Genomic DNA, 144179 nt, shown 5'->3' on the forward strand with positions numbered 1-144179 from the left:
CAGTTTCTCCGGCCCCATCCTGCCTCAAAGTACTTTATTTTATATGTTTACAAAGCACATAGCAGAGGGAGGGTGCAGTTACCCAGAACAGCCTATGGTTATAATTCTCATACTTCAGTTAACATACCTCAGCTAACAACTATCTTGCAGCAAAGTCAGTGAAAGCTGGTTATGTTTCTCTAGGACCAACTGCTCTTCAAGACATACACATTCCCCTATTATGATTTTGCTTCTCTTGGAGTTCACTCAAAGTTTACAACAGCCTTGCTGCTGATCCCCCCAGAGCGGGTGGGCTACTCTGGCTCTCTACAGTGGTATATTCATATTTTATTACGTAACAACAAAAAGAATAAATGTCTTTTATATTCAACAATATGGATAGATAGAACATTGAGTGAAAGAAGCTAGACACCAAAAGTACCTACTGTATCATTCCATTAAGTTCAAGAACCAGAAACACAAATCTGTGGTGAAAGAGGTCAGACTAGGGGTTATCTCTGGGGAAGGGGGTGAGTATTGACTGGGAGGGGACATAAAAGAACTTTCTGGGATGCTGGAAATGTCCTAGATATTTGTCCTAATGGTGATTACAGGGGTATATATATAGGGGTTTGTTGTTGTTGTTGTTGTTTTTGAGATGGAGTCTTGCTCTGTCACCCAGACTGGAGTGCAGTGGTGCAATCTTGGCTCACTGCAAGCTTCACCTCCTGGGTTCAAGCAATTCTCTGCCTCAGCCTCTCAAGTAGCTGGGATTACAGGTGCCCGCCACCACGTCTGGCTAATTTTTGTGTTTTTAGTAGAGACGAGGTTTCACCATCTTGGCCAGGATGGCTTGAACTCCTGACCCCATGATCTACCCACTTCAGCCTCCCAAAGTGCTGGGATTACAGGCATGAGCCACTGCACCTGGTCTATACACAGGTACATTTTTAAAAGATGTGTGTTCATTTACCCATGTAACAAACTTGCATATTAAGTTCCTTAATGTGAACTTAAAATAAAAGTTGAAAAAAAAAGATGTATATTTTTCTATAGGTACATTACATTCTTTATAAAAATTTTAAAGCATGGGCTTTGGGAGCCCAGAACATCAGTGTTAAAACAGTGACGAGTAAGGGAGATTCCAATTAGGCTGCTCAGGTCAGAGCTGTCAGCAAGATAGCTCAGAATTCAGAGCTCATAACTGAAATATCTGTAAGTAAACAATAAAAACTGTTGCCATCTGTTAAGCACTTTCTAGGTGCCAGGCTCTAGACAAAGCATTTTACAAACACGACCTCATTTCATGCCTGCAACAACGTAATAAGGCAAGTGCTGGTAATATTTCCATTTTACAGAATAATGACATGCCTTGCTCAAGGACATGCTGCCAGTGAGTGGCAGTCAGGACGCTAAAGAGGATCTGTCCAGGACCGAGGGATTGAATGGCATCAAGGGGTGCCGGGGAGCAAATTTTCCAGCTTCCTCTGCTCTGAGCACTATATTTCTTAGTAAGAGATTAATCAGAACCTCAGAAACTGAAATTCCTCCCCTTCCCTAGGCAACCAAGCGTCAGTACACCGATGTGAGGGAAATCAGAAGGGAGCAAATCAGATCCAGGCGTGAAATGGCTTCTGACTTTGTCGGCCAGTAGATTTTCTCCCTTGGAAAGAAATCGTACAGTCCCTCACCACAGGGACGAACAGCGCCCCAGTGGGGGGCCTATCATTCTCTTCCTCGAGAGTGTGAAGCTCCAGTGCTGACTCACATATGTAGAAGGGGCCAGAACCAAGTCAGGGCACAAGGGCCAGAAGCTCCTGTAGCTGTGGCCTCCAGGCCACCTATCCATTCCCTTTCCCACACTTGTGACACTTTTATTTCCCTTTTGTAAATTGCCCCCAGAATCTTTTCAATAAATCCTGTGTTACTCATAGTTAGGGCTCTTGGTTACAGTAAAAACCTAATTTGAACCAGGTTAACTGAACAGAGGAATTCACTGGAAAGATCCAGCATGTCTCACAAACTTCAAAGACAGGGATGCAGCCAGCCTCAGGAATGGAACCACGGCTGGAGCCCTGTAGGGAACCTGCAGCCCTCTCTCTGCAACATCCCATCTGTTTCTCCTCTGTGTCTGCTCTACTCTTCCCTGTTACTAAAACCAGCCTCCTCTGTGCCTCCATCTAGGTGATGTGACCTGGCCACCACTGCTCCCAGGATTTCTACACTCTTAGCCATGCACCCAACAAGAAGCCTATCTCCAGCTCTTACTCCCCAAACTAAAATCCCAGGGAAATGACTGATTGCCCCAAGTTGGATCAAACACCCCAGACCAGACAAACGTGGCAGGAAGTTAAGGTCCTGTAGAAACATGGCAACTCCTACCACAATCGTGGGAATGGATGGGAAAAGAAGGAACTAGTAGGAAAGGGAGGGTGGACAACAATCTTACGGGCATCCACTACATGGCCTACCTTAACCAATCTTCTGACAGTGGGGAGAACATCAGCCTTGGAGAAACAGGGACTAGCTCTATCATTTATCAGTGTGTGATCGTGGGCAAGCTGCTTCCCTTTCCCAAGCCTCTGTTCCCTCATCTGCAAAGTAAGGACAGTAACACCTACCTCTTGTTGTCACTGAGAAGATTAAGCAAGAGTCTGTGTGGCATCTAGAACAGTGCCTGACACACCAAAATGCTGAACAGTCCTAACCTTATTTTGAACATCAAAATAGTCACAGGAGGACTGAGGGTGCTTTCCGTATAATGAATTGTTTTCCTGAAGCAGAGGTTTTCCTATGCTATGAAGTCTGTCAACTTACGGCATTTCACTAGGGCATCACGTGCTTTCAAATATGTGTTTTCAAAAAAATAAATTATCTTTAGTGTTTGTCACAAGAAAAGTAAGAGGCCAAGACCGTAACAAACTGCGGGTATCCAAACTAAATCCTCCCTAAGAAGCAGATAACTTTGTCCTTGGGATGTTTGGATTTGTTGAATGATGAGCAGTAAGTATGGACATTTATCAGTGATAAGTTATAAATAAGAAAGGTCTGAAGAGACTGAAAAGCTTATCAGACTCCATGGGGAGGAGAGTTCTAGTTGTCAAAAAGACAGGTGGAAGTTTTTCTTTTTCTCTCTTTTTATAGAGCAAAGAGAACAATTTTTTATTTTAGGAAATCCTGGACTATCTCAGACACTTCTTTCTAGGTCTGATTTAACACCTTGAACAAGTTGGTTTCATGTCACCCATATCAAGAAGGCATGTCAGAAAACAAAGACAACAGATATTTGACTTTGGACACAGCATGTTAGGATGTTGAGAAAGTGTCTTGTTAAGAGAAAGGGCCAGACTCTTGAAGTTGATTAGTTTGACATATCTTGGCTTAGGATTCCCAGGACTTCTCGCTTACAACAGGACCTGTAATAACTCCCATTCGCTGAAGCCGAATCAAGAAGGCCAGAGAAATTGCTCCATCTACAGTGCTTGCTGGAAATTAGTGCATGTGTTTTTAATATTCAGAGTAGAGCAGCATTTTGTTTCTGAATATTTGTAATCAACAACCCACATATCATTAACATTTTATATGGAAAAATTGTTTCTCAGGTAGATAAAAAATTTATCTGCAACCTAAAATTTTAGACCATATCTTATGATGTGAAAGGACTCAAGATTTCTTAAAATTAATATAGTTTAAATTAACAAAGCAAGTATTTCCCCTTTAGCATCATGAAAAACAGAGCATGCTCATATGAGAATCAAAAATCCACTCAGCACAGGAAGTCCCTTTAAAACAGTCCTATAAATAATCGTTGACCCTCTTGCTTAATACTCTCAGATGATGGGGAGTGACTCACTAACTTATGAGGTGTCCTTGTCATTTGCTTTTACTTTCTACACGTTGGTACTTAGCATGACTTGGAAGCAAAACAGAACAAGCCAGGCTTTTCTAACAAAATGCCCTCTAAAAGATGGGTCAGTGGCCACAGGTATCCATCTGCACTATCTCCTTTATATCAAGATGAACTTTTCTATACTCCTGCTACCTGCTTCACCTAAAGCTGCCTCCTTGCATATTTTAAGTTCAGCCTCAAGGTTTCTCAGTGCATAGTAAACGGTAATCTGACTGGATGTGGAAACAGACTGGAACCTGCTTTTGGAACAAGTAGCTGAGTCTCAGCCAATCCCAGCAGCCAGACTTGGACCACTCACAGGCGGCCAACCACTCAAACCATGCTCAAATAAGGCAAAGGCCAGCTGTAACCGATCCAGCTGTTTCTGTACCTCACTTCCATTTTCTGTACCTCACTTCCGTTTCCTGTACCTCACTTCCATTTTCTGTACATTATTTTCTTTTATCTGTCCATATATCCTTTTGAACTCCTGGCAGTGCCTGAGTAACTCTGAACCTGTTCGGGTTGGGAGGTGGGGGTCAGCTACTCAATCCACGAATTGTTCTTTGCTCATTTAAACTCTGTTAAATTTAATTTGTTTAAAGTTGTTGTTTTTTTAACACTCCGAACAAGATATTTTTTTCTAGGCCCTTTATCATCTTGAACACCTTCCTCTAATCCATGAGGATCTCTCCTGAAATGCCATATTGGGAACTGAACTGGATCCAGCCCCCGGCATGGAGGAGATTTCTGGTGGTGGGATGTGGTGTGAGCTTTCTTTAGAAACTACTTCACACCATTGGCTACTACTTTAAAAATAGCAGAAAAAGAACTATTTTCTCTAAGTTGTTATCCCATCTCAATATTACACATTATTTCCAGTTTTCTTTGAAGTTACACTTATTTAAGTGGTTCTATTATAGGCCAGCACAGCCCTTAAATGGATTCCATCATAAAGGAGTTGACTGCTGGTGCTGATCAGGAAATAGTTTGCAAGCAGAAAGGTCACAAGAGGGCTTTCATAGAAGACTAAAGAAAATATCTTCCAAATTGGACATATCCTTTTAGATAGAGGGAGGATAAGAAATGATGTGAACATCAATTTCTTACATTGGAGGAAAAACAATAAGCCATGAAAAAACATAAAGTCACATAAAGTTACATTTGTTGTGTTAATTAGGTGACACACTGTGCCAAAGACCAAATAAAATAAAAAGGAAGAAAAAGCAACATACCATTTCTGATGCTAACTTCCTGATTCAAAGGCGACGGATAGTTCAGCCACCTGCTCACCCAGAAGATGTGCTTCAAAGAAAGATGCAGCTAGTGAGACTGGTTTCAAAATCAGTCTTTGGACAATGTGGTTGACATAACCTGCAAAAGACTTATAGTGAGAGCAGGTTCCTGGGAGCTGGTCGCATATATATATATATATATATATATATATATATATACACACACACAAACACACATATACATATGCTTATATATGTACACACACACACACACGTATATATATTTAATTCAGGCTGGGTGCCATGGCTCATGCCTGTAATCCCAGCAATTTGGGAGGCCAAGGCAGGAGGATCATTTGAGACCAGGAGTTGGAGACCAGCTTGGACAACATAGTGAAATCCCATTTCTACAAAAAATCAAAAAAATAAAAAGCTAGGCACAGTGGTACATGCCTGTACTCTCATCTACTCGGAGGCTGAGGTGGGAGGATCACTTGAGCCCAAGAGGTCAAGGTTACAGTGAGCTATGACCATGTGAATGCACTCCAGCCTGGGTGACAAAGTGACACCCTGACACACACAAAAAAAGTAAAACATTCTCATTCCTTCCTTCTACTTCTTGAATATATTCCAGCTACAACTGGTGAAACTGTAGGTAAAAGTATAAAAACTACTCTCCAAAGAAGGGGAACTGACAAAACACAACTGTGCAGCATGAAAATTAGAATGATTATTGTATTGCTTCTCGATCTTTCAGTTAAAATCAAGTGCAGAATGATTGTTGTTACATGGTCGAATAGTGTGGCCTTTCCAATGATGATAACCTAGTATGCTGTGAGAATGTTCCAGAAGAGAACTGGAAGACATCACACCCACACCCCTCACAAATAAATAGTGTCTTCTACCCAGAGAGTAGCTCCTGATTAGTGTAACTTCACTTGAATCCTCTCAAGTTACTATTTGAGGAAATATTATTGCCTTCTCCCCTCATACATACAAAACCACTTTTTATCACTCCTGGGTATCTTTGAAGTTTGAGAAAAACATTTGTACCCTGAGTGATTCCAACTATTACTAACAGAGCATGCTATTTGATGTAGATAGTAACATGAAGTTTATGCTCTGTGTCCACTCTGAGAAATCCTAGGCCATCCTGGTAGTCGGCATCATCTCTTTCTTATAATTTTCCCTGCCAAATATCACCGTCCTGTCATTTTCCACTAGCTCTCCGTCACCTTCACTCTCCTCTAGGACTATTATTTCTGGCTATATGCCTGTACCACAATTCATTACATAAAATGTCCTGTGTCTTGGCAAACTTTATTTATTTTTATTTTTTTAAAGGAAAAATGGTGTTTTATTCATTTGTACTTAAACTAGCCAAAGTAGTAGTGATGTCATAAATGATGGAGCAAATACAAGACCTCTTTTCACAAATATTAGCATAACCAACAAAATAGGGGCTATAGTACAACAGAGCCAAAAAGGGCTGAGCAAATCAATGAAGTGTGTTACAAGTTAGCCTTTCACCTCAATAAAGTTGTTGTTGTTGTTGTTTTTAAGACAGAGTCTAGCTCTGTTGCCCAGACTGGAGTGCAGTGGCACCATCTTGGCTCATTACAACCTCCAAGTCCTGGGTTCAAGTGATTCTCATGCCTCAGCCTCCTGAGTAACTGGGACTACAGGTGGGTGCCACCATGCCCAACTAATTTTTTGCATTTTTAGTAGAGATGGGGTTTTACCATGTTGGCCAGACTGGTCTCAAACTCCTAACCTGAGGTGATCTACCTGCCTTGGCCTTCCAAAATGGTAGAATTACAGGCATGAGCCACTGCACCTGGCCTCAATAGTTTTTTTAAAAAAATAAGTAAAGCTTCCCAACCCCAAAAAATAGGAATATACCTTCATTACACCAATTTGTACTTTTAGTTCTTACTCTTGAGGTTAGATTCTAAACCCTAAAGATATCCACACTAGTATTAGCTAAAGATATCCACACTTATCTACAGCTAGAGACAGCTTCTATCACAGTGTCCTTAGCAGCCAAGGTTATTAAAATGTCTTTTCTCCAGGAAGATCCAACAGGAAAAAAGAAACCTCTCTGATTAGGCTCCAACCATACACCACCTTCCATCAAATTAACTGCATAGGCATAATGGAAACCAGAACACGTGGTTTCCAAACAAGAAAAATCCTATGAGTGAGGGAAGGAGGGGAGAGGAAGGATTCAGCCAGTGCCCAGAGTAGAACTGAGTAATGTCAGTTTCATTCCTCTTCACACATCTTCAGGTTGCATGTTCATACATCCATGGAATAAACCCATGGTTTGTGGAGTACTCAAATACCTAGTAGTCTGCTGTATTACATTATGGCTTTCCCCAGCAGTTTCCAGGGCAGCCCCCAAGTCACTGGCAAGAGAATGTGGCTGGAACTGCATGCAGGACTGCAGAGATTCCTCTCCACAGTTATAGAAGGGACTGTTCCAGGCCTGAGTGTTCCAGGAGTGGTTGCTCCAGGACTGAATGTTCCAGGTCTGGTTGCTCCAGGCTGAATTGCTCCAGGTCTGGTTGCTCCACACTGGAAGGTTCCCAGTGTTCATCAGGCATCCCTGGTGGTAGGAAGAGTAGAGGCTGGGATAGGGTGCTGAGGCCTTCTGCATCATATCATTGGTATTCTTTGGCCAGTTGTTTTTCTGCCACCTCTTAGATTTCATTCTCCGGTTCTGGAAACAGGTCTTCATCTATTTGTAGCTAAGATTCAGGATGTTGGAAAGTTCTTGCATCTGCTGGATGCTGAGGTATTTCTGTCTCTGAAATCTGTCATTGAGTACACACAGCTGGGTGGAAGAGAACACAGTTCTGGTCTTCTGTTTCTTGACTGGGACCTTGTCTTCCTTTGTTGTGGCACTACTCTGCAGCAGTGTGTCGTTTGCCTTTGGGACTGGCAGAAGAATCAGGGCTGTCCTGAATAAGCAGATCTTTGGAGGAAGGAAGAGGGGAGACAGTCTCTGTGTGAGGCATCTCAGCAGAAGACATTTGCAAGGATGGATAATTTTCTTCAGGCCCAGAAATCACAGGCATAGGTGAAGATTCTTTATAGTCAGATGCTTTGGAGCAAGGCAGGCTTTGTGGACAAGCTGGATCCATACTCATGTAATTATTGGAGAAGAGGAGAAAAAATTTAAGAGTTGGACTGGAAAAAAGGCTAAGGTGGCTTTAAGACTTTTTTCTGGAAGATCTTAGAGAAATACAACCTCCAGAAGTGAAAGTATCAGGAAGTTGGGATGAAGTGAGTCACCTCCACAATAACAGCAGGCAACCATTTTAGTCCAGCCGGCAAACTTTATTAAAGTTGAACAAGGATTTTTCTGGTTACATCTCTGAAGCCACAAATTTTAATCCCAGCTGCACATTAGAATCACTTGTTGGAGAGCTTTTTAAAAATGTCAATGCCAAGGCCTCACCTTCAGAGATTTTAATTTAATTGAGGGGACCCCAGCACCACTGATATGTCTTAGTTTTTTTTGTTGTTTTGTTTTGTTGCTTTGTTTTTTTAGAGAGACAGGGTATGGCTGTGTTGCCCAGGCTGGTCTTGAACTCCTGGGCTCAAGCAATCCACCCACCTTGGGCCTCCCAAAATGCTGGGATTACAAGCATGATCCACCACACCTGGCCAGCATTGATAGGGCTTAAAAGCTTTTCAGGTGATTCTAATCTACAGCCAAGTTACGATTTAGTGTGCTAATACCCAACATATCTGAAAGGTGTGATGTATGCCATTAGTAACAGGTTCTCATCACTGTAACTGTTTACATGAGGCAGAGGGAGCAAGATTCCTAGAGACAGACAGCTTCTAACAGTGAGTCCCAGAACACCCACAGGAATGAACACAATCAAGAATTAAATGTCAATGCTGGGCACAGTGGCTCACACCTGTAATCCCAACACTTTGGGAGGCTGAGGTGGGTGAATCTCCAGAGATAAGGAGTTTAAGGCCAGCCTGGGAAACACGGTGAAACCTGTCTCTACCAAAAATACAAATAAATAGCCAGGCATATTTGTGCACACCTGTCGTCCCAGATACTCAGGAGGCTGAGGTGGGAGGATCATTTGAACCTGGGAGGCAGAGGTTGCAGTGAGCTGAGATCACGCCACTGCACTCCCACCTGGGTGATGGAGTGAGACTTCATCTCAAAAATAAAAATAAAAATAAAAATAAAAATAAATAAACAAATAATAACAAAAAAAGAAATGTCAGATAAGAGATAATGCTTAAGTTCACAAGGAAAAATACACTGCAGAGTTAAGAAAAAACTGACAAGTGGCCGGACACAGTGGCTCATGCCTATAATCCCAGCACTTTAGGAGGTGGATTGCTTGAGGTCAGGAGTTCAAGAACAGCCTGGTCAACATGGTGAAAACCTGTCTCTACTAAAAGTACAAAAATTTGCTGGGTGTGGTGGTGCATGACTGTAGTCCCAGCTACTTGGGAGGCTGAGGCAGGAGAATCGCTTAAACCCAGAAGGTGGAGGTTGCAGTGGGCTAAGATTGCACCGTTGCACTCCAGCCTGGGTGACAGAGCAAGACTCCATCTCAAAAAAGAAAAAAAAAGAAAACACTGATGACAAGGAAGGGCTCTGAATAAGCCAAGTCCAACCAGATATTAAAAATACACTACACAGCCTCCATAATTAAAACAATATGGTCATATGACTGGACAAACATATCAAAGAAACAGAAAGTTCAGAAATAGACTCAACTATATATGAAGATCAAGCATATAATAAAGGTAATATATCAAAACACTAGAGCAAAGGTAGTCATTTGCAGCAAATGGAGTTGGTACAACTAATAGTCATCTAGAAAAATATAAAATTAGATTCATTCCTTAAAGTAGAGAAAAGAAAAAAATCTCAAATAGATCAGAGGTCTAAATGCAAAAAAGGAAAATACACAAGCACATGAAGAAAACATGAGTGAATTCCCCTTTAACTATGAGTAGAAAAAGCCTTTCTAATCATGACTCAAAGTTCAGAGGCAATAAAAGAAAAGACTAATAAATTTGACAACATTTAGAAAGATTAACAATTTTGGCCAGGCACCGTGGCTCACACCTGGAATCCCAGCACTTTGGGAGGCCAAAGTAAGAGGATCGCTTAAACCCAGAAGTTCAAGACCAGCCTGGACAACACAGTGAGATCCCATCTTTACAAAAAGAAAATTAGCCAGATGTGGTGGTTCACGCATGTAGTCCCAACTACTCAAGAGGCTGAGGTGAGAGGATAGCTTGAGCCCAGAAGTAGAGGCTGCAGTGAGCCAAGATCACACCACTGCACTCCAGCCTGAGCAACAGAAGGAGACTCTGTCTCAAATTTTTGCGTGATTGAAAATATCATAAGCAAAGTCAAAAGACAAAAAACTGGGAATAAATATTTGCATCATATGTAATAGCTAAAAGGCTAATATCCCTAATTTACTTTTTAAACTTTAAGATTGAGTGAAAATGATCAAAAATCATTTGTTAAATAGGCAGTAGACATCAACAGGTAACTCACAAAAAGGACACAGTATGCAAACGGACTTTAAGCAAATGAAAATATGCTTAATTTCACTCATAATATATGCAAATTAAAACTTTACTGAGTTAGCATTTATCATTTATCAGAAAAAAAAAATAACAAATCAGACCAAAAAAATCAAAAGAGTTTCAATACACTTGGTTGGCAACACTGTGGGCAAATGGGCACACTCACATTGTTGGAAGGGAGTGTAAAATGGAATAGCCCCTCTGGAGGACAATGTGGCAATATCTACAAACCTACATGTACATTTCCTCTTCAAATCAGTAAACCCACATCTAGGAATTTACCCTAAAGAAGGTACAGCTTCAATAATGTCAAAATACATGACCACATATATTAAATCATTAATTATAACTGCAAAATATTGGAAACTACCTGTATCTCTAAGCAAAGGGGATTGATTGCATGAAATACAGAAAATACACACATGAAGAGTAACATGTGGCTAAAAAGAAGAATGAGGAAAATCTCTATGAACCAATATAGTGTGATTTCCAGGAGATATTACCATGTTAAAAAAAAAAAGACAGCTTTCAGGTAAATTTATTAAAAATAAGAAAAAATATCATATATTTTCTTATCATTCCAAAAAAAATAGAACTAATAATAAACTGGTAAACAATATAATCCATTACCTACAAAGGATGAGGAGGGAGGGAAGAATGGGAAAGCGATGCCTCTCTAAATACATCTTTTTGTATAGCTTTGACTTTTGAAACCATATTTATATCTTACCTGTTCAAAGAGATAAAGCTGAATCAATAAGATTAGAAAGTGAGGGGGAAAAAACTCAAATTGAAAGCAATCTCAGACAAATGAACTTAACTGTATTTCAAATAAATAATTTAACAACACTGAAGGGAAAAAAATAAAAAGAAAGAACTAGTGCAAGTAACTTATGAACACAGTATAGCAAAGTATTTGTCCGTATATCCTCAGTCTGGGCAGGGTAGAATATGGGACAAGGGAAAGAAGTACAAACAAATCCTAAACTCGGCTTGGTAGGCTTCCTTTTTATAATGGTATGGCAAAATGGTTCTGAAACTACTATGGATGTGTTATTGAACTGAGCAAAAGAGCAAATTTGTTGACACTGTAGGTATATAGGATTTCATTGTGGAATAAGGGACATATGAATGTCAAAGGGGAGACAGCAAGAATAAACCCTGTTGAGATAGATTGAAATTAGAGCATTGGTGTGAGTTCATGATTTCTAAAATAAGTATACACACACAGGGTGCATATACATCTGTATGTGCATACACATACTGACATGTGTGTGAATATTATACATGCATTAATTTCCTAGTTCTGTTTGCTAAAAGGCCAAGAATCAGTGACATCCCAGTAGAAATGAGTATACCTACACCCCAGATCTTGCTCTCTAGTACTACTCCCCACTAAAGAAACCAAGGATCCTGGAAGAAACTTCTGATTCCATGGCTAGAACAAGGGAAACTTAAGAAGAAAATACTCAAAAAACAAACAAAAAAAAAATGTTGAGGCATACCATGAAGACACAGAAGCCAGCTTGAAGAAGTTTCCATTGGTCAAATCCAGTGTAAACTGATCACCAAAATAGTTTAAAATAGTAATGAGGCAGGGGAAAATGGTGGATAGGAGGCAGGGCTAACTTGCAGCTCCCACTTGGATGAAAAGAGCAGTATGTGAAGACTCACATTGCAAACTTTTGCTGCAAGAAATACTGCAGGAACATGCCAGGAAAACCAAGAGAATCCACAGACCCTTTTAAGGAAATGGCTTGCCTCTGCAGGCTCTGTGAGGCAGCCAGAAAACTGTGAGTCCCCAAAGTATGAGGGGAGAATTTCCACCCCTCAACACACATCCTCACTAGAGAACCTGGGGGTCCAGATCACAGAAGAAGGATTAGACCTAACTTGGAGCTGAGACAAATTTAGCTGAGCAAAGTACAGGGGTAGAGGAAGAGCCCTGTGGGCACTTTCAATCCCCAGGGAAGCCATTCCTGACTTTGTCTTGCAGGGTTCCTTGGGAAGGGCTGCCAGTGGAATTGGGGAGAGAACACAGGGAGAAAGAAACTTCCAGCTGAACTCTAACAATTTCAACTGAATGCAAAGTTTCCCAGACAGAATCTGGGAAAAAGCGCAAACCAGGAGAGCAGATACCAGCACAGAAGCCATGGAATGCAGAAGCTGTGAAACCTGAAAGCCCTGCTCGCTTTCTCAGTAGGGAGGCTTGCAACTTGAGGCAAGTTCTCAGCCCTACTCACTGGCTGCCTGGAAATAAACTCAGTTCTCTTGAGGGGGCACAGAGGGAGTGAGACTGACCTTTCAAGCTGTGTGGGAGCTGGGTGAGGGCTATCACTGCCAGCTTTCCCCTATTTCCCTAGGGAGCTGTAAGAAGCAGCAGAGGCAGCCATAATCCTCCTTGGAACATAACTCCGTCAACCTGAGAACCACACCCCCATCCTTCTCCATGGTGCAGGAAATCCCACTGAAAGACAGTCTGAGCTCAGACACACCTAACCCTGTCCCCCATCTGAGAGTCTTTTTCTATCCACCCTGGTAGCCAAAGACAAAGGACATAATCTCTTGGGAGCTCTATGGTCCCACCCACCACCTGAGAAACAGGAAAACTTATCCAAGCAAGCTTAGGGCAAGCTCTTATCCTCCCTATACTACCACAGCTGGTGCTGTCTTGAAAGCACCACCCCCTGACTGGAGACCAACCAATACAAAATCAGCACACTAAACAAAACTACAACCAAGGACCTCACAGAGCCCACTTCACTCCCCTGCTACTTCCACCAGAGCAGGTGAGGGCATCCACGTTTGAGAGACCTCAAGGCAGTTCATAGCATTGCGATACCCTCCAGTACCAGCCCAGAGCCCCCAGAAGAGACATAACAATCACTGCAGTTAGGCTCTCAGGAAGCCACATCCCTAGCAGAAGGCAGAGAGCACCACATTAAAGGAGCATCTTGTTGGACAAAAGAATTGATCAGCAGCCCTGGAGCCCCAGATATTCCCTCTGACATAGTCTACCCCAATGAGAAGGAACCAGAAAAACAATTCTGGTATTAAGGCAAAACGAGGTTCTTTAACAGCCCCAAAAGATCATACTAGGTTACCAGAATGAATCCAAACCAAGACAAAATCTCTAAATTGCCAGAAAAAGTATCCAAAAATTTGATTATTAATCTAATCAAGGAGACACCAGAGAAAGAAGAAATCTAACTTAAATAAATCCAAAAAGTGATACAGGATATGAACAAAAAAAACTCTAGTGAAATTGAACGCCATAAATAAAAATCAATCACAACTTCTGGAAATGAAGGACACACTTAGAGAAATCCAAAACTCACTGGAAAGTCTCAGCAATAGAAACAGACAAGTAGTAGGAAGAACTTCAGAGCTTGAAGACAAGGCTTTTGAGTTAACCCAATCTGACAAAGCCAAAGAAAAAAAGAATTTTAGGCTGGGCATGGTGGCTCACACCTGTAATTCAAGCACTTTGGAGGCCAAGGCAGGCAAATCACCTGAGGTCGGAAGTTCAAGACCAGCCTGACCAACATGGTGAAATCCCATCTTAATAAAATAAAAGAAAAATGAAAAAAAGAATTTAAAAAAAATAAACAAAGTCTCCAAAAAGTTTGGGATTATGTTAAATGACCAAATTTAAGAATAATTGGTGTTCCTAAGGAAGAAGAGAAATCTAAAAGTTTGGAAAACACATTTGAAGAAATAATCAAGGAAAACTTCCCTTGTCTTGCTAGTGATCTAGAGATGCAGATGTTATAAAAAAAATTTTGGTGCCACAAAAGAAGTAGCGCTCAAATATAAATTTCCTCAGCAAGCAGTTTACTTCTAATAGAAGGATGCATCTCACAGATGGAACAATGGCAAGAACACACCTGGACAAGGGAGAGGAAGGGGTTCTTATTCCTGATGCAGGTAGCCCCTACTGCTGTGTTGTTCCCCTATTGGCTAGAGTTAGACCACACAATCTAAGCTAACCCCAATTGGCTATTTTAAAGAGAGTAGGGGTACAAGCTAGAGTGGCAAGGTGGGTGGTTCGGCGGGAAGGACGGTTATGGGACAGGTCAGAGCAGGTAACCAGGGATGACTCAGGTCAAAGCAGGTGACCAGGGCAAGTGACCAGAGCAGGTGACCTGAGCAGGTGAATGGAATGAGTCAGGATGGAGCAGGGGACCAGGGAAGCAGATGTGAACTACTGACTAGAACTGGCGGAAAAGGTTGTTTACTGAAACTACAAGGAAGTTAAATGTTAAAATGGAGAATTAAAGAATAAGAGACCTGAACATTCTGACATACTGATTCTTTGAAGAGAAACTTGGAGTTCACTATATCTAACACAGATATTAATACTGGACTCTCAAAGAACACCCAGGAAATTCAACACAAAAAGATCATTGCCTGGGCACATAGCCATCACATTATCTAAAGTCGAAACAAAGGAAAGAATCTTAAGAGCTGTGAGGCAAAAGCATCAGGTTACCTATAAAGGAAAACCTATCAGATTAACAGGAGATTCCTCGGCAGAAACCCTATAAGCTAGAAGGAATCAGAGTCCTCTCTTTGGCCTCTTTAAACAAAACAATTTCCAGCCAAGAGTTTTGTATCCAGCAAAACTAAGCTTCATAAATGAAGGAAAAATAGTCCTTTTTAGACAAACAAATGCTGAAAGAATCACCACCACCAAGCCAGGACTACAAGAACTGCTAAAAGGAGCTCTAAATCTTTAAAGAAATCCTCAAAATACACCAAAATAGAACCTCCTTAAAGCATAAGTCTCACAGGACCTATAAAAAAAACCACAATTTTAAAAAAGGTATTCAGGCAACAACTAGCACAATGAATAGAATAGTACCTCACATCTCAATACTAACATTGAATGTAAATGGCCTAAATGTTCCACTTAAAAGATACGGAATGGTAGAATGGATAAGAACTCACTGACCAAGTATCTGCTGTCTTCAAGAGACCCATTTCTAACAGAACAACTTGCATAGACCATGTGTGGTGGCTCATGCCTGTAATCCCAGCACTTTGGGAGGCCAAGGTGGGTGGATCACCTGAGGCCAGGAGTTCAAGACCAGCCTGGCCAACATGGTGAAACCTCATCTCTACTAAATATACAATAAAATTAGCCAGTCATGGTGGTGTGTTCCTGTAGTCCCAGCTACTTGGGAAACTGAGGCAGGAGAATCACTTGAACTTGGGAGGTGGATGCTGCATTGAGCTGAGATTGTGCCACTGTACTCCAGCCTGGATGACAGAGTGAGACTCCATCTCAAAAAAGGCAAGGAGGGTGGAAAAAGATATTCCATGCAAATGGACACCAAAAATGTGCAGGAGTACCTATTCTTATATCACACAAAACAGACATTAAAGCAACAACAGTTTAAAAAGGCAAAGAGACACATTATATAATGATAAAAGGACTAATTTAATAGGAAAATACCACAATCCTAAATATATATGCACCTAGCACTGAAGCTTCCAAAACCAGTTACTACCAGACCTAAGAAATAAGATAGATGGCAACACAGTAATAGTGGGAGACTTTAATATTCTACTAATAGCACTAGACAGGTCATCAAGACAGAAAGTCAACAAAGAAACAATGGACTTAACTATACCCTGGAACAGATGAACTTAACAGATGCTTACAGTAAATTCTACCCAACAACAGCAGAATAAACATTCTATTCATCAGCACACAGAACATTCTCCAAGATAGATCATATGATAGGGCACAAAATAAGTTGCAATAAATTTAAGAAAATCAAAATTATATCAAGTACCCTCTCAGACCACAATGGAATAAAACTGAAAATCAACTCCAAAAGGAACCCTCAAAACCATGCAAATACATGGAAATTAAACAACCTGCTCCTGAATGATCATTAGGTCAACAATGAAATCCAGATGGAAATTTTAAAATTCTTTGAACTGAACAATAATAGTGACACAACCTATCAAAACTTCTGGAATACAGAAAAGCAATGCTAAGAAAAACGTTCATAGATTAAATGCCTACATAAAAAAAAATCTGAAAGAGCACAAATATGCAATCAAAGGTCACACATGAAGGAACTAGAGAAACAAGAACAAATCAAACTCAAACTCAGCAGAAGAAAAGAAATAACAAAGATCAAAGCAGAACTAAATGAAATTGAAACCAAAAAAAGCAACAATCAAAGCAGAACTAAATGAAATTGAAACAAAAAAAAAAGCAACAATCAAAGCAGAACTAAATGAAATTGAAACAAAAACAAAAATACCAAAGATAAATGAAACAAAAAGCTGGTTCTTTGAACAGAAACTAGAAAACCTAAAGGAAATTGATAAATTCCTGGAAATATACAACCCTCCCAGATTAAACTGTGAAGAAATAGAAACTCTGAACAGACCAAGAACAACCAGGAAGACTGAAATGGTAATTTTATAATTGCCAACAACAAAAAAAAGTCCAGGACCAGACAGATTCATAGCTGAATTCTATCAGACATTCAAAGAAGTATCAATACCAATCCTGTTGACTCTATTCCAAAAGATAGAGAAAGAGAGAATCCTCCCGAAATCATTCTATGAAGCCAGTGTCACCCTAATACCAAAATGAGGCAAGGACACAACAAAAAAAAAGAAAAGTACAAACCAATATCCCTGATGAACATAGATGCAAAAATCCTCAACAAAATTCTAGCTAACCAAATCCAACAGCATATCAAAAAGATAATCCACTACAATCAACTGGGTTTCATACCAGGGATGCAGGGATGGTTTAACATTTGCAAGTAAATAAATGTGATACACTACATAAACAGAATTTTAAACAAAAATCACATGATCATCTCAATAGACACAGAAAATCATTTAACAAAATCCACCATCTCTTTAACATTAAAACCTTTAGCAAAACTGGCATAGAAGGGATATACCTAAATGTAATAAAAGGCATCTATGGCAAACCCCCAGCCAACAATACTGAATGGGGAAAAATTGAAAGCATTCCCCTTGAGAACTGGAACAAGACAAGGATACCCACCTTCACCACTTCTATTCAACATAATACTGGAAGTCCTAGTCACAGCAATCAGACAATAGAAAGAAATGAAGGGCATTCAAATTAGAAAAGAGGAAGTCAAACTGTCACTGTTTGCTGATATGATTATATGCCTAGAAAACCCTAAAAACTTATCCAAAAACTCCTAAAACTAGGCTGGGCACAATGGCTCACACCTGTAATTCCAGCACTTTGGAAGGCCAAGGCAGGCAGATTACTTGAGGTCAGGAGTTTGAGACCAGCCTGGCCAAAATGGAGAAACCCTGTCTCTACTAAAAATACAAAATTTAGCCTGGTATGGTGGCACATACCCGTAATCCAGGCTTTTCTGAAGGCTGAGGCAGGAGAATTGCTGATACCCAGGAGATGAAGGTTGCAGTGAGCCGAGATTGTACCACTGCATTCCAGCCAGGGTGAGAGAAAGATTCCGTGTGTGTGTGTGTGTGTGTGTGTGTGTGTGTGTGTGTGTGTGTATAATTGCATTTTCGGTTCTGGGGTACATGTGCAGAACAGGCAGGATTGTTGCATAGGTACGTACATGGCAATGTGGTATGCTGCCTACTTCCCCATCACCTATATCTGGCATTTCTCCCCTCATTATCCCTCCCCAACACTCTAACCACTGCTGACCCTCCCCTAGTCCCCCCTCAACAGACCCCAGTGTGTGATGCTCCCTTCCCTGTGCCCATGTGTTCTCATTGTTTAACACCCACCTATGAGTGAGAACATGCAGTGTTTGATTTTCTGTCCTTGTGTCAGTTTGCTGAGAATGCTGGTTTCCAGATTCATCCATGTCCCTACAAAGGGCACAAACTCAATGTTTTTTATGGCTGCATAGTATTCCATGGTGTATATGTGCCACATTTTCCTTGTCCAGTCTATCATCAGTGGGCATTTGGGTTGGTTCCAGGTCTTTGCTATTGTAAACACTGCTGCAATGAAGATATGTGTGCATTTGTCTTTATAATAGAATGATTTATAATCTTTTGGATATATACCCACTAAGGGGATTACTGGGTCAAATGGAATCTCTATTTCTAGATCCCTGAGGAATCACCACACTGTCTTCCAAAATAGTTGAACTAATTTACACTCCCACCAACAGTGTAAAAGTTTTCCTATTTATCCACATCCTTTTCAGCATCTGTTGTCTCCAGATTTTTTAATGATCGCCATTCTAACTGGCATGAAATGGTATCTAAATATGGTTTTGATTTGCATTTCTCTAATGACTAGTGATGATGACCATTTCTTCATATGTTTGATGGCCTTATAAATGTCTTCTTTTCAAAAGTGTCTGTTCATGTCCTTTGCCCACTTTTGAATGGGTTCATTTTTTTCTTATAGATCCTGGATATTAGCCCTTTGTCAGATAGGTAGATTGCAAAAATTTTCTCCCATTTTGTTGGTTGCCAGTTCACTCTAATGATTGTTTCTTTTGCTGTGCAAAAGCTCTGGACTTTAATTAGATCCCATTTCTCTATTTTGGCTTTTGTTGCCAATGCTTTTGGTGTTTTAGTCATGAAGTCCTTGCCTATGCCTATGTCCTGGATGGCTTCACCTAGGTTTTCTTCTAGGGTTTTTATAGTGTTAGGTCTTATGCTTAAGTCTTTAATCCATCTGGAGTTAAGGTGTCAGGAAGGGGACCAGTTTCTGCTTTCTGCACATGGCTAGCCAGTTTTCCCAACACCACTTATTAAACAGAGAATCCTTTCTCCATTGCTTGTTTTTGTCAGGTTTGTCAAAGATCAGATGGTTGTAGATGTGTGGTGTTGCCTCTGAGGCCTCTGTTCTGTTCCATTGGTCTATATCTCTGTTTTGGTACCAGTACCATGCTGTTTTGATTACTGTAGCCTTATAGTATAGTTTGAAGTCAGGTAGTGTGATGCCTCCCGCTTTGTTCTTTTTGCTCTGAATTGACTTCACTATGCAGGCTCTCTTTTAGTTCCATATGAAGTTTAAAGTGGTTTTTTCCATTTCTGTGAAGAAGGTCAATGGTAGCCTGATGGGGATAGTGTTGAATCTATATATTACTTTGGGCAGTAAGGCCATTTTTATGATATTGACTCTTCCTAACCATGAGCATGGAATGTTTTTCCATCTCTTTGTGTCCTCTTTTATTTCCTTGAGCAGTAGTTTGTAGTTCTCCTTGAAGAGGTCCTTTACGTCCTTTGTCAATTGTATTCCTAGGTATTTTATTCTTTTTGTAGCAATTGTCAATGGCAGTTCATTCTTGATTTGGCTCTCTTTAAGTCTGTTATTGGTGTATAGGAATGCTTGTGATTTCTGCACATTGATTTTGTATCCTGAGACTTTGCTGAAGTTGCTTTTCAGTTTCAGGAGATTTTGGGGTGAGACGATGGTGTCATCTAAATATACAATCATATCATCTGCAAATAGAGACAATTTGACTTCCTCCTTTCCTAATTGAATACCCTTTATTTCTTTTTCTTGCCTGATTGCTCTGGATAGAACTTCCAATACTATATTGAATAGGAGTGGTGAGAGAGGATATCCTTGTCTAGTGCCAGATTTCAAAGGGAAAGCTTTCAGTTTTTGCCCATTCAGTATGATACTGGCTGTTGGTTTGTCGTAAACAGCTTTTATTATTTTGAGATACGTTCCGTTGATACCTAGTTTATTGAGGGTTTTTAGCATAAAGGGCTGCTGAATTTTGTCGAAAGCCTTCTCTGCATCAATTGAGATAATCATGTGGTTTTTGTCTTTGGTTCTGTTTATGTGGTGAATTCTATTTATAGACTTGCGTATATTGAACCAGCCTTGCATCCCCGGGATGAATCCTACTTGATCATGGTGGATAAGCTTTTGGATGTGCTGTTGTAATCGGCTTGCCAGTATTTTATTGAAGATTTTTGCATCTATGTTCATCATGGATATTGGCCTGTAGTTTTCTTTTCTTGTTGAGTCTCTGCTATGTTTTGGTATCAGGATGATGTTGGTTTCATAAAATGATTTGGGAAGGATTCCCTTTTTTTGGATTTTTTGGAATAGTTTCAGATGGAGTGGTACCAGTTCCTCTTTGTATGTCTGGTAGAATTCAGCTGTGAACCCATCTGGACCTGGGATTTTTTTGGTTAGTAGGCTATTAATTGCTGCCTCAACTTCAGCCCTTGTTATTGGTCTATTCAGGGTTTCGACTTCTTCCTGGTTTAGGCTTGGGAGGGTGCAGGTGTCCAGGAATTTATCCATTTCTTCCAGGCTTACTGGTTTATGTGCATAGAGCTGTTTGTAGTATCTCTAATGGTAGTTTGTATTTCTGTGGAATCTGTGGTGATATCCCCTTTGTCATTTTTTATTGCATCTATTTGATTATTCTCTCTTTTCTTTTTTATTAATCTGGATATTGGTCTATTTTGTTGATCTTTTCAAAAAACCACCTCCTGGATTTATTGATTTTTTTGAAGGGTTTTCTGTGTCTCTATCTCCTTCAGTTCTGTTCTGATCTTAGTTATTTCTTGTCTTCTGCTAGCTTTTGAGTTTTCTTGATCTTGCTCCTCTAGCTTCAATTTTGATGATACAGTGTCAATTTTAGATCTCTCCTTTCTTCTCGTGTGGGCACTTATTGCTATATATTTTCCTCTAGAGACTGCTTTAAATGTTTCCCATAGATTCTGGTACATTGTATCTTCATTCGCATTGGTTTTGAAGAATATCTTTATTTCTGCGTTCATTTCATTGTTTATCCAGTCAACATTCAAGAGCCAATTGTTCAGTTTCCAAGAAGTTGTGTGGTTCTGAGTTAGTTTCTTAATCCTGAGTTCTAATTTGATTGCACTGTGGTCTGAGAGACTGTTTGTTATGATTTCCGTTCTCTTGCGTTTGCTAAGCAGTGATTTACTTCCAATTATGTGGTCAATTTTAGAGTAGGTGTGATGTGGTGCTGAGAAGAATGTATATTCTGTGGATTTGGGGTGGAGAGTTCTGTAGATGTCAATTAGGTTCATTTGGTCCAGGTGTGCGTTCAAATCCTGGATATCCTTGTTAATTTTCTGTCTCACTGATCTGTCTAATATTGACAGTGGAGTGTTAAAGTCTCCCACTATTACTGTGTAGGAGTCTAAGTCATTAAGAACTTGCTTTATGTATCTGGATGCTCCTGTATTGGGTGCATATATATTTAGGATAGTTAGCTCTTCTTGTAAGTCTGTTTTATCAGAGACTAGGATTGCAACTCCTGCTTCTTTTTTTTTTTTTTTTTTTTTTTTTTTTTTTTTTTTTTCTCTCCATTTGCTTGGTAAATCTTCCTCCATCCCTTTATTTTGAGCCTATGTGTGTCCTTGCACATGAGATGGGTTTCCGGGATACAGTACACCAATGGGTTTTGATTCTTTATCCAATTTGCCAGTCTGTGTCTTTTGATTGGGGTATTTAGGCCATTTACATTTAAGGTTAATATTGTTATGTGTCAATTTGATCCTACCATTTTGATGCTAGCTGGTTGTTTTGCCCATTATTTGCCTTCTACTCAATACACAACTTAGTCTGGCTCAGTGAATCTACACTTTCACATAAACAATAGGGCAAAAGAAGGAATCAGATGTGCATTTTTCTCAGGTGAGCCTCAGAGGGATGACTTTGAGTTCTGTCTGTCCTTTGTCTACAGGGAATTTCCTTGTGGACAAAGGACTGTGGCAAATTGTGAGGGAGGTATGTAGCTTCTTATCTTTGTAGCTATCTTATTTAGGAATAAAATTGGAGGCAGGTTTGCCTGACATGGTTCCCACTCTGACTTTTCCCTTGGCTTAGTGATTTATTTTCCTTTCATATAAGCACAGAGGAGAATGCCATGGATAGGAGCAATAATAAGCACTGAATGTCAGGAATGCTGGGAGGGGAGTAGATATGGCTCCAAGTCTGTTCAGTGGCCTCCACAAGGCTTCCACAAAGGCCAAAAATTTCACGCTGACATAGGATACCAAACACAAGAGAACCAACAGCCTGGGCAATTTAAGTCTATGGTTTTTCTGTGTTGGCCCATAATGAAAAGTCTCTCACAGGCTGAAAAAATGGTCTATATAAATCGAATCACAATGTTTAACAAAGCCATGACCAATTTGTTAAAAACTGCTCCTTCAGCTGCCCCTCTTCAGCATCCCTCCCAGAGGAAGAAAAAGCATTACACAAAAATATTTGATCAACACTGCTCCACTTCACTAGAGTCATGGCACACCAGACACAAAGCAGTAATCACCTGTCATTTGTTTCCAGTTCTTCCTCACCAGTCCACACTGTCATACATCTGGCATCAAATAGTATAGCTTTTTTTTTTTCCTAGTAGAATCAGAGTCATTCAATTGAAAGTTGAAAGTTAGGAAAATGGAAATTTTAAATTTTCTACAAATAAACAGGGATAACTTTGACAGGTGAATGACTGGAAAAGAAAACAGTGCTTTATCTGTGACATTCTCTGACATGGTTTCAACAGATCACTTTCCTACCTCCTACTTTAAATAAAAGTCAAATAAAGAGTCTTCCTGTATGTGTGAGTTTCTATACACCCAAGAACATACAGGAAGTTAGCGTATGACAAAGATGATATTTTCAAATCAGTGGGAAATTGACCAAAGAGGGAAAAGTAAATCCCTTAAGGGATAAGTAAATGGTGTTTGGGAAAGAGATTAGCCATTTGGCAGAGAAAATTTGCATTCATAACTCAAGTTCAGACTTTATAACAAAACAATTAGGCCTTTCAAAATATATCATGAAAACTAGAAATCACAAAAACAATACATTTGATTATATTTAAAATGACATGACATATATATAATATATAATAGGCAAAAATGGTCAATCTCAAATATACAAAAAGTTATTAATATTGGAAGAATGAACAGTCAATAAACAAAGCACATGACATCTCCCCAGAGGAGAGTAGAGGACAAGGTCAGGGAGGCACACACCCAGATTGCATGGCATGCACCCAGTCGACAAGGGGGCTTGTGCCGGCCTGCCCTCTGCCAGTGGGCCTCAGGGATAGCATCCCGCACAGTGCAGAGGTGACTTGGCTGCAACCTGGACCCAGCTTAGCTACTGCAGAATCCTCCTGATATAAATATCAAAGATGGCCGGTTAGGAGGAGGTCAGGACTGCAGGTCCAAGTGAAAGTGCAGAGGGTGAGTGGATGCTGCATTTCCAGATGGATTTTTACTGCCCACAGACCAGGAGATTCACAGGCGGAGGAGCCCCACGGGTCGCCAGCGTGGCTGTTTTGGCTGGTACGGCTGTTTGGCCTGCACCCTGGCGCAGGGGTTCCCAGTGCAGAGTAAACGAAACTGTGTCCCCTCTTAGCCAGCAAGGGGAGTTGAAACAGGGAGCCAGGCCAGGAGGTTCCCGGGCAAAAAAACGCCATGAATCTCAGAGCCGTGGTTTCAGCCAGTGCAGCAGCTCCCTGTGCAGAGTAAACAAGACTGTGTCCCCTCTTAGCAAGCAAGGGGAGCTGAAGCAGGGAGCCAGGCCAGGAGATTCCCAGGCAAAAAAGTGCCACGAATCTCAGAGCCACAGTTTCAGCCGGTGCAGTGGGTCGCTGCACGGGAAATCACACAGATCCCGGTGCCTATTCAATGGGCGACCAGGTCACCTGGTAGAGAGCTGGCCGTTCAACTAAAAAACAAAAGGCTCTGAGGCAGGGAGCCAGGTGACCAGGCCCAACTGGTCCCACCCCCACAAAAACAAAAACAAAAACAAAAAAAGCAATTGGAAATGCTCCGGGTTGAGACTTTCACGGCAAGCACAACTGAAGCCGGGACGGTCCAGCTCTGTGGAGGAGGGGCGTCCGCCATTATGGAGGCAGCCTGCAGTTCCCAAGGCAACCGGCCTTTGCCAAGGCAGCCCGCCATTACAGAGAGAGTCCATCACTACAGAGGCAGGCCAACATGGAGGAAGCAGCTCCAACTACACCCATATAAACAGGACTGCAGGGAAGTTCACACGGCAGCTGGGCGGAGCCCACAGCAGCTCAGCGAAGTCTCTGCAGGCTGAGAGTGACTAGGCTGCCTCCTTGTGGGCAGGGAAAATGGCAGCAGCACAGCGGAAACTCATAAAGCCCTAACTCCCTGGGACAGAACACCTGGGGAAAAAAAGGGGGGGTTATGAGTTCTGCTGCTGCAGACTTAAACTTACCAAAATCAGAAAGTCAACAACTACAAAGTCGACAGGTGGATAAATCCACACAGATGGAAAGAAACTAGTGCAAAAAGGATGAAAACACCCGAAACCAGAACACCTCTCCTCCTACAAGGGATCACAACTCTTCACCAGCAAGGGAACAAGACTGGATGGAGAATGAGTGTGATGAAATGACAGAATCAGCCTTCAGAAAGTGGATAATAAGAAACTTCCATGAGCTAAAAGAACATGTTCTAACCCAATGCAAAGAAACTAAGAACCTTGAAAAAAGACTTGATGAAATGCTAACAAGAATGGACAACTTAGAGAGGAATATGAGTGAATTGATGGAGCTGAAAAACACAACACAAGAACTTCGTGAAGCATGCACAAGTTTCCACAACCAAACTGACCAAGCAGAAGAAAGGATATCAGAGGTCGAAGATCAACTCAATAAAATTAAATGAGACGGCAAGATTAGAGAAAACAGGGTAAAAAGGAATGAACAAAGTCAACAAGAAATATGGGACTATGTGAAAAGACCTAATCTACGTGTGATAGGCGTACCTGAATGTGACAAAGAGAATGCATCCAAGCTGGAAAATACTCTTCAGGATATTATCCAGGAAAACTTCCCCAACATAGCAAGGCAGGCCAATGTTCAAATACAGGAAATACAGAGAACACCACAAAGATATTCCTCTAGAAGAGCAACCCCAAGGCACATAATCGTCATATTCACCAGGGTTGAAATGAAGGAGAAAATACTACGGGCAGCCAGAGAGAAAGGTCGGGTTACCCACAAAGGGAAGCCCATCAGAATCACAACAGATCTCTCAGCAGAAACCCTACAAGCCAGAAGAGAGTGGGGGCTGATATTCAACATCCTTAAAGAAAAGAACTTTCAACCCAGAATTTCATATCCAGCCAAACGAAGCTTCATAAGTGAAGGAAAAATAAAATCCTTTGTGAACAAGCAAGTACTCAGAGATTTCATCACCACCAGTCCAGCTTTACAAGAGCTCCTGAAAGAGCCACTACACATAGAAAAGAACAACCAGTACCAGCCACTCCAAAAACACACGAAATGGTAAACAGCATCAACACAATGAAGAATCTGCATCAACCAACGGGCAAAACAGCCGGCTAGCATCAAAATGGCAGGATCAAATTCACACATAACAATATTAACCCAAAACATAAATGGACTAAATGCCCCAATCAAAAGACACAGACTGGCAAATTGGATAAAAAGCCAAAACCCATCAGTGTGCTGTATCCAGGAAACCCATCTCACATGCAAGGATACACAAAGGCTCAAAATAAAGGGATGGAGGAAGATTTACCAAGAAAATGGAGAGCAAAAAAAGAAGGAGTTGCAATTCTCATCTCTGATAAAATAGACTTTAAACCAACAAAGATCAAAAGAGACAAAGAAGGACATTACATAATGGTAAAAGGAACAATGCAACAAGAAGAGCTAACGATCCTAAATATATATGCACCTAATACAGGAGTATCCAGATACATAAGGCAAGTTCCTAATGACTTACAAAGAGACTTAGACTCCCACACAATAATAGTGGGAGACTTCAACACACCATTATCAATATTAGACAGATCAACGAGACAGAAAATTAACAAGGATATCCAGGACTTGAACTCAGACGTGGACCAAGCAAACCTAATAGACATTTACAGAACTCTCCACCCCAAATCCACAGAATATACATTCTTCTCAACACCACATCACATCTACTCTAAAACTGACCACATAATTGGAAGTAAATCACTCCTCAGCAAATGCAAAAGAACGGAAACCATAACAAACAGTCTCTCAGACCACAGTGCAATCAAGTTAGAACTCAGAATTCAGAAACCAACCCAGAACCGCACAGCTTCATGGAAACTGAACAACTTTCTCCTGAATGTTGACTGGATAAACAATGAAATGGAGGCAGAAATAAAGATGTTCTTCAAAACCAACGAGAATGAAGATACCACATAACAGAATCTCTGGGACACATTTAAAGCAATCTCTAGAGGAAAATATATAGCAATAAGTGCCCACATGAGAAGAAAGGAGAGATCTAAAATTGACACCCTATCGTCAAAATTGAAAGAGCTAGAGGAGCAAGATCAAAAAAACTCAAAACCTAGCAGAAGACAAGAAATAACTAAGATCAAAGCAGAATTGAAGGAGATAGAGACACGAAAAACCCTTCAAAAAATCAATAAATCCAGGAGCTGGTTTTTTGAAAAGATCAACAAAATAGACAGACCACTAGCCAGATTAATAAAAAAGAAAAGAGAGAATAACCAAATAGATGCAATAAAAAATGATAAAGGCGATATCACCACAGATTCCACAGAAATTCAAACCATCATCAGAGATTATTACAAACAACTCTATGCACATAAACTAGAAAACCTGCAAGAAATGGATAAATTCCTGGACACTTGCCTCCTCCCAAGCCTAAACCAGGAAGAAGTCGAAACCCTGAATAGACCAATAACAAGGGCTGAAGTCGAGGCAGCAATTAAGAGCCTACCACCCCAAAAAAACCCAGGTCCAGATGGGTTCACAGCTGAATTCTACCAGACATACAAAGAGGAACTGGTACCATTCCTTCTGAAACTATTCCAAATAATCCAAAAAGAGGGAATCCTTCCCAAATCATTTTATGAAACCAACATCATCCTGATACCAAAACATAGCAGAGACTCAACAAGAAAAGAAAACTACAGGCCAATATCCATGATGAACATAGATGCAAAAATCTTCAATAAAATACTGGCAAGCCGATTACAACAGCACATCCAAAAGCTTATCCACCATGATCAAGTAGGATTCATCCCGGGGATGCAAGGCTGGTTCAATATATGCAAGTCTATAAATGGAATTCACCACATAAACAGAACCAAAGACAAAAGCCACATGATTATCTCAATTGATGCAGAGAAGGCTTTCGACAAAATTCAGCAGCCCTTTATGCTAAAAACCCTCAATAAACTAGGTATCAACGGAACGTATCTCAAAATAATAAAAGCTGTTTACGACAAACCAACAGCCAATATCATACTGAATGGGCAAAAACTGAAAGCTTTCCCTTTGAAATATGGCACTAGACAAGGATGCCCTCTCTCACCACTCCTATTCAATATAGTACTGGAAGTTCTAGCCAGAGCAATCAGGCAAGAAAAAGAAATAAAGGGTATTCAATTAGGAAAGGAGGAAGTCAAATTGTCTCTATCTGCAGACGACATGATTGTATATCTAAAAGACCCCATCATCTCAACCCAAAATCTCCTGAAACTAATAAGCAACTTCAGCAAAGTCTCAGGATACAAAATCAATGTGCAAAAATCACAAGCATTCCTATACACCAATAACAGACTTAAAGAGAGCCAAATCAAGAATGAACTGCCATTCACAATTGCTACAAAGAGAATAAAATACCTAGGAATACAACTAACAAGGAACGTAAAGGACCTCTTCAAGGAGAACTACAAACCACTGCTCAACGAAATAAGAGAGGACACAAACAGATGGAGAAACATTCCATGTTCATGGTTAGGAAGAATGAATATCATGAAAATGGCCATACTGCCCAAAGTAATATATAGATTCAAGGCTATCCCCATCAAGCTACCAATGACCTTCTTCACAGAACTGGAAAAAACCACCTTAAGCTTCATATGGAACCAAAAGAGAGCCCGCATGGCCAAGTCAATTCTAAGCAAAAAGAACAAAGCGGGAGGCATCACACTACTGGACATCAAACTATACTACAAGGCTACAGTAATCAAAACAGCATGGTACTGGTACTAAAACAGAGATATAGACCAATGGAACAGAACAGAGGCCTCAGAAGCAACACAACATATCTACAACCATCCAATCTTTGACAAACCTGATAAAAACAAGCAGTGGGGAAAGGATTCCCTGTTTAATAAGTGGTGCTGGGAAAACTGGCTAGCCATGTGCAGAAAGCAGAAACTGGACCCCTTCCTGATACCTTACACTAAAATTAACTCCAGATGGATTAAAGACTTAAACATAAGACCTAACACCATGAAAACCCTAGAAGAAAATCTAGGCAAAACCATTCAGGACATAGGCGTAGGCAAGGACTTCATGACCAAAACACCAAAAGCATTGGCAACAAAAGCCAAAATAGACAAATGGGACCTAATCAAACTCCACAACTTCTGCATGGCGAAAGAAACAGTCAATACAGTGAATGTGCAACCAACAGAATAGGAAAAAATTTTTGCAGCCTACCCATCTGACAAAGGGCTGATATCCAGAATTTACAACAAACTAAAACAGATTTACAAGAAAAAAACAAAGAAGCCCATTCAAAAATGGGCGAAGGATATGAGCAGATACTTTACAAAAGAAGACATACATGAGGCCAACAAGCATATGAAAAAATGCTCATCATCACTGGTCATTAGAGAAATGCAAATGAAAACTACATTGAGATACCATCTCACGCCAGTTAGAACGGCGATCATTAAAAAATCTGGAGACAACAGATGCTGGAGAGGATGTGGATAAATAGGAACACTTTTACACTGTTGGTGGGAGTATAAATTAGTTCAACCATTGTGGAAGACAGTGTGGCGATTCCTCAAGGACCTAGAAATAGAAATTCCATTTGACCCAGCAATCCCATTACTGGGTATATATCCAAAGGATTATAAATCATTCTACTATAAGGATACATGCACATGAATGTTCATTGCAGCACAGTTTACAATAGCAAAGACCTGGAACCAACCCAAATGCCCATCGATGATAGACTGGACAGGAAAAATGTGGCACATATACACCATGAAATATTATGCAGCCATCAAAAACGATGAGTTCGCGTCCTTTGTAGGGACATGGATGAACCTGGAAACCATCATTCTCAGCAAACTGACACAAGAACACAAAATCAAACACCGCATGTTCTCACTCATAGACGGGTGTTGAACAATGGGAACACATGGACACAGGGAGGGGAGCACTATACACTGGGGTCTGTACTATGTGCCTGGAAAAGCTGCAGACACTCAATGCCAGCCTATGAAAGCTGCCCCCCAGTGTGGGGGGGACAATGGGGGGTGGGGAGTTGGGGAGAGATAGCATGGGGAGAAATGCCACATATAGGTGAAGGGGAGGAAGGCAGCAAATCACACTGCCACGTATGCACCTATGCAACAATCTTGCATGTTTTTCACATGTACCCCAAAACCTAAAATGCAATAAAAAATAATAAATTTAAAAAAAAATGAAGAACATGAAAAGAAAGTCATACACACACACACACACACACATACACACACTTCCACAAATGCCCAGTAAACAGATAAAAGTGCAATCAACATTAACCAGTAACGACATGGTTTTTGCCCATTGGAATTAGCAATACAGTGTTATCAAGTATGAAATTATTATTGTCCATTGTCAATGGAAGATGCTTTTATACAGCTATTTCACTTACAGATTTTTACCCTAAGGAAAAATTATCCATGTGCTGAAAGACATGCACCTAAGTGTTCACCTGTTATTTATAATGTTAAAGACATATATACCAAATGTCAATAAATGCAAGACTGGGTTAAATAAACCATGATGTATGCATTCTCTTGTATGTGCAGCTATTAAAAACTATATAGATGTCTATTTGATGTCAGGGAAAAATGCTTATTTGACTGAAGAAATGCAGATTATAGAACATTATGTATAATATGATCCTATTTATATAAAAGCATATTTATATCTATGCATATATGTTCATATGTAGAGTCGACCAGAAGATTGTTTACAAAACTGTTAACACTGGTTATTTCTGGGTTCTGGCATTGCAGATGATTTTTGCTTGTCTGCACTTCTTTGTATCATTCCAGTTTTGATGGGGTTTATTTTTTCAATGAGTATGTGTCATTTTGACTAAAACAAAGATCTCTTCTAAAATGATGCTAGTTTCATCAAACAAGGATATCAAAAAATAAAAAGATGCTTCTCTGCTTTAAGAACAAATCATAGGTATAATCATAAAGTAGTTGAAACTTTTCTCCAGTTTCCTTCTTATTACATGCTCAGCTGGCCACTCTGGAATTGTCACTCTCAACTGATGAACTGCAGGGTCTCCTTATAATTTACCCAGTCTCTGGTATGTCTTTATCAGCAGCCTGAAAACAGAGTAATACAGTAAATTGGTTCCAGGAGTGGTGTGCTGCTGAAAAGTTACCCAAAAATGTGGAAGCAAGTTTTGAACTGGGTAATAAACAGGGGTTGGAACAGTTTGGAGGGCTCAGAAGAAGACAGGAAAATGTGGGAAAGTTTGGACCTTTCTAAAGATTTGTTGAAGGGCTTTGCCCAAAATGCTGATAGCAATATGGACAGTAAAGTCTATGCTGAGGAGGTCTCAGATGGAAATGAGAAACTTGTTGGTAACTGGAGCAAGGGTGAACCTCGTAATATTTTCAGCAAAGAGACTGGTGGCATTTGGCCCCTGTCCTAGAGACTTGTGGAACTTTGAACTTGAGAGAGATGATTTAGGGTATCTGGCAGAAGAAATTTCTAAGCAGCAAAGCATTCAAAAGTTGACTTAAGTACTGTTAAGGGCATTCTGTTTTATAAGGGAAGCAGACCATAAAAGTTCAAAGTATTTTCAGCCTGACAATGCAATACAAAAGAAAATCCCATTTTCTGAGGAGAAATTCAAGCTGGCTGCAGAAATTTGTATAAGTAATGAGAAGCCAAATGTTAATCACCAAGACAAGGGAAAATGTCTCCAGGGCATGTCAGAGACCTTTGTCGCAGCCCCTGCCATCACAGACCCAGAGGCCTAGAAGGAAAATAAAATGGTTCCATGGGCCCAGGGTCCCCATGCTATGTACAGTCTAGGGACTTGGTGCCCTGCATCCCAGTCACTCCAGCCATGGCTGAAAGGGGCAAATGTAGAGCTCAGGACATGGCTTCAGTGGGTGCAAGCCCCAAGCCTTTGCAGCTTCCACGTACTGTTGAGCCTACAAATACACAGAAATCAAGAATTGGGACTTAGGAACCTCTGCCTAGATTTCAAAGGATGTGTGGAAACACCTGGATGCCCAGGCAGAAGTTTGCTGCAGTGGTGGGGCCCTCACGGAGAACTTCTGCTAGGGCAGTGTGGGAGGGAAATGTAGGGTCAGAGTCCCCACACAGAGTTCCTACTGGGGCACCACTTAGTGAAGCTGTGAGAAGAGGGTCACTATCCTCCAGACCCCAAAATCCACTGACAGCTTGTACTATGTGCCTGGAAAAGCTGCAGACACTCAATGCCAGCCTATGAAAGCTGCCAGAAAGGAGGTTGTACCCTGAAAAGCCACAGGGCAGAGCTGCCCAAGACCATGGGCATCCACCTCTTGCATCAGTGTTACCAGGATGTAAGACCTTGAGTCAAAGAAGATCATTTTGAAGTTTTAAGATTCAGCCAGGTGCAGTGGCTCATGCCTGCAATCCCAGCATTTTGGGAGACTGAGGCAGTGGACCACTCAAGTTTAGGAGTTCTAGACCAGCTTTTCCAATGTAGTGAAGCCCCATTTCTGCTAAAAATACAAAAATTAGCTGGGCATGATGGTGCATGCCTATAATCCCAGCTATTTGGGAGGTTGAGGCATGAGAATCGCTTGAACCCAGGAGGCAGAGGTTGCAATGAGCCAAGGTCATGCCACTGCACTGTGACTTGCTCCTCCTTGCCTTCCACCATGATTGTGAGATCTCCCCAGCCATGCAGAACTATGAGTCCATGAAAACTCTTTCCTGTGTAAATTACCTATCTCAGGTATGTCTTTATTAGCATTGTGAAAATGGACTATTGGCAACAAATGAACCAGGAAGCTTAGGCCACTCCTGGCCTTTTCAATACTTTCCCCAACTTGCTAAACTTAGTGATTTCTGTGTTACGATATTAGTGCTGATTAGACTGTAGGACATGCAACACTTATGACTTCTTTAGTTAATGGCAATTGCTTCACAGATTTACATACCTGTGAGTACCATAATGTTAACCACAACTATTCAATGCTGAGTCTCTTATCCCTAGATATCTGTCTATAGCCTACTTCCAATTTGTGTGTTTACATCCTCACAAATTGGAAGTAATGGAGCTTTTTTCAGTCCTACTAAAAATGTTATCTGTGGACTGAGGCCAGTCCACAAACAGTTCACAGATCTGCAAGGGATAAACAGATATTTAAGAGCAAGTATTGGGGAAATGCAGTGTGGGCAGCAAGTGAGGTGGGTGGCAACTGAGACAGCCAGGCACTTCAGAGTGGACCCCAAGGCTCTGCAGCACCCAGTCTCACCCAGTTGCCCAGGCACTGCCCACACCCTTCTCCTGTGCCACCCAGAGGAGTGAGTTCCAATCATCCCCCGCAGTGGCCACTTCTCAGGCTAGGAGCCAGGAAGCAAAGTGCGAGAGACCCTGGACCCCAGCGTAGCTTCTTCCTGCTGCCCGAGCCACCATGACTCACTTCAACAAGGGCTCTTCCCACAGGCTCTCAGCTGAGGTCAAGAACAAGATTGCTTCCAAGTATGATCATCAGGCAGAAGAAGATCTTCACAATTGGATAGAAGATGCAACAGGCATGAGCACTGGCACCAACTTCCAGATGGGCTTAAAGGATGGCATCATCCTCTGTGAAGTCAGAAACAAGCTACAGCCAGGCTCAGTGAAGAAGGTCAATGAGACCTCATTGAACTGGTCTCAGCTGGAGAATATTGACAACTTTATTAAAGCTATTCAGTGGTATGAATATGTCTTGTGGTATGAAGCCACATGACATATTCAAAGCAAATGATCTTTTTGAGAATGGAAACATGACCCAGGTTCAGACAACTCTGGTGGCTCTAGCAGGTCTGGCTAAAACAAAAGGATTCCATACAACCATTGACATTGGAGTTAAGTATGCAGAAAAACAAACAAGATGTTTTGATGAAGGAAAATTAAAAGCTGGCCAAAGTGTAATTTGTCTGCAGATGGGAGCCAACACATGTGCCAGCCAGGCAGGTATGACAGCTTACGGGAGTAGGAGGCATCTTTATGATCCCAAAATGCAAACTGACAAACCTTTCTACCAGACCACAATTAGCCTGCAGATGGGCACTAACAAAGGAGCCAGGCAGGGATAGCACCAGGTACAAGAAGCGATCTCTATGATCAGAAGCTAACATTACAGACAGTGGACAATTCAACAATTTCTCTATAGATAGGTATAGACAAAGTTGCTTCCCAGAAAGGAATGAGTGTGTATGGACTTGGGCAGCAAGTATATGATCCCAAATACTGTGCTGCTACAACAGAACCTGTCATTCACAATGGAAGTCAAAAAACAGGAACAAATGATTCAGAAATCAGTGATAGTGATTATCAGGCACAATACCCCGATGAGTGTCATAGCGAATACCAGGATGACCACCCCAGAGATTACCAATATAGCGACCAAGGCATTGATTATGAGCCACATAGAAGGAGCTCGGTATTTAGCCCATTGTTTTTATCCAGTGAGAATCAAGCTAGCCTCGAGTAAGTTTTATCTTGTCTTCCTAAAACACTATCAAGCTTATTGTACTTTTAAGAAAAATTGCCTTACATACATTCCTTTTTCTGCCTCTTCTCTCAATGGTTGCCTTTTAGTGCTGTAACAGTTAAATCCTACAGCATAATCAATAACTCACATGTGAAGTAAAAAGGAATACTGTGAAAGGGAAGTACTCTTGTGCAGCCAGTTCTTTTATGCAAAAGTCTATGCATTTTTACAATCGTATATTAAACTGGTATTTTCAAACAATAGGATTTTTTTTTTTTTACAGTTTAGTGTATCTGGTTTCTACGTGGAAGACTAAACTCACGCTTATTGCTAAATGTGCCCTTTGCCAACTAAATCTAAGATGTAGCATCTTAGAGATTTGCATATCAATGTTTCTACAGTACCGTTTGCTAATTTTAAATAAAGTCATGATCAGTGTGCATTTGTGATTATATGTGTACTCATTCTCTTACCTAGTGGACAAGATCTTTTCAGAGTGGTGTTTGTAAAGGGGCATGTACAAAAATGGGCTGTAGACATCTAGGTCTGGGTGGTGCATTTGCTCTTCCTGTTTATGCCAATGTATCAATGTAGAGTTGCTTTGTTTTCTTCAACTGTATTCATTGCTGCATTTCTCAGCATAACTTATCCCATTGTATTTTTTATAAATATTTTTTTGAACAACAAAAAAAAGTATTTAGAAACTTTTATAGCAGTTTGAAAGAGCAATTTTATCTTGTTGAATCAAAAATAAGTAAATAAAAAAATTGAGGCTTTTCTATGCTTTTTTAAAATTTCACTTTTCTAGTAATTGTTTTTCATAAAAGAATTAGTCTATTACAGAATTTTAATTTCTAATTTTAATAAAATAGTCCTTATTTTTAAAAAAATATTTTCTCTCAGTTTAAGAGCTGGCTTATTATAACTTGTGTACAGAAGCATAAATATTGTAGTGTATTAAATTTCCTATCTCTGCCATCACAAACTAGTAGCAATTTCACAGCTTAAAACAACACAAATTTGACCGGGCTAGGTGGCTCACACCTGTAAACCCAGCACTTTGAGAGGCTGTGGCGGGCAGATTATGAGGTCAGGAGTTCAAGACCAGCCTGGCCAACATGGTGAAACCCCGTCTCTGCTAAAAATACAAAAATTAGCTGGGCGTGGTGGCAGGCGCCTGAAATCCCAGCTACTCGGGAGACTGAGGCAGGAGAATCGCTTGAAACCGGAAGACGGAGGTTGCAGTGAGCCGAGATGGCGCAATTGCACTCCAGCTTGGGTGAAAGAGCGAAACTCTGTCTCAAAAAAACAAAACAAAACACAAATTTATTATCTCACAGTTCTGTAGGTCAGACATCTGGATGGGCTTGGCTGGTTTCTCCGCTTAATCTCACAAAACCAAAATCACGCGGTCAAAGAGCTGTGCTCTCAGGAGGCTGTGAGAAGAACCTACCTCAGAAAGTGTTCAGATGGTTAGCAAAATCCAGCTCCTTGCACTTGGAAGACAGATCCTCACATCCTTGCTTGCCGTCAGCTAACAGCCACACTCAAGGTCTCTTGCACACAAACCCGACATCTCAGAGGCGGCGCGGGGCAGTGAATTCTTGCCTCCAGCTGTAGATTATTCTCTACTTTTAAGAGCTCGTGTGATTAGATTGGGCCGGCAGGGAAATCCAGGATAATCTTCCCTATTTTAAGGTCCACACCTGAATTTCATCTGCCAAGTACCTTTACCATGGAAAGTAATGTATACACACGTTTCAGGGATTGGGGCATGAATGATTATCAGGTGAGGTCCAGAAGTCTTCATGTATTTGCTTCTTCATATGGGGAACCTGAAGGCTAAAGCCAAAAGAAGGAAGGCTACAATGACAGAATGACAGACAGTAGTGATGGGAAGGGCAAATCAAACTCCTACACGCAGCTGTCTGACTGGGCCCTGGGAAGGTCAGCGCCGTCAGTCTCATTGGTCCTCGAAGTGGCATTGACTGCTTAGTAAGAGCTTCCTGCTGACTGCACAACCAATGAGAACGCCTGGTGAAGACAGGCAGGTTGGGATGGCATGCATGGGAAGCCTACCTCCCACTAACCATGGAAGGGAGGCAAGACACAGGACGGGAAGAAATGAAGAACAAAAGCTGGTTACTTGTGAAGAAACAAAAAGCTGCCTTTGATCTTAATCCTTGGGAGGCAATGTCATGAATAACAAAGATCCTTAAATTTCTTCTGAATAGAAGAGGAAGCTGAAAGAGGGCGTGGAAAAGGAGAACAAACACTGCCGACGCCTCAGTCGGGAGAGCACTGCAACATGGGTCCAATCCTGGCGTTCAAGGACGCATGGTTATTACCACTTATCTTCTGCATCATCACAAATCTCCCTCCTTCATTCCCAGTGTTCTATTCAGGCTGTCACTTTGACGACCAACTTTTAAATCAACGTTATCTTATCCCTTCACTTTCACTTTTCATTTTAAATCAAGCTTTAATCAAAAATGTATTTGCCAACCTTTACTTTTTTGTTTGTTTTTTTAGACATAGTCTTGCTCTATCACCCAGGCTAGAGTGCAATGGCACGATCTCAGCTCACTGCAGCCTCCACCTGTGGGTTCAGGTGATTCTCCTGCCTCAGCCTCCTGAGTAGCTGGGAATACAGGCAGCTGCCACCACGCCCAGCTAATTTTCGTATTTTTAGTAGATGTGGGGTTTCACCATGTTAGCCAGGCTAGTCTTGAACTCCTGACTTCAGGTGACCCACCTGCCTTGGCCTCCCAAAGTGCTGGAATGACAGGAGTGCTCCACCATGCCCAGCCAACTTTTCCTCATTTTATATCACAGACCTCTAAATCTTTTTTACCACTACACGTTATAGAAATCTAAAAATTGATTTTACCATAGGACTTTCGTCAGCCCTTTACATTCTCACAGGACAAAAGAGCATGACTAATGACACACCATCCAACATTTACATCCATCATTTTGCAACTTCTTTAAATAGAATTCTTTGCAGGATGGAAACAACTCACCAAAATATTAACAGCTTCATTGCTCTGCTGGAGTTGTAAGAGTTGGTTTCTTTCTTTGGTTTTTGCCTGCTTATTTTCCCCCTTCACATGCATCTGCTACCAAATGCCAGAATCAAGCCAGCTTAGTCTAGGCTTTGCAACTGCAAGGTTAATATAGTAGTCAAAACTGGTTATACTCTTAGCACAAATCATAGTAGTCTAGGATCTACTCAACTATACCTTAAAGAACTCAAATGTTAAAATAGGCTTTTTTCGGCCGGGCGCGGTGGCTCACGCCTATAATCCCAGCACTTTAGGAGGCCGAGGCGGGTGGATCACGAGGTCAAGAGATCGAGACCATCCTGGTCAACATGGTGAAACCCTGTCTCTACTAAAGATACAAAAAATTAGCTGGGCATGGTGGCGCATGCCTGTAATCCCAGCTACTCAGGAGGCTGAGGCAGGAGAATTGCCTGAACCCAGGAGGCGGAGGTTGCGGTGAGCCGAGATCGCGCCATTGCACTCCAGCCTGGGTAACAAGAGCGAAACTCCGTCTCAAAAAAAAAGAAAAAAAGTTTTTTTTCATATGAAGCGAGTAGGGCCACAAGGAAGCAAGTATCAGCCCTACATAAAGACTACTCAAGGTCGTATGTATTTTAGGAAATGAGATGTAGGGGTGTATAAGTAGCTACCAGTTGGTTGTATAAAGTCTCCATTCCCCATAATCATTCTCCATAATCATTCTTGCCAAGATTAGTTACACCATTTCAATTCCACTGGTTTTTTAGTCCTTATCATACTTGACTTCTGAGCTGCATTAGACACCATTGATCACTGTCTTTGAAATATTCTTTCCTTGCCTTCCCTAATACTTTGTTACAGTTTTCCCCCTTCAGCTACTTAAAACACAGTTTTGGCCAGTCAGTGGCTCACACTTGTAATCCCAGCACTCTGAGAGGCTGAGGTGGATGATCACCTGAGGTCAAGAGTTCAAGACCAGCCTGGCCAACATGATGAAACCCCATCTCTAATTAAAAATATGTATATACAAAATTAGCCAGGAGTGATGGTGGGCACCTGTCATCTCAGCTACTCAAGGAGGCTGAGGCAGAAGAATTCCTGGAACCCGGGAGGCAGAGATTGCAGTGAGCCAAGATTGCACCATTGCACTCCAGCCCGGGTGACAAAAGTGAGACTCCGTTTTAAACACACACACACACAGAGTTTGAAGCCAGTGCACTCTTCTTTTTGCATTCCAAGCAACAGAAGTCTTCCAAGCTCCTAGCAGATTCAAGGTACCATCTCTGTCCTAGAAGAATCTACTAAACTCTGAGTTAATTCAACATCCACTGTTTGTTCTTTCAGCTTCCAAGCACGAATTGTGATGGTTTTGAAACAAGTTAACAAATTCTTTGATGTTTCTCCCTTTAGGAAGTGTAGCTTAATTTCCCTCTCTTGTAGTTTGGATTTAGAGACTCATTTCTAATAAATAGTGTAGCAGAAGTGACAATGAGACTAGAACACAAAGGCACTGTGGCTTGCAGGGGTACAGAGTGGAGAGCCAGCTGCCATGTGGCAGGGACACAAGCAGCCCTGTGGATAGGTCCACATGGTAAGAAACTGAGGCCTCTGGCCAAAGCCGTACAAGTTAGCCACCTTGGAAGTAGGTCACCTAGGCTCAGTGACACCTTTGAATAACTGCAGCACCAGAACCAATCCCAGCTAAACTGATCCCAAACCCACAGTTATAAGATATAAATAAGATAGTAAATGTTGTTGTTGGAAACTCACTAAGTGTTTGGGGTAAATCTGTTATGCAAGAATAGGTAACTAAAACACTAGCATTACCAATAATATGTATTATATCCTCTCTGATATACCAAGCATTGTTTTTAACTCCTAAGTAGACTTCGAATAATGCAAATGCTAATCTTTTCAGAGTTAATCACTGGCTAGTATTCTTTAGAATGAATCTTTAAATAAAACTGACTGGACTTTTAACTTTATCACAATTTTAAATAGTTTATGGCTCTGATACTCTGTCATATATATGTAAACTACCAAATATATATTTGACTAAAAATATGTATGTTTTCTATATATAAATTCTCTCACATATTCTTGTTCTCTTCCCCTACTAAATAACTCCACTGATGAGAAAAGAGCCAAGGAATCTGAGGTATACTAACATTAAAACTCTTATTGCAACGCAGAAGGACTGCTTGATGCCAGCCTGGGCAATGTAACAGGACCACATCTCTATAAAAAATAAATTAGCTGGGCATGGTGGCATGGACATGTAGTCCCAGCTGCAAAAGGAGGCCGAGGCAGGAGGATCATTTGAACCCAGGAGAGTGAAGCTGCAGTGAGTCATGATTGTGCCACTGCACTCCAACCTGGTTGACAGACTGAGACCCTGTCTCAAAAAAACAAAAAACAAAAGAAGCCCTCATATAGCTAGTAAGTAGTGGATCCCAGATTCAAACCAGTCTACTTTCAAAGTCTTTGCTCATAATCACTACATTTTGCTGCCTCTCATAATACATACATCTGATCATACTTTAAGAACATCACAGTAGGTAGAAGTTCTCAAATCCATCGGTATGGTTATAGTCTACTGCGTGGTCAATATTTCCTTCCATGGCATTAGTTAACATCAATTTTTATGCAGTAGCAAAAGGTCAGTATGTACACACACATACACACATATAACACATATGGAGAGAAAGAACAATGTGTCTACAATCTGTCTAAAAATACCCACCTGTTTCCTGGACACCGCATTAAAATTTTTTAAGTAAAAATATATTAAATTAAAGAAAAAAAAATCCACCTATTACCATATAAAAACATCACACACATTTAGACATGTCTAAGACCAAAAAACAAACTCAGTTTCTCTTCCCCAGTAAAATAATTAAGAAAAGGCTTTGAAGTTAGGCATCCTGGATTCAATCCTCCCCTCTGTTTCTGTTAGAGGATAGACTAGATGGCACACACATAAATAGCAGACTTCCAGTGAACTATCTATCTATAAGTAGCTGTATAATATGTACAGCTGGCTAGGTGCAGTGGCTCATACATGCAATCTCAACACTTTGGGAGGCCAAGGCAGGACTGCTTGAGCCCAGGAGTAAGAGACCAGCCTAAGCAACATAGTGAGACCCTGTTTCTAGTCAAAAAAAAAAAAAAAAAAGTTGTGTATGGTAGTGCCTGCCTAGAGTCCCAGCTACTTGGGAGGCTGAGGTGGGAGGATTACTTGAGCCCAGGAGACAGAGGTTGCAGTGACCTATGATTATACCACTACACTCCAGCTTGGGCAACAGAGTGAGACCCTGACTCAAAAACAAAAGAAAACAAATCACTGTCATGCCAAGTATATAATCTACGAATTGGTTATATTAGACCTCTATAGTGCAATAATGAACACATCAACTTCTACTGTATTTACTTCAAGACAAGCAAACAAAAACCATTACTCCAAATCACACTGGGAGATTTTTATTAACTTAAATTGACATTCTTAATTTTGTCTACAAGTCCTTGGTAAATATGTCTTTATTTGAAACAAACCTACAGGTGTTTCTTAATATCCCAGAATCACAAAGACTTGCAGTTATCAGTGTTTCTAATGATTAAAACAATGTTTAAATAATTACAAAGTTACTTCATCAAAATACTTCGAAGAATATTCTGAGGAGTGTTTGAAAGCTCTGTTTATAAATAGTGATTGATACATTTATTATGCATTTGGTGCTGAAGATAAACACTTTTTACATAAAACATTGTTTTAATATATTGCTTTACTAATGAGGCTAGTTATTAGATATACTGTATTTTAACACTAAAGAATAAAGCTTTATCTTCATATTTATTTTATTTATAGGACTCTTATCAATGAAGAACTTTGTATCCAACAATAATAAACTGGCATATTGTAAATTACATTTTGTAGAAGAAGAAAAAAGACTGGCTGCAACAAAAGAAAGATACCTGCATTATACATGCTTCATACAAACAGTTCATTCTGAATGGCAGAATTAAATGCAGACAAAATGCTTTTAAGTGTTTGTGTGCCTAGATGGCAATTACAATCTCCACACACTAAAAAGAACAATAACACAGAACACAGTATTCTTAATGATTACAGCACATGTAACATCTTCAGCCGTCCACTGGGTTTTCAGATCATATTGGCAACTGAAATTTCACATCCACATGTGCTTGCTTTGCTAAAGTCACTATTTCAGAGAGCTTTACAACCTAAAAGAAAAGAACAAAGAATTTTCACAAAAAGGTAAATTCAGAACTATAGGTCAATGCAAAATTAATATTCACTCAATCTTTTCCATTTAAAACACCTGGGCTATTCTGACATTGCTATAAATCACATTACATTCTTATAAGCAAATGACACTCTCAAAGGATAATCAAGTCTGACATTCTTCATAGCCCAAATTTCAATTACTTTCTGATTAAGCTGTTATACCACCTGTTAGGATTATATATATATGCATTATATAAGATTATATATGTGTGTATATATATCTTATTCTAAATTTTATCTTAAAGACAGAAACTGAGTGTTTTGTTGGATACTTGTTTTGAAAGAAGTATACAATCTTAAAATATTGGGATAAGAGTTTGGGTCTAGTAGTTAGTATTTTACTTTTTGTCAATAAGTTAACAATTGCTAACCTGAGTTCCAATCTGTCTAAAAATATCTACCTGTTACCATACAAAACATCATGCAAATTTAGACATGTTTAACACCAAAAAATAAAAAACCCTCAGCTTCTCTCTTCCCCAGAAAAATAGTTAAGAAAGGACTTCGAAGTTAGGTATCTTGGATTCAAATCTCCCCTCTGATGCTTATGACATATAAACTTGAATAAGTTAACTTATCTAGCCTGTTTCTTCATCTGTAAAAACGGAAATTTTATCACCAAACTCATATTAAATGAGATAACCCTTGAAGAAAATAGCTTAGCATCGCATGCACAGTAAATAATAAATGGTAGTGACTGCTAGTATGATCATCACATTCAATATTATTATTTTTATGACTTCTATAATCTCCCAGTCAATAAAAAACACTGTAGTCACAACTCAAATCAACTGTTCACATTTACCTCATGATCTATTTGATCAAGGTCCTACTAGTTCTTCTCCTTTTCCATGCCCTCCAAGTTTTTCTTAACTCAAGCTTTCATTGCAAAAATGTACACTTTCAGAGAGACCTGTACCTGTAACTGTGTAACTGCCTATCCCACATCCTGAGTAAAAAACAACTTTAAATAGAATATTGTTGTTAGGAATCCCTCCCTTCCCCTAACCTGCTCCTTCTGCTTCTATAATAATCTGCTTACCGCCCCTTGACCCTAAACTGGTATAAAAATGTTGACCGCCCTTTGTTCTTGGCCAAGAGGTTTGAGCTCTAGCTGACTCTCGGATGCCAGCCATTAAAAGTGGACTCTCAACAAACTCAGAGCGTGGCACTTCTGTTTTAAACTCACTTGGATATAACAAGCTGAGATCATGCCACTGCACTCCAGCCTGGGTAAAAGAGCAAGATGTTGTCTTAAAAAAAAAAATTATAGAGTCTAGTATTGATTATGATATAGAGCCCAAAGAGTGTTCCATGAAATGTCTATAAACATAACAGAAGACAATAAAAAATTCTCATCTCTCTGTATCTACTCTGAAGTGTTCTCTGATACACATTGTTGTTAAGAAACAAAGTAAACACTACCATTAATCTAAAGTGGGAAAACGGACGGATGGGCGGGCGGGCGCGCGCGCGCGCGCGCGCACACACACACACTCTCTCTCTCTCTCTCCTTCCTTATCCACAATTTCACTTTCTATAGTTTCAGTTGCCTGTAGTCAACTATGGTCCAAAAATATTAAATGAGAAATTTAAGAAATAAAAAAGTCATAAGTTTTAAACTGTGTGTCGTTCTGAAAAGTGATGAAATCTTGCATGATCCTGCTCCAAGGGGAATGTGAACCATCTCTTTGCTCAGCATATCCACACTGTATAAGCTACTCTTCCATTAGTCATCAACATTATCTGCTCTTGACATCCAACCATCGACATCATGGCTCAATGATCCAGGATGACCCAAAGCAGATGATCCTCCTTCTGCCACATCATTAGGTCAATAGTAGCCTAACACTACGTCACATTGCCTACATCATTCACCTCACTTCATCTTACCAAGTAAGCATTTTATCATCTCCTATCATCACAAAGGTGAGTATACAGCAATAAGATATTTTGAGAGAGACCACATTCACATTCATCACAGTATATTGTTATAATTGTTCTACTTTATTATTAGTTGTTGTTGTTAATCTCTTACTGTGTCTAATACATAAATTAAACTTTATCAAAAGTATGTTTTTAAGTTTAGGAAAAAGCATAGTATATATAGGGTTTGGTATGATCTGCAATTCAGGCATCCACTGGCAGCCTTGCAACACATCCCCTGCAGATAAGGGGGACTACTGTACACACACACACACATACAGACACACACACACACACATATACAATTAGCTTATATTTTTAAAAAGTAGAAAGATAAACCAAAAATTTCTTAAAAAAAAAAAAAAAAAAAGAAGAAGGCCGGGCATGGTGGTTCACACCTGTAATCCCAGCACTTTGGGAGGCCAAGGCGGGCAGATCAAGAGGTCAAGAGATCAAGACCATCCTGGCCAATATAGCGAAACCCCATCTCTACTAAAAAATACAAAAATTAGCTGGGCGTGGTGGCACGTGCCTATAGTCCCAGCTACTCAGGAGGCTGAGGCAGGAGAATTGCTTGAACCTGGGAGGCAGAGGTCACAGTGAGCTGAGTTCACATCACTGCACTCCAGCCTGGTGCCTGGCAACAGAGCAAGACTCTGTCTCAAAAAAAAAAAAAAAAAGAAAAGAAAAGAAAAATAAAGCTTATATTAAAAAAAGGTAAAAAGGTTACTTGTTGAGGAAGAAGGAAAGAGGGAAATATATAAAAGCTAGATTCCCTGATAATACCTCATTCTATAGTTTTGACTTTGGAATCATGTAAATATAAAACGAAAGGTTTTTTGTTTTTTTTAAAAAAAAAAAAAGGAATCGCTTTAAAAAAATGAAACTATATCTAGCTGGGGCAAAACACACAGAGAATTATTTCACATGAATTTTAAAATCCAGTAAGTCGTGGGACATACCCTAAATGACAGAAAGAAATGCAGACATAATTTCTTTCAGTAATCAGACTGTTGGTATTCTTGTTATAATATAAAACTGTCATATCTGTACTAAGGGACAAAGCTTAAATGAATAATTATGATAGTATGGCATGAAAGAAGGCAGAAACAAATGTCAGATCTACTCCTGGACTTCCATTGAAAATATCAGTATAAACTCAAGTATTATCTGTTCTAAAAAATACATATTTTCTCACACTTGCCACTTAAAAAGCCCAGAAACAATAATCAACCCAGTATCCATGAATACTCATAAGGCCCAAATTGTGGTCTCTAAATACCACTGGGCTCATTCAAGTCTGACTAAAGAAATGTAAAGATGAGCCTGAAACCTTTCATCATAACAGAGAGAGGGTATGTCAGAAGGATGCAGCAGTTAACCTGAGGAGGGGTCCCCAATGGCCAAAGGCTGGACAATTTCAATCAATAACAACTTATAAGAACTACATCAAATGTTTAAATCATGGGTTCAAAATAGTATGCCAGTAGAGCACACATGTACATGTGTGTGTGTGTGTATACACACACACCTGAAAATAAAAAATAAAATACAAAAAATAAAAACAAAAAAAGCCTGGGTCATCTTTATTAGACATTACAGAACAATCATTATTTTGAAAATTGGTCGATAATGGCAAAGAATCAGATAATTATCTACTTTTCCTATGCAAAATGTACTCCATGGTAACAAATGGTTGAAACGCAGAAGTTTTACTTTTTAGAAGCATTACATGTAATAAGTGAAGAATGGCAGAATAGCACCACTTTGCAACACAAACAAAATACTGGATCTAAGCTATCATGTCAATGGCTAGTAATACCACAAAAAGTTCTAACACTCTATACCTTTTGATGAAATTAGACAATACCAACTATGAAATATTCTTGTTCCCTCCTCCCCATAATCAAATATGAAAATGGTCAAGCCTATAGACTGAACTCTCAGTTTATAGAAAATAGAGAGGGCAGAGAACATATTAAATGAATGACACCCTAAAGATGCAACCATTAAAATCCAGACTATGAAAAACTTAACAGAACCATCAACCTGGATTTTTCAATGAATAAACCACACACAAAAAAATTTTTTTTAAAAGAGGAAAACGGATTAAGAAACTTAGTGACATTATTAACCAACTGCAATGCAGAGCCTTATTCTGATCCTAACAAAGAACTTAGACAAAAGATATTAGAGAATCAGAAATTTCAACAAAGACAATATTCTTTTTTATAAAACATACTCATAATACCATTACCCCACCTAAAACAAGTAACAGTAATTCCTTTATACCATTATCAATACCTTTATCTTTTATAGATACATGATGACAATGTATGAAATGATATAACGCCTGAGATTTGCTTGAAAATAATCATAGTTGTGGAAGGAAGTAAGACTACAGATAAAACAAGATTGGGCAGGAGCTGACCGTTGTTCAAGATGCTCGCAGGTCTAAGACATTCTGACAAAGATTCTCTCCTTGACCAAACTCTCTTTTGTTTTCTTCAATTTGTATTTATTGAATAAACACACACACACACACACATATGTGCGTGTGTGTGTGAAGATAGGTGTTCGACTTCTCGTCGAGTTCAAGGAGGAAACAGAGACCGGAGTGAGGAAATTAAAAGCCAATTTATTCAGCTCCCGGGCGAGGTTCTATGGTCCTGGAAAGGGGCCAAAGAAGTCGCGCTTCTCTTCTTGGGGCGTGGGGTTTTATAGGGAATAGAGGTAGCTGATTGACTACGGGGGAAACAAAGACAAGGTAGTTCTATTGGGTATTAAAAGACTGGGGACGGGCTAGGTGAACAAAGCGGGGGCATTTCCATTGGGTATGAAGGGAGTGAGCACGGACGAGGGGCTGGTCGAGGACGTACGGGGGAGCTACCATAGGGCAGGTTCTTGGCGGGCCTTTTCAAAATTTCTGGTGGGTGCAGGGCTGAGATTGGAATGTGGAAATGGGCAAGGGGGAGCCCGCGTGGAGAGGGCAAATGCTGAGCAATGTGCTCAGAATGATGACGTAGTTTTTAGGCGCGGAGAGAGAAGGGCGTGTCCATTCGGCTCCCAAGGCGGCACTGGCCTTACAATAGGGTCATGCTGTATTGCCCAGGCTAGTCTCACACTCTTGACCTCAAGCAATCCTCCTGTCTCGGCCTCCCAAAGACTACTTTTAACTGTCTTCTCAACTTGGCCCTAACGTTTGGACTTTTGTATTTGTCCCTGCAGAGTCCAATTTTAGCAAGAATCTTGCTTAAGTCAGTTTAGCCAGGATCCTCCCTTACCCATGATGTGTTCTTTCAGTAATTTTCATCCACTGCCCTCTTCCTTGGTAATAAATTGCCACTTTTCCTTGTTGTATTTGCAGTTGGGCCCAATCTTTCTCCCCTACTACAAAACTCCACTGCAGTAGTCTCTATGCTTATTGCAACAGTCCCCCTGAGGAAAGTCTGCCTTGGCATCTTTCAGCAAGTGTCATAAATAATTGTTTTCTTTAACCATTCATTATACTCATAATATTTAGCTGAAGCACAAATTATTAGCTGTATTAATAATCAGGTTCATTTTAGAATTTGTGTATATAAATCCTCCTTAGATTAACATAGCCCATTTACCATTCTAGCAGCTTCATCCAAGTCATCACAAGCAAGTATTTTAAGTCCACTGTCTGCTATCAGTGCCTTAGCATCATCGACCCGTGTACCTGTAAATGATTTATGCAGATATAAATGTTTTAAATACACACATAAAAGCATTTGAAATTTTTGCCAAAACATGGTACAAGAATGAAACCTCAACAGAGGAGACTTCCATCATTTAGCATAAATGCTTCTAAATCAAAGAAAATACTGTAAAAGCCCTGGTAATTCAGGCAAATCAGAATTCAAGACAAATCACAACAAATAAAAAGTGTATCAAATTATACCAAGCAAAACTATATACATTTTTGCCCAATGTTAAAATTTTTTTAAAAATATAGTTTTAAAATTTCATATTAGGTAACACTTTCAAAGACACAGCTTTTTAAAACTACGTTTTAATGAACTGAACTCCATGGAAATGCAAACTTTTAAGGAATTAGGAACAATTGCAAGATATCTTTTACACTCACCTTGTAACCGTACCACAACAGGGATTCTAATTTCCAAATCTTTTACTGCCATGACTATACCCTGTGCAATAACATCACAGCGCATAATTCCTCCAAAAATGTTGACCAGAATAGCCAGTACCTATGAATAAAGTGTTCTGATAGATTAAAATTTAAAAGAAATTTAAATTCTCTTCCCAAAAAAATACTAGTATATGTGCTTCATGATAAACATTAATTTGACAAAAAGATTTTCAGACCAAACCACCATACCCTCCTCTAGCTCTCTTTATTGAAGTCTGTGTAGTCCACTGCTCACCAGGACTTATTTCCACCTCCTTGGGTAATTGCAACACCTGGTTCACATTTCCTTCTCTACTATATATCATATGAATAAGAGAATCCAATTCCATTTACTTTCTCCTGTTAAACTTGGCCATTCACCAACAGGACTACTCCCAGATCATATTATAAGATAGTCGCATGAGCAAGATCTCCAATTTAGTGTTTGTCACCTATCATTTCTTATTTATCCCTGTAGGAAAAGGGTGTGTTGCATGGCAAGAGTAACACCATCTTGAAGCAAAACTGCCATAATGACCAATATTTGACTCCTGCAGAGCAAGGCCTTCTGCAGCAAGGTCAAGAAATACTGCCTGTAGCATAGATAACCCTTATAAAGAAACAATGCCTGTAGCATAAATGACCCCTCATAAAGATGCTTACCTAACTTCCCCAATGGTCACAAGTTTGACAGGAGGGTCTGAGATATGACAGCTGCACAGGTGTTACCAAAAAAAAAAAAGCTCACTATATGAAGGATACTTTCTGGAGGGCAAGTGTGGGGATCCACCATCTCGCAGCTGCCCAAGCCATAGCTTCTGTTTTTAAGTCCCTATATAAATTTAGTTTCTTTCTGAGAAATGGATTTGCCAGCCTCTTTCTTTGGCCTCTCAGATCCCTTGGCCCTTGGGGGTAGGTGTGCATAAACTGCTCAATGCAAAATAATCCCTGTCAATGCAATCAACTTTTCACACAAACTAGGCCCTAAGATTCAACCAACTTCTATATGGCCCTCTTTTGGCTACATTTCACATCCAAATCTCAGGGCCTGTTTGGGTCAGTATTCTTTCACCATCACAATGACAGTTCTGAATCAGTGTTCTCCTATCCCTTCTAAATAATCTTCCTTTTTTAAAAAAAGAGGGTTTAGTTCACTGAGCTACACCAGGGCTTCTCAAACAGTGAGACTGAAATGGGCTGCAGAGGGCTGAGCGAGGTGGCTCATGCCTGTAATCCCCCCAGCACTTTGGGAGGCTGAGGCAGGCGGATCACCTGAGGTCAGGAGTTTGAGACCAGCTTGAGCAACATGGCGAAACCCCACCTCTACTAAAAACATAAAATTAGCTGGGCATGGTGGCACATGCCTATAATCCCAGCTACTCGAGAGGCTGAGGCAGGAGACTCACTTGAACCCAGGAGGCAGAGGTTGCAGTGAGCCAAGATCCCACCACTGCACTCCAGCCTGGGCAATGAAGAGAGAAATTCTGTCTCAAAAAAAAAAAAAAAAAATGGGTTGTAGATACACCAAAATATTGTTCCCTTCAATTCTTGGGGCAGCTAGGAACGTTCTGGGGCAGCAGGAGCCTCAGGGCCAGTGGACTCTGACTACAAGCAATCTCCATCTACCTCCAAAGCCCCACTGAAATATCTTCTGTGAATGCCATGCCATGAAAACAGTTGAGACACACTGAGCTATACTACACATTGTTTACCTTACCACTATTATTCCCAGACCTTCAAGAAATGAAGCTCTGGAATTCATAATAGACTAGAACTAATAGTAGCCTTTGGCATCTCTCATCTCTCTCCCTCTCACCTCATTCTGGATAGTTTTCATATTTACCACTAGGCACCATCAAACACTCCAGTCTTAAAGTTCTTGGATCTTTACTCTACCAAGCCACTTTCACCTGTAGTCCATTTAAAGTAATTACTACCATGAATAAATCCTAAACTAGACCAGAATGAGTGCCCTCTAGAATATCAAATGTATAAATCTCATTCTCTGCTCAACCTCCTCCCCTTTCACTTTAATGCCTTTTACCTCTAGTTCTATCAAACCCAATCTTTTCCTCTTAAAAGCCTCTCGTCCCTCAATCCCTCTGTAATCTTCTAGTCTATCAGCTCTCAATGGATCTGACTTCCTTCACTATAGAGCCTGGAACATATGACTGAGCAATTCAATGACACTGCTACCTGCCTGCTGACTTCTACCATACCTATTCCTCTGCCATGCTACTTCAAACAATGCGTCTTTGGATGATTCCAGCCATAGTTTATTCAAGGAAAAGTAAAAACTCAAAACAAAACTGGTAACACTAGCATAACCTGAAGAGCAATAAAATAATGATTCATCAGCAATCCTCAACTTAGTAGTCTGCGTCATATCTTTTAACTCTCTTCATAAGCCTCCTATCCAACTCAAGCTCTCTAACTTTTAGCATACAACCTTCCTTTCTAGTAGCACCTCAGGAAAGGAGTAACCACCTTTCCAAAGCTAACCTGGAAGAGATCATTATCTCCATCTACTTACTATATTGTATTTCTTCAGGTCATCATGCCTCTAGCTACATTCACTCTTTTTATTTTCAAACCTCTTCTCTTCCTCCAACTAGAAACAGCTCATCTTGATCTTCTCAACAAGCAAGAAAACATACACCATAAAACTCTCCTAAATCCTACTGTCTTCAGCTGATAATACTACACCCCTTCCATGCCTTTGTTTAAAAAGAAAAAAATCTTGGAAGAGTAATCTCTCCTGGATGTTTCTACTCCCTCAATTCCTGATCAAATCAATCCATTATAATCTGGCCTATGCCTCCATCTGTTCGACTATTCTTACTAAGGTTCCCACTCACCTCTTTCAGTCCTTACTCTGTCTGAATGCTCCCCACAAGCATTTGACATTGTCTCCCAATGCCTTACTTCTCAAAACTCTTCACTTTGGCCCTTCGAAGTCACCACTTTCTCCTGATCTGCTCCTATCTCTGTCATTTGTTCTCTGTTTTTCATTTGGGTTTTCCTTCTCTATGCAACCCTTCAACAAGAATGGAGGGGCCAGGTTCCATGCTTGGTTCCTCATCTCACTTGCATGGATCACCTCACCAACTCCTGAGACTTCCAGCTTTTCTCCACTATAGGAAATACAGTATCTTTTCAACCAACTGTCTACTAGATATAGTCACCACAATCCAAACTTGACATTCATTCTGAAATACCTACTCCTTTACTTTGCCTCTGACAGAATGAAAGGCATCACCACCCAATGATTCTCCCCAGCCCAAAGTCCTAACGTTAACTTAAACAACCCTTCTATGAGGCTCTCAGAAAAGAAAAGAAAAATATGAATTTAAGGAACTCATCTCAGAAATGCCTCTAAGTTAGGTTCATTTGTTTCTTTGCTTTATTCTTACTGATATTGTCTTTGTCAGGGATCTCTTCCATGACAAGAGAATTCATAACAAATGAATTCTCTTCCAAATTGATCTCTTCTGTCAGTGTCTCCCTACTCTTCATTTCACTCTCTACTAATCTTCTTCTAAAATTTTGTTTAAAATAAAAAACAAAAAGGCAGGGAATAGATATACGTATTTGTATATGTGGTGGGGTAGCGAGTTAAAATCCAAACTCCTTAACTATAGATATAGGGATCTTCACAAATGTGGTCGCAATCTGCTAACATCATCTCTTATCATTTATCCCAATAATGCCATATTCTTTACACGTAAGCATCTTACCACCCATGAACATAATGGCCCTCTCTGGATTCCATGTCTTTGTATATTTTCTTCCTCGTGCCCTCATTTAATTTTCAAGACTGCACAAAGTAACATCCATTCAGTGAAGGCCACTCTGATTCTCCCAGTTATTGCCTCTGTCTTCTGTCCTTCCACAGTGCTACTGTCAATCACCCCAGTAAAACTGTAAGTAACTTAAGAGAAGGGCCCATGTATTCCCAAGTCCAAGCACAGTGATCATCACAAAATATATGGCCACTTCAATGCTATCCACATTGACACAGTGGGTTCCCGTTCTGTTTCCAATTCTGATGCCCATCACGTCAGTCCCCTACACTGTAACTCTTCATATACTTTTTTCCATTTTTGCACCTGGGCCCTAAAAGCCATGCTTAGGAAAATAAGCAATTAGAATTCTAATTCACCTTAGTAAGTACTCAATAGTTAGATAATTAGATTGTCTTTAATATTATGCTTCTCAAGTCAAAAGAAGCTACAGAAATTTAGTTCCCATAAAATGTTCACATTTTTTTGAGTAATTATTAAAGAAGGGAAATACACATTTTACAACTCATTTTAGTTTAATCCTCTTTGCAAAATTAATTAATATGGAAAGTAAGTCTGTAGACTCAAAGGGAAAGGCAGTGAAATAAACTTATATTTTAAACAATTCTACAGTCTAACACCACAAAGAAAAATGTACATTGTCAGCAGCATCACCAATAATAAATATTGATTAATGACTTACATATGTACTGAGCATTTTACCGGACACTAGGAGAAGCAACAATGAGTAAGATATGATCCCTATCAATGAAGAATTCTCAGTCTACATCCAGTATGTACTAGGCATTTTACCAGACACTAGGAGAAGCAACAATTAATAAGATATGATCCCTATCAATGAAGAATTCTCGGCCTAAATCCAGTAAGACTAGTTCCACAGAGATTATTATCTTTTTTGAAAGCCTTATAAAATCTACATTGGCCACACAATAGATACATTCCTTAACAAATATCTAGTGATTAATAATACCTATGTCTTTTGAATTATGATAATTAACATCCCTTGCACTTTGATAATCATTAATAAATACATAGCTCTAAAGTACGGCACATTTATAATGATGGATTAAACAAACATTAAAATGAATGTTTTAGAAGAGTATCTTGGTGAATTGCAAAAAAAATTCAAGATATGGCAAAAAAGGACTCAAAATATATATATTAAAAGACATATATATGAATTCTAAGGTATAAAAAATACACTTTTCAATGTATTTATTTTATATAGTTATAGGATATAAAAATACATCAAGCCCTGCCCTTACCTTTTTATCTGAAGTGATAAGCTTAAATGCTTCTGTTACTTGATGGACTGTAGCACCACCACCAACATCAAGGAAGTTGGCTGGAGTCCCTCCATGAAGTTTTATTATATCCATTGTGGCCATAGCCAAACCAGCACCATTTACTATATGGGGGAAATGATTTGTATAAGCAACAAACATAGAGAAAATAAATTAAACTTAGTAAATCCAAATTAAACTTAGTGAATCCAACTATAACATAAAAACACATGGTACCTAGGCAGCCTATATTTCCATCAAGGCCAATGTAGTTGAGATGTGCCTTAGCAGCATCTTTGTCTCTTTCATCTTCCTGGGTCCAGTCTTGTAGATCAAAGATTTTCTTTTGGCGATAGGCTGAATTAGAGTCAAAATTGATCTTTGCATCCATACACAATACTTTGAAGGTAAAAAAAGAAAATGACCTTAATTTCAAGGCAGATACAATAAAGTATCAAATAGTCTTTCATTTAGGGAAAAGACACATTTTAATTTTGTTATTTACTGAAAGTATTTCAATTTATGTTCATCATGAATTCAAACTGTTCCTTAAAAAAAGAGTATTTGGGAATTAAAACTGCCCCATCAAATTTATTGGGTCTACATCCATGCTATGCACTAAAGAAAAAGAAAATCTCAAAAATATTTTAAAATTGTCAAAAATTAACTATCCTTGTTTCCAGCTAACCCTATCACTTTGGCCCCATATCCCATACCCTCTCAGCTACTCAAAAATATTGTTCCAGCAATTCCATCTCTCCTACATTATAAATCTGCCTCCCCCTGACCTTTCTATTGACTAAATCTTGCCGATTTGCTAAAAGTTTTATTTCCTCCGCTTAATAAAAAGAAAAAAAATTATTTTAACTCCCATCTCCCCCTTACTCTTCACGACACAGCAAATCTCCTTGAAGATTTGTCTAGTTAAAAGAGGGGTCTCAGAACAAGGATCTCTGGGAAAAAAAGAAATAGAGGGGTGAGCAAACTACGGCCAGATTTGGCCTGTGCCTGTTTTTATCTTTATTTTTATTTTTTGACACCCAGGCTAGAGTGTAGAGGCATGATCTTGGCTTACTGCAACCTCCACCTCCCAGATTCAAGCAATTCTCATGCTTCAGCCTTCCGAGTAACTGGAAATACAGGTGTGCACCACAACACCCAGCTAATTTTTGTATTTTTAGTAGAGAAAGAGTTTTGCCATGTTGGCCAGGCTGGTCTCAAACTCCTGACCTCAAGTAATCTGCCCGCCTCAGCCTCCCAAAATGCTGGGATTAAAAGCATGAGCCACTGAGCCCAGTCTGTGTCTGTTTTCAAATGGCCTGTAAGCTAAGAATGGGTTTTACACTTTTAAAGTATTATGAAGACAAAAGGGAAAAGAAAGAAGAACAAGAAGAAAAACAGCAGCACCCAAGACTATATGTGGTCCATAAAGCCTAAAATACTTAAGTGCCAATCCCCATGCTTAAACTCCTTGTAACAAATTTTTTTCCTGCCATTCTCTCTTAAACCCACTCTAATTAGGCTTTTACCTCCAGCACTCTACCAAAATGGCTCTTACAAAGGTCACCTCTCTGACTTCACCTTTAGCACTCTACCTGTTCCTCACTCTAATGTAACTATAACATTCTCCTTGCAATTCCTGAAAAGATAAAGGGTTGAAAGAAGTGAGCAATTTCAGCAGCTGCCCAACACAAGAGACAAAGTTTGGAGCCCAAGTAAGTTAAGTACCAATAACAAAAATCAATATTCTTTCAGAGGAAGATAATAGAATTCACTCTATATACCGTATCTCCCAAAATGTATAGAAAACAAGTCAAAATTACCAGATCTGTAATGAAACAGGGAAATGTGACCACTAGTAAAGAGAAAAAACAGTCAACTGAAACTAAACCCAAGGTAACCCAGATTAGGAATAAAGAGGAGACGATCATTAACTTTTTAAAATATGTTTAAGGATTTAAGAGAAAATATGGTCATAATAAATGAACACACAGGTAATCTTAGCAGAAAATAAAACTATAAAAGGGAACAAAATGGAAAATCTAGAACTAAAAAGTATGATATCTGAAATGAAAAATTCACTGGATGAACTTAACAGCAGACTGGTGATGGGTCAGTGAACCTGAAGACAAAGAGAAATTATCTAATCTATAGAAGAAAAAAGAAAAGAAACTGCACCTCAATGACCTCTTGGACAATATCAAGAAGTCTAACATGAAACTGGAAGAAAAGGAGAATGGGTCAGGAAAAAAGTGATGAAAGAAAAATATATCAAGCCAAGATTCTATATCCAGTGAAAATATACCTCAAAAGAAAGACAAAATAAAGACATTTTCAGACTAATGGCAACAAAATTCATCACTAGCAGAACTGTGCTAAGAGAAATGCTACAGAAAGTTCTTCAGGTTCAAGGGATATAACAGGTGGAAACTTGAATCTAAAGTAGTGAATGTCAACAAGGGGCAGTTTTGTCCCACTGGGGACATTAGGAAATGTCTGGGGGCATTTTTGGTTGTCACAAATGGAGGTTGCTACTGGCATCTGAATGCTACTGGGTAAACATCCTGAAAAACATCCTACCAAGCACAGGACAGCCTCCCATAACAAAAAAATCAACCTACCCTAAAATGTCAATAGTGCCAATGTTGGTAAATCTTGATCTATGGGTAGGAAAGAACAACAAAAATATATGAGCAAATTGAAATCAACCCAATAGTCCCATAGATTGTTCTTCTGGATAAACAGTGAAATTGACCTTTCTGGTCTTAAAGTTTGAAACTTGTATTTGTTTTATCTGAGTTCCTTCTTCAGGAAGGGATCTTCAGTCCTCTCAAAAAAAAATCTATCAAAGAACTGAAACTCACCAGATCACCACATCCAGACAATGAGACTCTGGACCCCTCATTCATCATGATTGCTTCCTTGACCCTCCCTAGTTCCTATTTTTTTTTTTACATATTGTTAACATTTTTTTTCCCTGCTGTATAAACCCCTAGTTTTAGCTAGTCAGGGAGATGCATTTGAGACTGACCTCCCATCTCCTCAGTTGCAACACCTGATTAAAGCCCTCTTCCTTGACAATACTTGTCGTCTTAGTAATTGGCTTTCTGTGTGGCGAGTAGCAGGACCTAGACCAAACTCCTGGTGTTTCTGTAACGGATTTTGGTTCGTTGACCAGGAACATGTTGCTTGTGACTCAGCTGATACGGGCCAGGAGTCTCAGAAGCCCTCCTAAGCAGCTGCCCACCCAATTTTGGCTGAAGCTATCAGTTTCTCTCTGGCCCCATCACAGCTGGCCCCAACCACCTTCCTTATTGCCTCCTTAGAACTGTCTTTGAAACCTAATATCAGCATCCATATAAGTGAGTGTCCTTTGTGGGTCCAGATAGCAGGATTTGCTCCTCTCAATTTGGGAAAGTTTTAAAAGAATTTTCATTTGTAGGTTGAACAAGACCAAATGACTGAGAGAGGGAAGCACCCTAACTTTCAGTATGAACATTCTTGGGGGCTTTTTTTGTAATTGTGGGTTGTGTCCAGGCAAGTGAATATCTTTTGTGGGTACCAGACAGTGGGATCAGCTCTTCTCAATTTGGGAAATTCCTAATAAATTTCTGTTTGCAGTTGACCAAGCCCAACTGATGGAGAGACGAAGCACCCCAAGTGTTTCAGTGTGGATATTCTTGGAGCTTGTTTGTTGCTGTAGCAGTTGGATTGTGTTTGGGTGATTGTGTGTGTTTTATATAGTCATAGGCCGGGTGCGGTGGCTCATGCCTGTAATCCCGGCACTTTGGGAGGTCGAGGCGGGTGGATCACGAGGTCAAGAGATCGAGACCATCCTGGTCAACATGGTGAAACCCCATCTCTACTAAAAATACAAAAAATTAGCTGGGCATGGTGGCACATGCCTGTAATCCCAGCTACTCAGGAGGCTGAGGCAGGAGAATTGCCTGAACCCAGGAGGCAGAGGTTGCAGTGAGCCAAGATCGCGCCATTGCACTCCAGCCTGGGTAACAAGAGCGAAACTCCGTCTCAAAAAAAAAAAAAAAAAAGAAATTAGAATTTGGTAAAATGACACACTTTTGCAATACCGTTTGGTCCCAGCGTTGTTTGGAATCTGGAATTTGCTGATGAATGAAAAAGTTCATTGGATGGAGTTGCATGTATCCAGGCTTTGGTGCTGCTATCCTACGCAGGGTTGGGCCTGGTTAGTATGTGATATTCTCCTTTGATGATGTTTGGCCACAGTGTTCTGGGGAGGTTTGGCCTTAAAAAAAAATCAAATTGTGACAAAAACTGCTTTACTCAAAGTCTTGGTTCACAGCTTTCAGTGGATTACCTATCGGGTAAACAAAGTATAACCATGTAAAACCACTGAGTTTGTACTGCTATCTCACGGCTAGAGTTCCAAGGTAAACACTATTGGATTTTCATTTGTATGTGTGTATACATGTCTAAATGTGTTTGTTTGTATGTACACTTATTGTTTTATGTTGTATCTACCAAACTGGTTTATAAGTAAGAGTGCCCATAAATTAAGTAAATAAGTCCAAGCAATTTTTAAGTTCATATGACTTAAGTAAACCTTTACTAAACAAGCTAGCTTTAAAATTGTTGGTAAAATGAAAACAGAAGTGTCTTCAGAATTGTCAGCATACATTATTGCCTAGATTTGACATCTGCCTCTGGGAGATATTTTGAGGTGTCAGGGTTTGGCATATAAGGTTATAAAACTATAAACCCAGCCAAAACAAAGATCTGTTCCAGGTCAAAGGGACGTGACAACTAAATTCAATGTGTGATAAAGGACATTACTAGGACACCTGGCTACTTCTGAATATGAATTATGAATTAGATAATATTTTCTCAGTATTAAATTTCTTGGTTTTAATAAATGTAGTCAGGTTATATAAGAGAATGTTCTTGTTTTTAGACACTAGGAGAAAAGTATCTCCACCTTACTCTCAATGGTTCCAAATATATATATATATATATTTATACACACACATGCATGTGCATGCAGACAGAAAGAGAGCAGACAGAGAATAAAATAGGGTAAAATGTAAACAAATGGCAATGTTGAGTAAAGGGAATTTGGGTGTTCCTTATACTATTTATTTCTATATCAAAATTAAAGATTAAGGGGGAAAAAAGGCCACACGGTACCATATTCATAGTCAGGAATGATTTAGTTCAGCAAAACATCACCCATTAAAGTAAATTAATGCTGCTGAATAGAAAAAAAATCGACAATACTTATCCTTTTTACTTTCTATATAAATTGCACAAGGATCCACTCTTGGATGGTTCTTGGAGAGTTTTTAGTTAATCCTTAGATAATTATATTTAAGTTATATAGGCTGGTGCAAAAGTAATTGACTTTTTTTTAAAAATGGCAAAAACTGCAATTACTTTTGCACCAACCTAAATATTAATAAACTGACCACTTTTGAGTATTCCTCACAATGAACACTACATTCCTTGTAGTTGTCCAGTTTGAAATATTTTCTCATTTCCATTATTAATTCTTCATTAATTCATAAATTATTTGAAAGTATTTTCTTTAAATTAAAAGAAAATAGGCTGGGTGTGATGGCTCACACCTGTAATCCCAGCACATTGGGAGGCTGAGGTGGGAGGATTGCTTCAGCCCAGGAGTTGGAGACAAGCCTAGGAAACATAGCGGGAGCCTGTCTCTACAAAAAAAATTTTTTTTAAATTAGCCAAGCATGGTGGCATTCACCTGTAGTCCCAGCTACTCAAGAGGCTAAAGAGGGAGGTTTGCTTGAGCCCAGAAGGTTAAGGCTGCAGTGATCTGTGATTGTGTCACTGTACTCCAGCCTGGGCAACAGAGCAAGACTGTGTTTCAAAAAATTAAAAAACATAATATTTTGTATCAATTTCCAATGTTATTGCTTTGTGTTTAAAAACCATTATCTATATTATGAATTCTTGGATATTTGTTGATACTTTTTAATTTGTGACTCAATATTTCAGTTTTTTAAAATCTGTATTTGGATTTTAAAAAGTGTTTTTCTAAATGTTGGGTAAAGGGTTATATACATGCCCATTAAATTAAAAAAAAAAAAGGCAGGGACATGAGGAACACCTAGTAAAGGCAGCAGTCTTTGCAAGGCCTCTGGAGTACACTCTAGAGATCAAGGCAGGTTTACTGAGGAAGCAGCTGAGGGCAATTCTCCAATGGAAAATAGCGTGAAATTCCTAGGAAAGAGATTTCTTAGGCAGAAGCTCTGTAACAGGCAGTAGAAGCAGCCACTGACAATACATGCTCACAAGCAAGTGTGGGTAGAATATCAGTAGAACCCATACTCAGTTCACACTGAGGTACCAAAATCATGGTGCTCAACAGGGGAGATCACATACTGGTAGTTCTCCCCTCTGGAAATCACGAATGCATAGTATCAAAATTAATTTTTGCTTGGAGATTTCTCCTGAGTTTAAGTCCACAGGGAAATAATCAGGATAACTAGTATTCTGGTGAGACCAGTATCTGTCTACTCTCTTTCACTCAGATATCACTGAGTTTCTCCCACAACCTTTGATAAAACTAAGGCCAAGGTTCTGGGAACATAATAATGCTTCGAATAACTGTTCCTGATGCATGGCTAGGGTTTTGGGGTGTTTTTTTCCCAAAAAATTTGGTAATTGAGGAGTCAAAGCTTTTATATACATATATATATATATTTTACTTCTTTAAATGTGAGGCACATAAGAGACTTAAAATTCAAACAATAATAACTTCTGAGACCATGAAGAAACTCAACCCATTCCCATGTAAAATAGTCTAAATTGCCATGGCTGAAAGAATCCCACTCCACCTAGAATTTGTAATTCCTCTAGCTAATATTCAGTCAAACAATAAATTAGAGAGAATATTAATTTCTTTAAACTTCTAACTCAAAGAAGAGAATTTGACTTGGGACTTCTGTTCTCAAAATCCTTTGGACTTTATCACATTTGGACTTTAAATTCCAAGTGTGCCTTTATGCAGTTTACTATTAGAGTTTTTTAGAGTACCTTAATGCCACAGTTTAATCTGACTGCAGAACTTTAGCTTTACTAGAAAGCTTTAAAAAAGAAAATAAAGTTATCACTGCAGAACCTTTACTTTAGCTTCACTAAAACTAGAATAAGATACTCTAAAAAATGAAAAGTAAAGCTAAAGGGAAATCTTAATTGATTAAAGACTTAAAAGTAAAAAAGGAAACAATTAAAAAATAGAACATCTCCGACTAAACAAACCCAAAAGAAAAAATAGAACACATTGAGGATGAGTATTTACTGATCTTAAGATGGAGAAAAAAAAAAATCTCTCAGCATAAAAGTAATGGAAGTCGGCCGGGCGCAATGGCTCACACCTGTAATCCCAGCACTTTGGGAGGCTGAGGCAGGCACATCACCTGAGGTCAGGAGTTCAAAATCAGCCTGGCCAACATGGTGAAACCCCATCTCTACTAAAAATACAGAAAAAATTGGCCAGGCGCAGTTGCTCGCACCTGTAATCCCAGCACTTTGGGAGGCCGAGGTGGGCAGATCATAAGGTCAAGAGATCGAGACCATCCAGGCCAAATGGTGAAATCCCGTCTCTATACTAAAAATACAAAAATTAGCTGAGCATGGTGACGCATGCCTGTAGTCCGAGCTACTCAGGAGGCTGGAAGGTGGAGGTTGCAGTGAGGCAAGATTGCACCACTGCATTTCAGCCTGGCAACAGAGTGAGACTCCATCTCAAAAAACAAAAAAAAAATTTATCTGGGAATGGTGGTTCATTTCTGTAGTCCCAGCTACTTGGGAAGCTGAGGCATAAGAATTATTTGAACCCGAGAGGTGGAGACTGCAGTGAACCGAGATCACATCATTGCACTCCAGTCTAGGCGACAAAGCAAAGCTAGACTCAGTCTCAAAAAAAAAAAAAGTAAGGGAAGTCAAAATGAGATTTGAGTACATACAAAAACAAAAATATTTCCCCAAAAATCAAATAACATTAAACAACAAAGGAAAATCTCAGAAAAAGATTCAAGCCAAATGTCAGACAAAAGACTGACATCTTTAATATATAAAGACCCCACAGACATAAAGAGTTCCCCAGGATACGTTATTAAGTGAATAAAGAAAGATGCAAAATGTATATAGCATGCAACCTATATATACCCAGATAGCTAATTCCATAAAATTACAGCTCGATCACCACCACACTGGATACACTAACCTAGTACTACCCAATGAAACCTTCTGCAATGATGGGAATGTTCTATATGTGTGCTCTCTTTATATGGTAACCACATTTAGCTACTGAATGTTTGAACCATGACTAGTACAACTAAGTAAATCAATTTTTAAATCTTATGTAACTTTAATTAATTTTAATTTAAATAACTACATGTGGCTGATAGTCACTGTTTTGGGCAGTGCAGTTCTGACCCCTCTGTCTCTATAAGGTGTTTTATCTATTTATTTATTTTGTTTTGTTTTTTTGTTGTTTTAATGGGTTTAATAGTTTGTTTTAATGGGTTTAATATTTCTTCATAATCATTCTATTTGTTATAAAATAAGCTTCTACATAGGTAGAAGTTTAACTTCTATGAGTTTAACTTCCATGGGAGGCATATGAAAGAGGAATAAATGCATAATCATGTTTGACAAAAGAAGATACTTTACCAGCTCCATCTGAATCTTCCACCATTGGATTTATTTCTATCATGGTTGCATCGTATTTCAGAAAAAGGCTGTAAAGCTTGACCATGTTTTCTGCTGCTGAATCCACAATATTAGGTGGAAATCCCATCTTCTGTGCAAGCTGAAATCAGTATGTCTTTTTATTACAGGTAGTTTGCATATGTCTAATCAACATTATTGTAAATTTAAAAACCTTGCAGTTTATCACTTAAATGATAAACATGAGTCATTTACAGTCAAATATTAATCACTGAAATAGCAGCTACCATTACTAAATGGTTAAACAAAACTTTTTATTCAAAATCTTCAAAAGGTAGATATTATGCCCATTTTATGGATGAGACTCAGAGAGATCAAGTAACTTGCCATCGGCCTGGATTACAGTTCCAGTGTTTATTTCATAGTCTCCATATTGTCTAAGCTTTATGGTCAACCTACGCTGAAGGAAGAGGCTTATATTTTATTAAAACTATATATAAAATATTGGCCAGGCACAGTGGCTCACACCTGTAATCCCTGCACTTTGGGAGGCTGAGGTGGGCGGATCACTTGAAGCCAGGAGTTAGGGACCAGCCTGGCCACCACAGTGAAACCCCATCTCTACTAAAAATATAAAGTGTGGACTGTCAACCCCAATGGTCCAAACAATGGCCAAAATATCAGAAGATCCTATTTTACCTTTTATGTAATTTATGAAGAATGTCTACCAAGCAATAAGAATACATATCACATAGTCAAAATATTAGAAGACCCTATTTTACCTTTTATGTAATTTATGAAGAGTGTCTACCAAGCAATAAGAATACATATCAAATAGTCAAATGAGTGTTAGGCCATTCATTCAAAAATCTACTGGCCACCTAAAATATTCCAGGCACTGTGCTAGGACAAAAAGATAAAGGTATTTAACTTTATAATAAAGGAGTTTACAGTCTTGAGCAGATTCCCAATTAGAGATACTCATAGAGCTTTTTAAACAATACATTATCAAGGCCCCAACTCAGAAGTGCTGGTTTGCCAGTTCTATACTGGATCAAGCATCTATCACGTTTAAAGTTCCATAAGCAATTCTGAACCACTGGTATGGAGGACACATGTCTATATGTTTATTCTAACAGTGCCGCCACTGCTCAGGAACACTATGGAGAATTCTTTCCTCTTTTTCAATTACTGTTTAAGGTTGCCACACATTCTTTTGATTTTCAATAACAAAAAATCTTAAATTCTTTGAAAAAGATTTTCGCAACAAGTCAAATGCCAATAAATAAAGTGAGTGATCAAGCTATGGCTGGGCACAGTGGCTGATGTCTATAATATCAGCACTTTGGGAGGTCAAAGAGGGTAGATCACTTGAGGCCAGGAGTTTGAGACCAGCCTGGATAACATGGTAAAACACTGTCTCTACTGAAAATACAGTAATTAGCCAGGTGGTGGCGCATGTCTGTAATTCCAGCTACTCAAGAGGCTGAGACAAAAATTGCTTGAACCCAGGAGGTGGAGGTTGCAGCGAGCTGAGCTCATATCACTGGACGCCTGCCTGGGAGACAGGGCAAGACTCTGTCTCAAAAAAAAAAAAAAAAGCACTAAGGAATGTAAACTTTTGTTATGATCTATTTCAAATAAAGAATAATATGAAAGTACCATTTTATTATGAAAGTTTTTCACTATGTCACAACTCACCTAAAAAAACTAAAACTAAAACTAAATGTTTAGGTTTAAACATTTGAAAACTACAACATAATTCTAATCAATCAATTATGACATCAATTTGCTAATGCTAGGCACCTCTTCAACTCATCACCATCATGCAAAATGCTATAATCTTAGATTATTCCTTCAGGTATTCTTGTAAATCAGGTATTTTCCTCCTCTTCTAAATTTCACTCTCCAGTCATCATCTTCACATAACTACCTAATAAATCAAATCCATGACTTTTAAACAATTATATCATTTATCTGCCAAAATTATTTGCTTTACTATCCATCAGAAACATTTCTCTATCTCCTTTAAACCTCTGTGCCAGTCAAAATTCTTACACTTGCTGTACTTCAATACCATAAACTTGTTCTGACATATTTTTCTCATTAAGAAATGTTTAACTTCAAAGTTCAATATTCAAATTTTTCTTTTAAGATGAGTCATTAGGCCAGGCACGGTGGCTCATGCCTGTAATCCCAGCACTTTGGAAGGCCGAGGCAGACAGATCACTTGAGGTCAGGAGTTCTGGAGCAGCCTGGCCAACATGGTGAAACCCCAACTCTATTAAAAATACAAAAAAAAAAAAATTAGCCGGGCATGGTGGTGCATGCCTGTAATCGTAGCTACTCAGGAGAATGAGGTGGGAGGATTGCTTGAACCTGGAAGGCGGAGGTTGCAGCGAGCCGAGATCACTCCACTGCACACTCCAGCCTGGGTGACAGAGCGAGACTCTCCATGTCAAAAACAAGCAAACAAACAAAAAGATGAGTCACTTACCTTTATATCCAAAGCAAACAATTTAATTCAATAGCAGCATTACAAATATTACCAAGCAATTCTCACAGGTCATAATATTAACTCAAAGGTGGCTTTTTTTTCAGTGGGGGGGATGAACAGAGAGAAAGAAGCACACAAGGAAAATAGAAAAAACTAGCAAAACTGAAGGCAAAATTTTATTGTTGAACATATATAAATTAAAAGATGGACCACAGCGTTCATTGAATTCTTAAAATCACTCATAAACCACTGCTCTATCATGTAGGTATGTAAGACAGTGTCCCTTCCATTCTATACAATTTATAGGAAATAAAGGGGTGACAGGAATATTTTAAATGTTTAACCATTTAAACCATGAAGATATAATATCCAGACTATGAAAAACAATGAATGACAATCACCTCAGTTTCTTCAACAACTAAATTGAAAGAAAAAAGACAAAGAGAGCAAAAAGAGAAATCTGTAAGTTATAAAAGACCTGTGAGACATATCAGTAACAATGAAGGGTCTGGGCACAGAGCTCATGCCTGTAATCCTAGCACTTTTGGAAGTCAACATAGGAGATCACCTGACATTAAGAGTTCAACACCAGCCTGGCCAACATGGTGAAACCCCATCTCTATGAAAAAAAAAAAAAATACAAAAATTAACCAGGCATGGTGGCACGCGCCTGTAATCCCAGTTACTTGGGAGGCTGAAGCAAGAAAATTGCTTGAAGCCAGGAGGCAGAGGTTGCAGTGAGCCAAGATCGCACCACTGCACTCCAGCCTGGGTGACAGAGCAAGACAACACCTCACAATAAATAAACAAACAAACAAACAAATGAATAAATAAATAAAAATAAAATAACAATGAAAGACCTTATTTGAATCCTGAGTCAAGCAAATTGTAGATGAAAAAATGATTTGAAACAACTAGAGAAATTTGAATGACTGGGTAAGTGATTATTGTTAATTTACTAGGTATAGTAATGGTATAGTGACTCTTTTAAAATAATCCATATTGAAATATCTATGGAGCTATAAAAAAATTGTAAATAATTCCAAAATGTGCTATATCTTATTTGTGCTTCAAACAAATTTTGCCTAACACTCAAAAATTTTTTTAAAGTTTTGACAATTACTTCAGTTGTACCATTATTTTTATGTGTCGTCATTCTCTAATCATAAGCTGGAAATTTTTCAGGAATACAACATACCCGGAGAGCTTGTTCCTTTTTGATGCCTTCTACAATATCAATAGGTTCTTTAATTATTGCTTCAGGAGTCTCAGCAGCAACATCTTCAATGTTGACACCACCATGTGAACTTCCTATTAATACAGGACCCTGGCAAGAGGAGGAAACAACCAAAACTCTAGATTTATTTTACACCCATCAATGAAACTTTAAAACTCACCTGTGCACACTATCAGATATGAGCATCTATAACTCTCTACTTACATTTTTAAATTTCCTTCAGAATTTATCCTCACATTTCCAGCACAGTGCCCTCTTATAAATATTCAAGTAAAGTAATGAAAAAAAGTTAAAAAAAAGCAAGAAATAAAATAATGGCTTACCTGCAAGAAAAACAGATTTAAAATATACACAAAAACTTACACCACAATAGCAAAGACTTGGAACCAACCCAAATGCCCATCAATGATAGACTGGATAAAGAAAATGTGGGATATACACACCATGAAATACTATGCAGCCATAAAAAGGATGAGTTCATGTCCTTTGCAGGGACATGGATGAAGCTGAAAACCATCATTCTCAGCAAACTAACACAAGAACAGAAAACCAAACACCACATGTTCTTTCTTGTAAGTAGAAACTGAACAGTGAGAATACATTGACACAGGGAGGGGAACATCACACACCAGGGCCTGTTGGGAGGTTGGGGGCAAGGGGAAGGATAGCATTAGGAGAAATACCTATTGTAGATGACAAGTTGATGGGTGTAGCAAACCACCATGGCACATGCACACCCATGTAATAAACCTGCATGCTCTGCACATGTATCCCAGAACTTAAAGTATAATTTAAAAAAAAAAAAAAAAAAAAAACCTTACACCAAATATGTAAATACGTATATCTGAAATATAACCTATGCATTTTTCATAAAAACTGAGGGGATGTTAAAAGTATTGCTTAAAGCATTAAAAAAAAAAAAGCCTAAGAAAAGGGAAAGTCTAAGCTCTAGCCCTACTGCAAGACAATGAAAAAGAAAGCTGGCCAGGTGCAGTGGCTCATGCCTGTAATCACAGCACTTTGGAAGGCCAAGACAAGAGGACTGCTTGAGCTCAGGAGTTCAAGACCACCCTGGGCAACATAGTAAGATTCCATTTCTACAAAAAATACAAAGAAATTAGCCAGGCATGGTGGCATGCCCCTGTAGTCCCAGCTACCCAGTAGGCTGAAATGGGAGGGTGGCTTGAGACTGGGAGATCAAGGCTGCAGTGAGCTGTGATTGCACCACGGCGCGGGCAACAGAGCAAGATCCTGTCTCAAAAAAATAAAGTAAAATAAAATAAATAAAAGAGAAAGCTAACTAGTTTGAAAGGATATAGCTCTGCCTATTATCATGAACAATATGAGAAGATAAGGTATCAATACTAATAATTATTTACCTTTAAGTCCTTGAAAATCAAGAAAAAAATTGTAAATTATCTAATAGATCTACTAATTTATGCATGAAACTAGAAATAATGCTAACATTAAAAAAAAGAGGCACGGTAAAAGTGTATTACTAAAGATTATTTACTGACATAGGAAAATACTGATCTGCGGTGGGTTATGTAGTGTACGTTTATATGCAGTGTTATGTATGAAAAAATTATACAAAACCCTAGATTGTATCCTCAATTGTATTATTTAACATAGTGTGTTTCAACATGCTCACTATTGACAGAAACAAACAAAAAAGAGTGGGAAATAAAATATTAAAAGACTTTTGTTATTTTAAATGCAACTATTTTCCAAAAAAAAAAATTTTTTTTTTTTTACAATGAACACACTGCTCTGTTTTGGTATCAGTACCATGCTGTTTTGGTTACTGTAGCCTTGTAGTAGTATAGTTTGAAGTTAGTTAGCATGATGCCTTCAACTTCGTTCTTTTTGCTTAGGATTGTCTTGGCTACATGGGCTCTTTTTTGGTTTCATATGAAATTTAAAGTAGTTGTTTCTATTTCTGTGAAGAAAGTCCATGGTAGCCTGATGGGGATAGCATTGAATCTATAAATTACTTTGGGCAGCAAAGCCATTATCATGATATTGACTCTTCCTATCCATGAGCATGGAATGTTTTTCCATTTGTTTGTGTCCTCTCTTATTTCCTTGAGTGGTGGTTTGTAGTTCTCCTTGAAGAGGTCCTTCACATCCCTTGTAAGTTGTATTCCTAGGTATTTTATTCTCTTTGTAGCAATCATGAATGGGAGTTAACTCATGATTTGGCTCTCTATTATTTGTGTATAGGAATGCTTGTGATTTTTGCACATTGATTTTCAGTTTCTCATTATTGTATATTATATTGGCTGTGGGTTTTCTTATATGGCCTCCTGAATAGCTGAAACTACAGGCACCTGCCATCACGTCCAGCTAATTTTTCGTATTTTTAGTAGAGAGGGGGTTTCACCATGTTGGCCAGGATGGTCTTGATCTCCTGACCTTGTGATCCACCCACCTCGGCCTCCCAAACTGCTGGGAGAACAGGAGTACTGGGATAACAGGCGTAAGCCACCGCACCTGGCCCATACTTTTTAAAAATATAATACAAGGGGCTGGGCGAGGTGACTCACACCCGTAACCCCAGCACTTTAGGAGGCTGAGGCGGGCAGATCACAAGTTCAGGAGTTCGAGACCAGCCTGGCCAACACAGTGAAACTCCTTCTCTACTAAAAATACAAAAATTAGCTGGGTGAGGTGGCGGGCGCCTGAGGCTGCGGCAGGAGAATTGCTTGAACCAGGGAGGCGGAGGTTGTAGTGAGCCGAGATCACACCACTGCACTCCAGCCTGGCGACAGAGACTCTGTCTCAAAAAAAGAAAAACAAAAACAAAAAACAAGCAAACAAACAAAATATATACAATACAAGGTTAGAGTTATCAAAACAGCATGATAATGCATAAAAAGAGACATATAGACCAATGGAATAGAACAGAGAACCCAGAAATAATCCCTCAGGTATATGGTTAAATGATCTTCAACAAAGGTGCCAAAGCTATATAAGAGGGTAAAAAGAACAGTCTCTTTAACAAACAGTGCTGGAAAAATTGGATATTCACATGCAAAAGACTGAAGTTAGACTCTTACCATATACTATATGCAAAAATTTACTCAAAATAGATTAAAGACTTAAACTTAAGACCTGAAACTATAAAACTCATAGAAGAAAACAGGGAGGAAAAAGTTTACAACATTGGATTTAGCAATGATTTCTTAGGTATGATACCAAAAGCAACAGGCAAAAAAAAGCAAAAACTGACAAATGGAACTATATCAAACTTAAAAACTTCACAGCAAAGGAAATAATCAACAAAGTGAAAAGGCAATCTATAGAAGGAGAGAAAATATCTGCAAACCGTATATCTGGTAAACAGTAGAAATCCAGAATATGTAAGAACTTCTACAGCTCAAATGGCCTGTAAGCATATGAAAAGATATTCAGTATCACTAATCACTGGGGAAATGCAAATAAAAACCACTGTGTAATATAACCTCACACCCTGTATGATGATCACTATAAAAGAAATAGAAAATGAATGTTGGTAAGGATGTAGAAAAACTGGAAGCTTTGCTGTTAGTTGGAATATAAAATGGTACAGCTCAGCCAGGCACAGTGACTCAGGCCTATAATCCCAGCAGAGGTCAGGAGTTCAAGACCAACCTGGCCAACATGGTAAAACCCTGTCTCTACTAAAAATACAAAAATTAGCCAGGCATGGTAGCACGTGCCTATAGTCCCAACTTCTCAGGAGGCTGAGGTGGGAAAACTGCTTGAACCCAGGAGGTGGAGTTTGTGGTGAGCCGAGATCACACCACTGCACTCCAGCCTGGGCAACAGAACAAGACTCCATCTCAAAAAGAAAAAAAAAAAAAAAAAAAACACAAAAATTAGCAGGGAGTGGTGGCAGATGCCTGTAATCCTAGTTACTCAGGTGTGGCAGAGGCAGGAGAATCACTTGAACCTGGGAGGTGGAGGTTGCAGTAAGCCGAGACTGCACCACTGCACTCCAGCCTGGGTGACTGAGTGAGGCTCTGCCTCAAAAAATAGTGCCATGCGCAGTGGCTCACGCCTGTAATCCTAGCACTTTGGGAGGCCAAGATGGGTGGATCATCTGAGGTCAGGAGTTCAAGACCAGCCTGGCCATCATGGTGAAACCCCATCTTTTAAAAATAAATAAATAAATAAGTTAATTAATTAATTAATTAATTTAAATGGTACAGCAGCTATGGAAAACACTATGGAAGTTTCTCAAAAAATTAAAAATAGAATTACCATAATATCCAGTAATCCCACTTCTAGGTATATATCCAAAAGAAATGAAAACAGGATCTCAAAGAAATATTTGAACATCAGGTTCAATGCAGCATTACTGACAACAGTCAAGAGGTGGAAATCAATCTGAAGGTCCATCAAAAGATGAATGGATAAAGAAAACGCAGTATATACACAAAATGGAATAGTACTCAGCCTTAAATAGGAAACCTTGTCATACACTACATCATGAATAAACCTTGAGGACATTATGCTAAGATAAACCAGTCTCAAAAAGACAACTAATTCAGGTATCTAAAATACTCAAACTTTTAGAAATACAAAGTAGAATGGTGATTACCAGGGGCTGGAGGGAAGGGGAAGAGGGAAAAGCTGTTCAATGAATAGTTTTAATTTTGCAAGATGAAAAAGTTCTGGAAAAATAAAAAAAGGAAAAAAGGGGCTGGGCGCAGTGGCTCATGCCTGTAATCCCAGCACTTTGGAAGGCCAAGGCGGGTGGATCACAAGGTCAAGAGATCGAGACCATCCTGGTCAACATGGTGAAACCCCATCTCTACTAAAAATACAAGAAATTAGCTGGGCATGGTGGCGCGTGCCTGTAATCCCAGCTACTCAGGAGGCTGAGGCAGAAGAATTGCCTGAACCCAGGAGGCGGAGGTTGCGGTGAGCCGAGATAGTACCATTGCACTCCAGCCTGGGTAACAAGAGCGAAACTCTGTCAAAAAGAAAAAAAGATTTGGAAATCTGTTCTGGAGATCTGTAGCACAAAATGTGCACAAACTGTTTTACTCTCTTCTTTTTACCAACATTCTCCTTCCTTCCTCCCTCCCTCCTTCCTTCCTTCTTTCTTTCCTTCTGAGTATGCACTATTATACTGCATACTCAAAACAGGTAAATTTTTTATGTTTTTAGACAATTTAAAAAAAAAAAAAAAAAAACTCTGAACACCAAAAGCTTGGGGAGCTTTGGGTTGGCAATATTCTGCATACTGTCACACCTTAAGATGCCAGGAGGATAAAACATTCCTCAAAACAGTGGAAACTCTGTGTTTGAGAACCCTCCCAGACCTTGTCCTATGTGTATTTTCATTTGGCTGGGTTATGATTTTTATATCCTTTGGCTATAATAAAACTGTAAACATAATTTCCTGAGCTCTGTGACCTGTTCTAGGGAATTATCAAACCTCAAATTTGTAGCTAGGTACTCAGAAGTAAGGGTAACCTGGAGACCACCAAAACTGAGGCTGGTGTCAAAAGGGCAATCATGTGCAGGCCCTTAGTCTCTGAAGTTTGGCTAAACTCTGAGTACTTGGTATCAGAACTCTTTTCAATACAAAAAGAAAAACTGTTTTTAAATTAAAATTCACTGAGCCTTCTGAGGTTAAAGACGAGAACATTAGCAAGTCTAAGAGAAATGTTTGAAATGATGGTCTGATTTTCAGTTCCTCTATAAATTTCAAATGAAATGGTATTCTTCAGTTCCTCTCTAGCAAGGCATTTCATAATTACAAGCTTTTACAAAGATCTAAAAAGCAGGAAAAAATTCTGATTGAAGAAGAACCAATTCAATTTTAGTCATGCTACTGAAATAGAATATAGACAAATTAGATCTATAGATAACTATAAAATATAATTGTATTCAACAGGAGAGGTACAGACCAACAAATCTTTAAAATATTCTAATATTTTAGTTTTCTTTTCCTTTTTATTTTAGTTTTACTTTCTCTTTTTATATCAACTGGTAAAAGAAATGAAAAGCCACAGAAAAGGCAACACTAGTTGAGAAGAAAAGTTAATATTAAATTCTCACTAAAGTAAAAATTAAGTCTTCAACAATTGGTTGTAAGTTAGGGGGAAAAAAAGATCATTCATATAAGAAAGTGGAGTTTCTATTCGTCTTAATTCCACAACCAATTAGAAAGGAACCAACTTGCATGGGTAAAAAGGGGTTAAACAATGACTATAGTTCTGCATTTGGTCATCACTGTAGAAGGAATAGTTATTTCACATTCAAACAATTTGGCTTCACTTTTAAATCTTGGTAATAAACTTTCAAAACAATTTCATTTCAAGCAAGTGGCTGAAATTTCAAATATATTAATAACCCTACTTTTTACTTTATTAACCTAAATTATTCTTCTTTTGTTGATATTTTTAAAAATTTGCCTTAAAATAGGCTTAAATGACAAAGCAGCCATATGATATAATAAAGATCTATAGCCGGGCATCATGGCGTGCACCTGTAATCCCAGCTACTCAGAAGGCTGAGGCAGGAGAATTGCTTGAATCCAGGAGGCAAAGGTTGCAGTGAGCCAAAATGGCGCCATTGCACTCCAGCCTGGGCGACAGAGCAAGACTCCATTTCAAAAAAATGAAAGATTAAAATAAAACATAAAGATCTGTATTTAAAAATATATATATAGGAAAGAAAATTAGAATTCTTACAGCACATTTTATAACTATTTCAGGGAAAGTCGAAAACTGATACAGAAAAATGTCCCACTCATTTGCAGCAGACTGCAGTGTTTTACCAGAAAAATAAAGTAGTAAATGTGATTTATTAAATAGACTTGACTCAGCCCAAAAGTACCCAACAGGCACTAGGCAAATGTTAAGAAGTCTCATCTAACAAAGGTATCACACAGAGAGTGGGTACTTAAATTCATTTTCTGGCACACCAACCCCATGGAAGATATGCCACAGAATCAGGGTATGACAGATAGTAAGGAAGACCAGTAGAACCTATGATACATCTCCTAAAAACAAGTAACAAAAGCAATTGTTTTAAGTTTTGTTTTAGTTTTGCTTTGCTTATTCTTTTTTTTTTTTAATTCAACTTTTAAGTTCAGGGGTACATGTGCAGGAAGGTTTGTTACATAGGTAAACATGTGCCATGGTGGTTTGCTGCACAGATCCCATCACCCAGGTATTAAGCCCAACATCCATTAGCTATTCTTCCTGATGCTCTCCCTCCCCCCACCACCCCCACTCTGCCCCAGTGTGTGTTGATTCCCACCTTGTGTCCATGTGGTCTCATTATTCAGTTCCCACTTATAAGTGAGAATGCAGGGTGTTTGGTTTTCTGCTCCTGCGTTAGTTTGCTGAGGATAATGGCTTTCAACTCCATCTATGTCCCTGCAAAGAACATAATCTTGTTCCTTTTTTATGGCTGCATAGTATTCCATGGTGTATATGTACCACCTTTTCTATGTCCAGTCTATCACTGATGGATGTTTAGGTTGATTCCATGTCTTTACTACTGTGAGTAGTGTTGCAGTGAACACACTGATGCATTTATCTTTATAATAAAATGATGTATATTCTTTTGGGTATATACTCAATAATGGGACTGCTGGGTCAAATAGTATTTCTGCCTCTAGGTCTTTGAGGAATTGCCACACTGTCTTCCACAATGGTTGAACTAATTTACACTCCCACCAACAGTGTAAAGGCATCCCTTTTTCCCCAAAACCTTGCCAGCCTCTGTTGTTTTTTGACTTTTTAATAATAGTCATCTGAGTGGTGTGAGATGGTATCTCACTGTGATTTTGATTTGCTTTTCTCTAATCATCAGTGATGAGCTTTTTAACCAAATGTGTGTTGGTCGAAAGTATGTCCTTTTTTTTTGAAATTGAGTCTTCTTCTGTCACCCAGACTGGAGTGCGGTGGCACAATCTCAGCTCACTGCAACCTCCACCTCCCAGGATCAAATGATTCCCCTGCCTCAACCTCCTGAGTAGCTAAGATTATAAGTGCTCACCACCATGCCCAGCTGTTTTTTTTTACTTTTAGTAGAGACTAGGTTTTACCATGTTGGCCAGGCTGGTCTCGCACTCCCTCAGGTGAGCCGTCCACCTCAGCTTCCCAAAGTGCTGGGATTACAGGCATGAGCCACCACACCAAGCCTATGCCTTCTTTTGACAAGTGTCTGTTCATGTACTTTGCCCACTTTTTAGTGGGGTTATTTGCTTTTTTCTTGTAAATTTAAGTTTCTCATAAACTTTGGATATTAGATCTTTGTCAAAAGGATAGAATGTAAAAACTTACTCCAATTACGCAGATCGTCTGTTCACTATGATGACAGTTTCCTTTGCTATGCAGAAGCTCTTTAGCTTAATTAGATCCCATTTGTCAATTTTTGCTTTTGTTGCAATTGCTTTTGGCATTTTCATCATGAAATCTTTGCCCATGTCTATGTCCTGAATGGTATTACCTAGACTTCCTTCTAGAGTTTTTTACAGTTTTTGGTTTTACATTTAAGTCTTTACACCATCTTGAGTTAATTTTTGTATATAGTGTAAGGAAGGAGTTCAGTTTCAATTTTCTGCATGGCTAGCCTGTTCTCCCAGCACCGTTTATTAATTAGGAAATCTTTTCCCCATTTTATCAAAAGCAATTTTTAATGATGAGTTAATTTCCATGCATAGGGCATCAACTCAATCAAAGGTGTTCTTTTTAGTTTAAATAGCTAACTGATTTTCATTGTTCAACAGAGATCTGCCCAGAGGGATTCCCGAAAAAAATAGCTATACCCCAAAAAGTAGCACCAACCAACTCTACATTGGTCTAATGTGATAATATCAAAGAACATTACAATGTCTTGGGTCAAACAGTTTTACCAGTACTATAGTATTTTTAACCTCAATTATTATAACCATGTATTACTTTTGCAATCATAACTAACAAAATGACAGATGCTGATATATAATGTCAATGAAAAAGAAAAATAAAATGTTGTGAAAATAAGTGAATGTGTAAAAATATAATGATGTAAATTTGCGTAATATATGAGTTACTGCCATGGATTTTTAAAATAACTTACAAACTAAATTCTACCGCATAGAATATCACTTAAGAATAAAACAGTGCTTTTTATTTTATATTCTGAGTGGATTTTTACTACCATCTAGTGTTATATCTTAAGAAATACTTCCTTATAAAAATTAAAAGTTGCAAAAGACATTTTATGTCACTCAAACATTAAGATTTAATTGTAAGTAAAAAAAAAATCACAATACAGAAACTTGCTATTTTTTAAAAAGTTGTTCTACATAAGAAAATTATTTTCATGATCTTTAAAATTGGTGTTACTCTAAATTCTACATCAAATGCTTACTGGGGCTTTCAAATATATACCCAGTTTGCTTCAAAAAACAAGCTAGTTAACACACAGATTCAGCTTGTAAAACCTAATACACTCAAAAAACAAGCTAGTTAACACACAGATTCAGCTTGTAAAACCTAATACACTCAAAAAACAGATAATTCTAGTATAAAATGATTATCAATACTCTCTCCCAAGTACCAGGTCTATAAAGGGATTTTCTCTTCACCAGAAGCTTTATAGTCAACATTTTAGGTTTCGTAAAGAGAGGAGAGCTATGCTAATGTAATACTCCTTAAAACCATATTGTCTGCAACTTAATGTCAACCCTCAATTTACCAAATATTGAATCATTTAGTGAAACAAACCCCAAACTATTAAAAAACAAAACAAAACAAAAAAGCCAAGAGGTTGAGAAAACAGAAGATGAAGCATGGAGACACATTCTTCTAGTGGGTTCGGCAACTTTCTCTTTGGTTAGAATATTTTACTATGGGCCGGGCATGGTGGCTCACGAGGTCAGCAGTTCAAGACCAGCCTGGCCATCATGGTGAAACCCTGTCTCTACCAAAAATATAAAAATCAGCCGGGCATCGTGGTGCATGCCTGTACTCCCTGCTACTGGGGAGGCTGAGGCAGGAGAATTGCTTGAACCTGGGAGGGGGAGGTTGCAGTAAGCCGAGACTGTGCCACTGCATTCCAGCCTAGGCAACAGAGCAAGACTCTGTCTCAAAAAAAAAAAAAAAAAAGAATATTTTACTATGCTAGATATTATTTTCTCAGTCCGGAGATGATCCAGAGATGATTTACAACAAAAATGTATTACAACAGAATTTTTCCTATAATTTTAAAATCATGATATTATACATCAAATTTTATGGCATTAACGAAGCTGTTTTTTTAAATGACATAAATATTGTGCTCATGACATACAGATTATAGTTTGTACTTTTTAAATTTTCCCCACATAAACAGAAACAATAATCAACTTGTGAAACTGAATGTCATAAATGCATCCTGTATGTATCACATCTACAATTACTTACTTGAAAGGACCTTTCCATTGTTATTGCAAAGTAGTACTCCCTCCTGGGATATTTTCGCTCACAGACCAATACTTGATTGCATATTCTGCCCTTTTCTCCCGTTTGCTTGGTAAACAACTTTTTCCCAATCATTTGTGAAGAAACAGCTTTTGCTTCTTCTGGACTAAAATAAGAAAAAGAACTCAAATTCTTCTTTCCTCTAGTTGAGAAAAAGCAAATCCACATAATAGCCAAAATTTTATCTAATATTGAAATTTCAGTATTTTCATTAATTCAATAAGCAATCTTTAATCAATCTTTAACAAGGATGATTTTTCTTAAAAAAAAAAAAAATAACTTACGAGAAAACTATCTTCACTCCTCCTTTGAGGCCACTTTCAAATGTTCCTTTTCCTCTACCACCAGCTAAAACCTGTGCCTTTATCACAACATCTTTTGAACCTAGAAGAAAAACACTTCTATTAATTATGAAGCATGGAGCAGCATGCAAGACATAGTATTTTGTTATTTAACATACAGAGAGGTATTATTAAATCAAGTCTAATTTATTTACAATGTCAAAAAATGAAGCATTCTATTCACGTAGATTTACTAGATTAGAACACTAAAATAATCAGTCTAAAAGATCCACAATTTAAAAAATAGTCACTTAAAGAATTTCTTAAAGTAAACTGAAAATAATTTAACCATTCCGTGACACTTTAAATATCTAGTACTTTGGAAAGTATTAAAAGTACAAAATTGAAACTCATATCTTCCTAACACTTCCCACCCTCTCTATTTCACATGTAAACTTGCTGTCCTGAGAATATTTGAGTTATATATGCTATAGCAGGAATGTGCCATGACTTGGGGGATACTACCATTACCAGTATTGAGATTTATACTGTCCCACTAAGAGAAAGTTCTATTAACATACATTATTGAGCAGTACTGCATGAGGAGTACTATCAGGAGTTACTAAGGTATCTGTATCAAAAGATTTGAGAACGCTATGCTTGAAAAGCTTATGCAAATTTTTAAATAAATGGACTGAATTTTTCTTCTTTAACAAGTAAACTAATTACTATCTATCCCTTTTCCTCTCCTTTCTAATTTGCTGTGGAAAATCAGCAAACTAGCTATTTAGCCTAGATACCACTCATCATTCATGATCAAGAGTAAATGGGCTGGGCATGGTAGCTCAACTCCCGTAATCCCAGCACTCTGAGAGGCCAAAGCAGTCAGATCACATGAGGCCAGGAGTTTAACACCAGCCTGGTCAACATGGCGAAATTTCATCTCTATTAAAAATACAAAAATTAGCCAGGCATGGTGGTGCACATCTATAATACCAGCTACTTGAGAGGCTGAGGCAGAAGAATCACTTGAACCCGTGAAGCACAGGTTGCAAAGGTCCAAGATCACACCATTGCACTCTAGCCTGGAGGACAGAGCAAGACTCTGTCTCAAAAGAGTAAATGCTCTGGGTGATGGATATCCGAAATGCCCTGACTTGATCATTACACACTCTATACATATAACAAAATATAACATGTACCCCAAAAATATTACGTATCAGTTAAAAAATAAGAGTAATACCTCTTAGAAAGGCATTCTCTGTCTACCAGACAGGCAGAATTTCAGAGCCTCCTCATTTTGCCTCTCATAGCATTTTGCCCAACTACGCATTATGGCAAAATAGTTAACCTTTGAAATCAGGGCTAAAGGTCTCATTTTATTCATTATATCCCAAGCACAAAGCAGTATCTGGGATATAACAACTACTCCATAAACATGATTTGAACAGACTGAAGAAGCATCCTCTACAACTGGGATGTCACTCCTTGATGCACTTGCCAAGCAGAATGAGGGGGCCTCCCACCTAATCAGAGGAACCAACCAAATCAATGTGGTAGGAAATGGAGTTTGAAACTAAACAAAAACTAAAGTGTACACATTAACAATTATTTTAAAAGAACATTTAGAAAATTAGTGATGTAACCATACACTGGGGCCTGTCGGGGGTTGGGGGCTAAGGGAGGGATAGCAGGGGGGTGGGGGGATAGGGGAGGGATAGCATTAGGAGAAATACCTAATGTAGATGACGGGGATGGATGCAGCAAACCACCATGGTACGTGTATACCTATGTAACAAACCTGCACGTTCTGCACATGTACCCCAGAACTTAAAGTATAATAATAATAAAAAAATGAGTGATGTAAGCCTTCATCAGAAATGCTTGCTATTTAAACCAGATGATGACCTTATGCATAGTCAGCCAAGAGAGTGTTTTAAAAAACTTATCTTTCTCAAACCCCACTTCCATTCAGTCAGGAAATCATACTGGTTCTATCTTCAAATTCATCCAAATTCAATATTCCTCATCACCTGCAGTTTAGACTCTGGTCCCAACCACCACTATCTCTTACCTATATAACCTTAGTCCCCCATAGAATATTCTCAAGGCAGCAGCCAAAGCAGGCACACCATTACTCTACTTAAAACCTTGCACTCAGTGCCAATTTCATTCAGAGTAAATGCCAAAAGTCCTTACAATGGCCTAGAAGACCCTATAATACCCTCCACACCTTCACCCTTTTTATCTCCTAGGACCTCCTTGTTGCTCACTCCATTCCAACTGCACTAGTCCCCTCACTATTCCTGGGCATGTTCCTGCCTTCAGGACTTGGCTTATAGGAGACCTATGCTAATTCAATCTAAATAATTATAAGCTTGCTTGGCTCAGAAGTACACCCAACTAAACTGTATTACTGCTGCAGTTAATCAGAAATAAAGCGGCAACAGGAGGCCTAAGGTAAGACCATCTCAGAGCACAGTAACACCAGGGAACACCTCGGGGTAGTTACTGAGCAGGCAAGACACGCTCTGGTCCCACGAATGCCTTCTCAACAGGGGGACTGCATAGGGGCCTCATAAAGGTTTATGCAAATATCTCTGAGAAGGGAGGGACGTCTGCTCACAAGATCTGGGAGGGTCTTTGCAGATGGGAGCTGGCAAGGAGGAGAAAAGCCTTGCAGGGCAGAGATCAAGGAACACCTCAGGCTCTGCCTAGGTTCTTGGAATATGGAGTGATTTTAATCACCCTACGTCCTCAATGCTCAGAAGATAAAAGCCCCTTGATGCATTGGGTGTGGTCAGACGGAGTGGCCTCTAATTCGATATACTTCTGATGCACCATACCCTGGTAACTATCTGCGATAAACTCAGAGTACTAGTTTAGCATGTCTTAGAAGGATCTCAAGTGCTCTCCACCCAGCTCTTACCTACTCCTTTACTCTCTCTTTCCACACCCATAATAAGATCAATGAGATTATGCACGTAATAAAAGTGTTTGGAGCCCAGAGCTCAGGGCCAACTTGCCTTGGTCCCCTGGACCCATGCTGTAGATTCTACTCTTGTGTCTCTGTCTTTATTTCCTTTTCTCAATCCCTTGTCACCGTCGGGACTAAGGGCACCCACATATGGGGTTGGGCTGGTTCCCAACAGTGCTACCTTTAGTCACTCACAAACATTTTAAGCCTTCCTTGGCATATAACTAATAAATATTTAAAAGAAGAAAAAGAAGGTAAAGTCCTATTATATGCCATTAAAAATTGCCCTCCAGGCTGACATTCATTAATCAGCACCCTTTACATATCTCTATTCAACCAGACAGGGATTCTGATTTAAATATACTAGAAGCCAAACTATCTTTCTACAGTCAATAGGGAAATCACTAAAATTCTGCTAAATCTGTGCCCAGGTGCAGTGGCTCACACCTGTAGTTCCAGCACTTTCAAAAGCCAAGGGCAGGTGGATTGCTTGAGCCCAGGAGTTTGAGACCAGCCTGGGCAACATGGCGAAAATCCACGTCAAAAAAAAAATACATGGTGAAGCACACCTATAGTCCCAGCTACTCAGCAGGCTGAGAAGGAAGAAGTCACTTGAGCCCAGGAGGCTGAAGCTGCAATGACTGCACTACTGCACTCCAGCCTGGGTGACAGAAGAAGATATTGTCTCAAAAACAAAACAACAACAAAAGTTCTGCCAAATCCTTACAAAAATCGTATTTCCTTGAACTATAAACTGTTAAAAAAAAAAGACAATTTGCTCTCAGAACTGACCCCAAATTGTATCTACTACATTTATCTAGGCTAACACCCATCCCTTTGATAATCCATTCCAGAAACTTCATGATCTTTCAAGCTCACCAACCTGCATTTTGGGGATTCATATAGTCTTTTAAAATATTAGATTTCTTTCTAGCCATTCTTCCATTCCTAACCTCAATCATTCACAACAGGTAAAACTTGCCTCCAGGACAATGCCTCTCAACTGTTTTCACATCATCATCATCACACATGCAGAGAAAATGATGGACATGGTATGAAATACCAGGTAAAGAGGCTAGGGCTATTCAGCAGGAGTCACCAGCTATAGGACCCAGTGGCCCCAAACCCCATGCTAACTCAACTCCTCCTGCTGCCACAGGACTGGGGAGAAACAATAGTTTGGCACACCTATAAGGCATTTATGCCCTATTATACTTGTTGAGCAAAGCGGAGGGTTAAGAGTTTTTGAAAAATGAGAATTAGCATTTTGTGAATTTTGCAGAAACTCAAAAAGCAAAAACCATCCTGAAGTAATGAAAAATCGGCACTGGGAATTGCTAGCTAGATGAACAAAACCAGGTATATTTCTAAGGCCCCTCATTTTTGACTTTGTGCAACTAGATCCCATAATCATTATCTTTTGATATCAATGACTCACTAAAAACACAAAATTGTCCTCCATGTCTTCACAGTAGTTTCTAAATTTATCTTTTAAAAAGTAGCATTTCTGCTCCTCTAGATTTAAATTTCCTTAATTATTAGTCTCACTCCCATACTATAATCATCATTTGCGCTATTCTTTGACAAAAACACACTTTCTAAATGAACAAGGTATCTGTTCCAAAGGGCTCAAAATCAGAGCTGCCTACCTGCTTCTTACTACTTGTGAGTTCTGGTCCCAGAGAACTTGCCAGAAATACTCATAGTTACAGTTTATCCTGCACATATTATTTCTGTCTTCTGTACCTAAGAATCATTAAAAGTTTTTATAAGGTATAAAGAAATCAAAACAGATTGGCATCTGAATAAATCCTATTCATTTTATGAAAAAGTTTCTATGCAAATTATTCTTCTGACAAAACAACAGAATTTGACTAAATGAGAAAATATATAGAAAACTAGTTAAAGAAACCAATTATAATAATCGAAAACTAGCCAGGCACAATGGCATGTGCCTACAGTGACAGCTACTCGGAGGCCTAGGTGGAAGGACCAGTTGAGCCCAGGAGTTTGAGAACAGCCTGGGCAACATAGTGACCCTTTCCCTAAAGAAAAAAAATTTTTTTTGAATTTTTAAACTTGAAAATAAGGAAAAAACAGTTTTTACAGACTTAATTATATATAAATCAGGTCCCTATTAACATTAAGTGTGCAGAAGTTCCAACTATAGGTCACCATTAATTAGCAAAAATTTCACCACAATTAGTATGAACTTATACAAAGCTTTTGCTTAATAAAAAGTTTGCTTGTAATCTGATTTAAAATAATTTTTTCTGATTAACAACAACAACAAAACCAGAAATGAAAAATCATGCTTCCAAGTCAAGGAAATCATGGCCATCTCATTCAAAAACAGAGCTTATATGACAGTTTTCTTAACTTGTATATATCCTTAATTTTGAAAGAAAAATCCATTCTAGAAAAAAATAAGTACTACCCAAGATGAATACTTTTAAAATTTCAAACATTTTAAAAATGTTCCTTATCTTTCTTAAAAAATATAAAAGCAGGCCGGGCGCGGTGGCTCATGCCTGTAATCCCAGCACTTTGGGAGGCCGAGGTGGGTGGATCACGAGGTCAAGAGATGGAGACCATCCTGGTCAACGTGGTGAAACCCCGTCTCTACTAAAAATACAAAAAATTAGCCGGGCATGGTGGCGCGCGCCTGTAGTCCCAGCTACTCAGGAGGCTGAGGTAGGAGAATTGCCTGAACCCAGGAGGCGGAGGTTGCGGTGAGCCCAGATGGCACCATTGCACTCCAGCCTGGGTAACGAGCGAAACTCCGTCTCAAAAAAAAAAAAAAAAAAAAAAAAATATAAAAGCAAAGTATTCACCAAATCATATTTAAAGCAATATTAATCAAATGGACATAGAAGGGAGATTAATTATGCTAAAATACATAAAATTGGTGGGATTTAAAATACTGCTAACAAGAAAATACAGTGTATAGCTAGCACATCATCTCATTATTATGTTTTCATGCTAAATCTTTATTTTCTGAAGTCAAAAATTATTTTTTGATTAAGAGATTAATTCTAATTAACAAAAGCTAGTAAGGCTTCTATTATCAACAAAGGAATCTGCTAATAAACATGGAAAACTGGGCCAGGTGCAGTGGCTCACACATGTCATCACAGCACTTGGGGAGGCCAATGCGGGTGGATCAAGAGGTGAGGAGTGTGAGACCAGCCTTGCCAACATGGTGAAACCCCGTCTCTAGTAAATATGAAAAAATTAGCTGGGCATGGGGGCACACACATGTGATTCTAGCTACTCAGAAGGCTGAAGCAGGAGAATTGCTTGAACCCAGAGGCAGAGGCTGCAGTGAGCCGAGATCGCACCACTGCACTCCAGCCTGGGTGATAGAGGGAGATTCCATCTCAAAATAAATAAATAAATAAATAAATATATGGGCAACTATTAAATTCATTTAGTATTTATTGATCAAATGTTTACTGATAATCTAAGCATCAGGCATTCTTCTAAGATTTTGGGATATACCCGTGAACAAATAAGCAAAAGAAACTTTGCTCTCATGGAGTTTACATTCTAGCACTCTACTTTTTGTTCCCCTTTGGTTCCATATTTTTCATCAAAAAATGAGGGGGAAGCTCTCCTTATAAGCACATAAACAGCTAAGATTTTTCTTCGCCATTTCCCTGAAGAATCATCACAGCTGTCATCCTTTAAGCACCAGCATAGTTACAGTAGTAGCAGATTTCCCTTCCCCATAATTATATTCCAACTAAAAACAGGACTTCAGCTTCCTAATGACAATGTAAGTGACTCCTAAGTCACCAGCACTATGGGAGCTCATAATCATCTTAATAATATTTTTAGAATTTCAATAATCATAAAGTTCCACCTTATATTTTAAGCAAGGAAAATGTATTTTTTTAAAAAAATCTAAAAGTTGTTATCAAACCAAAAATAAACTTCAAATCTCAGAGTTCTCATGTCAAGGTGGCAAAGATTTTCTTAATTTAGTACCTAATTTTTTGGCAATTGCGTAAGCTTCATCTGGTGACTTTGCCACATATCCTTTGGGAACGGAGACACCAGCTTCTTGCAATAATTCCATACTCATGTATTCATGTAGTGAGAGATTCCTTTGCTGTTGCTGCTGTACTTGGAGTCCATGGTTATTAAACAATCCAGAACTTCCCAGAACCTAGAAAGATTGGGGACATATGTATATATGACAGTGATTTGACAGTCAGTCTTGTTAACTACTTGGTTCTTTATAACAAAACTGTTATGCTGAATTATCAAAGTACAATATTCAGAGTACCTAAATTACAGCATAAAACTAAAAGCTAGCCTATCACCTAAATGTCACTGTTACCACTGTAGTTTTAACTATTTCCTCATCATCTCTATTCCTTATTTTATATTTCAGCTTCACTACCCTATCTCCAGTGATCTACAGGGAAGTTCTACCTCAATGCCAAATTCAGCACATCTAAAACCAATCTCATCTGTTCCACCAAACCACAATTCCTTCGCAATTTTCTTCTCTCTATCATTCCTCCAGCACCTAACAAGTCACCTGGCACTAGATATGTAATAATATAATGATTTGGTACCATTACTCTTTCATACACTTGATACTCAAAACCATGGCTTCACCTGTAGTGGATGTTGCAGTATGCTGCCCAGATCCTTCCCTACCCCAATGCCCCCGCTTCAGGACTAAGGCATTTGTAGCCCTAGGGGCTGCTGCTGGGGGTGCTGGCTGCTGACAGGTCTCACCCAAGAGCTCTCATCTGAGCCTACTTGCCCAAATTCACACCTCCTTCCCACTGGCAGCCTGTACCCAATGACTGGTCAATGGAATCACACATGTAAGTGATTCAATACAGAATGCAGTATATTGAAACATGGTTCATATGAAATATACAATGTCATAAGAACTAAATTTAAAGAAGTCACATAAACAATCTATTTATTAAAGTAGGTTCATGAGCTTCTGCATCAAAATTACCTGGGTTGCTTGTAAACTGCAGATTCCTGAGACTCATTCTCAACTGCGAAATTAGAATCTCTGGACTGGGCCCAAGGAAATCTGCATTCGTAACAAACCACTCAGTTGATCCTTAAAAACCCTATAGTGTGAGAACTACTAGTCTTACAAATCAATCATATATAATAGCAACTTATTTCTGATTCATTTAGCAAGCTAAAATCCTGGGTAACATTTGACCTAAGTAGCTCAATTCCTTGATTTACTGTCACTTCAATATTAAAAGCCACCAACCAAGCTGGGTACAGTGGCATACACCTATAATCACAGCTACTCCTGAGACTGAGGCCGGAGGATCACTTCAGCTCAAGAGTTTGAGACTGCAGTGAGCCATGGTTTCACCATTGTCCTCCAGCTTGGGCAACAGAACAAGACCTATCTCAAAAAAAAAAAAAAAAAAAGGAAAGACGGACGAACGGACAGAAGAAAGAGAGAGAGAGAGAAAAAAAAAAGAAAAGAAAAAAGCCAGCAACCTCTCAAACTGTTCAGTATACCTCCACCTTCTGACTCAGAAATCCCATTCCTGGGTATATATCAACAGAAAGAGTCCTTACGTCTACCAAAAGACACATAGAAAAATGTCCAGAGCAGGGAAACCCAAAGCTTCAGCCATGGGACCCTGAAAAAAAAATGCCCAGAGCAGGCTTATTTATAACAGACAGAAAACAGAAATTAGCTGATTGCCCATCAATGGGAAAATGGATAAATTGTGGTATATGTATATAATAGGATACAACAGAGCAATAAAAAGACAAAAAAAGTACTACGGCTCACACATCAATGGATTAATCTTACAAACATAATGTAGAGGGAAAAAAGCCACAAACAAGAATATATACTCCCATGATTTCTTCTTATAAAGTTCAAAACCAGTCAAAATTAGCCTATGGTGATCGAAGTCAGAATTAGTTGCTACCTTCTGTCAGGGAGTATTGATAAGAGAGAAGACATGAGAGCCTTCTGAGGGCTGAAAACATTGTATATCTTGATGTGGATGATGACTACACAGGTGAATACATACATAAAAATTAATCTAGCTATCCACTTAAACTGTACAACTTACTGTATATAAATTATACCTCAAAATAATAATAAAAATAAGTGCGCAAAGGAGTATCTAGCATAAGCCTGGCAAAAACAGTCTTACACTCAAATTTTTTTTTATGACTACATACTAGACAGTGGGCTAGGGACACTAAAAGAATAAAGACACCTGGGTCCCAGCCACAGAGTTCACAGACACGTAAGTAAACAACTGCAATACATGTAAGAACACAAGGTTGCTAGCATATAAGTCACTAGGTGGCACCTAACTGGCTAGCTGGATCAGAGAAAATATCATATGGTCTGATCCCAGTTTTAAAAAAAATCAAATGTCTATAAAGGGCACTTTGGGGACAACTAGAGAAATCTGAATCTAAGACTATATATATTCATGTTATAGCAATGTTGAATTCCTAAGTGCGATCATTACATTGTGGCTATCTGGGAGAATGTCCTTATTCTCAAAGACATATGCTGAAATACCTATTTTCAACAAAGATACACTAGGCCAAAGATACCAAGAAATTGGAGGAGGGTCAGAGATATTTTTAAAAAGTTGAAGACAAATTGCTAAACTAAATGTGTGACCTTGAACAAGTTTCCTAAGACTCTGTACTTCTGTGTCCTCATCTACAAAAGTAAAGGGTTAGACTAAGGTCCTTACAAACTCTAGAACTGCATTTTTTAATACCAGGGTAGAAGAGAGCAACTGTTAAAAAGAAAATAATATTAGACATTTCCATATGAAGAAATGAAGATTTTTAAATGAACTTCCAAAAAGATAAAGATTTTGATTAGGATGAAAACGTATTTGTCACCAAATTCCCCATTTTCTAAAAACTAAATAGCACTCTTGTAAGATTCATAAGAAGGAAGTTCAAGGTTAAAAAGTCACTTCTTCGGCCGGGCGCGGTGGCTCAAGCCTGTAATCCCAGCACTTTGGGAGGCCGAGGCGGGTGGATCACGAGGTCAAGAGATCGAGACCGTCCTGGTCAACATGGTGAAACCCCGTCTCTACTAATACAAAAAATTAGCTGGGCATGGTGGCGCGTGCCTGTAATCCCAGCTACTCAGGAGGCTGAGGCAGGAGAATTGCCTGAACCCAGGAGGCGGAGGTTGCGGTGAGCCGTGATCGCGCCATTGCACTCCAGCCTGGGTAACAAGAGCGAAACTCCGCCTCAAAAAAAAAAAAAGTCACTTCTTCTATTGGGAAGCAAACTCACAGAACTCACTACCCCTAGGCTGAAAGTATGAACAACTTTAAAAATGGGGAAAAAAAAAATAGGGGGCCAACTTTAAAAATGAAAACAGACAAAAAAAGTAGGGGTGGGAGGGTCCTATATCAATTCATAATATGATGTGTCTGAAGAGTTACCTCAGAAAAAAAACCTAAAACTCTGGAAGTGACATAGGAGACCAATAATGCCCTTTCACAGTTAACTGTTGTCAAAGCTGGAAGGAAGATGTTTGTATTTTTGAAGCTGTAGTGCAGACTCAAGCACACAGGCTTTAGAACCAGACAGCTCTGTTATTAAATCTCAGCTTTGATCTTACCTCCTGTACGACCTACTCAAGAGAAATTACTTGTTCTCTTAACCATAATACCTTCATCAATGATGCAGGTATTGAATGACTCCCTCACAGTTGCTGAAAAGCCTCAGAGACTACACGTAAAGCGCTTAGCACATTATCTGGCCCATGTCAAATATTCAAAACAAAGCCAGTAGCTACTATGCTATATATAGCCTACCCAGAAATTAGGCTATACAAAAGATTATTTCTTACATCTTCAAGTGGTTAGGTAGAAAGCATAATCTCATTACTGTTATTAACAAACAGAACAGTATACAACTACTTGAAGGAGAGGGGAAACTTTCCTGCCTTGCCCCAAAAAAGGCCAATCAACAGGCACTGTTGCTTCTCTGACATCATTCCCACCTATGACAGCTCTCAAGAAACACAAAAGTACATTTGAAGGGCATTCCCCCCTGCCCAACGAGGGGCCGCGCAAGTCTTAGCCCACCGTGTCAGACGCAGGAATGGCAGCAGAAACTGTCAAGACCACCTCACCTCCACTCAGAGCCCACCTGCTCCCCGCTGACCCCTCAGAAACCGCAGGAGCAGCCACGGCCGGGCCGCCGGGGCTCCTGGCAATCTAAGGGCTGGAGCACAGCGGCGCAAACGTGGGCCTGCTCGTAGTCCTGGCAAGCAGCACTCCCAAGCAGGTCGCCCGAGGGCCCTGCAGGGCATCCAGAAAATGTCACTGTCGGCGAAGTGACTCCGAGCCAGGCCACGGTACTCCTCACATCTCGCCCGCAGAAGCCAGGTCTCCTACCTCGCCCCTTCTCCTGCAGACCCTAGAGGTTAGAGCGGGCTGGAAAGCATTACCTGAGCAGCGGCCCGCAGGGCCGACCGAGGCCGGTGGTTCCGAAGGGTTGTGGCAGCCAACAACCGGCCGTAGAACACGGAGGCCGCCATTTCTGAGTCGGGCCTCGTCCCGTCGGCGCCGCGCGCAGGCGCACAAGCACAAGGCGGCCCAAGGCGCAGCCTCTCTGCAGCGCTCACCAACGCCCCTCCTCGCCCCGCCGTCCCACCTGTTGTGGGGGCGGGGCCTCGGGTTAACTCTGCAGCTGCCAGACCAGCTTCCTGGAGAGCGTGAAGCAAACTTTGATCTTTGGAACTAGGCACCGCAGCCCCAATATCTGACCTGCGGCCAGAAAGCAACCTAAACACTTGTAATTTGCAATGGAAAGTTGACCAGCGCCGCCACTTGTGTGATCTTAAATTCTCTGAGCCTCAGTTACCTCATGTGTAAAATAGGTAACCCAAAGTATGTTTTGTGCTAAACAGTGTTGAGCCCTTGAGCTATAGCAATGACTAAAACCACTTGTGATGCTCAAAGAGAAGATGGTTGGCCACTAGTTACCAAAGCTGGCGGCAGGCTGGAATCACCGGGGAAGCTATTGATTGATTGATTGACTGATTGATTGACTGACAGGGTCTTGCTCTGTCACCCAGGGTGGAGTGCAGTGACGTGATCACGGCTCACTACAGCCTCAACCTCCTATGCGCAAGGGATCCTTCCACCTCAGCCTCTTGGAGTAGTTTGGGACCACAGGTGTGTTCCACCAGGCTTGGCTGATTTTTTTTATTTTTATTTTTTTAGGGACAGAAAATCTCTCTATGTTACCCAATCTGGTCTCCAACTCCTGGGTTCAAGCAATCCTCCTGCCTCAGCCTATCAAGTGCTGGGATGACAGGTGTGAGCGACCACACCCAGCCAAGGAGATGTTTTTTGAAAAAATTAGTAAATTTAACAAACCTCCAGCAAGACTGAGGAACGTAGCAGGGAATATAATTACAGACCCTTCAGACATCAAAAAGGAATGCCGTAACACCACACAACATAAATTTGACAACTTTGACAAAATGAACGAATTCCTCAGAAGGCACAAATTACCACAAATAACCTAATATGAAAAGGATAATTTAAATAGCCCTCTAACTAGAGAAAACTGTAATCATAATTTTTAAATTAAAAAGAAAAAATACCTAATTCCAGCATTTTGGGAGGCTGAGGCAGGCGGATCACAAGGTCAAGCGATCAAGACCATCCTGGCCAAAATGGTGAAACCCCGTCTTTACTACAAATACAAAAATTAGCTGGGCGTGGTGGCGTGTGCATGTAATCTCAGCTATTAGGGAGGCTGAGGCAGTAGAATCGCTTGAACCTGGGAGACGAAGGTTGTAGTGAGCTAAGATTGTGCCACTGCACTCCAGCCTGGGCAACAGAGTGAGACTCTGTCACAAAAAAAAAAAAAAAAAAAAGATCTCCAAGCCCCAAAAGCTTTCAATGATGAATTCTATCAAATGTTTACACAAGAATTAACACCAATTCCATACAATCACTTCCAGAAAATAGAAGAGGAAGGAACATTTCTCAATGTATTGTATGAAGTTAGTATTACCCTGATACCAAAACCAGACAAAGATCATACAAAAAGAGAAAAATATTAACATTTCTCATGAATATTGATGAAAAAAATCCATAGCAAAATATTAGCAAATATCATTCAGAAATATATAAAAAGAATTGTACAATATGACCAAGTGCGATTTATTCCAGAGATGTAAGTCTGTTTTAATATTTGAAAATACGTGAAGGCCGGGAGTGGTGGCTCACGCCTGTAATTCCAGTGCTTTGGGAGGCCCAGCCCGGCGGATCACGAGGTCAGCAGATCAAGACCATCCTGGCCAACATGGTGAAACCCCATCTCTACTAAAAATACCAAAAAAAATTTAGCTGGGCATGGTGGCATGCACCTGTAGTCCCAGCTACTTGGGAGGCTGAGGCAGGAGAATTGCTTGAACCCAGAAGGCGGAGGTTGCAGTGAGCCAAAATCACGCCACTGCACTCCAGCCCGGTGACAGAGTGAGACTCCATCTCAAAAAAAAAAAAAGAAAGAAAGAAAGAAAATATGTGTAATGCACTATATTAACAGGATAAGGAAGAAAAAAATCACATGATAATTTCAATCAAAACAAAAAAAGGGACTGGACACAATGGTTCATGCCTGTAATCCCAACACTTTTGGAGGCTGAGGTGGAGAGATTGATTGCTTGAGCCCAGGAGTTTGAGACCTAACTGGCTGGACAACATAGCAAGACCTCATTTCTACAAATAATTTAAAAAATTAGCCAGACATGGTGGTGCACACCTGTGGTCCCAGCTACTCCAGAGACTGAGGTGGAGGGGATCACTTAAGCCCAGGAGGTCAAGGTAGCAGTGAGCCATGATCATGCCACTGCACTCCAGCCCCAGTGACAGAAGAAGATTCCATTTCAAAAAAAAAAAAAAGCATATTCCAACATTCATTCATAATTAAAAACTCTCAGATAATAAGAATAGAGGGGAACTTCCTCATCTCCATAAACAGCATTACAAGAAAACCTATGGCTAATATTATACTTAATGGTGAGAGACTAGAGACTAATTGTTCTTTTTATAAGATTGGGAGCAAGGCAAGGGTGTTCACTCTCACCACTTTTATTCAATATAGTGTTGGAAGTTTTAGTCAGTGCAGTAGACAAGAAAAGCAATTACAGGCATAAGGAGTGAAAAGAAAGAAAGAAAACTTTCACTATGTACAGATGATATGATTGCAGCTATTATTTGGATATTTGACTATACAAACCTCATAGTGAAATTCTATTCTCCAATATTAGAGGTGGGGCCCACTGGAAGGTGTTTGGGTGGCGGAGGCTGATCCCTCATGAAGGGCTTGGTGCCGTCTTCTCCATAATGAGGTTCTCACTATATTAGCTCCTGTGAGAGTTCTCCCAAGACCTCATTGTTAAAAACAGCCTAGCACCTTCCCTCTTTCTCTCTTAGTTCTGCTCTCTTGCAGTGTGATCTCTGCACATGCCAGCTCCCATTTACCCTCTGCCATTTGTGGAAGCTTCCTGAGTCCCTCACCAGAAGCAGATGCTGGTTGTGTGCTTCCTGTTTAGCCTGCAGAACTACAAGCCAAATAAACCATTTTTCTTTCTAAATTACCAAGTCTCAGGTATTCCTTAACAGCAACACAAACAGAATAAGATGGTTGTCTATGTATAACATCCCCAGCATTTTGCCAAACAAACAAAAAACTCTTTGAATCAATAAGTGAGTTCAGCAAGATCTCAGGAAACAAGAAAAATAAACAAAATCAATTGTATTTCTAGGTACTAGCAATGAACACATAGCCCCAAATCAAAAATATGATACCACCTATAATTCCTTTTAAAAATGAAATACATATAAATCTAATAAAACATGAACAGGACTTATCTGATGAAAACTACATAATGCTGATGACATAGATCAAAGAAGATAAGTAAGTGGAGAGATGTACTATGTTAATGTATTGGAAGACCCAACACAGTAAAGATGTCAACTGTTCCCCAAATTGATATACAGGTTTAATGTATTTCTATCAAAATCCAAGCAAAACTCTTTATACATACAGATGTAGTATTATAAACTTTACATGAAAAGACAGAGGAAAAACTAGAATAGCTAAAACAATTTTGAAAAGAATAAAGTGGGAAGAAACAGTCTGAGTTCAACATTTACTGTAATAGCTACAATAATCCAGACTGTGTGGTATTGCTGAAGAGAGGGACACATAGATTGATGGAACTTAATAAGAAACCTAAAAATAGGCTCACACAAATATACCCAACTGATTTAAGACAAAGATGCAAAAGTAATTCAATGGAGGAAATATGGCCTTTTAAACAAATGGCATTGGAGGAATTGAACATCCATAGGCAAACAAGCAAACAAACAAAAAGAGCCCTGACCAAAATCTCACATATTATATAAAAATTAACTCAAAATTACCTTAAATGTAAAACATGAAACTATAAAACATTTAGAAAAAAATAGGAGAGAATTTCAGGATCTAAAACTAGGTAAAAAACTCTTAGACCTAACACCAAAAGCATGATCCATAAAACAAAAAATGATAAATTGTGTCTCATCAAAATAAAAGCTTTGGCTTTGCAAAAGGCCATGTTAAGGTAAAGTCAGCCAGATGCGGTGGCTCACGCCTGTAATCCCAACACTTTGGGAGGCCCAGGTGGGTGGATCACCTGAGCTCAGGAGTTCAAGACCAGTCTGGCCAACATGGCAAAACCACCGTCTGTAATAAAAAAATATAAAAATTAGCCAGGCATGTTGACACATGCCTGTAGTCCCAGCTACTCAGGAGGCTGAGGCAGGAGAATCACTTGAACCTGGGAGGTGGAGGTTGAAGTGAGCCGAGAATGCACCACTGCACTCCAGCTTGGGCAAGACTCTGTCTCAAAAAAAAAAAAGAAGGTAAAAAGTCAAAAAGTCAAACTATACACAGAAGAAAAATATTTGCAAACCACGTCCAACAAAGCTAGTATATGCAATATATGAATTACCTCCAAACACAACATAAAAAAGCAAATAATTGGCCAGGTGCGGTGGCTCACACCTGTAATCCCAGCACTTTGGGAGGCAGAGGCGGGTGGATCACAAAGTCAAGAGATCAAGACCCTCCTGGCCAACATGCTGAAACCCCATCTCTACTAAAACTGCAAAAAAATTATCTGGGCATGGTGGTACATGCCTGTAGTCCCAGCTACTCGGGAGGCTGAGGCAGGAGAATTGCTTGAACCCAGGAGGCGGAGGTTGCAGTGAGCCGAGTTCACACCACTGCACTGCCACCTGGGCAACAGTGTGAGACTCTGTCTCAAAAAAAAAAAAAAAAAAAGCAAATAATTCAAGTATAAAACAGGCAAAAACATGAACAGAGAGTTTCCCCAGGAGGACATATAAGTAGCAAATAAGCAAATGAAAAGATGTTCAACATCTTTAGCCATTAGGGGGAAATAAAAATTAAGCAACAATGTGATATTCCTACACACCTGTCAGATTAGCTAAAATAAAAAATAGTGCAATAAATATGCTGACAAGGGCATGGATCATTCATACATTGCTGGTGGGAATGTAAAATGGGAAACAGTTTGGCTGTTTCTTTAAAAAACTAAACATGCAACTACCATACAACCCAGGAAATGCACTCCTGGTTTTATTTTAGTGAAAGGAAGACTTGTGTTCACACCAAAACCTGTACACTAATGTTTATAGCAGCATGATTCATAATAGCCAAAAATGAGAAACAATTCTGATGTCCTTTAATGAATGAATAGCTAAACAAATTGTGATAAATTCACACCATACAATACTAAGAAATAAAAAGGAACAAAGATTGATACATTCAGAATTATGCTGAGTTTAAAAAGCCAATCCCAACCAGACATGGTGGCTTATACCTGTAATCCCAACACTTTGGGACACCGAATCGGGCAGATCATTTGAGGTGAGGAAGGAGTTCAAGACCAGCCTGGCCAACATGGTGAAACCCCATCTTCATGAAAATACAAAAATTAGCCAGGCATGGTGGCACATACCTGTAGTCCCAGCTACTAGGGAGGCTGAGGTAGGAGAATTCCTTGAACCCAGGAGACAAAGTTTGCAGTGAGCCTAGATCACGCCACTGCATTCCAGCCTGGGTGACGGTGCAACTCTGTCAAAAAAAAAAAAAAGTCAATCCCAAAAGGTTACATATTATATAATTCCATTTATATGACATTCTGGAAATGACAAAATGGAGAACAAATTAGTAGGTCCCAGAGTGAGGGAGTGGTGTGGGAGAGGAGTGAGTATAGACATAGAACCGTCAACATGAAGGATGCTTATTAGTGATGGAAGTGTTTTGTATCTACACTGTATCAGTATCCTAGTTATGATGTTACTGTTGTTGGAAACTAAGTAAAGTGTTCATGGGATCACTCTGTATTATTTCTTACAACTGCATGTGAACCTATATTTATCTAAAAAGTTGAATGTAAACATTAAACAAGTTTGTATTATATTACAACTCATTAATAAAATAAAAATTCATGGGCCCATAATTTAAAACTTAAATTTATTAAAAGCGGGGGGAAGCTCTTCCTTGCAGCAGCATGCCAACAAATACAATTAGAAGGAATGATGGAATTTATCGATTGTCATAGAAATAATTAATTAGGATAAGAAGTATCACTGGATGCTGAAATTTATGGGTGATTTGATTAGGAATGGAATGTTTACCTGATCTCAAGATGTCTCCCTACAATGATTCACTGCATGCAAAAGAGGAAAAAATAACTGCAGTGGGGAGATGTAGTGGAAGGCATCTTGATTAAGTGATCAATGTTAGCATTACTAATATCAGGACAAGAAGTAATCAGGTGCCACTTGTTAGGATACAATGGGAAAGCATGGCATCATTTCTGTGCTATTCTTGCCAAAGATTTACATCCTGAGTCTAGTCATGAGGAAACATCACATAGACCCAGATCAGGGGTATCCTGCAAAATGATCAGCCTGTTAAGAAAAAACTGAAGAGCTGTTTTGATTGAAGGAGAGTGGAGAGACATACAATGAACTTTTCATTGTCTATTACTTTAAAATTCACTGGCTTGTCATGAATATTGAATGAATCCTTACCCATGCGTGATTTTGTACCAGCCTGTATCAATCATTTGAGAAAAATATTGTTTCTCTGAGTTATGTAGCTCTGCCCAATGTGGACACATTTCATTATGAAATACTTTTTTAATGAATTTTTTTTTTTGAGATGGAGTCTTGCTCTGTCACCCAGGCTGGAGTGCAGTGGCACGATCTCAGCTCACTGCAACCTCCACCTCCCAGGTTCAAGGGATTCCCTTGCTTCAGCCTCCTGAGTACGTGGGACAGGTGTGTGCCACCACGCCCAGCTAATTTTTGGTATTTTTACTAAAGACAGGGTTTCACCATGTTGGCCAGGATGGTCTTATACTCCTGACCTCAGGTGATCCGCCCACCTTGGCCTCCCACAGTGCTGGGATTACAGGCGTGAGCCACTGCACCTAGCCTTTAATGACATTTGTTAATGTCATCACTCAACTAATGAAAAATGCCTTTAAATATTAGGAAGGTGCCAAGCTCAGGGTGGCAGATAACAAGTTGTCACAAATTCTAATTTTCACTTGAAAGCTGGAATTGTACCATTTTGGCAACAAATAGTGTAAATTACTTACTTTGAGATTACAGGCTAGCTTTGTTCATTTTTGAGATAATGTCTACCAAATACCCAGGTCTGAAAAATCAATTTATCTGTTAGTCCTTCTTTGAAGTTAAAATGGTTTCTGATGGAAAAAGCAGCTAGTTCAGCTCACAGCTTAATCACACAATTGCTTTTCCTTAAGACAACCGTCATTCTTCTGTTGCAGCAAAAAGTGCTTCATGAAAACTTCTCATTTCATCATACAGAATGTTAAAAATACATGTACTTGTAGGTTGTTTTAATGCAATTAATTTTTACTGTTTCAAGAACAATCTTAAATAAAACTAGAATGTTTTTTAAAATTGCACATACATTGCAGTGAAGAATTCGATAGTAATTGCCATAATTTAGTGTTAACAGGTTTAATTTTTGCTAAGTCCTAGCAATTTTACTGACCATCGCTTTTTTTTTCTTTTTCTTTTTGAGACAGTCTCACTCTGTTGCCCAGGCTGGAGTACAGTGGCACAATCTCGGTTCACTGCAACCTCTGCCTCCTCAGTTCAGTGATTCTCGTACCTCACCCTCCTGAGTAGCTAGGACTACAGGTGTGCACCACCACACATGGCTACTTTTTTTTGTATTTTTAGTAGAGACAGAGTTTCACCATGTTGGCCAGGCTGGTCTCAAACTCCTAGCCTCAAGTGATCCTCCTGCCTTGGCCTCCCAAAGTGCTAGGGTTACAGGCATAAGCCACTGCACCAGAAGTGACCATTGCTTTTGATCTTTGACGAAAATATCAACACTGGGTAAAGATAAAACACAACAAAATTACAAAAAATAGTTTTGGCCTTGCTGACCACACTCTGAGAACCACTAAACACTACAGAGACAAAGAAATTAGTCAAGCCTTAAGTAACTATTGATAACAACTAAAAATAAAGGATTTGTTTTTATGTAGCAACTTACAACATAATTTCTCATGCATTATCTTACTTGATGCTCATAACACTCTTGAGATTGCTATTTAGGTAAAGCTGGCATTATTTTTCACACATATAAGAAACAACCTTTGAACTAACTGAAATAACTTGTTCATCCTCTTAGCTGATAAGTGACAGAGCTTGCCTTTTAAACCAGACTTGGTGACTCTAGCTGCAGAATTTTCCCTACAGTACCACATTTCCTCTCTGCCCTGCCATGGAATACAGAAAGATCTGCTTCTTTTTTTTTCTCCTTAATATGTCTGTAGCCTGTCATCTGTTGATCCTTCTACCGGGTCTTTCCTACCACAGGGGGAAATTATAGGAGCTACAATTCAAGATGAGATTTGGGCGGGAAAACAGAGCCAAGCGGTATCAGGATTCAATGCAAGGCACAACTCATCCTGGAACCCTTTCCCAACTGCCTCTGCCTACCTCTCATCGTGCTCCACTCACCGTGGCTGAGGCAGAAGTTGCTGTGCTGTGTACGCCTTTTCACAGCACATATCACAGTATACAGAAATCACTGGCGTATTTGATCTCTTTTCCTCTCTAGACTTGAGATCCTTGGAGGCAAGTCTATGTGCTTGATCTCTGGTACTGATTCAGTGTCAAGAAGTTCAGTGCTGAATGAATGAAGAAATTTAACCAAAAAATAACTATTGAGTGAATGCCAGCTCTGTTCCAGCTGTGAATTTAAGCAGCTGAAGGTCCAATGGCAAGCAAAAAATCCACACAGCATCACTGCTCACGTGGCTTACACTCTACTTGGAGTGCAGACACAAGTTAAATACCCACACTAATGAAGAAATAACTAAAACTAAGATGTGTTGCTTGCGGATGAGGAGTACAGCTCAATGAGAGCAGTTTAAAAAGGACCAGGATCTTGACTATTTTTTATTCCTTTCATTTTGCTTTTATTTGTTTATTTGTTTTGATGTTAAATGAAAGAGATCCAAGTATGATTTAGACTTAATGGGAATAATTCAAGTGCATGCGAAAGGTTAAATAATAACAAATCATAAGAGGAGATAAAATGATTAAATAACAGAGTTTGCTTCTTGAGAATAGAAAGAATTCTACAACTCTTGCAGAGAGACTAGCCTGGATGAGAGAAGAAACACCTCTTCTGAAGCCACAGGAGGAAAAACTGAGGCAGTAGATGCAGAAGTAGGTAGATGGTAGGTTTTGTAAAAGTAAATTGAACGAGGGCCTGTCAAAAGCTTGGATTTTGTCTGAGAGAAAGAAGTCAAAATTATCTACTGGAAATTAGGTGAAAGGTGAGGTAAATGGGTGAGAAAATTCAGTTTAAACCTTCATTAATGGAAATAAGGTAGATATACAGCACAAAGTCCATTGAAAGTCTATCCCCTCAAGAAAAGCTTTGCAAATTGCCCTTGGAAGGAAAGGTAGGAGCATGGCTTGGGGAAAGTGGGGTGGTGAAGCTACCTCTGAATACATTCTCCAAACATTGCACTTCTTCAACAATGTTCAAGATATCAAAATTATAATGAAAAGGTATTAGAGAAGACAGCATGAAAGCTAGGCAGTGAGAGCCAAGACACACAGACAAGTAGTAAAAGGTGACGACGTTTTAGCATCCTTGTTGCTCCTCTGTCAATCACTATTAGCACAGGCCTCAGATTACACTCTACACTCTACCCCCTCCCAGGTTCCATCTTCCCAGAGTCAGAACCCAGCTGGGACTATGAAGACAGGAGGGCACAGTTACAGATCTAAATGCTTAAATTTGCTATGTCGGATGTAGAAGGTCCAGGTGATAAGAGTGTCATGGGAGTATATGGCAGAGTTAGAGAGAAGGCTAGTGGAGATGAGGAAATTAGAGTTTTTGAGGGCCCTCCATGGAGGGTGAGGGCACACTGGAAAGAGAAGGCCGTGATCCAGGCATCTAAGTCTTTGTTGAATGATGGAGTGTAACCTGGAGGCAAGAATGTGACAGGGACTAGGGAGGAAGAGTCAAAAGTTATGCTGTGGTATGAGATAATTTGTCTCAAGAGAGTGAGCAAGTAATGATCTAGAAGAAGCAGTAGAAAGCAAGACAGACACAAAACCTCATGCAGATCCTAAGGTAAGTACAGCAGAAGAGTAAACAGCCAGCACTAAACCTAGAGAAAGAGACGTTAGAATAATCACTTCCTATGCTGTGCCCCAATGGACTGTGTCAGCTCAAAAGGTATGCCTTTCAAATTGGTCAAACCCACACTCTGGGCTAGCTTGGCCTTGTCTGGGAAAGTGCTGACCTCAGGAAAAACTACATTTCAGTTAAGGAGATGAAGGGATGGAGGGGAAAGGCTGATTCTGGTATGGTAAAATAAATGAATATTCATTCATTTATGAGAAAACAGATTGGATGCCTCTAAGATTGTGTTTTATCATTTGATTAAAAGCTGTATGAAGGCAAGGACTAGGTGTCTCATTCACCATTGTATACCCAGGACCTAGCAATATTCCTGGCAGACTGCAGGTCCTCAAATATACTTGTTAAAAATGAGAATGAATTAACTGTTACTCCAGTTGTAGTATGGAAGGGAAATGGGTAGGAAAATTCAGTTTAAATCTCCATCAGTGGAAATAAGGTGGATATACAGCACAAAGTAAATTGAAAGTTGATATGCTTTGGCTGTGTCCCCACCCAAATCTTATCTTGAATTATAATCCTCGTAATCCCAATCCCCATGTGTCAAGGGAGAGACCAGGTGGAGATAACTGAATCACTAGGGTGGTTTCCCCATGCTGTTCTCATGATAATGAATGAGTTCTCACGAAATCTGACAGTTTTATGAGGGGCTCTTTCCCCTTCACTCAGCATTTCTCCTTCCTGCTGCTTTGTGAAGAAGGTGCCTTGCTTCTCCTTTGCCTTCCACTATGATTGTAAATTTCCTGAGGCCACCCCAGCCATGCTGAACTGTGAGTCAATTAAACCTCTTTTCTTTATAAATTACCCAGTTCGGGGCAGTTCTTCATAGCAGTGTGAGAATGAGCTAATACAAAAGTCTATACCCTCAAGAGAAGCTTTGCAAAGTGCCTTTGTCCCCTGACTTCCAAAGTCATTGTTTCAGAAATGCAGCATACCCTGGAAAGCCTCCTCCTCAGGTGAGCAAAGGGTGGGCAGTAGTTGAAATAGGGAAGAGAAAAAGAGGAAGGGAAAAATAGGAGAGAGAGAGAAAGAGAGACCTGTTATAAGAGGGCATAAATAGGAATCACCTGAATTCAAAGGTGGACATTCAGGTCTCAGTGAATTTTATTTTATGTTTCATATGAAGGAAGGAACAGTGGCTAGTAAGACACTTGGTAATTCTTAGAAAGACTGCAAAGAAATACAGCATGATGTTAAAAGTACCACTGTTATCTCTTGCTAGGAGACATTTTTTCTTCTTTGTATAATTCTTTATGTCTGTATTCTCTATATCAAATCAATATAATTTTAATTTTTAGAAAAACTGTAGAAAAATATTTATGCCCCTTTAAAATTCCTCACAAGCACAAAATAGCTATTTTTAGGGTAAAATTGGTTGTAAACGAAAGGAATTATAAAGTTCCAAAATAAATTATCACTAATAATTTCAGCAGTAGTGCAGTAATTATGAAGAATCAATACATAGTAAATGTAATAAAAATGAAAAGTTGTTAGGAAAGCAGACAACATGCAAAACACCAGCTGTGTGACTTAATGTCGATACTTATCACAAAACACCATCTACGGTACATAAAACAGAAAATTCAGAGCTGCAGGAAAACTTGCTACCTATAATGGTAGGAAGACACACATTTTAGGAAATCAGCATGACAAGCTACTAAAGTGGAAATAAGTAAATAACTACTATTTTCAAATAGTTTCAGAATTATACTAGTTACTACAAGAGAATTTTTTAATTAAACAGAATTTTTCGTTACTTAAAGTATCAACAAGGACATGTCCTCTTTTTCAGCACAACTAAGAACTAAAAGTGTGTAAAAGTCTGCTTGAGCTAGATTGTGCTACAGTAACAGCTCTCCCAAATGTCAGTGGCTTCCAATAGTGTATTTCTCACTCATGTTACATGTTAGGGGCTGCAGGTGGGCTATGGCTTCATTCCATATTTCTTCTTATTCTAGGACTTAGGCTGAACAAACAGTCTCTATTGAGACAGCATTCTTAAGTCCAAGGAAAATACTGAGTTACTGGAAAACAGCAAAAACTCAAAGTTTCTAAGAATTGGATATTGCAACCTCATTTTATTGATCAAAGAAAGTCATGTGGCTAAGCCTGATGCTACAGCAGTGATGTATACTCCTCCCAAGGGATGCACTAAAGTCATATGGCCTTGGGCAGGGATGTGCAATCCTTTTATAGGAAAAGGGACAATGAATATTAGGGCATAATAATATAATCCATCACAATATGCCTTCACTTACTGGCATTTACTATAGTGGTAAACACTAGAAAAGCGCAGTGAAGATAAAAACATTGTTTATATCCTTAGGAGCTTAGTGGAGAGCTACCATAGAATGTTTGCTATGGGTATATACCACACTATATCCTGTACTTATGGCATCCCATTTAAGTCTTTCAGTGGCTCTATAATGTATTACAGGTATTCATCATTCTTATTTTCTTTAAGGGAAAACTGAAGTTTTCCACTTAGCCCGAAGTCTCTGTGATAGATTGGAAAAAATGATCAAAATTCTTCCTCTTCTGGCTACGAGACTTCCATGTCTTAAAATATACTTATTAAAAGTGAGAATGAATTAACTGTTGCTCCATTTGTAGTATGGAAAGTAAATGGGTGGGAAAATTCAGTTTAAACCTCCATCAATGGAAATCAGGTAGATATACAGCACAAAGTAAATTGAAAGTCTATCCCCTCAAGAGAAGCTTTGCAAATTTCCCTTGTCCCCTGACTTCCAAAGTCATTGTTTCAGAAATCCAATGTACTCTGGAAGCATCCTCCCCAGAAGAGCTTTGCAATACTATAGCATATCTGAACTTCTCAGCAAGAAGTGCAGACTTTCTCAACTCTTATATCTGAGCTGGTCATGTGAGTTTCTTTGACTAACAGGCTATTAACAAACACAGCAAGCAGAGGCTTAAAATATGTTTGTACACAGGGGCTTGCCCTTTCCCTGCTCTTGGAACCATGCTGCCCTGACTACCCTTCTAAATGAGTGAGTGACACGTGGCTCAGTTGCCCCTACTGTACTAACTTATAGCCTACACACCATCAGACAAGCGAATGAGGCCACCTTAGATCATCTAGGCATGTGCCAGTGCACTACCTGGCAACAGATACATGAGAACCCAGCAGAGACATGCTGAGATGGCCATCCACCTGGGCCTCAGAATAAAAAGCTAAATAAATAGTTGTTGTTTTGAATCACCAAGTTTTGAAGTGGTTTGTTATGCAGAAAAACCTAACTAATACACAGGAAGAAAGGACAGAACAGAAATATATATACAAGCCTGTTTCCAAAATCTTGTTCTTTCTACTAAGCTGTACTTCCTCTCTAGGATGGAAGAAGGACCTTGAAAAGTCAGGCACTCCATTCATTCATGCAACATGCATTTAACATATATTTACTGGGTAACCAGCGTAGCACATGTCAGGCATTTTACTATGGTTAGGTGCACTGTGTTGAACAAGAAGGAAATACCTCTGTCATCAAACAGCTTACAGTGTAATGGCTAGGGGAAAGGAGCAACGAGTAATAAATATATAAACAGAGAATGTATTATTTTACCCTTGATCCCAGGAGGTCAAGGCTGCAATGAGCCATGATTGCGCCACTGCACTCTAGCCTGGGCAACAGAGAAAGACCCAATCTCAAAAATAAAAAACAAACAACAAAAAAAGAATTCATTATTTTACATTGTTATGAGAGATACAAAGAATCCCAACATAATTATGTATTAGAAAACTGTGGAATGAAAGAAAAAGAAGGAGTTAGAAAAGGAGCTCTAGTGTAAGTAGAGTTGTAAGGGGAGCAAGCAAGGCCTCTCTAAAAGAAATGGTGCCAGTCATGGTCTCCAGAAAACAGATATTGAGATGGAGTTAGGAGTGCAAAGGGTTTAATAAAGAGTAATACTTGTTTTTTAAAAAGGTGAGGGACAGAAGAAGCATCAAACCATAATCTGACGAGAAGCCAGAAAGACAGGAGCCCAGCGTGGAGCTCTGGAGCAGATTGCCTGTTAGAGGAATTCTATATTGGGTGGAAATGCCTTGTACCACTGATGCTAAAAATCTTTTTATGTGGCTTTTTTTTTTTTTTTTTTTTTGAGACCAAGTCTCACTCTATTGCCCAGGGTGGAATGCGATAGTATAATCTTCGCTAACTGCAATCTCCACTTCCTGGGTTCAAGTGATTTTCCTGTCTCAGCTTCCCAAGTAGCTGGGATTACAGGCATGTGCCACCACCCCCGGCTACTTTTTGCATTTTTAGTAAAAATGGGGTCTCATCATGTTGGTCAAGCTGGTCTTGAATTCATGACCTCAGGCGATCCACCCTCATTTACCTCCCAAAGTGCTGGGATTACAGACATGAGCCACTGCACTTGGCCAATCCTTTTATGTGTTTATTGGCCATTTGTATATCTTATTTGGAGAAATGCCTATCCAAGTCCTTTGTCCATTTTTTAATCAGGTTGTTTTTTGTTGTTGTTGCATTATAGGAGTTATTTATATATTCAAAATATTAATCTGTGGCTCAAGACACTAGAGACTGTTGGGATGGCTTCAAACAGACCATATATCTGGAGCAGGTCTGAATTCATGGGTGTGTGACCTGTGCTTACTCAATAATAAAAGGGTCCCTTCCTAGTTTCTCTGTTGACACCATCTTGAAGTTCTCAACAAATTTCAAATAAGAAGTTCAACATTTTTATCACTGGGCCCTTCAAATTATGTAGCCGGTCCCTCAGTTATGGTTGTTAGTTGGGTTCTTCATTCTTCTCTACTTTGTGTCTGCATACCCAGAAATGTCAAAGATGGCTTCTTTACTCAAATGCCTGGTTGCCCTTGTTGGGATGGATGGAAAAGCTGGGGATGGCTGAGCATCTTTGTCCCTCTCTCTACATGGCCTCTCTATATAGCTAGCGTGGGCTTCCTTACAACATGGCAGTTGTAGGATAATCAGACTTTTTACATGGTCCCTGGTTTCCTCTAGAGTAGTCTACAAGCCTGAAAAAAAAAACTGCCAAGGAGTCTTATGACCTAGCCTCGCAAATCATATAACATAATTTATGTCACATCCTATTGGTCACCAGCCTGCTGTACCTTCTGGTCTTTCTGCTTTTCAAGAGGTATTATAAAAAATTAAAAAGAAAACTGTGCACTGAGATAAAATATTTACAAAACAAATATTTGATAAAGGGCTTGTAAGAAAGTCACTATGGGCAGCCCAGATCCAAAGGAAGGGAAAATAAATTCCACTTCTCAACGGAAGAAGTAGCAAAGAATGTGGCTAATATTGTCTTTAATTTACCACAGGGTGACATATATATAATACATTCATTTTAGAGGGACAAATTAGTGTCTGTTGCAGAGGGAACCCAAAGAGATAGGCCATTGTCATATTCAATTTCTTTTTCTTTTCTGTTTTTTTGTTGTTGTTGTTGTTTTTTTTTTTTTTTTTTTTTTTTTTTTTTTGAGACGGAGTTTCGCTCTTGATACCCAGGCTGGAGCGCAATGGCGCGATCTCGGCTCACCGCAATCTCCGCCTCCTGGGTTCAGGCAATTCTCCTGCCTCAGCCTCCTGAGTAGCTGGGATTACAGGCACGCGCCACCGTGCCCAGCTAATTTTTTGTATTAGTAGAGACGGGGTTTCACCATGTTGACCAAGATGGTCTCGATCTCTTGACCTCGTGATCCACCCGCCTCGGCCTCCCAAAGTGCTGGGATTTGTTGTTGTTGTTTTGATGGAGTCTTTACCTGTCGCTTAGGCTGGAGTGCAGTGGTGCAATCATCTCAGCTCGTTGCAGCTTCCACCTCTTGGGTTTAAGTGATTCTCGTGCCTCAGCCTCCCAAATAGCTGGGATTACAGGCATGTGCCACCATGCCCAGCTAATTTTTATGATTTAGTAGAGACGGGGTTTCACCATGTAGGCCAGGCTGGTCTCAAACTCCTGACTCAAGTGATTCGCCTGCCTTGGCCTCCCAAAGTACTGGGATTAAAGGCATGAGCCACCGCGTCTGGCCTAAATATTCTATTTCTAACGTTCAAAATAGGATTATGGAGTAAGGCAATATGCCTGCAAGTCAGACCTTTATCTCTCCCTTAAGAATATGAAAGATTAGCCGGGCGTGGTGGCTCACACCTATAATCGCAGAAGTTTGGGAGGCTGAGGCGGGCGGATCATGAGGTCAGGGGTTCAAGACCAGCATGGTGAAACCCTGTCTCTACTTAAAAATACAAAAATTAGCCAGGTGTGGTGGCACGCACCTATAATCCAAGCTACCTGGGAGGCTGAGGCAGGAGAACTACTTGAACCCGAGAGGTGGAGGTTGCAGTGAGCCGAGAGCATGCCATTGCACTCCAGCCTGGGTGACAGAGTAAGACTCCATCTCAAAAAAAAAAAAAGAATATGAAAGATTAGGGCTAGACCATAAATTATAGATTTTATAGAGTGAGAGTGGTAACCTTCCCCTTTCTGTCCCATAAGGATAGTGGTAAATAGAAAAAAAAAGACTTGAGTGAAATGTTAGGTTTTCATCTCTGTGATCTTTACTCTGGTGAAAGAAGGTGCATTAGAAAAGTAAGGACAGTGTTGAAAGCAGCAGGGGATTCTCCTGTCCTGCCCCAGCCTTGTCATGCTTAGAGGAGATCATCCCAGAGACTCCTGTACCAAAGCAAACTTGGTAACATGGCATGATCAGGTGCCCATAAAGAGGTGGACCTATTCAGCACTCTTAGTGCCTCCATTTGGACTCTTCCCAACTCTGGCCTGCCTAATCCAGGGACACCATACTAAGTCTACATGAATGCCAGGACACTGTCTTCTCAAAGTAAGAAGACTTGGTGTTTTCTTTTTCTTTTTCTTTTGTTTTAGAGACAGGGTCTCACTATGTTGCCCACACCGGAGTGCAGTGGCTATTCACAGGCACGATCCCACTACTGATCAGCACGGGAGTTTTGACCTGGTCCATTTCTGACCTGGGCTGGTTCACCCCTCCTTAAGCAACCTGCTGGTCTCCCGCTCCCAGGGCAGAGTTCTGGAATTGAACAGGAGAGGGGCCTCTGTGCCTGGATCACCTTTCCTTCAGCTGGGAATCTGGATAAATGTAGACAAAAGTGTAACAATAAGGAGCTCTGTCAGGTTCTCATGCTGCAATAACTCCTGGTAGATCCTGTCCCACTGGTTGGGACAGAAGGGAATTCAATATGGGGATTTTCTAATTAGAGTAATATTTATGTGGGTTGACACTTCTTTTATATGATTCATAAACACCAGCTTGGTGCTTTTTTTTCATGACCATTTGTACTTTAAGTGAATTATGCCACCTTTCTTCATACAGCATAAAGTTTTCAGGAAAAAGAAAGTTTTCTAGCTTGTTTAACTGCATTAAAACTACAGACGCTCCTCAGCTTACAGTGGGTTTACATCTAAATAGACCCATCACAAGTTGCAAACAGGATTTTCAATTTACAATGGGTCTATTTAGATGTAACCCCACTGGAAAATAGGATTTTCAACTTGATTATATTTTCAACTTACAATGAGTTTATCTGGACATAACCCATCATAAGTCAAGAAGCCTACTAAATGTTATTGCTTTTGCACCACTGTAAAATAGAAAAATCATTCAATCAAACCATTTAATTTGGGGACATCTGTATTTTGTTATACTGGTATAAAGAAGAGCAGCTTTCACTCAAGTATTCATTTATGGCGTACGTATGTGTTAGTCACCATTTGGGGTACTAGAGATACTCACATCAAAGACATCCTGCTTGACCTTTGTGCTTCTCTGGGCTGATGCTCCTTTCTTGTCATTCCTTTATGGGAGGGTAGACTTACATTCCAACTCTTCAAAGCTTAGTAGTAAAGACCAGGCTATAACATATAACCAGGTTTTACTGAAGGTTTTGGGATAATGAAATGGAACTACTAGGCAATACCTAGTAGAATACCACCACCCCAGAACCAGGCTTTCCAAGTCCTCTAGAGCCCAGTGAGAGGAGGAACCTGCTAAGGCTAGCCTCTGCAGATATATAATCTTCATAAACTCAGCTCCACCCATAAGGATGACCCCTTTTGATGTTAAATGGAACAGTTCTGCTCAGCCTTGCTTTGACCCTTTCTACTGCTGAATTGCATCTTGATTTTTTTTTTCTTTCTGCAAATCCGTATTTTTTCTTTGTGGCTTCTTAAAAAAGTTTTAGTTTTAATATACAGATAGTAAAATTCATTTTTAGTGTGCAGTTCTATGAGTTTTAACAAGTACATAATCATATTACCACCATGATAATCAAGATACAGAATCATTCCATCACCCTCAGAAAATCCCCCATGTCCTTTTGTCATCAATCCCTCTCCATGCCCTCGGCCCCAGGCAAACACCGGCCTGTTTTCTATGTCCAGAGTTTTGCCTAATCCAGAATGTCATATAAATGAAATCATACAGCATGTAGCCATTTATATCTGATTCCTTTCATGTAGCATAATGCAGTTGAGATTCATCCATGTTGTTGAGTGTATCAGATCAGATGTTTGCTCCATTATATTGCTGAGTGGTTTTCCATTGTATGAATTTACCACAGTTCATTTATCCATTCACCAGTTGAAGAACATTTGTTCCCAGATTCTGATGATTATGAATAAAGCCACTATAAGAGTTACATACAGGTCTTGGTATGAACATAAGTTTTCATTTCTCATGAGTAAATATCTTGGAGTAAGGTTACTGGGTTGTATGATACATGTATGCTTAACATTACATGAAATAGCAAATTGTTCTCCAAAGCAGTTGTGCAATTTTGCATTCTCACCAACAATGTATGAGGATTCTAACAGCTCTGTATCCTTACCAGCATTGGTATTGCCAGTTTTCATGGGGATTTTTTCTTATTCATTCTAATAGATGTGCAGAGGTACCTCAATTTGGTTTAAACTTTTATTTTCCTAATGACTTATGATGTTTAGCATCTTTTCATGTGCTGATTGGCTATCATATCTGATATAGTTTGGCTGTGTCCCCACTCAAATCTCATCTTGAATTGTAGCTCCCATAATTCCCACATGTTGTGGGAGGAACCCAGTGGCAGATAATTGAATCATAACAGTGGTTCCCCCATACTGTTCTCAAGGTAGTGAATAAGTCTAATGAGATCTGATGGTTTTGAGTCCATTAAGCCTATTTTTCTTTATAAATTATCCAGTCTTGTGTATGTCTTTATCAGCAGTGTGAAAACGGACTAACACAATATCCTTCTTGGTGAAGTAGCTGTTCAGTTCTTTTGTCTATTTATTTATCAGGCTGTTTGCATTATTATTGAGAGCTGAAGATTCTTTACATATTCTAGATCCAAGTCCTTCAGAAGATATGTGCTTCGCAAAAATTTATCCCAGTCCACAGCTTGCCTTTTTGTTTTCTTAACTAGTGTCTTAGTGAACTGAAGCTACTATACAAAATACCATAGACTGAGTGGCTTAAACAAGAAACACTGATTTCTCACAGTTCTGAAGGCTGGGACGTCCAAGAAGATTAAGGTAACAGTAAGTTTGCTTTCTGGTCAGGGGCTTCTTCCAGGCTTGCAGATGGCTGCATTCTCACTATCTTCTCACAGAGCAGAGAGAGACTGTCTTAGTCTGTTTTGTGCCACTATAAGAGCTGGTTTCTGTTTGGTAATTTATAAAGAACAGAAATTTATTTCTGACAGTTATAGAGGCTGGAAAGACCAAAGTTGAGGGGCTGCATCTAATGAGGGCTTTCTTGCCGTATCATCCCATGATGTAAGGGTGGAGGGTTAAGAGAACACATATACACATAGGTGTGCATCACAGAGAGAGAGAAGGGAAAAGTTGGAAGGGCCAACTCATCTTACCAGAAACCCATTCCCACAATAACTAACCTCCTCTCAAGATATTAGCATTAATGCACTCATGAGGGCTCTGCCATAATCACCTCCTAAAGGTCTTACCTCTCAACACTGTTGCATTGTGGATTAAGTTTTTAACACATGAACTTTGGGGAACACATTCAAACCATAGCAGAGATAGAGTGACAACCAAAATAAGTGATTGAGGCATAAGTCTCAAATCATCCAGGTTTGAGCCTGATTGTGGGTATGCCTGGGAGAAACATTAAGTCACAGAAACATCTATGGCTATTTGTTTCCAAAAGGGTCTCAGCAGGTTTAGTATTTACACATTTTCCTTGAAAAACAGGAGGCAGCAGTGAGATAAATGATTACCTACTTGTGAGACTTTAGTTAGAGCCCAGAAAATCTACATTTTACATATGATAAGGTGAACATTTGAAGAAAAGGGGAACAGACGAAGCAGTTGTCTAGGGGAGAGGCAAAGGAACCATTAATCTCATCTTGTTTTTGTTCTGCACCTGGGAAGATAAACGAGCAGTCTTTTGAAAGGGCTAGTTTCTGTTTAGCCTTTAGGGAAGAAAACCTAATGACTTTTTTTTTTTTTTTGAGACACTTTCACTCTGTTGCCCAGGCTGTAGTGCAGTGTGCAATCTCGGTTCACCACAACCTCCACCTACCGGATTCAAGAGATTCTTACACCTCAGCCTCCCGAGTAGCTGGGACTACAGGCACGTGCCACCAGGTCCAGCTAATTTTTGTATTATTAGTAGAGATGGTGCTTCCCCATGTTGGGCAGGCTGGTCTCAAACTCCTGACCTCAGGTGATCTGCCCACCTCGGCCTCCCAAAGTGCTGAGATTACAGGTGTAAGCCACAGAGCTCGGCTGAAAACGTAAAGACTATTAGAAAGGGAGGGGGTGGCCGGGCGCGGTGGCTCACGCCTGTAATCCCAGCACTTTGGGAGGCCGAGGCGGGTGGATCACAAGGGCAATAGATTGAGACCATCCTGGTCAACATGGTGAAACCCCGTCTCTACTAAAAATACGAAAAATTAGCTGGGCATGGTGGTGCGTGCCTGTAATCCCAGCTACTCAGGAGGCTGAGGCAGGAATATTGCCTGAACCCAGGAGGCGGAGGTTGCAGTGAGCCGAGATCGTGCCATTGCACTCCAGCCTGGGTAACAAAGCGAAACTCCGTCTCAAAATATAAAAAAGAAAGAAAGGGAGGAGGTATAATGAGGTGTGTCCCATCCCCTATCCCATCATAGCTGTAAATTCAGTATCCAAGGTTTCTCTGACATTCCTTTGGCCAAGTGGGGGGGTGCCAGAGATCACAAAGATTTTCACCTATATTTTCTTGTAGAAATTGTATCCTTTAGGTGTTTTTTTAGGTCTACAGTCCACTTTGAGCTAATTTTTATATATGGTACCAATTACAAGTCAAGGCTTTTTGTTTGCACTTATATGTCAAATTGTTTCAGCATCATTTGTTAAAAAGACTATCTTTTCTTTATTGAATTGCCTTTGTACAATTTTCAAAAATTAATCATATATATGGATCTATTTCTAGTCCCTCTATACTGTTCACTTATCTATGTGTCTATGTTTTTACCAATACCATACTCTCTTGATTAGTGTGGCTTGATCCTAAGTTTTGAAATCAAGTGGTGTGACTCCTCTAAATGTTTTCTTTTTAAAAATCGTTTCTATTATTCTAGTTCTCTGTGTTTCCATACCAATTTTACAATCAACCTATCAATTTCTACTGGAAAGGAAAGCCTTCTGGTATTCTGATCAGGACTGCATTGAATCTATATAAATTAATTTGTAGAAAATTTAACAATATTGAGTCTTCAGATCCATGATTATAATATTTCTCTCCTTTTACTTAAGAATTTCATTTTCTGGCCGGGCACGGTGGCTCACACCTGTAATCCCAGCACTTTGGGAGGCTGAGGCAGTTAGACCACCCTAGGTCAGGAATTCAAGACCAGCCTGCCCAACATGGCAAAACCCTGTCTCTACTAAAAATACAAAAATATTAGCTGGGCGTGGTGGTGGGCATCTGTAATCCCAGCTATTCAGGAGGCTGAGGCAGGAGAATCGCTTGAACCTGGGAATCAGAGGTTGCAGTGAACTGAGATTTCACCACTGCACTCCAGCCTGGGCAACAACAGCAAAAACTCCATCTCAAAAAAAAGAATTTCATTTTCTTCAGCAATATTTTGTCAATGAAAAGAATCAAACACTGGCAAACTATACATCTGACAAAGGACTAGTATCCAGAATCTACAAGGAATGCAAACAAATCAGCAAGAAAAAAACAAACCCATCAAAAAGTGGGCAAATGACATGAATAGACATTTCTCAAAAGAAAATATACAAACAGCCAACAAACATGAAAAAATGCTCAACATCACTTACCATCAGGGAAATGCAAATTAAAACCACAGTGATATACCACCTTACTCCTGTAAGAACAGCCATTAGGAAAAAGTGAAAAAACAATAGATGTTGGCGTGGATGTGAAGAAAAGGGAACACTTTTACACTGTTAGTGGGAATGTAAACTAGTACAACCACTATGGAAAACAGTATAGAGGTTCCTTAAGGAACTAAAAGTAGAACTACCATTCAATCCAGCAATCCCACTACTGAATATCTACCCAAAGGAAAATAAATCATTACATGAAAAACACAAATGCACATGCATGTTTATGGCAGCACAATTTGCAAATGCAAAGACATGAAACCAATCTAAGTGCCCATCAACCAATGAATGGTTAAAGAAAATGTGGTATATATACACCATGAAATACTACTCAGCCATAAAAAGGAAAAGATAATGTCTTTTGCAGCAACTTGGATGCAGCTGGAGGCCATTATTCTAAGTGAGGTAACTCAGGAATGAAAAAGCAAATATTGTATGTTCTCACAAGCGGGAGCTAAGCTATGAGGATGCAATGGCATAAGAATGATACAATGGACTTTGGGGACTCATAGGGGAAGACAGGCGGGGGGAAGGTGAGGAATAAAAGACTACATACAGTGTACGCTACTCAGGTGTTGGGTGCACTAAAATCTCAGAAATCCTGGCTAAAGAATGAATCCATGTAACCAAAAACCACATATACCCCAAAACTTGAAATAAAAGAAAGGGCCAGGTGCGGTGGCTCATGCCTGTAATCCCAGCACTTTGGGAGGCCAAGTGGGCAGATCACAAGGTCAAGAGATGGAGACCATCTTGGTCAACACGGTGAAACCCCATCTCTACTAAAAATACAAAAATTAGCCAGGTGTCCGTGGTACATGCCTGTAATCCCAACTACTCAGAAGGCTGAGGCAGGAGAATCGCTTGAACCCAGGAGGTGGAGGTTACAGTGAGCCAACATTACACCACTGCACTCCAGCCTGGTGACAGAGTGAGACTCCATCTCAAAAAATAAAATAAAACTAAATTTCCAGATCGTGCCATTGCACTCCAGTCTGGGTAACAAGAGCGAAACTCAGTCTCAAAAAAAAAAAAAAAAAAAATTCCAGTATGTGCACATTACTTTGGTAGAAGTAAAAATAATAGTGTGTGTGTGTGTGTGTATATATATATATGTAGAGAGACAGAGAGAGTAAATCCTCCCACTGACTAGTCATTTATGATTCAGCTGGTTTGTGTTGTGCATGGTGCATGGCGTGCAAACATCTGAAAATGTCTGTTTTCGAGTGTTTGTAATTAACTCGTCTCAGCACAATTTATCAGTTAGCCTTTATTTCCTCCCATGACTTATGAATATACTTCAAGCATAGTTGTTTAAAATGGGATGTTTCTACACGACTTATCCTTTTCCTGGTACCACACTGATTTGCGCTATATGCAAATAGATTCACTGTGGTGGGCGGGGTCATTCGGAGAGAAAAAGAAAATGCGCAGTTGTTCCGAGCTTTATAAGAGCAGGCGGCTCGTTACGAGTAAAGCATGGTTTGGAGGAATCTAGGAGTGGGCAGGCTGACGGGTGATGAATATTCAAAGCACAACAATAAGAAACTTTACTTAAAGCGAAACTCTAAAGCACGATGCCCTCGGAAAGGAAACCCGCCATTAGGAAAGCTGATAGCCCTCCTTGAGGCATTACGCACCACGGCCAACCCTAGAGACCGAAGCTCTCTAGCTTTGATTTCGGCGCCAGAGCAGGGAAAGATTGGTTGCGGCCGCGGGGCGGGGCGGTGAGCGGGTCACTTCCTGCGCGGCAGGGCGCGTCCTCCCGCGCGCTATGGCAGCCAGGGCAGACCCGCAGAGGCAGCGGCCAGGAGTCGGGGTCGGGGTCGTGGTGACCAGCTGCAAGCATCCGGGTTGCGTCCTTCTGGGGAAGAGAAAAGGGTCGGTTGGAGGCGGCAGTTTCCAGCTCCCTGGAGGTCACTTGGAGTTCGGGTGAGCAGCTGCGGATGCCGGGAGAGCGAAGTGTGCGCGGAGGGACGAGCTCCCGCCGTGTTAGCTTCAGTGCGCCGTGCGTGAGAACGTTCGCGCTGACGCTGCGTGGTTTCTCTCGCCTTCCTCGGTTCCTCCCCTCGACCTCTGGGCTACGTAGGCACCAGCCCGGGAGGGGGCACTGTGGCGGGTCAGGCGGTGTCTTTGCTCCGTTACTTTGGTCTTTCCGGCTGCGCCCCAGCTGAGTAGTGGTTGGGAGTTCCTCTGTGAGGTGTGTGTTTTCTCACAGCTTATACACAAAACGAGGAAAGCAGGTGTGTGTAAACCTCCAGCAGGCCAATGTTGTCAGCTAAGACATGGCATGGTTTCCATGTGATTGACTGATTGATTGATTTGAGACTTGGTCTTGCTCTGTAGCCCAGGCTGGAGTGCAGTGGCGCTATTTCGAGTCACTGCAGTCTCCGCTTTTGGGTTCAAGCGATTTTCGTGTCTCAGCCTCCTGAGTAGTTGGGATTACAGGCGCCCGCCACCACGCCCGGCTGATTTTTGTGTTTTTAGTAGAGATGGGGTTTCACCATGTTGGCCAGGCAGGTCTCGAACTCCTGACCTCAGGTGATCCACCCGCCTTGGCCTCCCAGGGTGCTGGGATTATAGGTGTTAGCCACTGTGCCCGGCTGTTTTCCATGTGATTTAGACCAACACATATCAATTTAATACTTACTGGCCGCGTAACCAAGCCCATTTGCCTGGCTAGAGTGCAACTAAAAAATAAACACACATGTATATATATTTATCATGAATGAATATTGGATTTTCTCAATTTTTTTCCTGCATCTATTGAAATCGGATTATATGTAAAACTTTCGTTGCACTCTAACCAAGCAAATGGGCTAACGAAACACTTTGGGCCTCAGTTTCCTCATCTTTAAAATGGGAATGTTGGACCAAATCCCCTTGAAGATTCCTTCTGCCTTGGCACTTCTGCGATTTGATTATAACTGTCAGAGGAGTTGGACAACTAAGGAGACTCAGTTCTATACAAGATGAAGAGAGCCTGGAGAGTTTATAACCTTGATTGTACTATCATGGGTGTGTGCGTATGTCCAGACTCATCAACTTGTATATATTTCACATATACATGTTTATATACAAAAGGGTATACAAAACGTTTTTTGTAAAAAAAAAATAATAATGAATAAATGTTTTTCAAGTAAAAAAAAAAAAAGCCTAGGATGGTGCTAAAAAGTGGATTCTGAAGTGAGAATAAGGTTGAAATCAAGAACAGATAAATAGCATCTAAAGTATCAGACCCTTTTCCTTCAGTATAAACAGTTTTCAAATGTACATAAAAATAGAGAGAACAGTGAATCTTCTTGTACCCATCACAGAGCGTTTTCTTGTTTCATCTTGACTGCCCTTCCCTCTCCCACCCAAAACACACACACCCTGAGTTGTGTGTGTGTGTGTTTTGGGGGTTTTCTTGGTTTTTTGTTGTTTTTTTAAAACTATTTTAGAGGCAATTTCAGACATCCTATTATACCATCCCTAAATAGTTCAGTATGTACCGCTAATAGACTTTTTTAAAAAACATAACCACAATGATTTTCTTTCTTTCTCTCTTTCTTTTTCTTTTTTTGACAGAGTCTTGCTCTGTCATTAGGCTGGAGTGCAGTGGCGCGATCTTGGCTCACTGCAACCTCTGCCTCCTGGGTTCAAGCGATTCTCCTGCCTCAGCCTCCCGAGTAGCTGGGACTAGAGGCATGCACCACCACACTCAGCTAATTTTTGTATTTTTAGTAGAGACGGGGTTTCACCGTGTTGGCCAGAATGGTCTCGATCTCTTGACCTCATCATCTGCCCGCATTGGCCTCCCAAAGTACAGATGTGAGCCACCATGCCCAGCCCACAATCATTTTCATACCTAACAAAATAATTCTTTAAGTATCATCTGATACCCAGTATGTGTAGCATTTTCCTCAGTGATCTTAAAATGTCCTTTTACTGTTTTGTACTAATTGGGATCAAAGGAAGGGCATGTATTGCATTTGGTCAATATTATTTTAAAGTAAAAAATAAGAGCAGAAAAACAAATTTTCCTTCTTTCCTGTAGTATGAGTAAAACTTCCATGAAACCCCCTCCCCAAGGAACCGTACCCTGCTTTGCAAGTTTTATAAGTTTATAGATTCATGTGTTCTTGTTCTCTATAGCTAATAACTAAAAGTTCCTGTTTTTCATCTAAGCAGCACAGCAAAAGGTCATGAGACAGGTCTAAGGAGGCGAAACTGCAACCATCCAGATGCCATAGTGAAGGAAGCGAAATAAACTGTGCTTGCAACCCAAATAGTGGTCATCTGGACCGCATAGCATACGTTATATGTAAGCTTAAGTTATAAACCTGTCATTTTTAATAAACTGTCTTTGTTCACTTCTGCATTTCATATATAAAAGTCAAGCTTTGTCTTTGTTTAATACTCAATCTATTGGATGTAAATCCACTGAGCCAGCGCACACCCTAATAAAATCTTCCTGTTCCACCCATTGGTCTCGCCAATCTCCTAATTCCCGCAACAAATCTAATAGTAACCCCTCCCCGTGTCGTTTTTTCTTATGTCATTTATTTGTTAAATAATATGGGTCATTTGTCCTGATGAATTTTTCATCGGGACCATGTTCTTCTAATCCACCTGTGTCTTATAAAGTGGGCGTTAGAAGTACTGTATAGCCTTGATCTCGGTGCCTTTTAATCAGACTTTTTCTTTATAAAATAGGAAATTCTTATCGCATGAAATTTTTTTTATAAAATGGTCTTTGGAATTTAAGAAAGCATCAATAAATGTATCATTTCCAGTTAATTAAGAAAAACTATCAGTTAAGAAATAAAATTTCTAGATTAAGAACCAGATTGCCCAGGCAGCCACACATGGTACTTTTTTGAATACTGGTGAGCATTAACCTAACTCAGATCACAGATTAAGCACTAGTTAGAATGCAGAGTCACCAGTGCAATGGCTAGAGATAGCTGTCTTACCAGTAACAAAAGGAAGTCTTGAAATCTTGACTCAGATGTCAGTGATCATAGCCAACATTGAGCTCAAATGAGCTTTTTGTTAAGGGCTGGATAATATGTCTCTTTGCATGTATGCTTTCATTTGATCTTTACATAACTGGTATACTCAGTGGGCTACATTTGATGGGAGAACAAACAGGAAATGTTTTATTTTCTCCTTCCGTTGGCTTCAAACATGATTTTTCTTTCCCTGCTCTTCAGAGACGTTTCCTGCAAATTCTATAGTTTTCCTGTCACTTGGTTATAAAAACAAATCACATTTGGGTCAGTATGATTTACTTTCAAGCATTTAAAAGTCCAATCCAGTTTAAACTTTCAGTGTCACTTCCAGTTTCTGATCCCTCCCTTGTAGTGCATAAATGAGGTGTAAGCCATTATTTTGTTTTTCCGCGTCTCTTCCTCTTCTCACCCGGCTGTCTCTGAGTTTCCTTCCTTCTCCAGTGTGTTGGGGAAGGAGGAGAGAGAGCAAGCCATTCAGGTGACTGATGCTGCTCTGATCCATCCATTGGTGCCCTCTGGGCATGGTTTCCACATGTGTGCTTTCTTGGTATGTTTGTCAGTGATTGGGAAGTCCCACAAATATTTCCCTGACAGAATGGGAAAAAATTTTTGTAATCTACCCATTGGACAAAAGGCTAATACCCAGAATCTACAAAGAACTAAAACAGATTCACAAGAAAAAAACAAACAAACCCATTCAAAAGTAGGCGAAGGATATGAACAGCGACTTCTCAAAAGAAGACTTATATGAGGCCAACAAACATATGAAAAAATGCTCATCATCACTGGTCATTAGAGAAATGCAAATGAAAACCACATTGAGATATCATCTCATGCCAGTTAGAATCGCGATCATTAAAAAATCTGGAGACAGATGCTGGAGAGGATGTGGAGAAATAGGAACACTGTTACACTGTTGGTGGGAGTGTAAATTAGTTCAACCATTGTGGAAAACAGTGTGGCGATTCCTCAAGGACCTAGAAATAGAAATTCCATTTGACCCAGCAATCCCATTACTGGGTATATACTCAAAAGATTATAAATTGTTCTCTTATAAAGACACATGCACATGTATGTTCATCGCGGCACTGTTTACAATAGCAAAGACCTGGAACCAACCCAAATGCACATCAATGATAGACTGGACAAAGAAAATGTAGCACATATACACCGAATACTATGCAGCCATAAAAAACAATGAGTTTATGTCCTTCCTAGTGACTTGGATGAATCTGGAAACCATCATTCTCAGCAAACTGACACAAGAACAGAAAATCAAACACCACATGTTCTCACTCATAGGTGGGTGTTGAACAATGAGAACACGTGGACACAGAGAGGGGAGCATCACACACTGGGGTCAGTTGAGGAGGGCAGGCTAGGGGACGGACAGCAGGGAGAGGGGAGGGCACGGAGGGATAAGGTGGGGAGATATGCCAGATACAGATGATGGGGGAATGGAGGCAGCAAACCACCTTGCCATGTATGTACCTATGCAACAACCTGCATGATCTGCACATGTACCCCAGAACCTAAAATACAATTAAAAATAAAATATTTCCCTGACATAGGTGACTGGTTTTCTGTGGCATTGGCCCCCCTCCTAGCTCTTGCTTCTAGCACATCACCCCACATTTTCTTTCTCCTGGGATCTCCTGTTCGATTACCCAGCAGTTTCTTGTGGCATCTGCTTGGCCCAAAGGAAACGCACAATGGGAATGATATTTTCACTGCTGCCCATTTTCCTTGCTCAGCCTCTGTATTCACCTGCATCTAGAAACTCCAAGGGACACATTTCAGATGTACCTAAGAGCTCTCACCCTTGTAGCACACCTTCTCTGATGCACTGAAGCAGGAGAGTGACACACTGAGTATCTCCTTGAGAGTCACTCCCAATCTTTTGACTGATTCTCTTGGAATGCTCCTCACTTGACTTGGGGACAGAGTTGGCCCCTTGTAGTCTGGAAGGGAAATGCTCCTACCAGGCTGAAAATTCCTAACTTTCCTCCCTCTCAAAGATCTTCTTTCCTTTTTTTTTTTTTTTATTGCATTTTAGGTTTTGGGGTACATGTGAAAAACATGCAAGGTTGTTGCATAGGTGCATACATGGCAGTGCGATTTGCTGCCTTCCTCCCCTTCACCTATATCTGGCATTTCTCCCCATGCTATCTCTCCCCAACTCCCCCCCGACAGTCCCCCCAACTTCCCCCCAACAGACCCCAGTGTATAGTGCTCCCCTCCCTGTGTCCATGTGTTCCCATTGTTCATCTTCTTTCTTAAACCACCTGGGTAGGAAGAAGTTGCAGGTCTAGTTTGGCCTTCGTTAGCAAACCCTTGAGCTCAGATAATACCTGTTTGCCCTTTTGCTTGAGAATTTAGAGGTGCTTTTTACCTATTGTCTTCAGTTTTGAGGCTTAAACAGAAATTCTGAGACTGCTGGAAAAGACATAGTGTACTTCTTGATACAATTACGATGACCCCATGAGGAAGTAATGGTACTCTCCTTTTACTTGTCCAAGGTAGAAAGTAATGAACTTTGAGCTCAATCCCAGGTCTACTTGACTCCAAAGTCTGTGCTGTCCATACACTAAACTGCCTCCTGGTTACACACAGGTTCTAGGGCTGTAAATTAGTGCTGAGATGTCTGAATGTTAATTTTTATTTAATATTAAGTCTTTTTCATCTTCAGATAACTAGATACAGAAGATAAAGAATGTCAAGGACAAGATTGCTGATTTATTGTTTTTAAATTTTAATTTTTTTAATTTTTTTTTTTTTTTGAGACAAAGTCTTGCTCTGTTATCCAGGCTGAAGTGCAATGAGGTGATCATGGCTCACTGCAACCTTGACTTCTCAGGCTCAGACTATCCTCTTGCCTCAGCCTCTTGAGTAACTGGGACCATAAACCACAGGCATGCACCACCACGTCCAGCTATTTTTTTTTTTTTTGGAGAGATGAGATCTCACTATGTTGGCCTAGGAGGCTGGTCTCAAACTCCCAAGCTCAAGCTATCCTCTTGCCTTAGCCTCCCAAAAGATTACAGATATGAGCCACATGCCCTGCTGATTTATTGTTTTAAAGCAGGAACCAATTACAGTTCTTTTTGCTGTACACTAGAAATTTCTAGCCAAGAATTTCATGGCAAAATTTCATGGCAAAATACACACACACACACACACACACACACACATACCTATATATACACACACATATATATGTGTGTGTGTGTGTGTGTGTATATATATATATATATATATATATATATATAAATAGAATAAACTAATATTTTGTTTCTGTTTTCCAGTGAGAGCTGGGAAGAATGTGCTCAAAGGGAAACCTGGGAAGAAGCAGCTCTTCACCTGAAAAATGTTCGCTTTGCCTCAGTTGTGAATTCTTTCATTGAGAAGGAGAATTACCATTATGTTACTATATTAATGAAAGGAGAAGTGGATGTGACTCATGATTCAGAACCAAAGAATGTAGAGCCTGAAAAAAACGAAAGTAAGAGAATTATATATTATGATTGGATCTTTCTTTGAGGAGAGCTTATGGTCTGGAGGAGTGTTACAGTATGTTTCTGTATGAAGAGAATGCTGTTGTCTTCAATACTTGTGTGTCTACAAATACTTGTGTTCCCCCAAAATTCCTGTGTAGAAATCCTAACTCCCATGATAATAGTTTTAGGAGGTGGGGCCCCTGGGAGGTGATTAGATCATAAAACAATGAGTGGGATTCGAGCCCTTATAAAAGAGAGATCCCAGAGAGACCCCGACCCCTTCCATGATGTAAGGATACAAAGAGAAGATGGTTGTCTTATGAACCTGGAAGTAAGCCCTCCCCAGACATGGAATCTGCCAGTGTCTTGATCTTGGACTTTCCAGTCTCTAGAACTGTTAAGAAGTAAATTTCTGTCGCTCATAAGCCATGTCAGTCATAAATATAGAGATGTAACATAGAGATACAGATATGTAAATATATTTGCACTATGAAGAAACACACTGCCTGTGTTTGTGTCCTGGTTCTTCTACTTGGAGCTTTGTGACTTTGGGCAAGTTATTTCCTGCCTGGGCCTCTTTTCTCATCTGTGATAACAGTACCTTGGATGGGTTGTTGTTAAGGATTTACATATGAAGAACCTCGTGAACCCACTAAGTACTCGGTAAATGTTAGTTTTATTGTTAGTGTTTAATTTTGTTTCAGGCAGTAATTTTAAGGAAAATATTTTATCTGTTTTCCTCAGTTTTCTTACCTGGGCAAGAGAGTTAATACCTCCTTTAACTCTGAATAATTACACTGTATTAAACAGTTACAGTTTCAGAGCAGTTGGGTTCTTCTTGCCTGCTGCTCAGAAAGAGCCAGTACCCTGAGACAGTAAGAGTTGTAGCAGAGAAAGAGCTTAATAATCACAGGGCGGCTGCATGACGTGGACAGGAGATAATTCTTAAATCCTACCCATGGAGAGTTCAGATGCTAGGATTGTTCAAGGATGGTTTGTCAAGCAAGCAGCTAGGGAATGAGAAATGCTGATTTGTTGGGTTGGGGATAAAACCATAGAGATGTCAAAACTGTCTTCTTGTGCTGAATCAGTTCCTCGATGGGGGGTTCACTGGACTAGTTGAGTCAGTTTCTTTGTGTGGCTTACCTATTTGGGTGATACCAGTTAGTCCATCAGAATGTAAAGTCTGAAAAATACCTCAAACACTAGTCCTAGGTTTTACAATTGGAATGTCATCTGTAGGGGTAATTGGGAAAGTTAATCTTTTGACCACTGGCTACATGCCTCTTGAGCAGTAAGCAATTACAAAAAGGCAAGTTACAAAATGATGGTTAGAGTTTAACTATGCCTACATCTTAACAGAGTTCTGGCCCTTACCATAATTCTGACCTTGTGGCCTTCTATTAGTTTTACAAAAGCAGTTTTGGTCCCTGAACAAGGAGGGGGTTAGTTTTGGGAAGGGACTATTATCACCCGTGCTTTAAAGTTAAACTATAAACTAAATTCCTCCCATAGTTAGCTTGGCTGTGTGTGGGAATGAGCAGACAGCTTGTGAGGTTAGAAGCAAGGTGAAGTCGGCTTTGTTAGATTTATCTCACTGTTAAAATTTTGCAAAGGTGGTTTCATTATCTGTTACCCTCTATGCCGAATTGAGTGCGCCGAAAGTTTCCTTAAGCATTGTTCTAAGGGTTTTTCTGTCTATCATCTCTCCTCAAATTCTCATAAAACTGTGAGAAAAGGAACTAAGAAAAATATCAAAATTCTTTGAATATATTCCTTGCCATATGGAACTTTATTCAAGTGATCTCATGTATCAAACCTCCCCTCTAAACATTTAATTTCTTCGACAATAGGGAAGAATCTTTTCATTCAACAGATACTTATTGAGTACAGTGTGCCAGACCCTGTTCTAGGCACTAAAGAAACAAGGGTGCATAGAACAAAGTCTCTGCCCTCTTGGGCTTTAAATTTTAGTGCGTGGGGGAAGCAACAGATTACAGATATTTTATGATAATAGTAGTAAGGACTAAAAAGAGCAATAAAGCTTTGTCAAAGGGATACACAAGTGCTGTATCAGATAGGATGGTCAGGAAGGGCCTCTGACAAAGGGATATATACACATATACTGGGCAACGTAGTGAGACCCTGTCTCTACAAAACTAAGAAAGTTAGCCAGAGTGGTGGCACACGCCTGTAGTCCCAGCTACTTGGGAGGCTGAGATGGGAGGATCACGTGAGCCTGGGAGATCAAGGCTGCAGCGAGCTATGATTGCACCACCGCTCTCCAGCCTGAGCGACAGAGTGAGACCCTGTCTCAAAAAAAAAAGAAAAGAAAAAATGAACTAAACATTTTCTTATTTTTCTTTTTCCTATGGGCAAAAAAAGCTGAGACTAGAAGAGACAAATACGATGAAATAGTTAAGTTTTTTTATATTCATTATCCTTCACGGGAAGCAGTCTTCCTCTGCACAGTTTTCATTACATTTTTAAGAGATGGAAGATATCTTAGAAACTTTGTAATCTACTTTATTTTATAGGTGAAGGAACTGGTTTATTTTAATGTAGTATAAACTACAGTATATAAAGTTCTTTGCATTTTATTACACAAATATTTAAATAAACATTGACTAATACTAAATCTGGGTTTACCATGTCATAGCCTTTGTAAACTGGGCCTCACATTCAAATAACAATGTTTTAAATGACCATCATTCTTTTCATAAGGTCTTCATTCTACATGCAAATTAGATCTATATAGCCAAGGAAATGCAAAGCATCACTATTAGAGTTTATTTGTAGCAAGTTATTTTTAAATTCAATTAATTTTTTTTTCTAAATATAGGTTAGCTTACCAAAATAAATACACTTTGTTTTCTGTTAGCTAAATAAATTGATTTGGTGTCTTTCTTTTCTAGGTTGGGAGTGGGTTCCTTGGGAAGAATTTCCTCCTCTAGACCAGCTTTTCTGGGGACTACGTTGTTTAAAACAACAAGGCTATGATCCATTTAAAGAAGATCTGAGCCATCTGGTAGGATACAAAGGAAATCATCTCTAGGGGGCCGAGAAGATTTCTTGATTTTCTTTCAAAAGACAAAAATAAGGTCTGGTTAGGGAATGAAAACTATCTACGTTTCAGAACAACTCCATTTTATCTGAAAGAGTTCTTGTGATTGCCAGTTTATTTGCAGTCTCTGAATGTACCCACCACCCTTTCAGCGAGTACTTGACAAAATTTTTCTGAAATATGTCACTGAATTGTATTCCAGACACAGAATATATGATAAATACTGATATATTATGGGTAATCTGCTTTCCATATTTATCTATGATATTTACCATGCAACTTGTCATTACTAGCTTGCATGGAGTAGGAGGTAGTTGAATTTGCCTTAGTGTTTCTGTTCAAATAGAGACTCGAATTCAAATATTGTAGTTTAGAGTCAAACACAGTATGCCTGTTGCAAAATTTACCAAGTTTGTTGCTCTACCTCTTTTATTAAAGAAATGGTGGGAGAGGGTACTATATTGTGACAGTCTTTGCAACTTACAGGGAATAAGTCAGGCCATTAGGTTTCTAATTGAGAACCTAAACCAAGAGAAGTGAAACAAACCATCTAATATCTGTATCCTACTATTAACAAACTGTGTGATGTTGGATTTCTCACTTATTCTCTCTGAGGTCCTGTGTCCTTATATGTAAAATGAGGAGATTCGTCTAGAGCAGTTGTTCTCAAAGTGTGGTCTAGGGGGCCTCAAGAGCCTTTCAATGGTATTCTAGGTCAAAGCTATTTTTATAATACTAAGACATCATTTCATCATTTATTGTTTTCTTTTTTTTTTATTTGAGGAGTCTTGCTCTGTTGCGCAGGCTGGAGTACAGTGGCATGATCTCAGCTCATTGCAGCCTCCGCCTCCTGGGTTCAAGCAGTTCTCCTACCTCAGCTTCCCAAGTAGCTGGGATTACAGGTGCCCACCAACACACCTGGCTAATTTTTGAATTTTTAGCAGAAACTGGGTTTCACCATCTTGGCCAAGCTGATCTGAAACTCCCGAGCTCAAAGTGATCTGCCCACCTCAGCCTCCCAAAGTGGTGGGATTACAGGTGTGAGCCACCAAACCTGGCCATCATTTATCTTTTTCACTCTCATTTTTTCATGAGTGTACAGAGGTATGATATTTTAACAGGTTGAATGCAAAAGCAGATATGAGATTCCAGCTTTCATCTGTCATCAGACATTAAAGAGATTTGGAAAAACGTAAAGCAGTAGTACTCTTCTCACTAGTGAATTTTTGTTGTTGTTGGTTAGAAAAATGGTTATTTTAAGTGAGTTTTAATATGTGAAATAAAGAAAAGTAGCTGTTTTTCAAAAATGTTGTTTATGTGTTAACACATATTGGGTTTGTTTTACTTGTAAATGATTAATAAAAATTTTAAGAAATTTCTCAGTTTTCATTTCTACATGATAAATATTTCTAGATAAAACCCTACAAAAACAAAAGCTGGTCTTTGGTAGTTTTTAAGAGTTCAAAGGGATCCAAAATTTAAAAGTTTGAGAACTGCTAGATTAGACCAAAAGCTCACATTTTTTTATTTTTGAGCCCACTTCTATGAAATCCTGTGCTTCAGCGTTACCTTTGAATTTTGCTCTTTCAAAAGACCCCGTACTATCATAACACTTGCTACAAAAGAATCTTTTTCCAGTGAGTATCATTTTTTAAATTCTTTCTTGTTTGCTTTTTAAAAATTATATATGTACATTGTATAATTTGCCATGTATAAATCTTATTGTCTATTAATTGTATCTACATATTTTTTGTGTGTTTTTCTGAGATAGGATCTTACTCTGTCACCCAAGCTGGAGTGCAGTGGCACAATCTTGGCTCACTGCAGCCTCCATCTCCCAGGGTCAAGGGATCCTCCTGCCTCAGCCTCCTGAGTAGCTGGGATTACAGGTATGCACCACCATGCCCTGCTAATTTTTGTATTTTTAGTAGAGACAGGGTTTCACCATGTTGCCCAGGTTGGTGTCGAACTCCTGGCCTCAAGTGATCTGCCCACCTTGACCTCCCAAAGTTCTGGGATTACAGGCATGAACCACTGTGTCCGGCTCATATTTTGATTTAGATGCCTGATGTTAGAATGTTTGAAGAGCTCAAATGTAGTAAGTGTGTGTGCCTTGTTCTTTGGATACATGGATTAATTTCACACTAATTTTTCTGTTCCTATTTAATTATTCCATATCTTTCTGTTGCTTTCTCCCTCATTTGACTTAGTTTCACTCCCTCAGTTCACTGAATCCCTGTCCCTGGCTTCTCCTAAATGGTAGATATGAGGCTTGATAAGAAAGTAGGCAAGCTATGGATTAAACCCTTTCATTGGTTTATCTCAATTACAGTTCATTGGTAATTCATTAAGATATCTCCTTATGCTAGTATTTATCCATGTAGATGTTTTATAGCTTTGAACACTTATCACAAGGCCTGGCACAGTGGCTCACACCTGGAAACCCAGCACTTTGGGAGGCTGAGGTGAGAGGTTTACTTGAGTTTAGGAGCTCAAGACCAGCCTGGGCAACATAGGGAGACCCTGTCTCTATGAATAATAAAAATTAGCCAGGCATGGTGGTGCGCCTGTGGTCCCAGCTACTTGGGAGGGAGGCAATGACAAACTCATTGAAAGCTTGTGAAATTTTTTGTTTTTCTTTTAACTCACCCAACTTGACATGAAATGTATTTCAATGGAAAGAAAAATCTAACCTGGAGTTTTATTCATAGGAAAAGGTAAAAAGATAAGAATTTCATATTAATTAGAAGGGAATTGTGTTTACATCAGCACTAAATGTGCTCAAGTGGTATTCAGTGACAACTCAGTAATTAGGAAATATTTCTCTAAATGAGTCAATGAATGAAGCAGGATTTAGAACTCTTAAGAAAGCAATTAATGCCTGAATAGTTTGAGAACTGACTTTAATAGAAAAAAAAAAACTAACGCTGACTAGCAAGATTCTCATAAAACTAAATGTCAGCTAGAGTTCCTGAAGTGTACTTTATTCTGCCAGGTTGCTGGGGAGTAGGAAATATCTTTTCTGAACTGACCCTGAGGTGTCATCTGTCCCAGGATAGGCAAGTACTCCTATGCTGGCTCTAGCAACACCTTAGCAAAAGTCATCCCAGTAGAGCCTGAGGTGAGTTTGGCCTCCTTCCGATCCAGTTGGAGGAGACACTTCTTTGTTATCTTGACTACCAACTTCCAAACAAGGCAAATACTTTTAGGTGAAATAGTCTCTTTGTGGCACCAGTGATCACAGCAAATGGAGATTGTGGCAGAAAGAAGCTTTAGGGAATCATTCATACAAGAGAAGACATTCAAAGTCTTCTTTTAACATAAAATTACATATTGAAGCTGCCTCTGCTTTTAGTAATTATTTATGCTGTACACAGATGTCTGCTGCACTTGAGTAGTTTTATAAAAATGGCAATTAAAGGTAACAATATTCATTGTGTTCCACATCTTCTATTTTATGTACCTCAAGAAATTATAAATTAGTACTTAAGGTGCTCCAGTACATTTAATTTTTCATCTATTGTGTGCCAAGCATATGATAAGGACTTTACAATGTTTGTACTACCAGTTAAACCTACCACACTTCCTTAAATTCCCATTCCAGACTTTTTCTCATTTTTACGTTTAAAATGTTTTAATAGGCCAGGCGCAGTTGCTCATGCTTGTTATCCCAGCAATTTGGGAGGCTGAGGTGGGTGGATCACCTGAGGTCAGGAGTTCAAGACCAGCCTGCCAATACTGTGAAACCCTGTCTCTACTAAAAATACAAAAATTAGCCGGGTGTGATGGTATGCACCTGTAGTGCCAGCTACTCAAGAGGCTGAGACAGGAGAATTGTTTGAACCTGGGAGATGGAGGTTGCAGTGAGCCGAGATCACACCACTGCCCTCCAGCCTAGGGGACAGAATAAGACTACATCTCAAAAAAAAGAAAAATAAATGTTTAAATAGGTGGACACAATGTAATCCCTGCACTTTGGGAGAGGATTACTTAAGAACAAGAGTTTGAGACCAGCACAAGCAACATAGTGAGATCCCGTTTTAACAAAAAGTAAAAGATTAGCTAGATGTGGTGGAGTTGGTGGGACATGGTGGCACCTGCCTGTAGTCTCAGCTCCTCGGGAGGCTGAGGTAGGAGGATAGCTTGAGCCCAGGATATCAAGGCTGCAGTAAGCTATGATCCCACCATTGCACTCCAATCTGGGTGACAGAGTGAGACCCGTCTCAAAAAATAAATAAAATATTTAAATATTTGGTTTTTGCATAATAATGGTTAGTAGCTTTGTACACAACCATATGTCACTCTTCATTTTATTTATCAGATCGATTCATGGGCAAAAGCAACATAGCAAGTAAGCCAAACTTTTCACCAACTTCAGTTTAACTTGATACTTTTTGGCCTCTCTTCTTTTTTTTCCTTCATAGATTCACTTTCTACCTGTTCTTGGATGACTCCCCAAACAATATTACCTACAGCCCAGACTTCCTCCTAAGCTCCAGGCCCCACCACACAGGAGACATCTCTATTTGACTGTCCACATCCCTCTAGCTTGCTGTGTTTCAGACTGAACTTCCTCCTGTATTCTTCTCTACCATCTGCTAAACTGCTCAGATTTGATTCCCTTCCCGCATCCAGCAGTTGCTCTTTCTTGTCCATTCTGTTTCTATCTTGTCTCTTGAATCCATCCCCATCTCATAGTCCACCTGCTTCTCCCCTAGGCCAGGCCCTAGGCCTTCTTCCCTAGACTCTTCCTGCAGCTTTACTCCTCCAATCAACTAATTGACTTTATTTTTATTCTTAATTGTGGTAAAATACACATAACTTAAAATTTATCATCTTAACTCTCCAATTCATTTTTAACATTAATCTTAGAGTGACTTTTCAAAGCATAAATTTAGTTACGTCTCATCTTCACAAACGTCTTTGGAAGTTCCCATCACCTGTAGAATAAAATCCCTAACCTGATATATTAGGGCTTTCCTAATTTCCCTGGACCAGTTTTCTCACTGTACCACACCCTGCTGTCACACCCTGCACTCTCAGCATTGCGTCTTTCTCTGTGCTTCCTGCAGTGCAGTATGTTGGTTCCTACCTCCTTGCCAGTGCACCCGCAACTCCTTCTGAACTGAATGCCACGCCCACCCTCAGTCTGCCTTAACAGGTCCTTACTAGTATTTCATACCTTAGTTCAAGTTTCCTTCCTCTGTGAAACCTTCTGGACTCACCCGATTGGACCTTCACATATCTCACCTTATACCATTTCTACTGTATCTTGACTTCAGAGGTAGCTTCTTTAATTTAGTAAGGCTCTAGGCTTAAATGAGACATGTCACAAGTTGTATTCTTCCAAAGTTGCCCATTTTTGTCTTTTTGAATAGCTTGATTTAAATTTCTAATGGGTTGAATTTACCTCTGATGCATTTCTAAAGCAATAGGTTAAATTCTACAGATAAAATGCCCCAAATCAGCGTCCTCCTTAAAAATGGCTGAAAATAAGTGCACATGTATATTGTAGTTTACATAAACACTATTTATGTTCACATTTCAGGGATCCTGTGTGACTCTGGGAGGGTATTTTCTGTGGCTGAGCACAGCTTTGTCTATTTGAGGATTTAGGTTTGATGCATCTTACGATAAGGATGCCAGTATTTGTATATTGTGGCAGATGTCATGTTGATTTCTATTGATTGCCTGTCTCCCCAGTAGAACGTAAGCTCCTTTAGACTAGAGACCATGTCTTTATATTATATACCAAGCAGCCAGAGTGGTAACTGCTAATGCTAAATGCCTAATATATACTAGTTGAATGAAAAAATGACCTTTTAGTATTTCCTTTTCTAAACTATTTCTTTTCTTGGGTCAGAATTGAAAACAAGTAGTATTGAGGATCCTCAGAATAGGAAATGCAAATACCACATTCCAATTATTGGCAAGGACATGAAGAGTATCTGTTTCTATAGGTGTAAGGATGAGGTAGGGTCTGAAATAGAAACAGAAATGATATTCTGGCTAAAGATGTACAAAAAGTCCACAACTACGTAAGGAAGCTGAAATCCAAATGCCAATTTACTAATGGTGAAGAAAAATGAGGGCAACTTATTATGTTGTAGGGAAAATTTTTAAGTAACATGAATATGAAATGTACCTTATAACAGGTTCTATATTTTAATAGGCATGTAGTTATGTGGTCATGCATATTTGCGAATTTCATTAGGTTGTGTTTTATTAGTGGAAATAAATCAGTAGAATTAGATAAACCTGACTCACACAGTAAGATGTTTCAATCAGCAAGATACTTAGGATGCAGAGAAAGTGACTATTTAAGTAAGATATTCTTGCAACCCCAAGAGAGGTAAGTCAGGACCACAGGTGAAAGTCTGGCAAGTAGGAGCCATGAACTGCTTTGAGGGAGTGGGGAGCAGCTTTAGGACAATATGAGAAAGGGCTCAGCTTGTCCACAAAATGTGTTAGGTCTACAAGTTTGAGAACTGCAGGACACACACCTGCATTTCGTTCCTCCCTCTGTTGTTGCCACTGGTAAAAATAAAACCTGCTCTCGACCACACATTGCTTCACCCATCTTTATCAGCATTGCTACATAGAAGGAATCCTCGGCCAGGAGAATTTTCATTTTCTTAATGGCTTTGTTGTATACTGGGTTTACAAATACTTATGGCAGTTCACTAACTTAACGTCCCTGCTCACATCACCACCAAAGAGTTGAATCCAAATGGAAGGAGAAAGAATAGGTAGTCAACAGGTTCAGTAATGAAAAATGCCATGTTGGGCAAGGACCAGAGTAAGGGACTAAAGGGCTGGGGAATGGAGTGAGGAGTTTAGAATCAGGGAAATAGGAGTAGATCCAGCAGGTCAGAACAGGGGAGTGCTGTGATGTCCCAAGAGGCCACCATCCCACCCCAGCTACCATGCATTGATTTTTCTCCATGAGCCATCCCTGGTGAAATATTTGGGGGTCTTGCTGACTGACCCAAAGGGTTAGAAGTGAAGTGGCCAGAAGCAATAGTTGCAAGAACCAATGCTTAGAACTGTGGTAGAAACACCAGTAGCTCAGTAGCTAGTTCTATACGCTAAGAGTTTGTTTTATGTAGGATCTAACAAAACAGGCAAGCAATATAACCAAGAAGTATTTATTAAGCAATCTTCTGCGCTAAGTAAAGAAGGCTCTTGCTGGCATGGTAGCTCACACCTGTAATCCCAGCACTTTGGGAGGCTGAGGTGGGTGGATCACTTGAGGTCAGGAGTTCAGAACCAGTCTGGCCAACATGGTGAAACTCCATCTCTACCTAAAAATTTAAAAATTAGCTGGGCATGGCGGCACACACCTGTAGCTACAGCAACTCAGGAGGCTGAGGTGGGAGGATCACTTAAGCCCAGGAGGTCGAGCCAAGATTGCGCCACTGCACTCTAATCTGGGTGACAGAGTGAGCCTTTGTCTCAATAAATAAATAAATAAGGCTCTTTGGGTATCCTTAATGCCTAGCGTAGTCCCTGGCGTATTAATAGGGCTCTATAAACATTTGAGTCTATTTGAAAGACAAAATTATGGAAACAAGATGATAGCAAATTAAGTGGCAGCATTTTTTTAACGTTTAAATTCAGGTATAGCATGCGCATAGGCTTTCCATGAATTATTACAAAATGAACACACCTATATAACCACCACCTAGATAAAAAACTGTTTTACCAGCATCCCAAAAGTGTCACCTCCCGAAGATAATCTATATTACCACCATCTCACAGATTAGTTTGTTTTTAATTTACTCTAAGTAGAATCATACATTATTACATTTTTATATCTGGTACCTTTCAGTCAAGATTAAATTATCTTAAAAAGATTGTTTTTGAGATATTTATCCATGTATGGCTGTAGTTCATTCATTTTCATTGTGTGCAGTATTCCATTGTTTATACCAAAATTTATCTAATGTTGATGTTGTAGACAAAATTGCTGCCACTTACGAAAAGGACTTTATGCTGAGGACGGAACTTTTCCCAAACCCCTGAATCAAGGACTTTTGCCTAGAAACCAATGAACTGTCATGGTAGTGCTTTATCTTCAATGAAAATAGTGGGTTATGCATGAGCTAGTGAGAACTAACTTCTTATTTTCTTTAAAAACTCTACCCAAAAATAGCTGGTCAGGACACAATTCAAATGCTTCTGGAATCTGTGTTCCTTGAATTGCAATTCTAAGACTGCCAATAAACTTATTTCATTGCATTTCAGTCTCTGTGACTCTGGTTAACACGTTATAATGAACATGGTCAGTGCTTATAGTAAATTATAGCCAGATACTGTTCACAATAATCCTATGAGGTAGGTTCTATACTTTTATACAGAGGGGTTTAGTTACTCTGCTGTATTAGTTTCCTAAGGCTGCCGTAACAAACTATGACAACCTAAATGGCTAAAATGACACAAATTTATTATCTCACAGTTCTGAAAGTCAGTAACACAGCTCACTGTGTTAAAATCAATGCATCAGCACACATGGTGGTGCTTCCCTGTAATCCCAGCCACTCAGGAGGCTGAGGTGGGAGGGTTGCTGGAGCCCAAAACCAGTACTGGCAACATAGCAAGACCCTGTTTCAAAAAAAAAAAAAAAAGATGTCAGCCGGACTGTTACTTCTGGAAGCTCTAAGGGACAATTTGTTTTCCTTTTCTAGCTTCTCCTCCTCCTTTTCCTTTTCCAGCTGTTTTTTTTTTTTTTTTTTTTTTTTTTTTGAGACAGGATCTCGCTCTTTCACCAAGGCTGGACTGCAGTGGTGGGATCATGAGCCCTCCCTAGCTCTAGTGATCCTCCTGCCCCAGTCCCCCGAGCAGCTGGGACCACAGCTCCTGCCACCATGTCCAGTCAATTTTTCGTAGAGACAAGGGTCTCACTATGTTTATTTCTCAGGGTGATCTCGAACTCCTGGGCTCCCGCCTCTACCTCCCAAAGCACTTGGATTGCAAGCATGAGACACTGTGCCTGCTCCTCCAGCTACTTGAGGCCAGCTGCATTCCTTGGCTGTTGCCCCTTCCTCTACCTTCGAATAGCTTTCTGATCCTGACCTTCTCTTGGGCCCCTTTTCCAGTTTAGAGACCCCTTGCAATTATATTGGGCCCACCTGCATACTCCAAGATCATCTCCCTATTTTAAAGTCAGCTGATTAGCAACCTTAATTCCATCTGCAATCTTATTCCTGTTTGCCAAGCAAGAGAACAAAGGCACAGGTTCCAAGGGGCAGGATGCGGACATCCTGAGGGGTGGAGGTGGGGGGCATTATTCTGCCTTCCACACTTGCCCAAGGTCACGCAGCTAGTAAGTGCTAGGTAGCACTGAGTGCTGTGCGCGTGAAACTTATCTACATAGGCTTTCACTTAAACCGCAGACAGAACTCAGATACTTAGTGGGGGACACTTTCCCTCAATATTATTAGCATTGTTCCACTGCAACGTGGAACAGCAGCTTTAAAACGTGCTCTTCGTAGGCCCGGCTACTCCGGGAACCTCAGACCCGTCTCCCCTCGAATTCCGGGGCCAGAGTTTTAAAGGGTATTTTGGCGGCAGGGCGCTGGGGAGCTGAAACAATTGACAGGCTGGGAACGAAATCACAGGAGCCTCTGCAACTCGGAGAGGTTTCATGGGTTCCCAGGAAGGGGGTGGGGTCAGTTTCCTTTGCCTCCAAGTTTACACGAAATCCCTCTTGTAGGTATCCTAACCTCTGTGCTAGAATAAGAAAACAACACAGTAACTTAGCCTGTGAGGTTAGAAGCAAGACGGAGTCAGTCATGCTAGATTTCTCTCATTATTTACAAATCTGCAGAGGTGGTTTCAGGGCACTTTCTGAACTTAGCCCATGTCTCACCGGTGATCCCACTTCTGGGTATTTGCAAATCTATCAGGTTTTTTAAAACTATTGTTGCAGACATTCGAAGGGGCCAATATATTTTTGCCACGTTCAAATGTGGTTTTCAGCTAAGAAGTCTGGTTGCTCTTATTTTTCAGTTATTCTCCGTTGCACACAATAAAGCCCCGAAGAAATGAAGAATAATAACATGGGGAAACTTGGCTTCCATGTGAAATCGTGTAATGCCAGGTGTTAGAATAGTGGTAAAGGACTTGTTTCTCTCACGTCTATATACATTCAAAGACCTCATCGTTCTTGGAAAAAAAATTGTTTCGAAGACAATGTGTATGATTTGGTTATATGAAGAGATGATTTCTAGGATTTCCTAGTAATTCTGTGATAAGCAGGAATACAAACTGCAAATTTTACAGGTCACTGTAGTAGAGGTTTTAGTTTGATTTTTGCTTTGGCTGTCATGCTCTTTCTGCCTTATAATTCTTTGTGGTATGATTAGAAAACGAACACTATACGCTTTTTGAAAAATAAGTAAATTCATTCCAGTGTTTTCCCTGCAATGAAAGAGAATGCATCGCTTTTCTTTTTTTTTTTTTTTTTTGAGACAGCCTCGCTCTGTCGCCCAGGCTGGAGTGCAGTGGCATGATCTTTGCTCACTGCAAACTCCACCTCCTGGGTTCAAGTGATTCTCCTGCTTCAGCCTCCTGAGTAGCTGGGACTATAGGGGCGCGCTACCACACGCAGCTAATTTTTGTATTTTTAGTAGAGATGGAGTTTCAACATGTTGGTCAGGCTGGTATTGAACTCCTGACTTCGTGAAGAATGCATCACTTTTCTAAGGTTTTAGTAGTTATAATAGCTGCCAGTTATTCAGGACCTTCTATGTACCAGGCAAAGTGTTAGGAAAGTTTTATCCATTTTCTCTTATGTGCTAAGCAGTCCTATAAGCTGCTTCACCCTGGAAATACAGATGAGGAGACTGAAGTCAAGGACTCCAACTGTGTGTTTAACATCTCTCTTGACTCCCAGGAGCCTCTAGCTTGGCATGTCCAAAATGAAACACACGTCTCTCTTCTCCCCATGTTTTGCCCCACCCTGCAACACTCCCACTGCCAGAAAAATCAAACAAACAAAAAAGCACACACAGAACCATTGTGCCTTTCCTCTCAGGGAGTGCCAGAAACCATCCAGTTCATGCCAGAAACCTGGGAGTCACCCTTGCCCCTTCTCTGCTTGCCCTCCATAAATCTGACACCAAGAATCCTGTCAACTCCTCTTACATCTTTCTTTGCCATTTTTTCTGGTCCATTGCCGCCACCCTATTCCATTTCAGTATTTTCCTGCGTTTTCTATTGTTGAAGCCTTCTTACTGGCCTAGTCTCTGAGCTGGCCTTCCTGCCCCTCCTCCACTGGTCCATTTAATCTGCCATCTGAGTGAATGTTTCTTCTAATATGTAAATATGATTACATTGCCTTCTTGGTTAAATGCTTCAGCAGCCTGTTACATTCTTTCAATTTCTTGAACTGAATGTAATCTCTTTAGCTCTTAAATATGCAATTTCCTCTTCTTTGATTATTCTTTTCCTCCCCTTTGTCTAGCCAACTTTCATTCCTCCTTCAGGCTTCAGCTTAAATAGCCTACATTTGTTGAGGTTTATGGTTGTCTCTCTGCATGGGATGCCCACGATGGCAGGGACTATGAGAGATTTGTTCAGACTGTAACATCTGACTCAGAGTTGGTGCTCAGTGTCTACCTGTTAAATAAATAGTATAGAGGAGGAAAAACTTTTTCTCTACCCTCTTAGGTTCAGTGGCTGGGTCCTGCAAAATAAACTGATGAGAGATATATTAACAGGAAAAAAGGATTATGCATAAATATAAAGAAGTGGTTAGAGCAGGGGGCTCATATGCCATTTTCACAAAGAGTGAAAATTGTGGAGAAGTAACTAGACAAAGGTAGGGGAATGCTTCTTGGGTAAATTGTAGGAAGGTAAATAAATGGGGGAAGCTAGCAGAAGATAAGGGTTATTCAGTGAGGTTTGTTACGTGGACTCAAGTTGGTGCCTTCCCCATTAGTAAGGGTTGCTCTCCTTTTCCTGGTACTGGAGAGGAAGACACATTTACAAATGGATATTATTACCTATACATAGGAAATTTTATGCCCTGCATATATACAAAAAAGGGAGGGCAAAGAGCAAATTGGTTTCAGCTCAAAACAATTCTTACACAAAAGTGGCATATTTAGGGATCGTATACGCTGATCCTCTTCAAAAGGAACAAGTTTCTTATCATGGTTATGAGAGCAACTTTGAGTTAATTTCTGCTTTTTGAAAGTATGTTTAATTCTCAGCCGTTTCTGCTTTTGATTGCAGTTTGGGAGAGCCCACGTGACTGTGCAAGCGGAGTGCAGCTGTGTGGATGCCCCAGCATGGATGACTACATGGTCCTGAGAGTGACTGGGGAGGGCTCCTTCGGCAGAGCTCTTTTGTTTCAGCACGAAAGCAGTAATCAGATGTTTGCCATGAAAGAAATAAGGCTTCACAAGGTCACTACTAAAGAAATTAGCTCACTTTGAAAGTATACATGCAATTTGTATAAAAGAATAAGTTTTTTGCCAGGCACGGTGGCTCACACCTGTAATCCCAGCACTTTGGGAGGTGGAGGTGGGCAGATCACCTGAGGTCAGAAGTTTGAGACCAGCCTGGGCAACACAGGGAAAACCCGTCTCTAGTTTTTAGAGAAAAAATAGGGAAAACCCTATTTTTAAAAATAATTTTTAAAAATTAGCCAGGTGTGGTGGTATGCACCTGTAGTCCCAGCTATTCGGGAGGCTGAGGCAGGAGAATCACCCAAACCTAGGAGGCAGAGGTTGCAATGAACCAAGATCACACCACTGAACTCCAACTTTGGTGACAAAGTAAGACCATCTCTAAATCAATAAATAAATTTATTTTTGAGATTTAACATGGAATTTCTCCTTCATGCAAAAGATGTAATTGGTTTATTTGTTAGCTTTACAAGGGCTAGATACATTATATGTGGTTCTTAGGATATTGTAATTAACAATGGGAGAAAAGTAATAAAAGTTTTGGTGGTGATTATTGCTAATTTTATTTCAGCAAATAATTGGTAATAATTTCCACTTTTGTATACCTAATGGAGTAGGAAATCTTTGCCAAAGCAACTCAGGTGCAATATTAATGAAAAAGGATCATAAAAAGACAATGAAGAACAAATGCTAACCTTTGGTACCAGGAAATCTACTCTGTGGATCAGTTTATAGGTTTTATTTCTTTGTAGACTATTACTGTGTATCATAGTTGTCCTATGAAAGAATTCACTACATGGAGACTAATAATATTTTGGATCAATTTTTTAAAAAATATGTTCTAATAAAGTTCTCAGAGTGCTAGGCATTCTTTTCCCATTGGATTCTTGACTTCGTTCAGTGATTTTCAGACTTGAGTGGGCATCATAATCATCTGGAGGACTTGTAAAAACACAGATTGTTGTGCTCCACCCCTAGGCTTCTGACTGAGTAGGTCCAGGTGGGCTTGTGAATTTGCATGTTTAGCAAGTTCCCAGTTGGTGTTGCTGCTGCTGGTCTGAGAACCCATGTGTTACTACACAATCAATGGCAGTTTCTTTTCTTTTTTTAAATTTATAGAAGGGGTCTTGCTCTATTGCCCAGGCTGAATGGAGTGGCACTGTCATAGCTCACTGCAGCTCGAAGTCCTGGGCTCAAGTGATCTTCCTACCTCAGCCTCCCCAGTGGCGGGGACTATAGGTATAGTGTAGTCCCCGCCACTGGGAAGGATAGCCACCATACCCAACTAACAATGGCAATTTCTTTCTTTTCTTTCTTTTTTTTTTCTTTTTTGAGATGGAATTTTGCTCTTGTTGCCCAGGCTGGAGTGCAATGGCTCAATCTTGGCTCACCACAACCTCTGCCTCCCAAGTTCAAGCGATTCTTCTGACTCAGCCTCCCAAGTAGCTGGGATTACAGGAATGTGCCACTACACCCAGCTAATTTTATTTTTTTGATAGAGATGGGGTTTCTCCATGTTGGTCAGGCTGGTCTTGAACCCCCGACCTCAGGTGATCCGCCCACCTCGGCCTCCCAAAGTGCTGAGATTACAGGTGTGAGCCACTATGCCTGGCCAGCAATTTTCTGATTGTAAGATAAATCATTCAGAATTTCATTCTTATAGAATAAATTAGGGATAAAGAGTTTTGGAAACTTACTTTGCATGCCATCTTTGTTCATCCTTGATGCAGTAATACACCAGCATATTATTTTTTTATCTGGATCAGAGGACTCATAAGTGATGCAGACAGTCAAAACATGAAATCCCCCCTTTTTTTCTTTTAGGATAAAAAAGTTTTTTTCTTTTTTTCTATATTACAAGTTATCAAGAAAAAGGTCTACTATTTTTGATGGTATACTGGCTCTCTAAGTCAGATAATGCTTAGGCTGATATTAAAACTAACATTCTGACTGTGTAAGGAATGAAAAAAGAAAATAAAAATACAATGAAGAGGTCAGCTCAAGCATGAAAATATAGCCAGAGTTGAAAAATCACCAGGCATTTTCTCTTGTCATTTGACAAACTTCAGTTGAGCCAAAGTGTTATAAAACTGGATCTAGCATTGAAGTATAATATAAACTATATTATTATAAAGTTATCTATTTTAAAATGCAGTATTAAATTTATGCTTATTTGAAATGTTTTTCTAGTCTTTCTCCAATACACAGAATTCTAGGAAGGAGGCTGTTGTTTTAGCCAAAATGAAACACCCCAATATCGTTAGCTTCAAAGAATCTTTTGAAGATAAATACGAATTCCCCCACATATGTGCATTTCTGAATTTGATTTGTAGCCACTACAGCTTTTCTAAAGAGCTTGTGTCTGTTTTAGCTGAAGGACACTTGTATATTGTGATGGAATACTGTGATGGAGGGGATCTAATGCAAAAGATTAAACAGCAAAAAGGAAAGTTATTTCCTGAAGACATGGTAAGAGATTGACTTACATAGTTTCTCTCAAGGTGTAGAAGCCACTTTTCTCATAAACTTGTGTAAGTTAAAAGCGTTGATATCTCTAATTACCTGAGAAGGTAGATAGAAATGACTGATTTCTGTATTGGTGTTACCACTTAATGTCCTCAGAATACCTCTGCCTGAAATGGTTTTAGGAAGTAAAATCTATAGGTTATAAATTATTAAGGAATAAAACTTGCATGTTTAGAATAATTTCAAGATTTTATCACCAAATTTTATACTAGATATTTAAAATCTTGATTTTTATCGTACTGAAATTTTAGAAACCAAATCTATTTTATTTTGTATTACTGAAATCAGAAGAATGAAGCTTGCCATTTCTGTTTCTTGGGAGTACCTATTCTCATTCTTTTTCCTTCTAAAGCTTGAAGTGGTCCCTTCGGTCTAAGACTTGCTGCCTTTTTTGTGGAAAATTGCATACTAAATTTTTTTAATGAATTGTCTATGGAAAATATTTAAATTGCTCCAATGAGGCTTAGTTTGATTTAGGTTATAGCATGTTATAAATGTAAATAAATATTCTTCATTTAGAAATTGTATTGTTAAAAATAAGGAATTCAACCTTGGCTTTAACTGGAAGAATCTCCATAGCAAAAGTGAAAAAAAGATCAGTTTGACATTTAATAGTAGGCCCCCAAGACACCTAGAAATTCTGGATACTGTTGACCTTGGATTTATAAGCAGGAACTGTTGACCTTGAAGGATTATTTATAATATAATGAAATCTTATATGGATATTCTGCAAAAGTAAATGAAAATCCAACATAATGGTTACACTAGAAAAGCTGTAATCTATTTCTTATTGGTGAACTACCTTTATATAAGCGTTTAAGAAATACTTTTATTTGGCTGAATATAAGAAAACTATAGTGGAAGTTTTGCTCAAATAAATTGCTATTTGGATCACACATAAGATGATGGAATATGGGAATCACAGCTTTTCTGAATTTCTCCAAGTAACACTGAATCTTAGTTGAACTATGTAACTTACAGGAGTCTGTACTCACATTATGTAAAATCCTGGTCGACTAAGGCCTAGACATGATTCTTTGGAATTTTAGGTTAACATGAGCCAGTTACTGCATGTTTGAAGACTTTGCATGCTTTTTTCTTATAGATACTTAATTGGTTTACCCAGATGTGCCTTGGAGTAAATCACATTCACAGGAAATGTGCGCTACATAGAGATAGCAAGTCCAAGGTGAGTGGAGTACATTTTTGGACTTAAAAAAAAAATAGGTGGGATGTGGTGGCTCATGCCTGTAATCCCAGCACTTTGGGAGGCTGAGGTGGATGGATCATGAGGTCAGGAGTTCAAGATCAGCCTGGCTAACATGGTGAAACCCTGTCTCTACTAAAAATACAAAAATTAGCTGGGTGCAATGGCAGGCACCCTGTGATCCCAGTTACTCCAGAGGCTGAGGCAGGAGAATTGCTTGAACCTGGGAGGTAGAGGTTGCAGTGAGACAAGATTGCACCACTGCATTCCAGCCTGGGTGACAAAAAAAAAAAAAAAAACAAAAAAAAACTACTTAATTCATTTTGCTGTGTTATCCCACGAATTTTGGGACATTTTTGTTTAATTTGGAAATATCTAAGGCCAGATGCGGTGGCTCACACCTGCAACCCCAGCACTTTGGGAGGCCGAGGAGGGCAGATCACAAGGTCAGGAGTTCAAGACCAGCTGACCAACATGGTGAAACCCTGTCTCTTCTAAAAATATAAAAATTAACCAGGCATGGTGGTGCATGCCTGTAATCCCAGCTACTCAGGAGGCTGAGGTGGGAGAATCACTTGAACCCAGAAGGCGGAGGTTGCAGTAAGTCGAGGTTGCACCACTGCACTCCAGCCTGGGTGACAGAGAGAGACTCTGTCTCAAAAAAAAAATTGTCAGCCTAATATTTATTTGTTTTTCAAATAAAAATTTCCCCCACCTTTATTAAAATATAATTGACAAAAATTATGGATATTTATGATGTACACATGATGTTTTATATATTTATATATATACATACACACATTGTAAAATTATTAAATCAAAGTAATTAATATATCTCTATCACCTCACATATTATTTTTTTGTGGTGAGGACATTTAAGATCTACTCTCAGCACTTTTAAAGTATTCTATGCATTATTATTAATTGTAGTCACTATGTTGTGAAGCAGATCACTGGAACTTACTTGTCCTAACTGAAACTTTGTACCCTTTAACTTAATATTTATACTAACCAAATAAGATAATACCTGAGAAAAAGTCATTGAAATCTCTAGTAGTACAGTCTTGCATCACTTAATGACAGGGGGATAAGTACTCAGAAATGCATCGTAGAGTGCACTTACACAAACCTAGATGGTATAGCCTGCTACACCTAGGCTATAGAGTGTAGCCTGTTGCTTCTAGGCTACAAACCTGTACAGCATGTTACTGTACTGAATTCTTTGGGCAATTGTAATAGAGTGGTAAGTATTTGTGTATTTAAATGTAGAAAAAGTACAGTAAAAATATGGTATTATGGTCTTATGGGACCAGTGTCATATATGCCATCTGTTGTTGACTGAAATGTGGCATGTGACTGTGTATGTTAATGTGTCCTAGCTCTCTTTTAGTGACCACGTGCTAAGCCCATGTGTTCTCAGATGGAAAAGGGTTGACATCTGGGCCTGCCATGTGGCATCACCCTGACACAGGTTCTCACTGGGTAGATTGGGTCTGCTGATACAACCTAAAACTTGCTTGTTAGATTTCGAAGCACTTATCTGAGTTTCCAAGCAGGGGAATGTGTCGCTGTCAAGAGGGGATCTTGATGTTTTGTGCTTCACTCTGGGACTCAGCTGTCAGCATTTCTACCCTTTATCTCCATCATTAGCAGGCTTTGGAAGACAGTTTATCTGCCTCATGTTCAATGATAGAAGACATAATCTGAGTTCTTCTTTTTAAATGAAAAATATCGTCCTCACTCAAAATGGAAAAGTGAAATTGGAAGACTTTAGATTTGTCTGTCTTCTCTCCAAGTGTGTATCTCTGTCCTAGGGTAGTTACAGTGATCAGAACATCCATTTTCAGGAATGCTCTATAACCATTCTTTGCCTTTTTATGGTTTTAGTCTGATGGCATTTGCTTGTACATATGTGGGAACACTTTATTATGTGCCTCTAGAAATTTGGGAAAACCTGCCTTATAACAATAAAAGGTGAGTGGTGCATATCTGATGCAAGGGTGCCCATTTGGTGACAGGCATTGTAGCCTGCACATGATGCTACACTCTGACATCACTTCAAAGCAGATGCATGGATCATTTGCTTTCTAAAAAGTATATCTGAAAGCAGTGTGGAATCTATATTGCTAATGTATATTTCTAGGCTGCTAGATGAAAGTAATAGTTTTCTAATTGCTACTAATTGTAGCTGAGAGGAGCAAATGCTAAAAGAAAAGCTAGTCATTTCTAGGGATGGTATGAATTATATCAGTGGTTCCCAAACTTTGCTGCTCCCACTTTTAAAAATCCCAAAGCTGACTGGGCACGGTGGCTCATGCCTGTAATCCCAGCACTTTGGGAGGCTGAGGCGGGCAGATCACGAGGTCAAGAGATCGAGACCATCCTGGCCAACATGGTGAAACCCCGTCTTATTTAAAAAAAAAAAAAGAAATCCCAAAGCCCAGGTTGTGTCTACACTAATTAAATCAAAATGGCAAAGGATGGGGAGCAGGCATCAGTAATTTTTCAAGATCACTGGGTGATTCCAATGTACAGCAACATTTGAGAATCAATAGATTGTGTAATTGAGTTAGTATTTACAGGGCTAGATTTTAAGCACTTGGTTGATAGATAAATTGATTGCCAACAGATGGCATATATGACAGTGGTCCCATAAGACTATAATACCTAGAAGATCTTAATGATTTAAAATGCAGTATTTTTTCTGAATGTAAGTTATATGTGCCCATCGTGGGGATGGATGTGCAGGGAAGATTGGAAGTAGACCTGTAAGAAAGGACATGGAAATTACCCACTTTTCCCAGTTGCTACTAACATTTTGCTGTTTTTTTCTTCATCCATTCACTTTTCCCCCCTAAAACTAGTTGATATATTTTATGTATAATTTGCTTTTGTCATTCAATATCATAATAGTCATTTCCTCACCTACTTAAACTCTTCATAAATTTTCCAATGGCTGCATATATTTTACCATATGGCCCTTCTAGAATTTACTTAGTAATTCCTTTGTTGTTGGCCTTACATTTCTACATTTCAGTATCATAAGCAGTGCTGTGATTAACATACCTTTTGTGTATAAAGATGTCCTTGTTTTGTATCACATTCTTGGCATGTATTCCTAGAAGTAGAAACACTTAAAGGCTGTGTTACTTTTTGCTGACTTGCTGTCTGAAAAGGGTATGACAGTCTGTACTAAATAGATTTCTTTAAAAGTAGAATTGACTGAATGGGGACAAAACAACTCTATAGGGTCTTACTGGGACAACTGGGGAAATGTGGGTGTACAGTAAATATTAAATAATGTTACTGAATTGAGATTAAATTGTTTGGATGTGATAACAGTGTTGTGTTTCTGAGGGAAAGGGTACGTCTTTGTTCTTAGGAGATACATGCTGATGTGTATAGGGATGAGGTGTTCGATACCTGCAACCTTTTTTCAGGAGGTTCAGATAGATATAGAGGAGGGAGATTAGCATGCTAACATGGCCAATGAGAATGACTGCAGGATCTAGATAAGGGCATGTGGACATTTGCAACTTTTCTGTAGATTTGAAATTAAAAAAAACTAAAAGGGGAAACAGTTGATTAAAAACCATTAATTAAAATAAAAAATATCATCTAGAAAAGTCTGGAAGAGCTGGGTGTGGTGGTACGTGCTTGTAGTCCCAGCTACTTGGGAGGCAGAGGCAGGAGGATTGCTTGAGCCCAGGAGTTCCAAGGCTGCAGTGTAGTGACATAATGCCTGTGAATAGCCACTGCACTCCAGCCTGGGTAACATAGTGAGACCCCATCCCTAAAAAAAGAAAAGGGAAAATCTAGAGGATGACAAATAGGTGGTGTGAATGATGGAGGAACCTGGAGAGGCTTAGCATGAAGTGCAGGGTATGGGGCCAACTATAAAACTCTGGATTTTGAAGAGCTATTTTGTGGAAGAATTAGTAGTCTTGGTCTCTTTGTTTTGGAACATAGAGCTAACTCTGAGGGTGGAGAGAGTTCCCAGAGACACATTTTGGCTTTTGAAAAGGAAGAACACTATCCCTGAGAGCCATCCAGCAAGGGAGCAGACTGTGCGGGAGGTAGAGAGCTGCCCAGCAGGAGATGTGATCAAAGGCTGGGTGCTGCATCCAGGGAGGTCGGAGTGGAAGCTCACTGGATGCCTTCTAGAGTCCTTCCAGCTGTGATCATCTGAGTCCGCAAATATTCTCGCTTGCTACTGAATTCCCAAATACTATTGAAGTGATATCTCAGCTGCCCTGATTTGAACGGGTGGGGATTGAAGAGCAGAGAATTTTATTGTGAACGTTACTCTTAGGAAGTATCTAAGTGTTAGACCAAAATTACATGTTTTATTTTAATACCTAGGAATTACTTGTGATATCTATTCTTATTAAAGGTAAGAAAATATTTTTTATATTAGAAAATATATAACCCACTTGTTATTACATTGCTTCTTTATGCTTTCAGTGACATCTGGTCCTTGGGATGCATTCTGTATGAACTCTGTACCCTTAAGCATCCAGTAAGTATGGCGTGCAAAATGGAAAAGGCAGCTTATCATATCTAGCTGAGTCCTAATAAGGTGACAGATTCTAGTTGGCAGTTTGCTTCCCTAGGAAGAAGTCATTATAAAAGTTTATATATGTTTCCAGTGCAGTCATCCGCCCTGAGCTAGTTTTGTAGCATCTACTAATAGGAAATTCCCATTATTTAGTTTTGCTGTGCAATACATAACCTTTCTCTCTCTTTCTTTCTCTTTTCCTCTTTTCTTTCTTGTTTTTGCTATTCTTAATTTTTTATTTTGATGAAATGTAAAATTTGCCATTTTATCCATTTTTAATATACAATTCATTGTCATTAATTACATTCACAGTGTTATGCAACCATCACTACTATCTCTTTAGGTTTTGTTTGTTTGTTTGTTTGTTTGTTTGTTTTTGAGATGGAGTCTCGCTCTGCTGTCCAGTCTAGAGTGCAGTGGTGCGATCTCAGTTCACCATAACCTCTGCTTCCTGGGTTCATGTGATTCTCCTGCCTCAGCCTCCCAAGTAACTGCGACTACAGGTGCATGGCCACCACACCCAGCTAATTTTTTTTTTTTTTTTAACTAGAGACATTTTTGTATTTTTTTGAATTTTCCCCATGTTGACCAGGCTGGTGTCAAACTTCTGACCTCAGGTGATCCACCTGCCTTGGCCTCCCAAAGTGCTGGGATTACAGGCATGAGCCACCATGCCTGGCCTATCCATTCATCTGTTGATGGACACCTAGGTTGTTTCTATCTTTTGGCTATTGTAAATAATGCTGTTATGAACCATGGTGTACCTGCTAGAGTCCTTGATTCCAAATTTTGAGGTATATATCTAGTGGTGGAACTGCTGGGTCATATGGTAACTGTATTTAGCTTTTTGAGGAAGCACCAAAGTTTGCAAGAGTTGCTGCATCATTTTTTTCCTCAGTTTTTTGCAGTTAGATTTCATTTATCATATGAGTTTCCTCTCTAACTGAATTATCATGAAAACATAGACTTTGCCCTATTATATATTTTTTCAAGATTTTTTTAAAATATAAACAAAAAATGGTCAAATAACTTGTTCCACTTGTTTAGTAATAGTTTATTACATAGTGCAACAACTGCAGGGCTAATTCCTATTAGTTCTTAGCTTTTCTAGAGATGAGGTCTCACCACGTTGCCCAGGCTGGTCTTGAACTCTTGGGCTTAAGTGATGCTCCCGCCTTGGCCTCCCAAAGTGCTGGGATTTACAGGTGTGAGCCACCTCGCCTGGCCTAACCTTTAACTCAAAAAGGAAAAGATGCTGTACTGACAACAAATTACTCTCTTCGTGGAATGTACAAGTAATTAAACTTGTAAATGTTTTGAATGAACCATAGGTTGTAAATAAATAACACCCCACCATTATGTTGCTACAAATGGAATACAGGCCTCTGTACTTTTTTTCTTTTCATTGTAATGTCTGTTTTTTCCCAGCTTTTTAAGTTATAATTTACATGCCACAAAATTTACCCATTGTTATGCACAATTTGATAAATTTTGATGATGGTATTTAAACGTCCATATAACCCCTGCCACAATCATCATATAGGACTTCCAGGTGGGGCAGGGTGGCTTACGCTGTAATACCAACACTCTGGATGGCGGAAGCAGGAGGATCGATTGAGGCCAGGAATTTGAGACCAGCATGGGCGACACAGTGGGACCCCATCTCTGCAAACAATTAAAAATT

The 144179-nt window shown here is 39.6% G+C and overlaps 3 protein-coding genes and 2 pseudogenes across 3 annotated transcripts in view; 3 read left to right on the forward strand and 2 right to left on the reverse strand.

The window, feature by feature from the left end:
* Positions 1-7378: 7378 nt before the first annotated feature.
* LOC105725904 (homeobox protein NANOG-like) lies at positions 7379-8255 on the reverse strand (annotated as a pseudogene).
* Positions 8256-33379: 25124 nt separating this feature from the next.
* Positions 33380-34444, forward strand: LOC105725896 (calponin-3-like; annotated as a pseudogene).
* Positions 34445-40931: 6487 nt separating this feature from the next.
* On the reverse strand, positions 40932-87624 carry SUCLA2 (succinate-CoA ligase ADP-forming subunit beta). Its single transcript, XM_064373557.1, has 11 exons — positions 87510-87624; positions 83045-83225; positions 76081-76180; positions 75740-75902; positions 65307-65435; positions 61615-61753; positions 53176-53337; positions 52921-53063; positions 47811-47931; positions 47314-47402; positions 40932-41709 (listed from the first exon to the last, which is right to left on the reverse strand). The coding sequence occupies exons 1-11, from the start codon at positions 87597-87599 to the stop codon at positions 41635-41637; spliced, it is 1392 nt and encodes a 463-aa protein (XP_064229627.1). The 5' UTR covers positions 87600-87624; the 3' UTR covers positions 40932-41634.
* A 24360-nt stretch (positions 87625-111984) lies between these two features.
* NUDT15 (nudix hydrolase 15) lies at positions 111985-123167 on the forward strand. Its single transcript, XM_064373556.1, has 3 exons — positions 111985-112162; positions 118533-118729; positions 121640-123167. The coding sequence occupies exons 1-3, from the start codon at positions 112005-112007 to the stop codon at positions 121777-121779; spliced, it is 495 nt and encodes a 164-aa protein (XP_064229626.1). The 5' UTR covers positions 111985-112004; the 3' UTR covers positions 121780-123167.
* A 13335-nt stretch (positions 123168-136502) lies between these two features.
* The window catches only part of LOC105725929 (serine/threonine-protein kinase Nek3-like), a 14651-nt gene continuing 6974 nt past the window's right edge, over positions 136503-144179 (forward strand). Inside the window, exons 1-2 of the mRNA XM_012465155.3 lie at positions 136503-136673; positions 137836-137919. Of these exons, the coding sequence (XP_012320578.2) occupies positions 136599-136673; positions 137836-137919 (159 nt within the window). The 5' untranslated portion in view covers positions 136503-136598. The remainder of the gene's footprint in view (positions 136674-137835; positions 137920-144179) is intronic.

Source organism: Aotus nancymaae, unplaced genomic scaffold (assembly GCF_030222135.1).
Source record: "Aotus nancymaae isolate 86718 unplaced genomic scaffold, 86718_ANA_hifiasm-v0.15.2.pri h1tg000009l, whole genome shotgun sequence".
In the NCBI taxonomy this organism is placed as follows: Eukaryota; Metazoa; Chordata; class Mammalia; order Primates; family Aotidae; genus Aotus; species Aotus nancymaae.

Coding starts and splice junctions, on each gene's coding strand:
- SUCLA2 (XM_064373557.1), bottom strand. CDS start 87,599: ATGGCGGCCTCCGTGTTCTACGGCCGGTTGTTGGCTGCCACAACCCTT. Junction 83,226..87,509: donor CCCTGCGGGCCGCTGCTCAG/GTAATGCTTTCC, acceptor CAATCTTTCTAG/GTTCTGGGAAGTTCTGGATT. Junction 76,181..83,044: donor CGCAATTGCCAAAAAATTAG/GTACTAAATTAA, acceptor TTTTTCTTCTAG/GTTCAAAAGATGTTGTGATA.
- NUDT15 (XM_064373556.1), top strand. CDS start 112,005: ATGGCAGCCAGGGCAGACCCGCAGAGGCAGCGGCCAGGAGTCGGGGTC. Junction 112,163..118,532: donor GGAGGTCACTTGGAGTTCGG/GTGAGCAGCTGC, acceptor TCTGTTTTCCAG/TGAGAGCTGGGAAGAATGTG. Junction 118,730..121,639: donor AGAGCCTGAAAAAAACGAAA/GTAAGAGAATTA, acceptor TTTCTTTTCTAG/GTTGGGAGTGGGTTCCTTGG.